The sequence below is a fragment of the Chelonia mydas genome, chromosome 15 (assembly GCF_015237465.2).
Source record: "Chelonia mydas isolate rCheMyd1 chromosome 15, rCheMyd1.pri.v2, whole genome shotgun sequence".
Taxonomy (NCBI): Eukaryota; Metazoa; Chordata; order Testudines; family Cheloniidae; genus Chelonia; species Chelonia mydas.
This window is the reverse complement of record NC_057856.1, coordinates 3901418-4040227: the sequence shown is the minus strand read 5'-3', so window position 1 is coordinate 4040227 and position 138810 is coordinate 3901418. Positions and strand designations below refer to the sequence as shown.

The 138810-nt window shown below is 54.4% G+C and overlaps 5 protein-coding genes across 8 annotated transcripts in view; 2 read left to right on the top strand and 3 right to left on the bottom strand.

Moving 5' to 3' along the window:
- The window catches only part of LOC102936323 (caspase recruitment domain-containing protein 8), a 23147-nt gene extending 9574 nt beyond the window's left edge, over positions 1-13573 (top strand). Inside the window, exons 5-11 of the mRNA XM_027833516.3 lie at positions 6081-6142; positions 6225-6445; positions 7747-8006; positions 9330-9455; positions 9749-9890; positions 11896-11937; positions 12847-13573. Of these exons, the coding sequence (XP_027689317.2) occupies positions 6081-6142; positions 6225-6445; positions 7747-8006; positions 9330-9455; positions 9749-9890; positions 11896-11937; positions 12847-13118 (1125 nt within the window). The 3' untranslated portion in view covers positions 13119-13573. The remainder of the gene's footprint in view (positions 1-6080; positions 6143-6224; positions 6446-7746; positions 8007-9329; positions 9456-9748; positions 9891-11895; positions 11938-12846) is intronic.
- A 26876-nt stretch (positions 13574-40449) lies between these two features.
- Positions 40450-56983, bottom strand: PXMP2 (peroxisomal membrane protein 2). 2 transcript variants are annotated; one of them, XM_043529619.1, is made up of 5 exons: positions 56777-56972; positions 45290-45406; positions 44637-44799; positions 43951-44070; positions 40450-40684 (listed from the first exon to the last, which is right to left on the bottom strand). In XM_043529619.1, exons 1-5 carry the CDS (start codon positions 56887-56889, stop codon positions 40616-40618), a joined length of 582 nt encoding a protein of 193 aa, XP_043385554.1. In that variant the 5' UTR covers positions 56890-56972; the 3' UTR covers positions 40450-40615. The 2 variants fall into 2 exon arrangements, with proteins under 2 accessions (XP_043385554.1, XP_037734904.1); XM_037878976.2 differs by lacking the exon at positions 40450-40684 and adding an exon at positions 43025-43486 and having other exon boundaries at positions 56777-56983.
- A 252-nt stretch (positions 56984-57235) lies between these two features.
- POLE (DNA polymerase epsilon, catalytic subunit) lies at positions 57236-93764 on the top strand. Of its 3 annotated transcripts, none has more exons than XM_037878848.2 (49): positions 57236-57400; positions 57498-57633; positions 57845-57925; positions 59214-59258; positions 60206-60298; positions 60676-60830; positions 61462-61603; positions 61988-62068; positions 62389-62496; positions 63029-63139; positions 63386-63471; positions 64262-64381; positions 65163-65295; positions 66001-66114; positions 66850-67062; positions 68177-68284; positions 68940-69068; positions 69365-69467; positions 69600-69746; positions 70610-70755; positions 72172-72320; positions 72786-72878; positions 73124-73268; positions 74298-74455; positions 79405-79600; positions 80804-81018; positions 81247-81349; positions 81580-81660; positions 81741-81863; positions 81993-82211; positions 82495-82704; positions 83618-83761; positions 84350-84490; positions 84957-85110; positions 85195-85301; positions 85505-85681; positions 86109-86332; positions 86486-86706; positions 87574-87778; positions 88180-88353; positions 89266-89391; positions 90232-90364; positions 90543-90726; positions 91151-91279; positions 91406-91599; positions 92019-92219; positions 92307-92432; positions 92798-92887; positions 93144-93764. In XM_037878848.2, exons 1-49 carry the CDS (start codon positions 57336-57338, stop codon positions 93252-93254), a joined length of 6849 nt encoding a protein of 2282 aa, XP_037734776.1. In that variant the 5' UTR covers positions 57236-57335; the 3' UTR covers positions 93255-93764. The 3 variants fall into 3 exon arrangements, with proteins under 3 accessions (XP_037734776.1, XP_043385547.1, XP_043385548.1); XM_043529612.1 differs by having other exon boundaries at positions 57302-57400; positions 73175-73268; XM_043529613.1 differs by lacking the exon at positions 66850-67062 and having other exon boundaries at positions 57302-57400.
- Positions 93765-103027: 9263 nt separating this feature from the next.
- On the bottom strand, positions 103028-121397 carry P2RX2 (purinergic receptor P2X 2). The gene is made up of 12 exons (XM_043529379.1): positions 121106-121397; positions 118328-118463; positions 115090-115161; positions 112058-112133; positions 111802-111898; positions 111278-111358; positions 110144-110282; positions 108977-109107; positions 108770-108860; positions 107635-107700; positions 107485-107562; positions 103028-107051 (listed from the first exon to the last, which is right to left on the bottom strand). The coding sequence occupies exons 1-12, from the start codon at positions 121264-121266 to the stop codon at positions 106734-106736; spliced, it is 1446 nt and encodes a 481-aa protein (XP_043385314.1). The 5' UTR covers positions 121267-121397; the 3' UTR covers positions 103028-106733.
- An 8565-nt stretch (positions 121398-129962) lies between these two features.
- ISG15 (ISG15 ubiquitin like modifier) lies at positions 129963-132457 on the bottom strand. Its single transcript, XM_027833513.3, has 2 exons — positions 132282-132457; positions 129963-131422 (listed from the first exon to the last, which is right to left on the bottom strand). Exons 1-2 carry the CDS (start codon positions 132282-132284, stop codon positions 130928-130930), a joined length of 498 nt encoding a protein of 165 aa, XP_027689314.1. The 5' UTR covers positions 132285-132457; the 3' UTR covers positions 129963-130927.
- Between the last annotated feature and the right edge of the window lie 6353 nt (positions 132458-138810).

Genomic DNA, 138810 nt, shown 5'->3' with positions numbered 1-138810 from the left:
CATCCCAGCCAGGGCTTTGTCAAGCCTGACCTTAAAAACTTCTAGGGAAGGAGATTCCACCACCTCCCTAGGTAACACATTCCAGTGTTTCACCACCCTCGTTGTGAAAAAGTTTTTCCTAATATCAAACCTAAACCTCCCCCACTGCAACTTGAGACCATTACTCCTTGTTCTGTCATCTGCTACCACTGAGAACAGTCTAGAGCCATCCTCTTTGGAACCCCCTTTCAGGTAGTTAAAAGCAGCTATCAAATCCCCCCTCATTCTTCTCTTCTGAAGACTAAACATCCCCAGTTCCCTCAGCCTCTCCTCATAAGTCATGTGTTCCAGTCCCCTAATCATTTTTGTTGCCCTCCGCTGGACTCTTTCCAATTTTTCCACATCCTTCTTGTCCTGTGGGGCCCAAAACTGGACACAGTACTCCAGATGAGGCCTCACCAATGTCGAATAGAGGGGAACGATCACGTCCCTCGATCTGCTGGCAATGCACCTACTTATACATCCCAAAATGCCATTGGCCTTCTTGGCAACAAGGGCACACTGTTGACTCATATCCAGCTTCTCGTCCACTGTCACCCCTAGGTCCTTTTCTGCCGAACTGCTGCCAAGCCATTCGGTCCCTAGTCTGTAGCGGTGCATTGGATTCTTCTGTCCTAAGTGCAGGACTCTGCACTTGTCCTTGTTGAACCTCATCAGATTTCTTTTGGCCCAGTCCTCCAATTTGTCTAGGTCCCTCTGTATGCTATCCCTACCCTCCAGCATATCTATCTCTCCTCCCAGTTTAGTGTCATCTGCAAACTTGCTGAGGGTGCAATCCACACCATCCTCCAGATCATTTATGAAGATATTGAACAAAACCGGCCCCAGGACCGACCCTTGGGGCACTCCACTTGATACCAGCTGCCAACTAGACATGGAGCCATTGATCACTATCCGTTGAGCCCGACAATCTAGCCAGCTTTCTATCCACCTTATACTCCATTCATCCAGCCCATACTTCTTTAACTTGCTGGCAAGAATACTGTGGGAGACCGTGTCAAAAGCTTTGCTAAAGTCAAGGAACAACACGTCCACTGCTTTCCCTTCATCCACAGAGCCAGTTATCTCGTCATAGAAGGCAATTAGATTAGTCAGGCATGACTTGCCCTTGGTGAATCCATGCTGACTGTTCCTGATCACTTTCCTCTCCTCTAAGTGCTTCAGAATTGATTCCTTGAGGACCTGCTCCATGATTTTTCCAGGGACTGAGGTGAGGCTGACTGGCCTGTAGTTCCCAGGATCCTCCTTCTTCCCTTTTTGAACGATGGAGACTACATTAGCCTTTTTCCAGTCATCTGGGACCTCCCCGATCGCCATGAGTTTTGAAAGATAATGGCCAATGGCTCTGCAATCAGATCCGCCAACTCCTTTAGCACTCTCGGATGCAGTGCATCCGGCCCCATGGACTTGTGCTCGTCCAGCTTTTCTAAATAGTCCCGAACCACTTCTTTATCCACAGAGGGCTGGTCACCTCCTCCCCATGCTGTGCTGCCCAGTGCAGTAGTCTGGGAGCTGACCTTGTTTGTGAAGACAGAAGCAAAAAAAGCATTGAGTACATTAGCTTTTTCCACATCCTCTGTCACGAGGTTGCCTCCCTCATTCAGTAAGGGGCCCACACTTTCCTTGACTTTCTTCTTGTTGTTAACATACCTGAAGAAACCCTTCTTGTTACTCTTAACATCTCTTGCTAGCTGCAACTCCAGGTGTGATTTGGCCTTCCTGATTTCACTCCTGCAAGCCCGAGCAATATTTTTATACTCATCCCTGGTCATTTGTCCAATCTTCCACTTCTTGTAAGCTTCTTTTTTGTATTTAAGAGCAGCAAGGATTTCACTGTTAAGCCAATCTGGTCGCCTGCCATATTTACTATTCTTTCTACACATCGGGATGGTTTGTCCCTGTAACCTCAATAAGGATTCTTTAAAATACAGCCAGCTCTCCTGGACTCCTTTCCCCATCATGTTATTCTCCCAGGGGATCTTGCCCACCAGTTCCCTGAGGGAGTCAAAGTCTGCTTTTCTGAAGTCCAGGGTCCGTATTCTGCTGCTCTCCTTTCTTCCCTGTGTCAGGATCCTGAACTCGACCATTTCATGGTCACTGCCTCCCAGGTTCCCATCCACTTTTGCTTCCCCTACTAATTCTTCCCGGTTTGTGAGCAGCAGGTCAAGAAGAGCTCTGCCCCTAGTTGGTTCCTCCAGCACTTTCACCAGGAAATTGTCCCCTACATTTTCCAAAAACTTCCTGGATTGCCTGTGCACCGCTGTATTGCTCTCCCAGCAGATATCAGGGTGATTGAAGTCTCCCATGAGAACCAGGGCCTGCGATATAGTAACTTCTGCGAGTTGCTGGAAGAAAGCCTCATCCACCTCATCCCCCTGGTCTGGTGGTCTATAGCAGACTCCCACCACTACATCACTCTTGTTGCTCACACTTCTAAACTTAATCCAGAGACTCTCAGGTTTTTCTGCAGTTTCATACTTGAGCTCTGAGCAGTCATACTGCTCTCTTACATACAGTGCAACTCCCCCACCTTTTCTACCCTGCCTGTCCTTCCTGAACAGCTTATATCCATCCATGACAGTACTCCAGTCATGTGAGTTATCCCACCAAGTCTCTGTTATTCCAATCACATCATAATTCCTTGACTGTGCCAGGACTTCCAGTTCTCCCTGCTTGTTTCCCAGGCTTCGTGCATTTGTATATAGGCACTTGAGGTAACCTGCTGATCGCCCCTCTTTCTCAGTATGAGGCAGGAGCCCTCCCCTGTCACGCGCTCCTGCTCGTGCCTCCTCCCGGTATCCCACTTCCCCACTTACCTCAGGGCTTTGGTCTCCTTCCCCCGGTGAACCTAGTTTAAAGCCCTCCTCACTAGGTTAGCCAGCCTGCTTGCGAAGATGCTCTTCCCTCTCTTTGTTAGGTGGAGCCCGTCTCTGCCTAGCACTCCTTCTTGGAACACCATCCCATGGTCAAAGAATCCAAAGCCTTCTCTCCGACACCACCTGAGTAGCCATTCGATGACTTCCACGATTCGATGGTCTCTACCCAGGCCTTTTCCTTCCACGGGGAGGATGGACGAGAACACCACTTGCACCTCAAACTCCTTTATCCTTCTTCCCAGAGCCACGTAGTCCGCAGTGATCCGCTCAAGGTCATTCTTGGCAGTATCATTGGTGCCCACGTGGAGAAGCAGGAAGGGGTAGCGATCCGAGGGCTTGATGAGTCTCAGCAGTCTCTCTGTCACATCGCGAATCTTAGCTCCTGGCAAGCAGTGGACTTCTCGGTTTTCCCGGTCGGGGTGGCAGATAGATGACGCAGTCCCCCTGAGGAGAGAGTCCCCGACCACCACCACCCGCCTCCTTCTCTTGGGAGCGGTGGTCGTGGAACCCCCAACCCTAGGACAGTGCATCTCATGCCTTCCAATCGGAGTCTTTTTCTGCTCCCTTCCCTCAGACGTATCATCTGGTCCACTCTCCGCATTAGTACCTGTGGAGAGAACATGAAAACGGTTACTTACCTGTATCTGCCCTGCTGGTACATGGACGTTCCCCTTTTTTCTTCTGGAGGTCACATGATGCCAAATTTCTTCACCATCCTTCTGTCCCCGCAGTGCAGCCTGCTCTGAATCTTCAGAACCTTGTGCCCGTAGAAGCCTATCCTGACATCCGTCCAGGAAATCTTCAGTTTCTCTTATGCAACGCAGGGTCGATACCTGTTGCTCCAGACCTTGAACCTTCTCTTCCAGTATGGAGACCAGCTTGCCCTTTGTACAGACAAAGTCGCTTCTGTCCTGTGGAAGAAAGACAAACATGGCACATCCAGTGCCGGTCACAACAGCTGAACACCCCCCATCCATATTACCTTCCTTCTACGAGCTTCCTCAGGAGTTGTAGTAATTACTCAGAGAATCCGGCAAGATGTAAGCCTCAGTGGGCCCTCCCCAGGCGAACTCCCAGGCAAACTCCTTTTGTTAGCTGCTCTGCTGTTCGCTGCTCAGCTGGTTCGCAACTGACTGGCTTTTTATGCAGTCAGGCCCATTTAAGGCTCACCTGGAACAAAGCACACCCAGTTCCCGCCCTTTTCAAACAACCAATCAAGCACACAGCACACAGTCACACTGTCCTCACAACAAACACTCAGATACTCACCAACACAGCCTCCTTAATGCAGCCCTTAACGTACCTCCTCTCAGGCAGATCCCAGGCAAACTCCTTTTGTTAGCTGCTCTGCTGTTTGCAATGTCCCTTCTTCTTGTGTTATGAGACAGAGAGAACAGAAGTTCCTGATCTAGCTTCTCAATAGCAATCAGTGCGATAGGCAGGGCTGATAACTCAATCCAGTATTAAGGTTGCCTAAAACTTCCCATTGTAACACCCCGTTACAGCTTAGAAATGTGCCAAACCTTAACCGTTTGGTCTGAAATTTTCCATCCCCTGTGTTTGCCTCAGGCTGAATTCTTTTTTTTAACGGTTCAACCATATCTGAGAACAAGGCTAGGGGAATATATGTTGTTTTGCCAATGTTAAAAAATTCTGGCGACCTTTTCTTTGAACAGCTCTAGCACCTCGGCCTTTGGAGCTACTTAGGAAATGCCAGAAGTAAGGTTGTCTGTGCAAACGTAATTCACCCCCCTTGTGCATGTCCATTATGATACAGTCTTCAATTCCATGATCACATACTATTCTTTCCACCAAACCTCTGCCTTATTCAGTGCACAGAACACATGGCGCCCACTTGAGGAGCAGCTATTCAGTATTCTCACCATCTTCAGCAGCAGCTCCTGAACTTCCGTGGCACAGCTCTGGCACCCATCTATGCATCCATCCATCCATTGGTTGAAACCGTCTCCAGAAGTCTCCCCCTTACCCCTGTTCAAATACTGCAACAACCTAGGAAATTAAATACATAAAAATCTTGATTGTGAAGCTTTGAAGTCTGCTACGCACATAACACACCTGACATAAACCCACAACAGCAAGGAAATGATACGCTCAGCCCCCTTTTTTCGAGATTGTGGAGCTGTTCCTTTGTTTCACAACCAAGTTTCCTGTGTATTAATAAATAAGAGATCCCATATTTTTGTTAGCAGCTTGGCCAATTTTTTCTTCTATTCCTTCAGAACTCTCAGACAAAACCTTCTGGAGAAGGGTGATGCAAGGAATTCATTCAATTTCTCCACGGTTTCTCTTACTGTTCCAACGTCCAGCATTGCTCCAACTTCCTGATACTTTGGTGACTCACTGGACTGTCACAGGCTTCCTGCTTTCGAGCATCTTCAAGGATTTCTTGTTGGTTGTTGTCTTCAGTAATTCTTCTCCAATTCCCCATCAGCCCTTCGAGTGTCCATCTAACATTTACCTGCCCTAGATTATGCTCAGGCCTCACTCAGGCTGGATTGTTGAACACCTCTTCTACCTTAAAGAAAAGGAGTACTTGTGGCACCTTAGAGACTAACCAATTTATTTGAGCATAAGCTTTCCGATGAAGTGAGCTGTAGCTCACAAAAGCTTATGCTCAAATAAATTGGTTAGTCTCTAAGGTGCCACAAGTACTCCTTTTCTTTTTGCGAATACAGACTAACATGGCTGCTACTCCGAAACAACTCTTTTACCTTGCAATTCTATTCCATTTTCAGTCTGACCTTTGTTCTGGCAGTATCATGAATTGTTACATCCTAAGGATACGTCTACACTGTGATCAAAAACCCACGGCACCGACTCTCAGAGCAAGGTCAGCTGACTCGGGCTCATGGGGCTCGGGCTTCGGGGCTAAAAATAGCAGTGCAGATGTTTGGGCTGGGACTTCAGCCTGGGCTGTGAGACCCTCCCCGCTTGTTGAGCCAGCCGCCAGCCTGGGAGCATCTAGCAGCAGAGAAATGTCACATGGGGCTTCTGGGACAAGCAGAATCCAGCTGGTTAACACATTGCCAGGCTCTGCAGCGATGGGACAGGGAACTCGGTGCGTTACCGTAACTGGCAGAGTCCTCTTGTCACAAGAAGTAACCGTTATAAAGCCCCTAGTTACGGGAACTTGCTGTCTTTCAGATCCTTCCAGAGGTAACGCCAGAGATTGTTCCAGGCACAGAGGAGAACAAGACTGTCTACAGGTAGGAGCTCCAGGGTGCTGCAGGATGTGGCCCTAGAAGCCCTGTCCAAGCCTGACCTCTGCGTTTTCATTGTACCCCGCAGAGCTCGCATCCCCAGCGCTGGCTCCTTCCACTGCTCCGAAACGGGGCTTGGCTTTGAGGTGAGCACAGCAGTGACCGTCGAGTATGAATACGGCTCCTGGGCGGAGAGTCTGAGCCCATCTGCCAGGCAGGAGTGGATGGTCGCCGGCCCCCTGTTCCACATCAGGGCCGAGCCCAACACGGTGCGAGCCGTGCACCTCCCCCACTTCCTGTGCCTTGCAGGTAGGGCAGAAACGGGGCGTCACTGGGCTAGATGCTGGAGTCAGGGGCTGATGGTGGCTTTGAACCACAGTCTGCAGCCAGTGGGGCTGGGGGGGTCTAGCTCCAGCAGCAGCTCCTGGAGCACTGGGGGAGTGCGGGGCCCAGGGGCCTCTGCACTGTGCCCTCCGCTCCCTTCCTGGCTCCTGCTCCAGCTCGGCTCCACTGGCGAGTGTGGGTTTTGAGGCACATCCTCCAGTGGTCCCCTAGGGTGGGGGGAGGTCCGTCTGCGCTGCCAGGGCTTGTCACTCTGGTCTGTGAGAAACAGAAGCACAAGCAGGGACTCTGCCTAGCCCTGCTCTGGGGAGCAGGCAGCCGAGAGGAAGGCTCCTGGCTGCCTCTCTCTCCTCCTCCTCGCTGTGCAGGGCCAAGCACAGTCCGGCCCAGTTCGGGTGTAGATCCCGCACCCTGACGAGAGTGTGGCTCCCCTGCAGGGGATGGTGGGTAGATCCTCCAACACCTGAGCGTCAGACAAGTGCCCGTCACACAGGAGTGCAAGGACCCCCTGGGGCAGCAGAGGAGGGGGATGGGGGGAGCCTGTGGCAGACCCCCGGGGTTCTGTGTGTCAGGGGGCTGGCGGAAGACAGCAGGAAGTGGTTCCATGTCCAGTGCACACCCAGCAGGCAGGCTGGGCTGGGGAGAAAGCCCACAGGAGATTCAGGCCATTGTGTCCCTGTCCCTGGTTCTCCCTTCCCTGGCCTTCCACCTCTCCATTTTCCTGTCTGGATCTCGCAAGCTTCATTTCCTGCCATCACTCCCTGGGCCGGTGGTTTCCTTCAGGGGAACTCTTCTGTGTGATATCCAGGAGCGCTCCCAGCTGTTTCTGTGCTTCCTTCCTCCAGCTCTCCTGATCTCCCCTCGCTGGCCATGCCCTGCCTCTGCCCCTGTGCCCAGACCCACAGCTTCCCCTTCTCTCTCCTATTCAGGTGGCAAATAGTTTGGTTTCCTTCTTGTTGTGCTTTTGTTATCTCTCCTGTCTCTTAAGCCTCCTGAGTGCCCCCTTCCCTGGGTACCCTTCTCCCAGCCCTCACCTGGCTTTCTCATAGTCTGTTCTTCCTCCCCCTCCCTCTTGTTGCTTCCCTTCCCCTTCTCCTCACTCCATCCGTCTCTCTGCACCCGATTCGATGGCAGGGCTGCACACGGCCTGCAGTTGTTTATACTTGTAAGGCGTCTGGGATGGCTGTTGTGTGTTGGTGTAAGTCATTGTACAGGTCCTGCCAGCTCAGGGTGTTTCCATCTCATTCTCCTCGCTATCCCATCTGCAGACAGAGGAGATTTAAGTTCATGCAAAATCGCCCATTTTGAAGCTGGCCACATGACCCTGGAAACTCCAGCGAGAATCCATGTCTTCCGTGTTGTCCTGGAGAATCCCAGCTTCTCCCAGCTCGGCGTGCTTTGGAGAAAGATACGTTCGACCATAACGTTTATTCCCATCCATTCCCTTGTGCTGATCTACCGGGCACTCAGGGCTGCAGACATAACTCTCCACCTCTACCTGATACCCAATGACCACTCACTCAGGAAGGTAAAACAACAATCCTATTTCTACAGTGTGCCCAACACCAAGATTGCTGGGACACTGCATGACCATAGAGTGAGAATGAACCACATCAATACACCCAAACAGCCAAGCACACAGTGAAACGCCAGGCAGCACGGCATCGTTCAGAGAGGAGAGGCCCGAGGCCTACACGCTGACTGTCACTGAAATAGAAGGCACCTCAGCAGCCAGGTTTTCCTGTGTTTTTAATAGTGGTGCGTGATGGGCTGGGGCACGTACCCAGGGAGAGAGAGTTGAGCTCCAGAAGGAGGCACAGCACTAGCTAACATGGGGCATGTGGGTGGGACCCCAATGGATAGGGGAGTCTCAGAGCACAGATACCTCATCTGTCGGGGGAGGCTTAAGCAGGAGGCAAAAATCAAGAGAACTATATTGTTGGTGTGACCAAGCTTCACGGGGCACCGTCTGCAGCAGCGGACAGGTAGGAATAGCTCAGGGCCGGGCTTGCCGTGGTGTGATATCCACACCACGCAGCAGCATAGTGATTCCTGAAGCTAAAGGCCAGGTCCTCCCAGCACCCACTAAGAGGTGCTGTTCTCTCCAGAGCCTCATTCCCCACCCTGGGATATTCCATGTATAACTGAGCTTCCGAACAGTGAAAAATCTTCTTTACAAAATGTCACCTTGGGGCACAGGAGAGTCCAGGTTAAAATGAAAACTCTGAGCGAGGGAAGGAGGGGATTAGGTTGGCAGCTAGAACTCAACATTAGCTACAGTGGCTGCGACCACATGATCACTGTAAGAACCCCAGGAGCTACCCCCACATTGTCTGTAGATCCTATAGCCTGTTATCACGATGGAAAATACACACACATTAAAAGAACAATGTTAAGGTTGCAAAGTCAATCATACACTAATTGGAGAATGTCAGAATTAAGATTGCGGTTTGCAACCTTCTCTCTGCTCCCTTGTCTGTATGTATTGTGAGAGTCTTTCCTTACTTGATCACATCGTATTTTTAAGCAGAAGCAGAGGCCTCCATATTTTCAGTGGTGATCAGGTTTGTCTGAGGAAACACATCCTGAGAGTGAGGTCTGGTAGGCTCTCAAAGAGGTTCCCAGCCGGGAAATGGTGACAGCCCCATAACCTGCGTTATTTTTGACTGGGCTGGACCAGATCCCAGCAGAACATAGTGTAGGGAAGGTGCCTGCTTTGGCTGGGGAATGGACAAGGTGACCCAACAGGCCTTTTCCCTCTTCAACTCGAGATGCTCTGAATGAAGGCAGAGCTGTTTGTCAGGGGTTCCTGTTTGTATCTCTCAGAAATGACAATGCTTGAAATTTACAGGCCATTGAAGAAGAAGAAACGAAGTGGGAGTCAAAGCACATTCCCAAACCTCCTCAGACCAATGCGCTGTACTTTGGATCTCAGTATGAGGTGTCTGGTACATCAGAGCTAAAGATAACACCTGACGTAAGTAGGATTGTCCTCTACTTCCACTGAGGCATCAAAACAAGCTGAACAATTAATTATTATTATGCATTAGTTGTATAGTGGTAGTGCCTCAGAGACCCAGTCGTCACCCAGGACATCCTTGTTCCTGGTGCTGTACAAACTCAGAACAAAAAGATGGACCTGCCCCAAAGAGCTTCCAATCTAAGTATAAGCCAAGAGACCACAATGGACACAGCAAACAATGAGCATTGTTCACTCCTACTCTTGGCGGAGGTGGGAGACTCTCATAAGTCATTTTATCTTTACTGCAGCAACTGGAGCTCTGCTATAGAAGTCCTGCAGACCAGCAGTCATATATTGAGCTCTACATGACGGATATGGAGAAGGAAATCAAGCTTCACATGAAAGACAGAAAAGATGGGAAATTGGTTTGGAAGACGTTTGTGAGGCCAGGTAGGATCACATGTAAGACATTGAAGCAGAACTTCTGGGCAGCTGGTCATGGTGACTGAAGCTCATAGAATCGCTGAAATGTCGGGTTGGAAGGGACCTTGAGAGGTCATCAAGTGCAGCTCCCTGTGCTGAGGCAGGCCCAAGTAAACCTAGACCATCCCTGACAGGTGTTTGTCCAACCTGTTCCTAACAGCCTCCAATGATGGGGATTCCACAACCTTCCTTGGAAGCCTGTTCCAGAGCTTAGCTACCCTTATAGTTAGAAAGTTTTTCCTAATGTCTAACCTAAATCTCCCTTGCTGCAGATTAAGCCAATTACTTCTTGTCCTACCTTCAGCGGACATGGAGAACAATTGATCCCTGTGCTCTTTGTAACAGCCCTTCACATATCTGAAGACTGTTATCAGGTTACCCCATCAGTCGTCTTTTCTCCAGACTAACCAGTCCCAGTTTTTAACCTTCCCTCACAGGTGAAGTTTTCTAAACCTTTATCATTTTTGTTGCTCTCCTCTGGACTCTCTCCAATTTGCCCACATCTTTCTTCAAGTGTGGTGCCCAGAACTGGACACAGTGCTCCGGCCGAGGCCTCATCAGTGCTACAACACTCATGTTAATACATCCCAGAATGCTATTAGCCTTTTTTGCAACTGGCACTGCATCCCATTGTTGCCTCATATTCAATTTGCAATCCACTATAACCCCAGATGCTTTTTGGCAGTGCTACCACCTAGCCAGTTATTCCCCGTTATATAGGTCTCATTTCATTTTTGCTTCCTACGTGGAGTACTTTGCACTTGTTTTTATTGAATTTCATTTTGTTGATTTCAGACCAATTCTCCAATTTGTCAAAGTGGTTCTGAATTCTAAATCTGTCCTCCAAAGTTCTTGCAACCCATCCCAGCTTGGTGTCATCTGCAAGTTGCAGTGGGGGAGGTTTAGGTTGGATATTAGGAAAAACTTTTTCACTAGGAGGGTGGTGAAACACTGGAATGCGTTACCTAGGGAGGTGGTGGAATCTCCTTCCTTAGAAGTTTTTAAGGTCAGGCTTGACAAAGCCCTGGCTGGGATGATTTGATTGGGGATTGGTCCTGCTTTGAGCAGGGGGTTGGACTAGATGACCTCCTGAGGTCCCTTCCAACCCTGATATTCTATGATTCTATGATTCTATGAAATGTTATAAGCATACTCTCCCATCCATTATACAAGTCATGAATGAAAATATTGACTAGTCCCAGGATTGACGCCTGTATAACCCCACTAGATACGCCCTCCCAGTTGGCAGCAAACCATTGATAACTACTCTTTGAGTATCATCTTTCAACCACTTGTGCACTCACTTTATAGTAATTTAATTTAGACCGCATTTCCCTGATTTGCTTATGAGAATGTCATGAGGTACTGTGTTAAAAGCCTTATTAAAATCAAGATATGGCATATCTGCTGCTTCCCCTCTATCCACTAAGTCAGTTACCCTGTCAAAGAAGGAAACTAGGTTGGTTTGGCATGCTTTGTTCTTGGCAAATCCATGCTGGCTGTCCCTTATAACCCTATTATCCTCTAGGTGCAAATTGGTTGTTCAATCAAGATAACTTCCCAGGTATCGAAGTTAGGTGTGTTGGGGGCAGACAGAGGCAGGAGATGTACATTAAATCAGGTGTCTCAGCTCTGCCATCTTCATTATCCATGGCAAAAATCTTAATCCACTGAAAAAAGTCCTGTGGTTTAAACGTACTTTTCGGATCTTTGATCATGGCTCCTCTGGAGATTTCAGAAATTATCTTCAGGAAATTAACCAAGTATTTCAAGATTCCTTGTGAGGTGGAGAAACTCCAGTATAACTGTAGAGAAGGCTGAGACACCTGCTAGCACAGGAGGAGAAGGTCTCTGGGAATGCAGAGCTTCTCTGATTGCCCTTAGCATCTGATGGTCTTTAATGTTGCTGGACCCTCCTGCTAATCAGAGAAGTGACAGGATGTTTGACTGATCCCTTCCCTTTCTCTTTTAGGGGACGTTAAAATTCCTGCAGCATCCTCCCAAACACTCACAGGTCAGTATTATTTTAACAGAGCTTTCAGTTTCCTCAGTCTCAAGCTGGTCAGAATACAGTTTGTTCAATGAAAAAACAATTAATTCTAGGGGTTTTCTTCAAACATTTACATGAAAATTTTCTGATTTTCTTCAACCTGGAAACCCCAAACTTTAAAGCTGTCCAGTATTACCCTTTCCTCTCCCTCCCCTCCCTCCACACGTTTTTCAGTGGCAAAATTAGAAATAGGTGCTGAGTGAAGGGAAGGCAGGGGGTGGGGAGGGGATGAGTAAAATACCAAAGAGGGAAAACCCTTTGGATTGTTAAAAAAGCAGACAATTTCAGAATAAAAACTGAATTTGTATTTAAAAAAAAAACCACTTGGAAAAAAGTTTGAAAAATGTTGACAAGCTTTAGTTGGATTCCATTTCTTCTCTAACACGCCCGGTCCTCCTGCTTGAAGCATAGACATTAGACATGGAGAAAGACCTTCAAGTTTGCCTTTGTCCAGTGCAGTGACGCACAGATTCCACCCCATCCTCACAAAAGGATCCCTCTGTACGTCACTGTTGAGAGTTGTTCTCCTGAGGTCCATCCCAAGCTTTCCTTTCCTCAGTGTCATCTCCTTATCCCTCGCTATACCCCCGGGACAGGCTGGTGGGATGGTCTGGAATGTGTAGCAGTGCGGGCTATTGCATCAGAGCCTCAGCCCCTGGCAGGTGTTAGCGTGGATGGGTCTTTACAAACCCCCCTATTCCAACATGAATGACTTCATGCAACTGACCACACACTTTGAGGTAGAACAGCCCTACAGTACAGGGCAAGCTGTTGCACCCCACAGTGACATGGGGTCATTTAGTGGGACTGTAATAACCCAGTGTTGTACCTCCCGTACCCAGAAGAGTAATGCAGGGCTGGTGTCTCCTTTAGCTCGAGGCGTGTCCTTTGTGAAGCAGCACCGGGAGGAGCTCCGTAATCGAATGGGAGCGATCTATCCCATCCTGGCGCGCTTACGGGACATAGAGGCAATGAACAGTGATGAAGAGGAGGAGGTGCTTAGTATGCGGAACAGACGAAAGGTGATGAACGATGCCTTACTGCAGCTGGTTGAAAGGAAAGGAGCTCAGGCCCAAGAAGAACTCTACCAGAGTCTCAAAGACACTGACCCTTACCTTGTACAGGACTTGGAGCAATCCAGCTAGGGCCTGGAGATCCCGCTAACAGCTACCTGTGCTCCTGCCACTGCCAGTCTGGGGTGTGAACATAGTCTTACCTTTGTTACTTACGCAGCAACATAAAGCTGGTTTGATACGAGGAGCTTTTCATCACTGTGTTCTTTAGGCCACCTCTACCTCACTCTTCCTTGGTCTCTCAGCATTTCTTCTTGGGATCTACCTGCTCTCATCTTGTCCTACTGACAGTCTGGGGGAGCAGATCCTTCTGTCCTCTACCCTCTAGACAAAATAGGGGTCTTAGGCTCCTGGCCATCAGTACCTTGTAGACCCCTTTGTGCAAGGTTTCTGCACGTTTTCTCCTCAGAGACAGAAGAACGGGTTGAATCTTTCCAAACATACAGCAGATCTCTCAGTTGAACAAGCTGTATTTGGAATGAAAGAGAGGAACATTTCTAAATAAACATAAATCATTTTTTCTCATATCCAAATGTTAGCTGAAATTTTAGAAGAGTGATTTTCCTGTTCCGTTGCAGAAAAGGAGGAAGACAAGGAAAGTTCTGACATGATCCAGCTGACAGATTAGCCTTCTGTCCATGTCCTGCCCCAAAGAACCTAGGCTAGAGCTGACCTCCTTGGTCTGGCCCAGCAGTCTTTCAGCACCCACCCTCCTGTGTGGGACCATCCCCATGCCTTTCAGAGTGTCACTCTTCAGGAGAGCAAATGGCCTTTTACCCAAGGAGAGACTCAGTTTCCTATTTCACAGTCCTCTGTCTCTGGAGAGATCCTGCTGGCTCCTCTCCAAACCCAGCCGATCCAGCTCGGAGCGGTACTGGGCTAGGCCACTAGTGATGGTTGGGGCTATTGTCTGAGTGTTTTACTGGCTGCTTTGCTGCACCTTGATGGGTTTGTCCTGTGGCCTTTAAGGCCTGGCTGTCTCCCCCGGAGAGCTTTCACAGAAAACATATCTACCCCTCTTCTGTTTGGGCTACAGTAAGAAAATCATTCCTAAAATTTATGTTAGCAGAGTCTGTCCCTCTTACATCTAAAGTGTAACCCCTGGATGCTCTGTGGGGGTACCCTCAGACCGAGAAGCCTCACCTTGTAGAGGGCAGGGCTTTGTCCTAGGGAATCCCAAGATAACCTGGTATCAATGCCACACGCCTGTGTTACCTTCTGTCACAGCTCTGATTGGGCTGCCGCTTCCAGTCACTCCCTGCTCTGCTGTGAGGGAATCCAAGCCTCTCTCCCTGAATCCCGGGGTGTTTTAAGCCTCCAGAGCCTGAACGGAGTCCAGCCACTGCCCCAGTCTTGGGGTCCGTAGGCATGCTGCTGCCATGCAGATCTGCCGTCTAACGCTCCCTTCTCAGAACTGGATCCTGCTCTCCAGCTGCCTCGCCCCTGGCCTCAGTGTTGACCCTTCGGACTCCCCTGTACTTAAACACACCCTCTTCCCAGAACTCCACCCCAAGGCGGCAAGCTTCTGGTTTACACTTTCTCTCTCTCAGCGGCACACAAGCAGTTATGAAGCAAATACACAGACACTTGGACAAGCACCTAACACAATTGCTGTTTTATACCCAACAGATAAAGCACAAAGAGTACAAATCACTTCGACACACCAACTATCCTACTCACAATGCCACTCCCTAGCTCACCCCTCTCTTAGAAGTCTTGGGGGCCACCTGGGCTCAGGAAGGAAGGCAGGTAGGGTTTCCCCTGCCTCATCAGAGTTCTCCATGTTGGGTGGCTGCTCCCTCTGCTCTTGAGCTAGTGAGGAACCAAAGACCCCAGGAAGATCAGCTCCTCCCTGTGTATAAATTTTAGTCACCTCTGTCAGGTGATATCCTGCCAGCCTCAACACATGACCAAAAGCCCCTAGTAGCTGGCCTCCTGGGAAGACAACTGCTCTGCTAAACCAGTTCTTCTGTCAGTACCAGATTTACCATGGCGCTGGGCCCACGCTGCAAAGGCACCCCAGCCTGGCCTGCTCTTCTCCGCCCCCCGCTCTCTCCTGCGGGGGCCGCGGGCAGGAGCTTGGTCCTGTCGGCTCCTGCTGCAGCAGGGCAGGCTCCGTCGGCAGCCAAGCACCTCCCCCACCTTTTCCCCCAGCATGCCGCGTTCCTGCCCCTTCCCCTCCCGGCGATTCCCCTGCTGCCGAACAGCTGTTTGCCGGTGCAAGAGAGTGGGAGGAGCAGAGCCGCAGCGCTCGCGGCTCGGGGGAGGAGGCGGAGAAGGGGCGGGGCCGGGGCCGGGGCCGGGGCCTTGGGGAAGGGGGTAGAATCAGGGCATACCCCTCCAGCCCCCTGCTGTGAGCTGCTCAGGGCAGGGAGCACCCCCACAACCCCAGCCCACACCCCCAGCCCTCTGTCCTGACTCCTGCACCCCCCTCATACACCCTCAGCCCCCTGGCCTGACTCCTGCACCCCCCACACATCCCCAGCCCCCCCACACCCCATGCCCTGACTCCTGCACCCCCCTCACACACACCCAGCCCCCAGTCCTGACTCCTGCACCCCCCCCCACATCCCCACCCCCAACCTAAGCACCAAATGGGAGCTGCCCCAGGTAAGCACTCCACACCCCAACCTCCTGCCCCAACCCTGAGCCCCCTCCCTCACCCTAGCTCCTGGCCAGACCCTGCACCCCAGCCTGCTCCTGCCCCCTAACTCCCTCCCAGACCCTGCACCCCCAGCCCTGTGCTCAGTGCACCCCAACCCTCATCTCAGTGCAGAGAGAGACTAAGAGAATGGGCTAGAACCAGGGAGAAGATAGGTACCCACTCTATGTAGGCAGGGGCAGGGGGGACCCTTGTTACCCCCTCCCCAGCCCTGCTGCGTTTGCAGTTTACCTCCGGCCCCTCCCGCGCTCCAGGGACCAACCCTAGCTCCCGCCCCGCTGTACTTGTGCCCCCGGCCCCTGTCTTGCTCCAGTCAGCAGGGACTAATCCTCCCCCCCATGTCCCACTGTGCTCTTGCCCCTGGCCCCTGCCTCACTCCAGCTGGAGCCCAATCCTTCCCCCGCACCGTGCCCCACTGTCAGGGTGGATAAAAATCAATGACTTTTAAAAGACAATCAAAAAATCGGATTTTTATTTAAATCGGATTTTTGAGGAAAAAACCTATCTTAATTAAAAGTATCTCATCATGGAATAGGGATTATAAATTCTAATTCTATACTGTGAGACAATATATTCATGTAATCTTTAAGAAAAGTTTTGTAAATGAGTTCTAATAGTTCATGGATTAGGGATCCAATCTTATGGGGTGCTAGGGGCTTCTGTGTAGATTATTTAGGTTAATCTTTCTATCTACTCAGTGGGACTCAGTGCTCAGTCTAGAAGATACCATCAGAAATGCTTAGTTTTGCAGTTCTCAAACTGTGGATTTGTGTCTCCAGGGGTAACATGCTTCTTAACAGCAAAAATGTTTTTAAATAAATAAATATAGAGAGGTGAGAAATAACAGACCTCAACTCTATTGTCCCTCTGCAAATTTATGTACACAGAGTCAATCCCTTACCTCTCTTTAAAAGTGAAAAGTTTCAAAAAGTTCAATGAATAGAAGATTGTTGGGGACGGAATAGATCTGGACAAGTAGAAGAAGTCTGGAGATAAATGTGAGAAGCGAGGGACATAAGCTTTTTTGTTAAAATATTATGTTTGCTGTTGAAGAAAAAAAAATCCAGAATACTTAACGTTGTTTTAGTTAAATAAAACAATTTAAATGTCCGTCTGGTGATGTTCTCCTAATACAGCCTGGCAAAAAAATCCTCCAAATATTATTGTTTAACCTGTTGAATTGGAGATAGTTCACTTCCCAATGACTTCCTAAATATCTGCTTCAATTATCTTTGGTAAATGAAATAATCAAACAATCATTTATTTTCTGATATAGCTGTAAAACTCATCTGAAAAGTTTTCAAAAGAAATCACTGTTTAAAAATGTATAAAAATGAAACCTACATCTATCTCTGAGTTGTGAAGAATATGTGTTAAGGTTATAACAACCAGCAAGAATACACTTTTATGTAGAAAACCATTGCTACAAAATATGAGCACCACCTGGAGACTGGTGGCGTACGCATCCAGCACTCTTACAAAAACAGAATGCCATTATGCCCAAATTGAAAAGGAAGCTTTAGCCCTGGTACATGGTTGTAAAACAAAGATCGTTCGTTCATTTATGGAAGACGAGTTGTTGCAGAAATAGACCATAAGCCTGTGATATCAATGGCAAAGAAGGGCTAGTGGACACTCTGCCCAGGTTACAATGACTGGTTTTCAGATCCAATTGTCTGATTTAGAAATAGTCTAAAAACAAGGAAAAGAGTAGGTGGTAGCACACTGTAAAGAATTGGGGCCTATCTTATAGGACACACCTCCTACCCGGCCAGGCGTTGCTCTTGCTGAGCCAGCTCACCCCCTGGGGTCATTGTATCGAAGCTCTCACAGACTCCAGGGAAGCAGTTTCCAGCAGAGTTAGGTATTATTTTAATTTATTTCACGGCTTCTTAACAAACAAATCAAACTTCACTGCCTCTTTCCTCAGAGCCCGCACATGCTGAACAGTCACTTCCCCAAGTCTGCCCGTCACACCACTAAGCTCAGCAACCCAAACGTTCCTGGCTCTTCCCTTAGAGCCTCGATAATACAGTTGCTCCAAACCAGTGACCCCTCAGCTTTCTAGGAAGTGTTGCTGACCCCCTCCCTCCAAATCCTGCTGCCCTCTTTTATGAAAATCAGCCAATTAAGTGCCAGCTCTTTTCCCCAGGTGCCGTGGACGGGGCTAATCAGCCAGCCAGGTGCTGGCCTCTGACCACAGAGGAATGGAATCTCTCAATACCTTCATACACACACATTGTCCAGACCACTTGATCAAACTGGAGTAGAAACAGAGGTGAAGTCAGACAGAGTGCATGTCCACTTGATAAAGAATTGTCCCGGCTCAGAAAGGATGTGGAATGAATTTGCTGGGACTATAGCTAATGACTAGACTTTACAGAGGGTGATCAAGGCTATTACCACAGGGTGGACAGGACATCACGTATCAAGTCCATATTTCCAGTTCAAAGCAGAACTGTCTCTCATTGATAGTGTATTGTTTAGAGAAAATAGAATAATAATAGTGCCTAAGATGTTACAGGCTGACATGCTCACAAGAATACACGAAGGCCACTTGGGCATGGAGAAATGTAACTGCAGAGCTGGAGAGATACTGTATTGGCCACAAATGAGCAATGTGATGGAGAAAACTGTTAAAATGTGTGAAACATGTCAACAGTACCAACCTAAACAGAAAAGAAGAGCCTGTGCTGGTATACAATGAACAGATAAGGGCATGGTCCAACGTTGGTGTGGATTTAGTTACATATGCAGTAAAGACTATGTTTTGATTTTGGATTATGATTCTCATTCTCCAAAGGTTGTTTCATTAGAAAATACCACATCAAAATGTTATAATGTGCATGAAACCCATATTTTCCAGCCATGGAATCCATGAAGTGATTATGTCTGATAATGGTCCACAGTTTGATAGACATGAATTTAAATAATTGGCTGCAGTGTATGGGCTTAAGCAGGTAACTTCCAGTCCCAAGTATTCTCAAGCCAACCGTTTTGTAGTGAATGACGTGAAAATTGTGAAAAGAATTTTGAAAAAGACTGCTGACTCAGGTACAGAGCAGCATCAATGAATCATGGGCTGTCACCTGCAGAGACATTGTTGGGCAGGAAGTTGAGAACAAGACTCCATAACTTAGTCGTGAACCCTAATGGCAATACTGACTTAGGTGTCCATAAGGAACATTGTAAGTGTAAGCAAAAGATATATCATGACAGCAGCTCTAGTGTGTTGGAGCTGTTGAAGCCCAGCGATGCAGTGTGTATTCATGATAGTTCTTGCCAGGCACAGAGGCCAGTAGTGATTCATGGTCACCCCACTATCAGATGAAGTACAAACTCCTGCAGGGCATACATTCTGGAGGAACAGGAGACATCTGCAACTCTTTCCTGAAGAAGAGGGAGGTAAGGAAGCAGATTCTTCACTGACAGCTACAGGCCAAAGCCCTGAGAAACCCACTGAGCATCCTTCAGCCCAGTTCTGCAGAAAGAACCTGGGGATTACAGTGGACAAGAAGCTGGATATGAGTCAGCCGTGTTGCCAAGAAAGCTAATGGCATATTAGGCTGTATTAGCAGGAACATTGCCAGCAGATCGAGGGAAGTGATTATTCCCCTCTATTTGGCACTGGTGAGGCCACATCTGGAGTACTGCGTCTAGTTTTCGTCCTCCCACTACAGAAAGGATGTGGACAAATTGGAGAGAGTCCAGCGGAGGGCAAAGAAAATCATTAGGGGGCTGGGGCACATGACTTACAAGGAAAGGCTGAGGGAACTGGGGTTATTTAGTCTGCAGAAGAGAAGAGTGAGGGGGGATTTGATAGAAGCCTTCCATTACCTGAAGGGGGGTTCTAAAGAGGATGGAGCTTGGCTGTTCTCAGTGGTGGCAGATGACAGAACAAGGAGCAATGGTCTCAAGTTGCATTGGGGAGGTCTAGGTTGGATATTAGGAAACACTATTTCACTAGGAGGGTGGTGAAGCACCGGAATGGGTTCCTTAGGGAGGTGGTGGAATCTCCATCCTTAGAGGTTTTTAAGGTCAAGCTTGACAAAGCCCTGACTGGGATGATTTAGTTGGTGTTGGTCCTGCTTTGAGCAGGGGGTTGGACTAGATGACCTCCTGAGGTCCCTTCCAACCCTAATCTTCTATGATTCTATGATTAAATCGAGTCTTCCTGACTAGTGATTTAAATCATGATTTAAATCAAATCCACCCTGCCTGCTGTGCTCTTGCCCCTGGCCCCTTCATTCCCCAGGGGGGCCCACAAATATGTTTGGTGCCGGGCCCACAAAAAGTTAATCCGGCCCTGCTTCTGATGGGGGTAGGTGGGGCACGCTATTGTTTAGAGCAATTACATTTCAATGGTCAAGCATTTTAAGCCAAGGACCCTCTTGTTATTCTTTCCCCACCAGCCTTTACAATTTCAGCCCAACATGGAGGCAAATGGACCACAGTGAATGCAAAGGGCTGCATATTCAAAATGCAGTTTGCAGCTTGGTAAAGATACAGAGTTCATAAACTCACACAGAATTCACAAACTGTACAGGCAGATACCCAAACAGTCACATTTTCCCCCTGGACTAGAGCAGTGCTGTCTACCTGCGCCTAAAAGCTACAACAGCTGGTACAGAATGCTTAGCAACATGGGATTTCAAAAGCACATCACCCCTGTGCTACACTCAATCCATTGTCTTCTGACACAATGCCCTGTCGAGTATAAGATCTCCTTATTTTAAAGGTGCTAAATGGCCATGGCTTCGGATAGGTGAAGGACATCAAGCACCATCGACCACTCTGCTCCTTTGGCACAACCAAATTGCACATTGCAAGGGTGAAGCTTGTTTGTGCAGAAGCCAGCGCACGCTTGGGAGCCAGGTCAGTTCAGTGGAACCAATTCCTGCAGTAGCCATGAACCACCACACCCCTCAACCTGTCTGACCCACGTGCTCAGCACACTGCACAGATAAGTGCACAGGCCCATCAGCTTTTCTCTCTTTTTGAAATTTTACTTTCTTCCTTCGGCGCAGAAGGAAGAAAGTTCCATTAGCCAGTTGCTTGTTTCTCTCTCACTGGAAGGTGCTCAGGTGGTGATGAGCACAGTATGAGCCCTGATTAGAATAGATGCACAGAGGATCCTCCACCTGGATTTCTGAATTACAGCAGTATGGTGGCCTTAAAGGGACATAGCATTATCAATGGAGATGCCCCAAAGGGCAGGGAAAACCACCCACATGTTGTCTCCTGTCTGTGTTTGGGTGAGGGGCTATTGGGAGCCAGACCTGCCAAACCTCAGGCCTTTAGGTCCACTCCAGATGCCCTGCAACTTTTCAGGACTTTCAGTCATGTAGCCCCAGGAGCTATGGCTGGTGTTGGAATCAAGGAAGGAATCAATTGAATAGAGCGGTAATAGAGATATGGATCCTCTCCGGAAGGCTGCTGAGACGATGGTCCTGGAGTTACGGGCCCCACAATTGTCTAGATTCATTTAAAGCAGGGGAGGTGTGTGACGTTACTGACAAACTGGGACCATATAGTTCATTGTCGCAACCAAGGTCCTGTCGTGGCACCAAATCTTCTATAAAGGGGGTCATATACGGTGTCTAAGACAAGGTTATGGTTTGCTGGTTATGATTATGCTATCTGGGTGCATGTATCATTTTTGTATTTAAAGTTATAAGTATTGACTCTATACTGTCTGTATTTCAAACTTGTGCCGTGCTTCTGGGTGACACCCCAGACAACTAGAATTAATAATTTCTTTGCTGTACTGGAGAATCCCAGCTTCTCCCAGCGTGCTTTGGAAAAAGATACGTTCGGCCATAAAATTTATTCCCATCCATTCCCTTGCGCTGATCTACTGGACGCTCAGTGCTGCAGATGTAACTCTCCACCTCTACCTGATACCCAACGACCACTCACTGAGGAAGGTAAAACACAATCCGATTTATATAGCACTCCCACTGCCAAGATGGCTGGGCTCTGCCCAGCTGTTAGAGTGAAAATGAGCCACATAAATACACTGAAACAGCTAAGCAAAGTACTGAAAAGCCAAGCACCATGCATTGCTCAGAGAGGGAAAGGGAGAGGCCTACCTGCCAGCCACTGCCACTAAGGAAACCAGAAAACATCTCTAACAGTGGTAGTGGTCTGTGCAGGGGATCTGAAATTTCTCTCACTGAGGGTTTAATACTGCCACCCATCGCTGTCATATTTGAGCAAAAGGTCTAGAGGGTCAAATCCTGCTGATGACCCAGTGGGGATCCTTATGGCTGCACGTGATGGACTCTTTTTCCCTTTTTTTTTAACTGGATTGTTTAATTCACAGAGTAAGAACATCCTTAAAAACCAGTTTCATAGTTTAAAAACGTATGGTCAATTATAACTTGACAGAACAAATCCCAGCTTTTCCACACTGCGGTCACATTTCACCCATTTTAATTGCTTGTGTCACACACTGGGAGGTGTGAGGGTTAATAGATATGGCTGTAGCCCACTGGTGTGTGTGTAATACCCCATGGTGGGGGACTTGTAACACAGACTCACCAGAGGGCTATGTGGACTGTAGTCTTTTCCCTTTCTGATGCTTTGTGTGAACGGAGAGCTGGCTGCAGTTCAATGATCCCTGTTCACACTTCTCAGAAATGACAATGCTTTAAATTGGCAGGCCATTGAAGAAGAAGAAATGAAGTGGAAGTCAAGGCATGTGCCCAAGCCTCCTCAGACTGACCCTCTGTACTTTGGGTCTTGGTACCAGGCGTCCAGGCCATCAGATCTTGAGATAACCCCGACAGAAAGTGGGACTGTCCCGGGCTAGCACTAAGGCAGGACACACTGGGATTCCCTGCCCCAGAGCTGCTGTCAGAATCCATCTTACTAGTATTCAGAGTAAACAGGGACAGTCATTTGTGTTGTGAGGTATTAATGGGATCAGATACTTAACTGGTGATTCTTGTCCCCACGAACAGGGTTGAACTGATGAGGTTTGGGATTGTAGTAGGGTCGTCAGTGGGCTGGGTGGCCTAGTGCTTAGTGTCCACTGAGCTGGGGGTGGGGTAGAGGTAGGGGAGCCCGGGCCCAGCCACTCCACTGGGCTCTGACCCAGGAGGCTCAGCAGCACGGAGGGTTGGGGACCCCCTGTGTTACCATCCCTGCGTCACTTCCTACCACTGCTCTCTCCACTTCTGGTCCCAGACAAGGAGAAAGAAAATATAAAAGGGAAACCAAACTGTCAGCCCCAACCAGGCTCAGCACACAGTCCTGGAGGCGTCAGGGAGGCGTCTCTGACATCTTTGCATGAGCCTCCAGCATGTCTGCATTCCTCCCTGTCCCAGCCTTCCTCTTCTGATCCGGGCTGCTCCCTTTTCAACCCTGTCTCCAGCTGGAGCATGCTCTGCAGGGCTGGAGGGGCGGGGTGGGGCGGGGCTAGCTGGGCCCAGTATTGTCCTTTAACCCCTTCCTTCCCAGTGTGGGGTTTGTATACCCCACACAGGGAGCAAGAAGGAATTTGTCCCAAAGCTATATTGGCAGGGACCTAGGAGGTGGGGTTCACTTTTATCTGGGGCATTGGACAGAGATCAGACCCTACAGTCAGCTGTGGGTGTCCCACTATCAGCTCTGGGAGATGTTCTGTGTTTCTCTGCTGGGTTTCATGTAGACTTTTACATTCGGTCCCAGACTAACTGCAGCAGCTGGCCTTTCAGAGGCTTTGGCACATGTCACATCTTGTGTCTAACCCTTTGATACTGAGATTTGTGATTTCCTGAAGGTACTCGGTCAGGGCCCACCTACTATACAAGTGCTACCATATCATGAACTGGTTACAAAAGTTTCTTCCTGACACAGTTAAAGCCTGGTTCTATTTTGCAGTGTAGACATGATCTTAACCATATCCCTGAACTGTACAGCAGCCCTAAATTGTCCAAGGTTTTGGCACAGCTCAGGGACACACATAGACTCATAGATAGATATTAAGGTCAGAAGGGACCATTATGATCATCTAGTCTGACCTCCTGCACAATGCAGGCCACAGAAACTCACCCACCCACTGCTGCAATAAACCTCTCACCTATGTCTGAGCTATTGAAGTCCTCAAATCATGGTTTAAAGACTTCAGCGTGCAGAGAATCCTCCAGCAAGTGACCCATGCCCCATGCTGCAGAGGAAAGTGAAAAACCCCCAGGGTCTCTTCCAATCTGCCCTGGAGGAAAATTCCTTCCCGACCCCAAATATGGCGATCAGCTGAACCCTGAGCATGTGGGCAAGATTCACCAGCCAGATACCCAGGAAAGAATTCTCTGTAGTAACTCAGATCCCACCCCATCTAACATCCCATCACAGGCCATTGGGCCTATTTACCATGAATAGTTAAAGATCAATTAATTGCCAGAATCATGTTATCCCATCATACCATCTCCTCCATAAACTTATCGAGTTTAATCTTGAAGCCAGATAGGTCTTTTGCCCCCACTGCTTCCCTTGGAAGGCTATTCCAGAACTTCACTCCTCTGATGGTTAGAAACCTTTGTCTAATTTCAAGTCTAAACTTCCCAACGGCCAGTTTATATCCATTTGTTCTTGTGTACACATTGGTACTGAGCTTAAATAATTCCTCTCCCTCCCTGGTATTTATCCCTCTGATATATTTATAGAGAGCAATCATATCTCCCCTCAGCCTTCTTTTGATTAGACTAAACAAGCCAAGCTCCTGGAGTCTTCTTTCATAAGACAGGTTTTCCATTCCTTGGATCATCCTAGTAGCCCTTCTCTGTACCTGTTCCAGTTTGAATTCATCCTTCTTAAACATGGGAGACCAGAACTGCACACAGTATTCCAGGTGAGGTCTCACCAGTGCCTTGTATAACGGTACTAACACCTCCTTATCTCTACTGGAAATACCTCGCCTGATGCATCCCAAGACCACATTAACTTTTTTTACGGCCATATCACATTGGCGGCTCATAGTCATCCTGTGGTCAACCAATACTCCAAGGTCCTTCTCCTCCTCCGTTACTTCTAATTGATGCATCCCCAGCTTACAACTAAAATTCTTGTTATTAATCCCTAAATGCATGACTTTACACTTCTCACTATTAAATTTCATCCTATTACTATTACTCCAGTTTACAAGGTCATCCAGATCCTCCTCTATGATATCCCGGTCCTTCTCTAAATTGGCAATACCTCCCAGCTTTGTATCATCCGCAAACTTTATTAGCACACTCCCACTTTTTGTGCTGAGGTCAGTAATAAAAAGATTGAATAAGATTGGTCCCAAAACTGATCCCTGAGGAACTCCACTGGTAACCTCCTTCCAGCCTGACAGTTCACCTTTCAGTATGACCCGCTGTAGTCTCCCTTTTAACCAATTCCTTATCCACTTTTCAATTTTCATATGGATCCCCATCTTTTCCAATTTAACTAATAATTTCCCATGTGGCACCGTATCAAACGCTGTACTGAAATCTAGGTAAATTAGATCCACTGCGTTTCCTTTCTCTAAAAAATCTGTTACTTTCTCAAAGAAGGAGATCAGGTTGGTTTGGCACCATCTACCTTTTGTAAAACCATGTTGTATTTTGTCCCATTTACAATTGACCTCAATGTCCTTAACTATTTTCTCCTTCAAAATTTTTTCCAAGACCTTGCATACTACAGATGTCAAACTAACAGGCCTGTAGTTACCTGAATCACTTTTTTTTCCTTTCTTAAAAATAGGAACTATGTTAGCAATTCTCCAGTCATACGGTACAACCCCTGAGTTTACAGATTCATTAAAAAGTCTTGCTAATGGGCTTGCAATTTCATGTGCCAATTCCTTTAATATTCTTGGATGAAGATTATCTGGGCCCCCCGATTTAGTCCCATTAAGCTGTTCAAGTTTCGCTTCTACCTCGGATGTGGTAATGTCTACCTCCATATCCTCATTCCCATTTGTCATGCTACCATTATCCCTGAGATTCTCATTAGCCTTATTAAAGACTGAGGCAAAGTATTTGTTTAGATATTGGGCCATGCCTAGATTATCCTTAACCTCCACTCCATGCTCAGTGTTTAGCGGTCCCACTTCTTTCTTTGTTTTCTTCTTATTTATATGGCTGTAGAATCTTTTACTATTTACTGTTGAATCCCATCTATTGTACAAATTGGAACCTGTCTTTAACAGTTTCTAGAACGACCACATTGTAACCAGGTGCCCTGCCATGGCTGTACTTCAGCTCGGACAGACCCTTACGAGTCCTGGCAGCTGTATGTTCCCCTGGCAATTCTCTCGCTGTTCTGGGGAGGAGATGTGGCCTGGTGCATGTGATTGTTCATTCCGGCTCTTGGCTGAGGAGGGAGATTCTCCCAACCCCTTCTCTCTTTGCTTCAGCAACTGCACTTCTGCTATTGGAGCCCAGTGGAGCAGCAGTCATATATTGAGATCTACACCAGGGTGATGGAGAAGGAAATCAGGCTCCATGTGAATGGTCAAGATGATGGCAGCTTGGTCTGGGAGGCCTTGGTGAGGCCAGGTAGGATCAGCAGATTGTAGTTCCATGTGGATGACATTTTGAGCAGAACTTCAGGGGAGATGGGGTGGTTATTGTGAATCATGCTGATGCCGGAAGCACAGTGATCTGGGAAAGGTACAGAGGCCCCGACCCAAAGCCCATTAACATCTGTGGGAGACTTTCTATTGACTTCATTGGATTTTGGCTGGGGCCCTAAATCAGCTGTCAGAGATTTGCAATCTCCATCGCTGAGGCAAATAATCTTATTCAATTGAACTGAATCCTGTGGATCAAACACCACTAAATCCCCTTCCCCTCTAACCCGGGCAGTTTATTCTCCAACACAGAGATCAGCACCCACTGAGGGGAGCCATGCTTGCTCTGTGGTGGGGATCAGCTGCGGTCCCTGCAGGGAGGGCAGATGTGGGCAGCAGTCTGTCACTAAGGAAAAGGAGCCCGAAAGGGAATCCTAATTTTGTCAGGTCCCATCCCTGAGTTTAATGTGAAGACCTCCCAAGGGAGAGAGGGAGGGAGGAACCAACTGTGGGGGGGGGGGGGGTTGCACGGCTGGTCTCCTAGGTTCCCAGTGCATACATAGCAATGCATCTGACCTTTTAAATTCAATTTCCAATTAAAATAAAATAACCAGGATACACATCACAGTGCAAGGGGGAAAGTGCAGTTCCACACTACAGGCAGAGATAAGAGAAATATCCAGCTTTTATGGTACATGGCCCATTTTAAAAAAATCCAAAATCATCCATTCTACTCTCCATCACTTTTTTAACTCGATGGAGAGAAAGCATCGACTAGCAAGTGATGCCAGGCAGGGAATTCAGAGACTTGTATCACACATTGAACAGGCACTCAAAGGACAGGATAGGATGAGAAAAGAGAGAAAGAAAACACACTGTTAGGGATGGAAAGTGTCACCGAAAATTGCAAAGAGAAGAGCACTGTGTTTGTGGCTGATGTGCGATGAGCGATGTTAAGAGGGGACGAATTCTCTGCTCAAACATCTGGAGAGACTGCACTCATTAAGGCTTCCAGTTAAATTCAGCTGAGAATGTAAGACAAGATTTTGTGTTCCTAACCTCTATGTATCTCTGCCAAGAGCTGCTGACCCTCTCAATATCGTACAGTTAGTGTGAAGAGACTCTCACACACTTTGCATCCTCCCTAAGGAAGTTAGTCCAGCGAGCTCTAAACAGCACCACCTTGCACCCCCAGAGAGAGGGTAACTTATTTCACAGGATGCCCTAGTATCCCCCAGAATAATGGTTAAGTCCTAAACCCCTGTGATGGGGCAAGTTCCCATGCAACCTAGGAGGGGATTAATGAGCTTCTCTGCGCACACTCAGCTCAAACCCGATACACCTGTGAGGCCTCTGCGGCCTGGAGAAGGCTGGCTCCTTGGGCAGTGGGAGGTGGCACTCGGAGCGAAGCAGAGCTCCATAGCAAAGCTCCCAAACCCCTGGCCCAAGCAGGGACTGCCCACTAGAGGAGCAGCTGGGGATCCTGGTGCCTGGACTCTCTAGATAAGTAGAGGGACCTTTTAACTTTGGGGTTTTTGTTTTTCTCTTTGAGCCTGGACCCCTCAGACTGACAAGGCGTTACCACCCAGCTCTTGCTCAGAGACTGTTACTCCATTCACCTTACAAGGACAGCGAGTGAATTTAGGCTGACTGAGAGACAATGGGATGGTTATATTGTTCTCTTTTCCATTTAGACTACTGATAAGCCCCAGAAACAGGGGAACTACCCCTGAGACTCGTAGCCAGAGGGACATTCCCCGACCACTGTCCTTTGGCAGACCAATATTATAGTAACACTTGCAGCCAGAGAAGGGTGTTGGGGACAGAGGAAGTGCATGTCCCCACCCCATGGGGTGATCTGGAACAGTGGCTCTCAATCCTTCCAGACTACTGTATTCCTTTGAGATTTGTCTAACATACCCCCAAGTTTCACCTCCCTTAAAAACTACTTGCTTACAAAATCAGACATACAAATACAAAAGTGTCCCAGCACACTATTACTGAAAAACTGCTGACTTCCTCATTTTACCATATAATTATAAAATAAATCAATTGGAATATAAATATTGTACTTACATTTCAGCGTAAGTATGTAGAGCAGTATAAACGAGTCATTGTCTGTATGAAATTTTAGGTTGTAGTGACTTCACTAGTGCTTTTCATGTAGCCTGTTGTAAATCTAGGCAAATATCTAGCTGAGTTGATGTGACCCTGGAAAACATCTGCGTACCCCCAGAAGTACATGTACCCCTGGTTGAGAACCACTACTCCAGAGGCATGGTCTGCAACACCCTCAGAATATTCTGATGCTGGTTCCTCCTGAGATTCCAGAAATTATCTTCAGGAAATTAACCAACACTTTGAAGATTCTGTGTGTGAAGGGAGCTATCCAATACAGCTTTAGTGACAGGTCAGACATCTGGCTAGCCAAGGGGCTCTTGGAATGCAGAGCCTCTCAGATTGCCCTTAGCCTCTGATAGTCTCCAGTGTTATCCAGGCCTCCCAAAAATGAGAGAATCAACTGGCTGCTTGACTGATTCCTTTCTTTTCTCTTCTAGGGGATGTTTGTCTTTCTGCTTTGTCCTCCCAAACGCTCACAGGTCAGTCTGATTTTTACAGAGCTTTGAGTTTCCATAGTCTGAATCCATTCTGTTGGCACATCCAGTCCTCCTGCTTGACACACAGACATTGGAGATGGAAAAAGACATACTAGGTCACCTTCTCCATCGCTGTGATCACTCTCTGACCAAAATCCCTGTAAGCTAGAGTTAAGGTTGCAAAGACATATCAATTCCCAATGCTCTGCTGAAATCTTATCAGAATGTCAAGAGTTATAAAAAAAACAAAAAACCTGAAAGCCAAAAAATTCTAAGTTAAAGTTTTAAGATTATTAAAAAAACAAAGTGTTCAAAGTTCTTGATTATTACCCAATCCTAACCTTAACTCTGCCATGTGTGCTACCATACCCTTTATTCTGACCTGTTGAATTGCTTTTGTTGTATCAGTCAGGACTGGGAGAGCTAGAAAATACATGACTTAGAAATTGGTTTCTGCAATTAAAACAACCTTTCCGCCCCTGCCCACCCAACCCCTAACAGGGCTGGCTGTGACAACCTTGCTTAGAGGCGGCAAGTTATATGGGCCTGTGGTCCCTATGCTCCAATATTCAGGAACATGGGCCTGGCTCCACCAATGTTTGGGCCTATATTTTCAAAGCCGTCCCATCCATAGGACAGACCGAGGCAACCACCCTGGGCCCCACGCTTTGGAGAGCCCTGTGCTTCAGGGGAACCCGGGGTCCAGGATGGCCTGGAGAGGTAGCGGGGGGTCTGGCGCCGGCAGGAGTGAGCGATGCAGCCCCAGCCCGCCCTGTTTCTTCCCGCTCCGGCCCTCACCCTGCTCCCGCTCCACCCCTTCCTCCAAACCCCCACCCCGTCTCTTCCCACCCATGCTCCACCCCCACCCCACTCTTCCCGCCCCTGCTCTGACCCCTCCCTGCCCCCATTCCACTGAATCCCCGCCCCGTCAAAGAGATTGCACTACACTACTTTGTGATGGGTTCGGTCACAGAGACCCCCCTTGGGACTGTCACCTGATGTGCTGAAATTACCTCTGAGCCCATTTTCCCTGCCAGCTTGGGATTCCTGAACCCTGCCTTATTGAGCCAGGTACACTAGTCTGCTGCAACACAGACCTAGGGTCTGGTCCACGTCCCCAAAGCTGGAGACTTAACTAAAAACCACTCAGCACCTGTCTCCAGCACCCAGACACCCAGCTCCCAATGGGATCCAAACCCCAAATAAATCCGTTTTACTCTGTATAAAGCTTATACAGGGTAAATTCATAAATTGTCCACCTTCTATAACACTGATCTCTCTACACAGCTGTTTGCTCCCCCAGGTATTGATCACTTACTCTGGGTTTATTAATAAACAAAAGTGATTTTATTAAGTATAAAAAGTAGGATTTAAGTGGTTTCAAGTAATAACAGACAGAACAAAAAGAAAAGTAGTACTTGTAGCACCTTAGAGACTAACAAATTTATTTGAGCAATAAATTTGTTAGTCTCTAAGGTGCCACAAGTACTCCTTTTCTTTTTACGAATATAGACTAACACTGCTGCTACTCTGAAACCAGACAGAACAAAGTAAGTCACTAAGCAAAATAAATCAAAAACATGTAAGTCTAAGCCTAATATATTAAGAAACTTATTACAGATAATATCTCACCCTCAGAGATGTTCCAATAAGCTTCTTTCACAGACTAGACTCCTTCCTAGTCTGGGCCCAATCCTTTCACCTGGTACAGTCTTTGTAAGATCCAGCAGACATCTCAGGTGGTAAGCAGGGGTTTTCTCATGACTGGCAGCCTTTGTCCTGCTCCACCCCTTTTTATATCTTTGGCATAAGGTGGGAATCTTTTGTCTCTCTGGGTCCCCACCCCTCCTTCTAAATGGAAAAGTACCAGATTTAAGATGGATTTCATTATCAGGTGACATGGTCACATGTCACTGTAAGACCCCCTTAGTCTCTATTCCCCATGGGCTGGTCCACACGTACACAGGAAGGCTTTCAAGTAACTAAGGCCATTTACAACTGATTGTTTCTGGAGCACCCTTAATGGCCTCCACTTAATATGTTTACATCATTGATACAAGTCTATATCATATTCTCCTAACTCCAGATATAGAAATAATACTTGCAAACAAGTAGGATGAACACACTTAGTAGATTACAAGCTTTCTAATGACACCATACAAGGGGTATTTAGCGTAAAACATATTCCAGTTATGTCATATTCATAAGCATATTTCCATAAAGCATATGGAGTGCAACATCACACAGGGCCCAGTCCAAATCCCATGAAAACCAATGGTAAGACTTACCCTGATTTCTGTCACATTAGGTTATCAGTCACGCTGGCATGAATCTGGAATAACTCAGTTCTCCTCAGTGGGGTGACCCTGGGCTTACAGTGGTGAATGGGAGAGCAGACATTGGCCAGTTAGCAAATGGGAACCGGATTTATAGACACTCTGGAACTCTCTGGCCTTGGGTTTATTTTCAAACCCTGACATTTATTGGTTTGCTTCTTGCATTTACCATTCTGCAGCGCTGTGTGCAGTGCGGTGACATGTCACCACTCCCCTAGCTAGCTAGCTTCATTACTCATATGACCCTAGAACCGGAGCCCCTCACAATCTTTACTGTATTTATCCTCCAACACTCCTGTGCAGCAGGGCAGAGCTAGGATCGCCGTTGTACAGATGGGCACAGAGGTGTAGAGAGGCTGAGTGACTTGCCCAAAGCAATGCCAGGAATCTCTGGCAGAGCAAGGACTTGAACCCAGGTCTCAGGCTAGTGCCTGAACCAATGTACAATCTTTCCTCCGCTAGGGAGACTAGTCTGCAGTCTAACGATGCCCCTGCTAAGAACTGGTTTCATGGTTTGGGGGGAGGAATAGCTCAGTGGTTTGAGCATTGGCCTGCTAAACCCAGAGTTGTGAGCTCAATCCTTGAAGGGACCATTTAGGGATCTGGGGAGAAAATTGGGGATTGGCCCTGCTTTGAGCAGGGGGTTGGACTAGGTGACCTCCTGAGGTCCCTTCGAACCCTGATATTCTATGATTCATGGTGTACATCCTAAACCTTCCCCGGCTCATTAATGATCACATCGCTAGCTGTACCCCCCATGGGAGAGGCTGCTGGGAGGGCCTGGAATGTGTAGCAGTGTTGGCTGTTGCACCAGAACCTCAGGGTTGTTCAGCAACCCTTTGTCGGTGTCTGAAGTCAAAATGGAGGAGTCCTTACCTACCATATGCAACTGTAAGTGACTTTATAACCTTTCTGCAAAGGCTGTGTGCTTTGGGCTAGAAGAGTCTCATGTGCAGGGGTGGGAGCAAGTCCCTGCAACCCAGAATGGCACGGGGGAGGAAGACTAACGCAGGGTTTTATCTCCCATGTACAGCAGAGTAATGCAGGGCTGGTGTCTCCATTAGGTGCAGCCTTCGTGGGGAAGCACCAGAGGCAGCTTCGTGATCAAATGGGACAGATCCAGGCTGTGCTGGTGCGCTTACGGGTGGCCCAGCTACTTAGCAGTGAAGAAGAGGAAGAGGTGAGACGTGAACAGACAAGTCGAATGATGAACGATGCCTTACTGCAGCTGGTTGAGAGGAAAGGAGCTCAGGCCCAAGAAGAACTCTACCAGACTCTCAGAGAGACGGACCCTTACCTTGTACAGGACTTGGAGCAATCCAGCTAGGGCCTGGAGATTCTGCTAACTGCCACTGTGCTCCTGGCCGTGCCATTGTCAGGCACCATGGAGCAATATGATTTACATCACGTGAGCTTTTCAAGCCTTCTGACACAGCCGCTGGGCCTACGTCTCACTACTCTGTGCCACACTAGCAGTGCAAAGGAGCTGGAAAGCTGGCTGACCATTCAAGCTGGGGATTCCCCATAATAGCTGACTCTCTGACCCCACTCACAAAGGCCCCGGGGTCCCGCCGCAACCAGGCCCAACTGAGAGCAGCCCTGACTCCTAGTCCAGAGCCTTCACCGATAAACCATCTGTGATAAATTAAGGGGGGATAGCTCCCTTTTATGGACATCCATCCAGCCAGTTAGCTACTTGCTTTACCTGTAAAGAGTTAAAAAGTCTCCCTGCATAGGTAAAAGGAAGGGAGTGGACACCTGACCAAAAGAGTCAATGGGAAGGCTAGAACTTTTTAAAACTGGGAAAAAAACTTCCCCTTTGTCTGTCTGTTGTTGTTCTCAGGGAGAAGCAGAGACAGGGCTGGAACTATGCTGTAAGAAGCTTGGGCCAGGTATGAAAATCATCTGAATCATACCTAGAAACTACTAATTTGAAACCCCAGATATGTAAGTAGATCAGGAATGTCTAGAAAGACGTGATTAGGTTTATCTCTGTTTATTTCTTTATGCCTTGTGGACTCCTCTGTGCTAACCCCAAATGCTTTTGTTTTGCTTGTAACCTTTAAGCTGGACCTCAAGAAGGTTATTCTTGATGCTTAATTCTTGTAAGTGGGTTTTTAAAAACTAGCAATAGCCTGAGTTTTCAAATGTATTTTCTTTCTTTTCGTTTGTAAGAAAATTGAGCTTTTTTAAGAACAGGATTGGATTTTGTGTCCTAAGAGGTTTGTGCACATGTTGTTTAATTAGCTGGTGGCAACAGCTGATTTCCTTTGTTTTCTTTCTCAGCTCTTCCCCGGAGGGGGAGTGAAAGGGCTTGAGGGTGCCGCACAGGAAGGAATCCCCAGGTGCACCTTCCTGTGTTCTCAAAGGGGTTTTTGCACTTGGGTGGTGGCAGCATCTACCCATCCAAGGTCAGAGAGAAGCTGTAACCTTCGGAGTTTAATACCAGCCTGGAGTGGCCAGTATTAATTTTTAGAATCCTTGCAGGCCCCCATCTTCGACACTCGAAGTGCCAGAGAGGGGAATCAGCCCTGACACCATCCTTGCTCCCTAACAAAGGCACTGACACCTATAAGAACTCTTCAGCTGGCTCCCAGCAGCTCAAAGCCTCAACACAGGAAGTGCCTCCTTTGCTGATCTCCCACCCCAGACTGGTCCTTAGGGGCCAGGCTGAACTCGAACCCTTGCAACTAAGGAAGTGTGGCCTCCAGCACAGGGGAACTCTATATTAGACCTCATCTTGACAGATAAAGAGGGACTGATCACAGAACTAAAAATTAATGGTAACTTACATACAAGTGATCATGACTTGATCACACTTACAATGTGCAAACAGAATAAAGTCCAGACCAATGATGGTGCTTCAAAAGGGCCAGTTTCACAAAGCTGAAAACAATTATGAGCCAAATCAGCTGGGAGTAAAAAAGTCAATCAGAAAAATGTGAATGACAATTGGGAATTGTTTAAGGGCACTGTAGTAGAAAGAAAGAGCCTGAAGCATGGGCCTGGTGCAAGGCCTGAGGCCTGAACCAAAGTCAGCAGAAGTTACGCTCTGAGCAAGTCAGGCCCTGTCAAAAGCAGATGCTCCCCTGCAAGCCAGTGTCCGGTACACGAACTCGGCACCAGTATTGCTGGCATTGCTAAAACACACAGAATACGTAAACACATTCCAGCAGGCCAGCACAAGAACACCCCAACCTAGCACACGATAAAATGGTGTGACAAAAGTGATGAATGGTGATATTTTGTCTGAAACATCAGGAGTGAAAGTACAAAGCCAGGTGGCGAATAGGATTGTGTTGTCTGAAACATCAGGAGGAAAATACAAGGGGAGGTAACAAACATGTCGTGAAACACATACGGTGATACCTAAGTTGTTTATCCCAGTCTATAAATATTGGGATACCTCACCTTAACCCTTCATCCAGCCTAGGGGGCAGTGGAAAGTCTGACTGAGCTGCATCCATTGTCATGGGCATACATGTCTTAGGGCATGTCTACACTAATGACCGGATTGACGGGCAGCAATCGATCCAGCGGGGGTCGATTTATCATGTCTAGTATAAACGCGATAAATCGACCACTGATTGCTCTAGCGTCAACTCCAGTACTCCACCTCAACGAGAAGCGTAAGGGGAATCAACGGAAGAGCATCTCCCGTTGACACACCACAGTGAAGACACCATGGTAAGTAGATCTCAGTACGTTGACTTCAGCTACGTTATTCACGTAGCTGAAGTTGCGTAACTTAGATCGATCTCCCCCCATAGTGTAGATCAGCCTTTAGTATCCTTGTAGAGTCTGCCAGGTGCTATTGCTTTGTCGACAATAAACCTGGCCGGGTGCCTTCGCTACTAAACCAAGTCTTGTGGTCATTGGGTAGTTTGATTGAGGTCTACTGTGCCAGCTATCTGCGCAGAGCTGGGACAGCACACAAAGAACACACACACACAGCCAAACATCTGATGACAGACACTTTATTAGATGCCCAAAAAGCCACAATCGAGGAAGAAGGGTGTACTGGTTAAAAATCCCTGTCTGAGTGGGGAAGTGAAGGCAGCTGTAATATAATACAAAATATAACAAATGAAAGAAAGGGGAAGTTGATAGAAATGAATATAAATCAGAAGCTAAAACTGATATGGGAAGCAAAGCGACACAAGGGGAAATGTATGGCCAGCAGAGACAAGGACAATAAGGAGATTTTTAAGTATATCAGATACAAAAAGAATCCTTACATTCTTTTCTGGTCTGTTACTAAAAGGAAATAGTAGAATTAATTATCAATAATAATGCAGAAAAGGCAGAAGTGTTCAATAAATATTCCTGTTCTGTATTTGGGGAAAAAAACAGAGGATGCAGTCATATCATATGATAACATTTTCTATTCCACTAGTATGTCAGGAGGATATTAGACAGCAGCTACTAAAGTTAGACATTTTTAAATCAGCAGGTCTAGATAACTTGCATCCAACAGTGTTTTAAAAGGGCTGGCTGAGGAGCTCACCGGACTGTTAATGTTGATTTTTCAATAAGTGTTGGCGCATTGGGAAAATTCCAGAAGACTGGAGGAAAGCTCATGTTGTGCCAATAGTTTAAAAGGGTAAACGGGGCGCCCCGAGTAATTATAGGCCTGTCAGTCTGACATTGATCCCAGGCAAGAAAATGGAGCAGCTGATACAGAATTTGATAAAGAAAGAATTAAAGGAGGGTGTCCTTAACATGGGTTTATGGAAAATAGATCCTGTCAAACTATCTTGATAACTTTTATTGATGAGATTATAAATTTATCTTTTATTGATGAGATTATAAGATAAAAAAGGTCATAGTGTTTGATGCAATATACTTCGACTTCTGTCAGACATTTGAATTGGTACCACTTGACATTTTGATTTAAAAATTAGAAAGCTATTTAATGAACCTGGCACATGTTAGATGGATTAAAAACTGGCGAACTGATAGGTCTCAAAATACAGTTGTAAAGGGGGAATCATCATCATCAAATGGCTGTGTTTCTAGTAAAAAAGAAAAGGAGTACTTGTGGCACCTTAATGAAGTGAGCTGTAGCTCATGAAAGCTTATGCTCTAATAAATTTGTTAGTCTCTAAGGTGCCACAAGTCCTCCTTTTCTCTTTGCGAATACAGACTAACACGGCTGCTACTCTGAAACCTGTGTTTCTAGTGTGGGCCTGCAGGAACTGGATCTTGGCCTTGTGCTATTTAACATTTTTATTAATGACTTGGGAAAAAAAACCATAAAATCATCACTGATGAAGTTTACAGATCACACACAAATTGTGGGAGTGGTAAATAATGAAGAGGACAGGTCACTGATTCAGAGCGATCTGGATCGCTTGGTAAGTTGGGTGCAAGCAGACAATACACATTTTAATATGGCTAAATATAAATGTATACATCTGGGAACAAAGAATGACATTGCTTATCCTGTTTCCAAAAATAAATTAACGCTTTACAGCCGGTGTGTCACAATACAAGGGAGAGGCGAAACTGAGTGACAGATGTTATCCATACAAATAAATTGGAAGAGTGCCAGTTCTCCACACCATCCGTATGCCAAATGGAGGACTAGTCTGTGGGATGGTGCAATGGGGTGTACTCCACACACTGGCTCTAAGGGCTGAGGTAGGCCAGGTGGGCCCAATCAGCCAATTAAGTAGCAAAGGGTAATACAGGCTGAGTGGGGAGCTTTGACTAGAGGGAAGCTCACCTGGGTAGAGGTGGGCTGGGCTAGTATAAATCCTGGAAGTTGGCAGTAAAGGAGGCTGGGAGGAAGTTTGTGGTCATGTTCTGTGTATTAGAGAGGAAAGGAGGGAACCCAGGGAAAGAGTAGGACCCTGAGGGCCTGGCAGGAAGGGTGGACCTTGAAGAGAGCAGGGTGGAAAACAGAGCCCATGGGACATGAGGTAGGAAGCAGCCTAGAAAGTGAGCAGCAAGGACTGAACAGACCTTGGCTGCGTGTTGTAGGGTCTCTGGGCTAGAACCCAGAGTAGAGGGTGGGCCCAGGTTCCCCTACCCACCACTAGGGAAGTGGCACTGGTGGGCAGTGACCTGGAAGATTGCCCGGGTCACTGCAGGAGTGGCTGAGTCTGGACAATGGGTGTGAGGCCTGCCTGGCGCCATGGGTGGAAAGTGACTTTGAAAGACACCCTGGAAGGGGAAAACGTTACTAGTGACCTGGCTGGACGGCTGAGTCACCAAGAGGAGGCTGCAGCTCCTGGAACAAGAGGGAGCTACAGAGAAAGACACCAAGTGACAGCCTGCCGCAGGAAGGGCCATTGGCCTGGCAGAGCTAATTCCCAGAGCGGCCAGGAGGAGGTGCCATCCTGAGGTCAGTAGAGCACCCCTGTCCCAGATGGTAAAATGCTTTGAAGACAAGCTGCTTTTAGGACCTTATTTAGATGTTTCAGAGGGAGCCCTGCTGTGTGTGTTCCCAGGTCTGAGGCTAAATGTAAGATGGGGAGTGGGTTGTATCGTTCTGATCTGAAGTGGAGGACAGGTGACTTCATTCATGTCCCGTCTTTTCCATGCATTGCTAAAACTCCATCTGTGAGAAAGCTGTTCCCATGATTTGTGCACAGCTCTGTAGAGTGCCCCTCTGGACAATGGCTGGTGACCTCATTTGGATTACGGCTATGGTAGCCATTTGCTCCTGGCCTAGCACCAACTGGTTGGAAGTCCTGAAGATAGCACTGAGACGACAGAGGGCAGCCCCTGACCTGGCCTCAGCACCCTGTACTTGGTCCAGCAACCGCTTGTGGAGTGGTGTACTCTCCTCTCATACTACATGGCTTGCTTCAGCTGGCCACGTGACCTGTATTCCTTTCTATAGCGTCTCGCAGGAACCAGGAGTGTACGTTGCCTTTCCCAATGACTCTGGATAGCCTCAGCTTTCCAGAAAGTCTCCTGCAATATTGTTAAGAGTGCTGGGAACTGATCTGCCCGAGTGTCTGATCTCGAGGAGCAAAGTCCCATGGACCTGTGTGAAATAGCTTTGTATCCCACTGGGTTTTTCAGAGAGAAGCCCTGAGGCTGAAACTGGCCAGGTGAAGGGACCACACCCACAGTACTGGCCTACTTGTTGGAAGCTAACCCCGCCCGGAGTTTTCTCACCCAAAGAAGGGAGCTGAGGCATTTGTCTAGACTCAGCTGCCTGTGAAGGGCCTGCTGAACTGGGAAGAGTGCACACTGGGAACCTTCTGGCCTAATAAAACGGAGGCCAGAGGGCTAGGAGGGAAGAACTAGGCCACTTCCTGCCGGCTTGTTCTTCCACAACTGGGCTGCTCTCCCTTGTCGCTACACAGCCCTCTGCTGGGGCAAGTGGTGAGAGCCATAGCAACCCGCAGGAGAAGCTGGGAACAATACCTGGACTTCAGGGCAGGGTGACCCGCAGCAGGAGCTGGGGACAACAGCTGGCTACTTTCCAGCCTTTACATGTGGCAGGAAAACCCTGTCTCTCTGTTACATCTGCGGTGGGTGCACGAGGAGGAATACACCACTATCCTTGCCTAGAGCAGCAGCAGAGCTCCTAACAGCACTTCACAGCGCTCAGTTCTCTGCCTCTGGGTGGTTTTAACCTACAGATTTTCCTATTGGTCCTCCAACTCTGCTCTGGACTGCTGGCTTCCCCGCCCTAAGGAGCAGGCTGCACATCTACACGGGCGTCCCAACATGGCTCCGGCCTGGCCTCTTCTGCTTTGAGCTGGGGAGCAACGCTGAACTCAGCTTGCTCTGAAAACAGTTCCAGGGGCTAGCAACCTCCCTGCCCTCAAAGAGCCTGGCCTGGTCTCCCTTCCTGCACAGACCCTTCAGGGAGTCTTCAGGAAGGTACTGGCCAGAGGCTCCCCAGAAGCTGTAGGCCCCTCTAGGCAATATGTGGGGTTGTATTTCCCAGCAGATCTTGGTCTGGGATATCAGCAGGGGTTCCCTGGGAGGAAGGGGGGGAACCTGTTACACAGGACGGAGCTGGGCCCAAAGCCCCCGTACGTTACTGCACTCTGCAGCACTGCCTGCCTCTGTGCTGTGTCCGGTGCCCTCCAGCCACAATCTGTAGGGAAGCAGAGGAGAGGAGCTGGCTGAATGCCACAGATGGCAGTGTGGGCTATGGAGCACAATCACCCAGGTGAGTTTCCCTGGCCGAGCTCGCTCCCTGACGCCAGCTGCTGCTAACACATCAGCAGGGGCAGCAGAGCTGGGGGACGATCTCTGCAAAGAGCAAACCGCCCTGGGAATTCAACACTAGGCTGGACTGTTTGTCAGGAAAGCAGACAATAGGCTGGCGTTTCCCTCAGCAACGCTGAGGAGGAGGGAGGGCTGGGGAGCCGCCGTCCGCTGGGGAGGAACTTCAGGGGGCAGCAGAATCCCCTGCTGCCAGTGCCTACCAGGGCTGGGTCTCGCCCCAGGCTGCTGTGCCCAGTGTGATGGAGCTGTGGTCCTAGCCCACTGAAGAGCTGTAGCATTTGACACCTTCTTTGCACACTACACAAAGCACAGGGCAATGGTGAATCAGACCTCTGGATGCCAATGACTGCCTTGTCCTCGCGCCTCACTGGAGATCTGAAAGCAGGATCTTCTCCTAAACTGGACAATTCATCCGCAGGAGTATTTATCCTCCTCCCTCCTAACATTGTTTCAGAGCCATAATCAAGAGACTTATGGGAAGTTCAGTTGTACAGAAAAACAATCAACAGTTCCTTACAGTGTCCGAGCAGACATCCACAGCCACCCATAGTAACTCTGTGGTGATGCAGAGTTAGCAACAGCATGTGCACTGGGCTGGTGAAGTCTGTCTCTGCCGCTGAGTCAGCCTGAGAGGTCACGCTAACTAACTTCTAGCAACGAGGCGAAGGCAGAAGTCCTACCAAGAGCTCAGCAGGCAGCCTCAGCCAACCATGACACAGTCCCTGTTGTGGAGACTGCTGGACGTGAATTCAGTGGAAGAAAATTAATGCACTTGTTTTTAAGCCTCGCACAACAGCATCAGTTGTTCTTTGTGGCTTTTGTCCTTCCATCCTCTCAGCAGGCAAGGAAAATTTTAAACAATTATGTAAGGTAGGCAACACCCACACTGACAGCCATTCTTTGAGGATCTCCAGGGTCAGGCACACTTGGATGGAGCAGAACAAATGCTTTCAGGACTCTGGCACCTTTCCAAGTACTGGCCCCACCCCAGCATGGATGACAAGATTACCTGTCCTAGCCACGTTATCTAAGTCAAGACTGCTATTCAGCACAACACACACAGGAACACTCAGATGCGGTACACAGTGTGAATTTACTGTATTGGCACGTGGCTGGGTTAGCCAATCTGCTTCAAGAGTGCTCAGTGTGATAGAATATGAGCTGCACAAAAATACAGGTAGGCTTGATTCTTCCTTTTCTTCCCAGCCCAAGGGATGTTAGGCTCTGCTTCATCCTCCTAAGGTCATAGGTCAGTGAGATTCGGCAGGGGTTGGAATTTGAGTATCTGAACACAACTGTGCAGGGGGCCGTATGGAGTCCTGGATGAAGCACAGCAATGAGAAATGGAAAAGGTAGAATCATAGAAATGTAGGGATGAAAAGGACTTCAAGAATCAGAAAGTCCAGTCCCCTGCGCTGCGGCAGGACCAAGTCAACCCAGACCATCCCTGGCAGGTGTTTGTCCAACCTGTTCTTAAAACCTCTAAGGACAGGAATCCCACACCTTCCCTCTGAAGCCTATTCCAGTACTTAACTACCCATAGAGATAGCAAGTTTTTCCTACTCGTGCCTTCAGTGGACATGGAGAACAATCGATCCATTGTACATCCACACCTTGAATACTGCACACAATTATGATTGTCCCATCTCAAAAAAAGACATTAGACTTGGAAAACATACCAAGAAAGGCAACAAAAATGATTGGGGATATGAAACAGCTTCCATATGAGGAGAGATTAAGAAGGCTGGGACTGTTCCGCTTGGAAAAGAGATGACTGAGGGGAGGTATAATAATCTATAAAATCATGACTGGTGTGGAGAAAGTGAAAGTGTTATTTACCTCTTCACATAACACAAGAACAAGGAGTCACCTAATGAAATTAATAAGCAGCAGGTTTAAAACAAACAAGAATGTAGTTAATACAACACACAGTCAACCTCTGGTACTTGTCAGGGGATGTTGTCAAGGCCAAAAACATAACTGGGTTCAAAAAAGAACTAGATAAGCTCATGGAGGATAGGTCCATCAATGACTATTAGCCAAGATATTCAGGGATGCAACGCCATGCTCTGGGTGTCCCTAAACCTCCAAATGCCAGCAGCTGGCCCTGGCTGACTGGGTGGATCACTTGATAAATTCCCCTGTTCTGTTCACTCCCTCAGAAGCATCTGGCACTGCCATGGTCAGAAGACCGAATACTGGGCTAGACGAACCATTAGTCTGACCATGTATGGCCATTCTTATGACCACAGTCGTCTTTATAACAGCCTTTAACATCTTTGAGGACTGGTATCAGGTCCCTCCTCAGTCTTCTTTTCTCAAGACTAAACATGCCCAGTCTTAACCTTTCCTCATAGGGAAGGTTTTCTAAACTTTTGATCATTTTTTGTTGCTCTCCTCTGGACTCTATCCAATTTGTTCACATCTTTCCTAAAGTGTGGTGCCAAGAACTGGACACAGTACTTCCGCGGAGGCCTCACCAGTGCTGAGTAGAACGGGACAATTACCTCCCATGTCTTTCATATGACTCATGTTAATACACTAGAGACTATTAGCCTTTTTCACAACTGCATCACATTGACGACTCATTCAATCTGTGATCCCCTCTAACTCCCAGACCCTTTTCAGCAGTGCTACCACCTTGCCATTTATTCCCCATTCGGTAGTTGTGTATTTGATTTTTTTTTTTTTTTTTTTTTCCTTCCCAAGTGTTATACTTTGCACTTATCTTTACTGAATTGCATCTTGCTGATTGAAAATCAATTCCCTAATTTTTCAAGGTCACTAAATCCTGTCCTGGAAGCGCTGTCAACCCCTCCCTGCTTGGTGTCATCCCCAAATTTTGCAAACATTCTTCACTCTATTATCAAAAATATTGACTAGTAGCAGACCCAGGATTGACTCCTCTGGGATCCCACTAGATACACCCTCCCAGTTTGACAGCAAGCCGTTGATAACTACTCAGAGTATGGTCTTTCAACCAGTTGTGCATCCACCTTTACTAATTTCATCTAGACCACGTTTCCCTAGTTTGCTTATGAGAATGTCATGTGGGACCACTTGCAAATTGACAGTTAAATAATTTGTCCCCGTATCTTTGCAGCTATTGAAGTTAGGCTGACAGATCTATAACTCCCCAGGTCCTCTGTTCCCTTTTAAAGATAGGTACTGCGTTGGCCCTTCTCCAGTCCTCTGGCATCCTACCCATCCTCCAGGAGTTCTTGAAGATAATTGCTAATAGTTCTGAGATTTCTGCAGTTAGTTCCTTAAATACCCTAGGATGAATTTCATCAGGCTCTGCCAACTTGAACACATCCAACTTACTTAAATATGCTTTAACCTGGTCTTTCCCTATTTTGGCTTGCATTCCTTCCTCGTTGCTAATATTAATGTATTGAGTAGCTGGTCACCATTAACCTTTTCAGTCAAGACTGAAGCAAAATAAGCATTAAGCACATCAGCCTTTTTGATGTCGTCAGTTATTAGCTCTCCTTCCCGCTGCGTAGGGGACCTGTATTTTCCTTTGTCTCTCTATTGCATATGAGATTTATCTTATTCCTTCCTGCAACTAAGACGACTGTCCACTTCTGCATGGATCTGTCACAGATCTCCAACATAACCAGTAAATCACCAGAGTAAAGATAAAACTTCACAAGAAAGGAGTTAAACAGCAATTTTATTATACTCAAAAATGAAGAGTAAAAGACCCAGAACACTTTGTGCTGGTTTCTTACCCTACCAGTTGATTTTGTGGTTATTGTTAAGCACCATTAGAAAGCAGTTAATTCAAGGTCTTAGTCAGAAAAGAATCAAAGTATTATTTGTATTAGAGTGCCCAGGGCTCCTGGTCAGGGATAGGCGCCTTACTCATTGTAGCAGGCACTGTCGGCAGTAGGGCAGCATGCACAGTGTTGAATCCCAGAGGATTTGCAGTGGTGTCAGTTCTTGCAGATGCTCCCAGATCGAAGCGGGGGCTGCGGACTTTCAGAGCACCAATGGCAATCGCCTCAACAGGCGATGCAGGCCAGCCCAAAATTACAGCTGTGATGCTATCGCTTCTTGATGGAGGCCAGGTAGGCAAACCAGAAGAGAGAAACGAGGTTTCCAAACAACACCCGAAACTGTGGAGAGAAGTGTCAAGATACAGACCGGCCTGGGGCTGACAGTTCCCTAACTGCAGTTCCTGGGTCAGAACTGGGTCACTTACTGCACTGGGACGCGACACCCCCTTTGGATACAGATGTGAGTGCCCATGTCTTACTGACAAAAGTGTCCGCGTCTGTCTGGATTTGTGCAGTCCTTCACACCTGAACAACTGATTGTGGGCAATGGGGCCCTCAGCTGTGCAACTAGCTGAGGAGCAGTGACACATTCAGGCCAAAATCTTAAGCACAAGAGCAATTGAGGGGGTTGCTAGCGTGGAGGACAGAAATATTAAAGGAAGGGGAACTTAGGGTGATTGATAAGGGGACCCTGGACATTATACTAGTGGGGAAAAAAGCCCACGCTATAAACCTGGATGTAGGGCTGCAAAAGTGGTCAGAATTCCCAGGCAAGGACATCATGTGAGCAGGCAGAGACTTACCTGCATAGGGACGTAATTGACATTAATGAACTGGACTGGGGTCCACACTTTCCAGTTCATTTTGAGTGCTACCCAGTAACCACTCTTTATCTTCTCAGCAAACGCAGACAGATCCTTCCCCTGGAACACAAGGAACACCGGTGATGGCCAGGGAGGCCAGGCCTAAACTCCAGAGGAAGAGGCCCCGACTCTCACCCTTACAGAGCCCTAAGCCATGCGAGCAAAGGGGTTACAAAGACACAGATCCTAACAGAGCGCAGCCAGAGAGAAGTACTCACCACCTGTGAGACCCAGGTGCACACGATGTGCCAGAGGTGCATCACACTAGCCAAAGCTGGCCATTCCAGCAGAGGGGAACAGAGCAACTGGCCATGCAGCACGCTCAGGAGATCACAAATCCCAGGCTGATATTAAACACGAGCATCACCGCTGTATAGCAGGGCAAGCCAAGGCTCAAAGCAGCTGAGTGAGCTACTTCGGAGCTCACAGGAAGACAGCAGCAAAGTAAGAAGGTCCCCTGCTCTGACCAACAGGGCCTGTCCTAGATCATCGGTGACCAGGAGTTAGATTCCGTCCAGGCACATAAACACACAACTACGTCTATCTTAGCTATCTGTAGCAGTATCCAGAACCACACACCAAACCCTACAGCCTGACTTCAGCACACACTGGAGATAGGCACCTACCTCCAGCAGGTTCATGACGAAGAAGAAGAGCAACAGGAAGGGTGGAGCAACAACCAGACGGTCCAGCAGAAGCCTCTTGACCATGGCAAAAGGGACATTCGATGGGATCAGCTGCTCCAGGTACAGGTAGAAATAGTGACTGAGTGGCCCTGTGAACAGGAACCTGACAAACCAGAGGGCATGACTGTGCTTCATCACTGTCCTCCAGCCTTCCCCAGGCTTCCATCCAGCCCCAGCTTAGGTTCTTAGCTGGCCCCATTACCACAGTATCTGAGCACCTCACGATCTTCAATGTGTTTATCCTCACAACACCCCTGTGTGCAGGGCTCTTATCCCCATTGTACAGATGGGAACTGAGGTCCCGAGAGACAAGTGACTTGCCCAAGGTCACAAAGGAAGTCTGTGGTGGGAAATACAGTGCTACTGCTCTAACCAGACCATCCTTTCTCTTGCTCCAGAGAGAGATGCTAATGGTGCCATAACAGTGAGGGGGGAAGCACTTTGCAAAGCAGCGTATCCTGCTTCTCACACCCCTCCAGGAGGAGGGCCCCACCAACTCAACATCCTCTCTGGTCAAGTTCACGCCCATCACCATGGTACTGGAGCACGTTCCAGAGGTGCACTAAGCGATGTAACTAGCACCTGTGACTTACCCATAGATGGCGAATCTCAAGGGCCCGCTCAGATCCAGGCTTTTGGATGACCCTGGCTTTTTTCGGCTCCTCTCAATGAACTGGGACAGGAGGCTCCCAAGCGCTGACAAAACAGCACTGCAGGCAGAGGGAAGGGGATGAGATCAGAAGCCAGCCAAATAACCCAGAGTCCAAGAGGGAACCTGAGCTCTGAGCATAGCCACTGGAGAAGAGTGCAGTAGCTCCAGGACCAGTCAGATCAGGGTGGGAGCGCTCACTAATAGGCACAGCAAGCTCTGAGGCTTCACACTTCCTGCATGCTCGCAATGAAACCCAGCCAACATGCGGGGCGGCACGGATTCTACATCTTTCATCTAGATTTAGTAGCACTGGCTCGCAGCCCGTGACCAGGGAAATGCTCCCAGCAGCCCACTATGGGGCCCACCACTTTCAACAGAAGAGAATGGTTTTTGTTGTTTTTTAAATTAAAGCTTCTGACCCTTACGGCTGTGTGGCAAACATGCCCAAACGTGACCCCTCCCCTCTTCCCCCCCACATGGTGCAGCCTTCCAGACTCAGCAAGGTGCCTGTGCGACCTGCTCCTATTTATCTCAGTGATGTGTTGACTCTGAAGACTAATGATAAAAACAAATGGCAGTGTTGGTAACTATTTTACTACAGACCAATAGCAACAGTATCTGGCTAGTTCACATATGCAGTGCAATGGAAATCAGAGATTTGGTCAGGTTCCCCATTTCCTACAGCTCTCCTCTGCTTCAGCCAGCCTCATTTAAAATATCCCCAGTGATGGGGCCTTCACCCTCTACCTTGGTGAGAAAATTCCAGAGCCAGATACAGCTCACCATCAGGCAGCTCTTCTCTTCCTGATCTTTAAGCCATGTTTTCCTTCTCAGTTTTATCCTTTCACTCCTAGATGTGCCTTGGCGCTCGATGTGAGCTACCAGGGAAAGAGAAGAGTAGGGCAGCAACCACTCCGCAAAGGAGAAGAATTATAGGAGGAAGGAGGTGGCAAATGAGGTACCAGCAGAGTTCCACCACCTCGCCCAAGCCCTCCCTCTTTTGAGTCCTGCTTCTGTGGCAGACCAAATCTGTGGACTGCAACCCCATCCATTCAGCAGGGTCTTAAACACCCTGTCAAGGTTCCTCCCCCACTTTGAACTCTAGGGTACAGATGTGGGGACCTGCATGAAAAAAAACCTCCTAAGCTTATCTTTACCAGCTTAGGTCAAAACTTCCCCAAGGTACAAAATATTCCACCCTTTGTCCTTGGATTGGCCGCTACCACCACCAAACAAATACTGGTTACTGGGGAAGAGCTGTTTGGACACGTCTTTCCCCCCAAAATACTTCCCAAAACCTTGCACCCCACTTCCTGGACAAGGTTTGGTAAAAAGCCTCACCAATTTGCCTAGGTGACTACAGACCCAGACCCTTGGATCTTAAGAACAATGAACAATCCTCCCAACACTTGCACCCCCCCCCCTTTCCAGGGAAATGTTGGATAAAAAGCCTCACCAATTTGCATAGGTGACCACAGACCCAAACCCTTGGATCTGAGAACAATGAAAAAGCATTCAGTTTCTTACAAAAAGACTTTTAATAGAAATAGAAGTAAACAGAGATAAAGAAATCCCCCCTGTAAAATCAGGATGGTAGATACCTTACAGGGTGATTAGATTCAAAACATAGAGAACCCCTCTAGGCAAAACCTTAAGTTACAAAAAGAATACACAGACAGAAATAGTTATTCTATTCAGCACAATTCTTTTCTCAGCCATTTAAAGAAATCATGATCTAACACGTACCTAGCTAGATTACTTACTAAAAGTTCTAAGGCTTCATTCCTGGTCTATCCCCGGCAAAGACAAAATATAGACAGACAGACATACCCTTTGTTTCTCTCCCTCCTCCCAGCTTTTGAAAGTATCTTGTCTCCTCATTGGTCATTTTGGTCAGGTGCCAGCGAGGTTACCTTTAGCTTCTTAACCCTTTACAGGTGAGAGAAGATTTCCTCTGGCCAGGAGGGATTTTAAAGGGGTTTACCCTTCCCTTTATATTTATGACACACCCCTGTAAACTGGCCGCTTTTCTGCCAGCTGCCAAGCTGACAGCCATGCTGTCTGCAGGGTCCATTCACTTGAAAGTGTCCTTTAAATTGCAGCTCTGCTTTGAAAATAGCCCCATGAGATCTGCTCCCGGTGTGTGCCAGTCAGAGCTGCAGGCTTGGGGGGACAGGAAATTTGCGCTGCCCTGAAAAGCCAACACAGCTAAGGGTATGTCTACACTACGGAATAAGGTCGAATTTATAGAAGTCGGTTTTTTAGAAATCGGTTTTATATATTTGAGTGTGTGTGTCCCCACAGAAGTGCATTAAGTGCATTAACTCAGCGGAGTGCTTCCACAGTACCGAGGCTAGAGTCGACTTCCGGAGCGTTGCACTGTGGGTAGCTATCCCACAGTTCCCGCAGTCTCCGCTGCCCATTGGAATTCTGGGTTGAGATCCCAATGCCTGATGGGGCTGAAACATTGTCGCGGGTGGTTCTGGGTACATATCGTCAGTTCCCCCTTCCCTCCCTCCCTCCGTGAAAGCAAGGGCAGACAATCGTTTCGCGCCTTTTTTCCTGAGTTACCTGTGCGGACGCCATACCACCGCAAGCATGGAGCCCGCTCAGGTAACCGTCACCGTATGTCTCCTGGGTGCTGGCAGACGTGGTTCTGCATTGCTACACAGTAGCAGCAACCCCTTGCCTTCTGGCAGCAGACAGTACAATACGACTGGTAGCCGTCCTCGTCATGTCCGAGGTGCTCCTGGCCATGTCGGCTGGGAGCGCCTGGGCAGACATGGGCTCAGGGACTAAATTTTTGGTGACTTGACCAGGTCATTCTCTTAAGTCCGGCAGTCAGTCCTATTGAACCATCTTATGGTGAGCAGGTAGGCAATATGTCCTTCTGCACCGTCTGCTGCCAGCCAAAGATGTAAAAGATAGATGGAGTGGATCAAAACAAGAAATAGACCAGATTTGTTTTGTACTCATTTGCCTCCTCTCCTGTCTAGGGGACTCATTCCTCTAGGTCACACTGCAGTCACTCACAGAGAAGGTGCAGCGAGGTAAATCTAGCCATGTATCAATCAGAGGCCAGGCTAACCTCCTTGTTCCAATAAGAACAATAACTTAGGTGCACCATTTCTTATTGGAACCCTCCGTGAAGTCAACCCTGTAAGCCGTGTCCTCAGTCGCCCCTCCCTGCGTCAGAGCAACGGCAAATAATCGTGCATTTGAGTTGAGAGTGCTGTCCAGAGCAGTCACAATGGAGCACTCTGATTGGGCTAAAACATTGTCGCGGGTGGTTCTGGGTACATATTGTCCGGCCCCCGTTCCCTCCCTCCCTCCGTGAAGGCAAGGGCAGACAATCGATTCGCGCCTTTTTTCCTGAGTTACCTGTGCGGACGCCATACCACCGCAAGCATGGAGCCCGCTCAGGTAACCGTCACCGTATGTCTCCTGGGTGCTGGAAGACGCAGTACGGCATTGCTACACAGTAGCAGCAACCCATTGCCTTCTGGCAGCAGACGGTGCAGTATGACTGTTACCCGTCCTCGTCGTGTCCGAGGTGCTCCTGGCCACGTCGGCTGGGAGCGCCTGGGCAGACATGGGCGCAGGGACTACATTTTTGGTGACTTGCCCAGGTCATTCTCTTTAGTCCTGCAGTCAGTCCTATTGAACCGTCTTATGGTGATCAGGCAGGCAATACGGATTGCTAGCAGTCGTATTGTACCGTCTTCTGCCGGGCAGGCAAGAGATGACGATGGCTAGCAATCGTATTGTACCATCTTCTGCCAGGCAGGCAAGAGATGAGGATGGCTAGCAGTCCTTCTGCACCGTCTGCTGCCAGCCAAAGATGTAAAAGATAGATGGAGTGGATCGAAACAAGAAATAGACCAGATTTGTTTTGTACTCATTTGCCTCTTGCCCTGTCTAGGGGACTCATTCCTCTAGGTCACACTGCAGTCACTCACAGAGAAGGTGCAGCGAGCTAAATCTAGCCATGTATCAATCAGAGGCCACGCTAACCTCCTTGTTCCAATAAGAACAGTAACTTAGGTGCACCACTTCTTATTGGAACCCTCCATGAACTCCTGCCTGAACTACTCAGCCACCCCCTTTGTGGATTTTAGCTCCCTGAAGCCAACCCTGTAAGCCGTGTTGTCAGTCGCCCCTCCCTCCGTCAGAGCAATGGCAGACAATCATTCCGCACCTTTTTTCTGTGCGGACGCCATACCAAGGCAAGCATGGAGTCCGCTCAGCTCACTTTGGCAATTAGGAGCACATTAAACACCACACGCATTATCCAGCAGTATATGCAGCACCAGAACCTGGCAAAGCGCTACCGGGCGAGGAGGCAACGTCAGCGTGGTCACGTGAGTGATCAGGACATGGACACAGATTTCTCTGAAAGCATGGGCCCTGCCAATGCATGCATCATGGTGCTAATGGGGCAGGTTCATGCTGTGGAACGCCGATTCTGGGCTCGGGAAACAAGCACAGACTGGTGGGACCGCATAGTGTTGCAGGTCTGGGACGATTCCCAGTGGCTGCGAAACTTTCGCATGCGTAAGGGCACTTTCATGGAACTTTGTGACTTGCTTTCCCCTGCCCTGAAGCGCATGAATACCAAGATGAGAGCAGCCCTCACAGTTGAGAAGCGAGTGGCGATAGCCCTGTGGAAGCTTGCAACGCCAGACAGCTACCGGTCAGTTGGGAATCAATTTGGAGTGGGCAAATCTACTGTGGGGGCTGCTGTGATGCAAGTAGCCCACGCAATCAAAGATCTGCTGATTTCCCAGGGTCACTACCCTTGATATGTGCAGGTCATAGTGGATGGCAATGGGATTCCCTAACTGTGGTGGGGCCATAGACGGAACCCATATCCCTATCTTGGCACCGGAGCACCAAGCCGGCGAGTACATAAACCGCAAGGGGTACTTTTCAATAGTGCTGCAAGCTCTGGTGGATCACAAGGGACGTTTCACCAACATCAACGTGGGATGGCCGGGAAAGGTACATGACGCTCGCATCTTCAGGAACTCTGGTCTGTTTCAAAAGCTGCAAGAAGGGACTTTATTCCCAGACCAGAAAATAACGTTGGGGACGTTGAAATGCCTATATGTATCCTTGGGGACCCAGCCTACCCCTTAATGCCATGGCTCATGAAGCCATACACAGGCAGCCTGGACAGTAGTCAGGAGCTGTTCAACTACAGGCTGAGCAAGTGCAGAATGGTGGTAGAATGTGCATTTGGACGTTTAAAGGCGCGCTGGCGCAGTTTACTGACTCGCTTAGACCTCAGCGAAACCAATATTCCCACTGTTATTACTGCTTGCTGTGTGCTCCACAATATCTGTGAGAGTAAGGGGGAGACGTTTATGGCGGGGTGGGAGGTTGAGGCAAATCGCCTGGCTGCTGGTTACGCGCAGCCAGACACCAGGGCGGTTAGAAGAGCACAGAAGGGCGCGGTACGCATCGGAGAGGCTTTGAAAACCAGTTTCGTGACTGGCCAGGCTACGGTGTGAAAGTTCTGTTTGTTTCTCCTTGATGAAACCCCCCGCCCCTTGGTTCACTCTACTTCCCTGTAAGCTAACCACCCTCCCCTCCTCCCTTCGATCACCGCTTGCAGAGGCAATAAAGTCATTGTTGCTTCACATTCATGCATTCTTCATTCATTCATCACACAAACAGGGGGATGACTACCAAGGTAGCCCAGGAGGGGTGGTGGAGGAGGGAAGGAAAATGCCACAGCACTTTAAAAGTTTACAACTTTAAAATTTATTGAATGACAGCCTTCTTTTTTTTGGGCAATCCTCTGTGGCGGAGTGGCTGGTTGGCCGGAGGCCCCCCCACCGCGTTCTTGGGCGTCTGGGTGAGGAGGCTATGGAACTTGGGGAGGAGGGCGGTTGGTTACACAGGGGCTGTAGTGGCAGTCTGCTCTCCAGCTGCCTTTGCTGCAGCTCAACCATACACTGGAGCATACTGGTTTGGTCCTCCAGCAGCCTCAGCATTGAATCCTGCCTCCTCTCATCACGCTGCCGCCACATTCGAGCTTCAGCCCTCTCTTCAGCCCGCCACTTACTCTCTTCAGCCCGCCACCTCTCCTCCCGGTCATTTTGTGCTTTCCTGCAGTCTGACATTATTTGCCTCCACGCATTCGTCTGTGCTCTGTCAGTGTGGGAGGACAGCATCAGCTCGGAGAACATTTCATCTCGAGTGCGTTTTTTTTTCTTTCTAATCTTCACTAGCCTCTGGGAAGGAGAAGATCCTGTGATCATTGAAACACATGCAGCTGGTGGAGAAAAAAAAAGGGACAGCGGTATTTAAAAAGACACATTTTATAAAACACTGGCTACACTCTTTCAGGGTAAACCTTGCTGTTAACATTACATACATAGCACATGTGCTTTCGTTACAAGGTCGCATTTTGACTCCCCCCACCGCGTGGCTACCCCCTCAACCCTCCCCCCTCCCTGTGGCTAACAGCGGGGAACATTTCTGTTCAGCCGCAGGCAAACAGCCCAGCAGGAATGGGCTCCTCTGAGTGTCCCCTGAAGAAAAGCACCCTATTTCAACCAGGTGACCATGGATTATATCTCACTCTCCTGAGGATAACACAGAGAGATAAAGAACGGATGTTGCTTGAACGCCAGCAAACATACACTGCAATGCTTTGTTGTACAATGATTCCCAAGTACGTGTTACTGGCCTGGATTGGTAAAGTGTCCTACCATGAAGGACGCAATAAGTCTGCCCTCCCCAGAAACCTTTTGCAAAGGCTTTGGGAGTATATCCAGGAGAACCGCGAATGCCAGGGCAAAGTAATCCTTTCACATGCTTGCTTTTACACCATGTATAGTATTTTAAAAGGTACACTCACCAGAGGTCCCTTCTCCGCCTGCTGGGTCCAGGAGGCAGCCTTGGGTGGGTTCGGGGGGTACCGGCTCCAGGTCCAGGGTGAGAAACAGTTCCTGGCTGTCGGGAAAACCGGTTTCTCCGCTTGCTTGCTGTGAGCTATCTACAACCTCCTCCTCATCATCATCATCTTCTTCGTCCCCAAAACCTGCTTCCGTATTGCCTCCATCTCCATTGAAGGAGTCAAACAACACGGCTGGGGTAGTGGTGGCTGAACCCCCTAAAATGGCATGCAGCTCATCATAGAAGCGGCATGTTTGGGGCTCTGACCCGGAGCGGCCGTTCGCCTCTCTGGTTTTCTGGTAGGCTTGCCTCAGCTCCTTCAGTTTCACGCGGCACTGCTTCGGGTCCCTGTTATGGCCTCTGTCCTTCATGCCCTGGGAGATTTTGACAAAGGTTTTGGCATTTCGAAAACTGGAACAGAGTTCTGATAGCACGGATTCCTCTCCCCATACAGCGATCAGATCCCGTACCTCCCGTTCGGTCCATGCTGGAGCTCTTTTGCGATTCTGAGACTCCATCATGGTCACCTCTGCTGATGAGCTCTGCATGGTCACCTGCAGCTTGCCACGCTGGCCAAACAGGAAATGAGATTCAAAAGTTCGCGGTTCTTTTCCTGTCTACCTGGCCAGTGCATCTGAGTTGAGAGTGCTGTCCAGAGCGGTCAAAATGGAGCACTCTGGGATAGCTCCCGGAGGCCAATACCGTCAAATTGTGTCCACAGTACCCCAAATTCGACCCGGCAAGGGCGATTTAAGCGCTAATCCACTTATCAGGGGTGGAGTAAGGAAATCGATTTTAAGAGCCCTTTAAGTCGAAATAAATGGCTTCATCGTGTGGACAGGTACGGGTTTACATCGATTTAACGCTGCTAAATTCGACCTAAAGTCCTAGTGTAGACCAGGGCTAAGAGGGTGGTGAAACACTGGAATACGTTACCTAGGGAGGTGGTGGAATCTCCTTCCTTAGAAGTTTTTAAGGTCAGACTTGCCAAAGCCCTGGCTGGGATGATTTAGTTGGGGATTGGTCCTGCTTTGAGCAGGGGGTTGGACTAGATGACCTCCTGAGGTCCCTTCCAACCCTGAGATTCTATGATTCTATGAAGCTGAAGGGTTAAGTTGGTGCATGGAGTGCTGGCAAGAGCTGCCAACCTGACTGCTCTGGACACTGGTGTTATTCTCTAGACCAGGGGTCGGTAACCTATGGCACGCGTGCCAAAGACAGCACGCAAGCCGATTTTTAATGGCATGCTGCTGCCTGCCGGGTCCCAGCCGCCGGCCCCACTCAGCCCACTGCCGAACCCAGGCCAGCAGCGAGCTGAGTGGGGCTGTCGGCCGGGACCCAGGCAGGCAGCAGCTTGCCATTAAAATTCCTGCCCACCCCCCCCAGTGGGGGCAGGATGAAGAAGCTTGGTCCTGCCGGCTGTTGCTGCAGGGCAGACAAGCTCCCCCCTCCCCCGCCTCTTCCCCCAGCTTGCTGGGTTCCTGCCCCTCCTCCTCTCCCTCCCTGTCACCGATCAGCTGATGGCCCTTGCGAGGGAGCAGGAGAAGCAGAGCCGCAGCGCGCTCGCGGCTCGGGGAGAAGAGGAGGGGACAGGGGGGTGGAATCAGGGCATATCCCCTCCAGCCCCCTGCCGTGAGCCACTCTGGACAAGGGGCTGGGAGCAGCCCCACGACCCTAGCCCACACCCCCAGCCCTCTGCCCTGACCCATACACACCCCAGCCCTGATCCCTGCACCCCCCCACACACACTCCCAGCCCTCTGCCCTGACCCCTGTACCCCCCACGACCCCAGCCCTGATTCCAACACCCCCCATGCACCCCATGCCCTGACTTTCACCCCCCCACATTCCTACCCCCACCCTGAGCACCAAACGGGAGCTCCTGCCCCCCCACATTCCCACCTGCACCCCTCGCACCAAATGGGAGCTACCCAGGTAAGCATGCCACACCCCAATCCTGAGCTCCCCCTCATTCTAGCTCCTAGCCAGACCCTACACCCCAACCCCCAACCTGCTCCTTCACCCCCAGCCCTGTGCACTCCCACCCTCAGCTCAAAGCAGAGAAAGGAAGAGAATGGGCTAGAACCAGGGAGAAGGTAGGTGCCCACTCTACGTGGGCAGGGCCGGGATCCCGGGCCAGCAGCCGGGACCCTGTCTGGCAGGAGCCAGAGGATGGAACCCCAGACCAGCAGCGGGCTGAGTGGAAGCGGGCTGAGCCACTCATCCCACTGCTGGTCTGGGGGCCTGGCCACCGGCCCCGCTTAGCCCGCTGCCGGTCTGGGGTTCTCACTGCCGGCCCCTTGCCAGCCGGGGTCCCAGCCGCAGGCCCCGCTCAGCCTGCTGCCGGCCTAGGTGAACCGAACCTCAGGCTGGCAGCAGGCTAAGCGGGCCGGCAGCGTAAGATCAGCTTTTTAATTTAATTTTAAATGAAGCTTCTTAAACATTTTGAAAACCTTGTTTACTTTACATACAACAATAGTTTAGTTATATAATATATAGACTTATAGAGAGAGACCTTCTAAAAAAAGTCAAAATGTATTAGTGGCACGCGAAACCTTAAATTAGAGTGAATAAATGAAGACTCGGCTCGGCACACCACTTCTGAAAGGCTGCCGACCCCTGATCTAGACTGTGGTCGCACCTAAGGACCCCAATCATAGGAGCAGGGCCCCACTGCGCTAGGTGCTGTACAAACAGTCCTCTGCCCTCCATTATTGACAGAGCAGGTACAGCCCGGGCAGGGTAAGTTTCTCCCATTCCAGCAACACATCTCGTCCCTGCCCTGCAGGGACCTGTCTGGTTTAGAGGGGAGCTCAGTGTCTGTGACCCAGTGAGTCCGTGGTGCCTCTGCTGAGAAGAGCAACCACTGCAGGCTGTGCCGATGTCTTCAGTGAGTGAGCAGGAGAGACCCCCCCAAAATCACTGCTCACAGGCCGCTGAACTCAGCCCACTGTGACATCTTGTAGGTCTGCTGAATGCAGCTGGCTCAGAAAGCGGCCCAGAGGTAACATCCCCCGCAGCCCATACACACATACAGCCCCGCTTTCCCCTCGCTGCCTGTTATAGCCGCATGGGTGAGAGGACTGCTGCTGCACCTCGCTAGCAGGCACAAGAACAGGCTGACAAGTGGTGTGCCAGCCCCATGGAGTGCACTCAGACCGGAGAGCAAGGGGGCGAGGGCCAAGCATCCTGCAATCCCACAGCAGCTGGGCCTCTGCCAGACACCTGGCGCTCTGTCTACATGGGGCAGGCGAGGAGCACAGCGTTAGCTGGCACCATGTTAACCAGGACTCTGCCCTTGGGTACGCCAGGCCAGCCACGTCCAGGGAGATGGAAGCTGGGCCCAGCTAAGGGCAACTGCGCAAATCCCAGCAAAGCAGGGGGGGTTGGTCCCAGTCTCTCCCAGTGGCGGTGGGGGGGGTTGGCTCCCCGGCTGCAGGGAAGGAGGTCGGTCCCGGTATCCTGCAGGGGAGGGGCTGGTTCCCTGGCTGCGGGGGGGGGGGGGGGGTCGGTCCTGGTCACTCCCGGGGGTGGGAGGGGTGGAGTAGTTCTCTGGTTTGGGTGAGGGGTCTGTCCCAGTTTCTCCTGGGGGAGGGTCAGTCCTGGTCACTCCCAGGGGGTGGTGGAGTAGTTCCCTGGTTTTTTGGGGGGGGCTCGGTCCCGATTCCCCAGCTGTGTGTGGGGGGGGGCTGGTTCCCTGACTGGGGGGGAGGGGGTCAGTCCCAGTCTCTCCCAGGGGGTGGTGTAGTAGTTCCCTGGGTTTTTTTTGGTGGGGGTGGGGTCAGTCCCGGTTCCCCGGCTGTTGGGGGGGGGGGGGGGTGTCGGTCCTGGTCACTCCCGCCGGGTGGTGGAGTAGTTCTTTGGTTTGCGGGAGGGGTCTGTCCCAGTCTCTCCCGGGGGGGGGGCTGGTTCCCCGACTGGGGGGGAGGGGGTTGGTCCCAGTCTCTCCCAGGGGGTGGTGTAGTAGTTCCCTGGTTTTTTGGGGGGAGGCGGGGTCGGTCCCAGTTCCCCGGCTGTGGGGGTGGGGGGTCGGTCCTGGTCACTCCTAGGGAGTGGTGGAGTAGTTCCCTGTTTTTTGGGGGGGGGTCGGTCCCGGTTCCCCGGCTGTGGGTGGGGGGGTCGGTCCCAGTCACTCCCGGGGGGGGGCTGGTTCCCCGACTAGGGGAGAGGGGGGTCGGTCCCAGTCTCTCCCGGGGGTGGTGTAGTAGTTCCCTGGTTTTTTGGGGGGAGGCGGGGTCGGTCCCAGTTCCCCGGGTGTGGGGGTGGGGGGTCGGTCCTGGTCACTCCTAGGGAGTGGTGGAGTAGTTCCCTGTTTTTGGGGGGGGGTCGGTCCCGGTTCCCCGGCTGTGGGTGGGGGGGTCGGTCCCAGTCACTCCCGGGGGGGGGTGGAGTAGTTCCCTGGTTTGGGGCGGGGGGGGTCTGTCCTGGGGGGGGGCTGGTTTCCCGGAAGGGGGCCGTCTCTCCCGGGGGGAGGGCGGTTCTCCGAGTGGGGGGCGGTCCCGGTCTCTCTGCCCCGTGCTCACCTGGACGCCGCCTTGGTGAGCAGCGGGTGGAGCCGCAGCAGCAGCAGGTACCGGGCGAGCACCCTGCGGGGCAGCGGCCCCGGCGGCAGCGCCTTGGAGAGCGCCGGGCACATCGCGCGGCCGAACGACCCTGGGCTGGCTGCTGCGCGTGCGCTCTTCGCCTCCGGGCCGGCGGGAGGGGCCAGCTGGGCGGGTCCAACGAGCCAAGGGGCGCGGCTCCGAGTGCTCGAGTCTGGGCAGGTAGCTCGGGGGCGGGACCAGACCCGCGCGGGGCGGGGTTATCCGTGTTGGCCCAGAGTCAGCATCGCTTGGAGGTGGGGTTGTGGCTAAAGGGCGGGGCCTGCCTGGGGCGGGGCGGGCCGATGGAGAGGATGGCCTCCCTTCCATTGGCTCTCGGAGGGGCGAGCGCCAGGAGCGCCCTGTGATTGGCCTAGCGTCCGGAGGCGGAGACTCGGCCCGGCGCCCGCGCAGGGGGCGGAGTCAGGCACATCTCGCGGGAGCTGGGTGCAGCGCGGGAAATTCCACTGCCGGCCGGGGACGGGGAGCTGCCGGCGCCGGGATGGTGCTGAGGAACAGCGGGCGGCGCCGCGCCGAGCCCGCGGGCGGGGACCCCGACACCCCGCGGTGAGGGGCGCGCGGGGCCGGGGCCGGGGCGGCCGCGCGATGGGCGGGGTGGGGGGCTCCCCCGGGCAGCCCCGGCCTGACGCGCTGCTCTCCGCAGGGACGATGGCTCCGGGCTCTCCGCCCTCAAGCGCCTGGAGCGCAGCCAGCGGACCGACCGGATGGACGCGCAGTTCGGGTTCGAGCGGGCCAAGGAGCCGGGGGAGAAGACGGGCTGGCTGATCAACATGCACCCGGTAGGCGGGGCCGGGCCCGGCGAGCGAGGGGGACGGGGTGTGGGGCTGCGCGTGGCGATGCCGTTGGCGGGGGGCTGAGCGGGGGCCGCCTGTGGTGGCGGCGCACAGCGGGACAGGCTGGGCGTGGGGGGGTGCGGGGCGGGGGCTGCGGGGTTCTCGGGCTCTGTGCCCTAGGGCGGGGGCTGTGATGTGCTGTCTGCCCCTCTCCCAGGCAGAGATCTTGGACGATGATAAACGCTTGGTGAGCTGTGTGGATTATTACTTCATCCAGGAGGATGGGAGCAGGTTTAAGGTGAGTCCCTTTGACCTTGGGTGCAGAGGACGGAGGAGCGGGAGCAGCTGCCGTTGGAGGGCACAGAGGAGTCCGGCTGCATGGTTTGGGGGAAGACTTTGCAGAGCTGTACACTGGAAACCACTTCCTGACTGATATGGGAGGATTAACACCAAAGGGCTGCTCCTCCTTTGGACACAAGTCACATTGACAAAGAGGGTGCAGAAGGGAGTTGGGTGGCTGCATTAAGGGGTACAGATCCCGCAGGTTGCCTTGCAGTTCAGTTGACTCTTTCCTGGTTCTCCTTTAATCCCTAAAAGGACATTGTGAGTAACACTAAGGAAACAAAAAGAAAGGGAGTACTTGTGGCACCTTAGAGACTAACCAATTTATTTGAGCATAAGCTTTCGTGAAGTGAGCTGTAGCTCAAGAAAGCTTATGCTCAAATAAATTGGTTAGTCTCTATGGTGCCACAAGTACTCCTTTTCTTTTTGCGAATACAGACTAACACGGCTGTTACTCTGAAACCTAAGGAAACAGAAAGACAAGCTGGGCAAGGTAATATCTCTTATTGGACCAACTGTCCAAAAGATTACCTCACCCATCTTGTCTTTCTAACCTCCTGGGGCCAACATGGCTACAACAACACCACATACAGCTAAGGAAACAGTCTGATCACCATTCCAGCCTCACGTCTGTGCTGCCAGGTGTAAATAGGGGTGGTTGGCTGGAGGTGGGATTGGGCCCCATGCATAACATATGCCTGCATTGCTATGTATCCGATGCCTCAGTCAGAGGCAGGTGAGGATATATGCACAAGGTTTGCTCATAATGGCCAGTGATCGCTGTGGTAGCAGGAGGTCAGTGCTGGTCTCATTGTGTGGTGCCTCGCTGCTGCGTGGGTGGGTGTTACTATAGTCTCTTCTATGTTCTTGCTCAGGAGTTCTGCTTTTCCTAGGCGTCCAGATGCTTTAATTCCTTCTTGATTAGATTTTAAGGTGGGCAATTTACTCAGCCATGGAAATCTGTCTGCACGGGCTGGAGTGGGAAGGGCCCCTGTTGGACTCTGCTTCAGAGCCAGAGGTGGGTGGGGAGGGTGTGTGGGTGTGTGTGTGTTCCTGGACCAAGCTGAACGGTACATGGGAAGGTGTGTGTTAGACTATTGTCTGTGCAAGAGAAAGAGAGACCAGAGTGGGGATATACAGGTCTGTTTGTGTCTCTCACACTAACACATAGCAGGTAATGTGCTGAACTACATGCCTCTCCCCACCTACCCAGTGCCATGCTGACTGTGTCTGCTCTTTTCCAGGTGGCCCTGCCCTATAAACCATACTTCTATATTGCAACCCGGAAGGTGGGTATGGACTCCATAGCTGTGGGGCTGGCAAACAGGGCTTCGGGTAGAGTGTGGAGGCAGACGTGGTTATGAATCAGGGATGTGAGTTAGGCAAGTGTGGGGCTGGGACAGCAGCACGTTAACAGCCTGAGAGAGATTTACAGATAGGCCAAATTTACAGATAGGCCAAATAAGAAAACTGCTGCTTGAAAAATCATTAGAGTTTGATTTAAGGATGTTTACTTTGTATATTTTGACATGGGATGCTGACAATTTCTGTTTTAACTGTTATGAAGCTTAAACTTCTTGAATTTCAACATCCCCTGTCATGAAATAATTGGCTGGTCACCTTTGCCTACTTTCCTGCAACTGTGAAAATATAAATTGAAAAAAAAAGTTTTAAAATGAATATTAATATTCATTAAAATGACAAAATATTGAATTCAGCGCTTGTTGCTGTGCTAGTTGAGCTGTCGAGCTGAAAGGAGATGGGAAGCAGCTATACCAAATGTACATGATCTTTCTGATGTGTTTCGGGGGAGAGTTGCTTGTGTTTCTGAATGAGCTGCCCCCCAAAGTATCAGCCACCTGGTACTCTTGCTCAGCGAGCCCTTCAGCACCTAATCAGCAGCCCTCTTTGGCTTCTGCACCAATCCTGTTCCTGTTCAAGGCCCAGTAAGTCGCTGAGGGTTCACAGTCCTGTCACTCTGCCCCTGTGGAGAACTCACCTGGTTAGCTGCAAAATTGTGGGCTTGGCTGACAGTTCTGGGGTTTTACATTTTAAAAAACAAAACCAAACTCTTCTGCCAGGGTGGAAGAGATTGGTTTCCAGTCAGGCCACTATTAAAGCCCCTGAACATCTAGAGGTCCAGGACACAGCCCCAGGTAAGACAGTATCTGCAAATCTGTTCTGCTTTGATGGGCAGGGCTTTGGCTGCCCTCTTGAAGCTCTAGTCTCTGTGCAGGGCTGCGAGCGGGAAGTGTCCTCCTTCCTCTCCAAGAAGTACCAGGGGAAAATCGCAAAGCTGGAAACGGTTCCCAAAGAGGATCTGGACTTGGTGAGTAACTACTCTGCCCCCTGCCCTGTTGCTGGTAGGTTGCACAGCTCTAATGGGGGAGCGGTGTACAAGTCTGGGGAGAGTGGGATGCGGGCAGGTCTGTATGCTCTATTCCAGTCCTGTATTCTGCACATACCAGGCATAGGGCCTGGACATTGATCATGGGAAATAATGTTGACTCTTGACAGGCAGTTTATCTGTCCCCTACTTTTCTCCCCATCCACACACACCTCAGCCCCTTGTTCTGTGGTTTCTTCTCACCTCATCTCCCCAACTCCTGCTGTCTGTCTTGGTCCATCTCCTTTCTTCTCACTTGTACAGTCTCTCCCCACTATTCTCACTATCTTTTCCTCATTGGCTGGTCTGCCCCTTTGTAGCCAAATCACCTGGTGGGCCTGAAGCGGAACTACATCAAGCTATCTTTCAACACTGTGGATGACCTGGTGAAGGTGCGGCGGGAAATCTCTCCTGCTGTGAAGAAGAACAGGGAGCGGGACCAGGCGAGCGACACCTACACGTCCATGTTGTCCAGGTAGATGTTCTCCTCTTTGGCAATACATCTTGAGGGGTTGGTCCCAGGGCCCAGCAGGATTCCCTTATGTTCTTGTACTGTGCTTAGCAAGGTGTTCCCCATGTGACCCAGACCTACCTCTTCTCTAATCAGGACTGAAAGGGTTTAACTCTAGCTCTGTTTCCTTTGCTCAGTGTTAAGTTTACAGGTCCTTATGTCAGTTGCTCTGGATGGGGAGGGAACTCCCTAAGCTGATGCTTGCCCTGGTGACCACAGCAAATGTCCCAGTTCTCCTTTGTCCATGCAGATCCCACTCAAGGTGAGCGTGAGCCTCCTACATGCAAATTTCTTGCACATGAGGCGCATGTGCACCTTGAGTGGGATCCGCACAGACAGAATACCACAAAGAACCACCGTAACCCTAAGGGAAGTAACTGTTCTTTTCCTTTTCTGAAGCTGGCTGCTGGATTAATAGGGAAGAGTTCCTTCTGGTGACTGCCCTAACATCTGCTGGTGCTGCACCTCCTAGTGTCCTGTTCAGGTCACACTGACTAGAGCTGCTGCAGTGTGTTTCTTATCTTCATTCCCCCTGAATCTGAGACCTGTACATAGACTGATTATTTAAACCATCCCTCTCCCCTGCACCTTGCAGTGCTCTAATTGGTGGCAGCCTGACCATGGATGATGAGGGGCCCTCGAAGAGGTCTGTCAACCAGATGGACAACATAGTGGACATGCGGGAGTACGACGTGCCCTACCACATTCGTCTGTCCATCGACCTGAAGATTCATGTGGTGAGTGAAGAAGCCGGTGTGCCAGGAAGGGCTTGTAACTGGGTAGAACATTTGTTCTAGTGCTGTGCCCTTGAGGGGCAGAGGTGATGGAAATTCAAGGGTCTCCATGGCAATGAGTCAGTCTCTGTGATGTCAGCAATTACTGTTAGCCCTGTTTTTCAGCTGTGGAAACCGAGGCACAGCAGCTAAATGGCTTGCCCAAGGCCACATCTCGATCCAGTGACAGAATTGGGATCCTTAACGCCCAGCCCCCTGCTCTAGCCGCTTAGCCTGTGCTGCCCTTCTTTCATATGGCATGTATTAGGTGTCAGTTCAACACCCAGCACGTGGTACTGGGAGACGCCATGTTAACGCAGCTCCTCTGATTCTCTCCTGCTGCGACAGGCTCATTGGTACAATGTCCGCTATCGGGGCAGCATGTACCCTCCGGAAATCACCCGCCGAGATGACCTGGTGGAGCGTCCGGTGAGTGCTCCGATTAGGGTGGGGCAGTCTGTGCCTCTCCTGCGCAGCTGGTTATTCTCTGCTTGAAGTTGGCTTCCATCAGTGAAATGGTGAGGTTTTCCCAAACGTGCCTGGTCTTGTACCACAGCCTTCAAAGGGATCATAGTGCAAGCTTAGAGGATGGGCTCAAGGTAGCTGCTGGGGTTGATTAGGAGGTGATGTGATCAAGCAATGTTTCTGCCTCACTTCACTCGAACATTATCTCTGCTTGCGCTAGCCTGGAATCACATTGTCCGGATCCAGGCTCCCATGCTGACCTTGATGTGTTGGGTCTTTTTCAGGATCCTGTTGTGCTAGCCTTTGACATTGAAACCACCAAGCTCCCCCTGAAGTTCCCTGATGCAGAGACAGACCAGATCATGATGATCTCCTACATGATTGATGGCCAGGTAACAGTCCAGCCAGGGCTGCTGCTTCCACACACTCCAGCAGCAGTCAGGCTGTGATCCCACCCGTGACTTCAGCCAACTTATCTCCTTTTTGTCTTATTGCATATTGCTTAGTGTCTATGGAATGGCTCAGGGAGTGAAACTAATATCTACACCAGAGACTGCAGGGCTCCCAAGGGCTTTCCTTTCAGTCTTCTCTTACAAAACCTTGCACTCCTCCCCTCTGGGGCTGGGGGCCCCCTCTTTGGATGAGCAGCAATACCTGGGAGGGTGTGGGGAAAAATCCAGGACTCTACAGCATTGTCTCTTCCCAGTCCCCAGCACTGAGCCAGAGTTGAGGCCTCCCAACCTGTCAAGCCTGGTGACAGACACAGGTCCTTGTCTGGCCAAAACAATCTGATTGCACTGGCTAATGTACCACCAGCATCTTCAGCCCCAAGGACTGGCCAAGCTGGCTCTGTGGAGCTCTCCCCAAGTACACTGCACCTGCGGTGCAGGCGTTCACTAGCCCTTCTCCTTTGCTGCCTCCTAGGGCTACCTGATCACAAACAGGGAGATCGTCTCTGAGGATATTGAAGATTTTGAATTTACTCCCAAGCCGGAGTATGAGGGTCCCTTTTGTGTCTTTAATGAGCTGGATGAGGTGAGTAGGTTCGGTTTGGAAGACAAGAGATTCAAATTGCTACCTGTCATCCACTGAGGTCTAGGCAGGCCAGAGAGAGCTGGCTGCTTCATTTGGGGATTACAATGTGATCATAGTGCCAGTCACAACACATGAACAGCTTTTGTTTCCTGTGTTTAGTCACGCTAGAACAGATCAGGTCCTGCGAGAAGGAGAGCAGAGGGTAGGTTACGTTATATCTACGTCTCACCTTTCTCTTAAATCCAGGCACATTTAATCCAGAGGTGGTTTGAGCATGTCCAGGAGACCAAACCCACCATCATGGTCACTTACAATGGGGACTTCTTTGACTGGTAAGGTTGGAAGTGGAAACCATAGGGCAGTCCCTATGCCGGGGGCAGGGAGTTCCAGGAGCAGGCACTAGACCATGTGTCCCTCCTTCATTTCCAGGGAGTCACAAGGTGACTGTGCAAGGCTGTTCCGATCCATGATGAGTATTCAGCCACCCTCTGTCTTGGAACACCCTCTCTTAAGAGCTCTTTCTCCATGCTGTGAGACTGATCAAAGCCCGTGGGTCTCAGACCCCAGACTATAGAGTCGTGCAATGTGGGGGAGGTGGGGTGCAGAGCTGCATCTCTCACAGTGGGGAAGCAGCTCCTAGCTTTGAAGCAGTGACCCTGGATGTTCCAATCTAGTCACTTCTGGCTTTCCAAGCCCTGCTCTGCCACCTGCACAGCCACGTCTTGTCTCTGGGGTAAATACCACCATGTTTACATGCTGCTGATCCCAAAACTGGTGGGCAGTGAACAGAGAGGAGACAAAGAAAACTGCAGAGTGAGCTGGGGAGAGGAGAGGAGAGCAGCTGGGGGGCTCTAGCCAGCCTGGGTTGACTGATCATTGAGTCCTGCATCCAGATATAGAATGTCACTGAATAGCCGTGCCCATCCTCTGTGTAACTCTGTGCCAAGGGGACTCTTAGGATCCAAACTCTGTACTGCAGCCACAAAGGGAAGGGGGCAGGGAGGAGCTCTGGTTTACATGATCTACAAAAGAAGCCAGGTTTGAAAGCACTTCTCCAGGGGAAGAGGGGTGAAGGTGCCTGTGTTTGTGAACCCTCTGTACTATCTCAGCCTTCCTCCCCAGGCCCTTTGTGGAAGCCAGAGCAGCAGTGCATGGAATGAATATGTACCAAGAGATTGGATTCCAAAAGGACAGCCAAGGGGAGTACAAAGCCTCCCAGTGCATCCACATGGACTGTCTAAGGTACCAGACGCTGCCTCCATTCTGTGCACCTATGGCTCTGGGTAGCGGAGCACTTTTGTAAAGTGCCTGTTCCCAGAGAAGCGTGGACGCTGGCTGGCACGCTGCCCCTCAGGAGACGTTGCTCGCTGGCTTCATGCATAGTGCCTCATTGTATTGGTGGGTCAGTCCGTTATTTGGCTGTTCCGTGTCCATTGCTGGGTATGCTAGGGTCTGGGTGGTGCAGCAAGCTAAGGCCTGGACCTGGCAGCCTCCTTTTCAGGAGATGTCAGCCAAGCCAGAGCACTAGCAGACAAGTCCCAGAGGGGTTGGTCTCATTGCCTAGCCGGCGGGTGATGACATTTCAGCCTGCAGTCTGACCTCGGGGACCCAGGAGAGGTAGAGGAGGGACATTTGTGCAGCGAGGCAAATCCTCCACAGGGAACTGTGACAGGAACGAGTGTTTTAGTCAGTCCTGTTCCTATGGGATCTGCAGTCCGGATAGCCACCTTCCTCCTGCTGGCAGTCCCAGGATCACGTCCCCTGCACTCAGTGATTTAATGTAGGTGGGCTGGGGCTGGGTGGTGGTTTGAGGTAGCAGAGAATGCAGATGAGCAGAACTGAGGGCACTGGCAGAGATGCCCAGCCCCTCCCTACACTAGGCCTGGCTCCTGGTACCTTGGATGAAGGCCCTCCCCCCACTTGTCTGAGTTATAAAGGTGCTGCCCATGTGGTTCAGGGTTTTCTGGGGCAGGGTGGCTCATGGCTTCCATTCACAGGCCGGCGCTCTGGTTCCTCTCCTCAGGTGGGTGAAGAGAGACAGTTACCTCCCCGTGGGAAGCCACAACCTGAAAGCAGCAGCCAAAGCGAAGCTGGGCTATGACCCGGTGGAGCTGGACCCCGAAGAGATGTGCCGGATGGCTACAGAAGAGCCTCAGGTACTTTCCGCTCTGCAGCCTCTGGACCTAGTGGTCAGGAGACAGGCCCCGAGAAGCCTGGGGCACTGGTCCGCATCACTGATCATTTGGGCTAGTTCTGGGTGGGGATAAATGCCTTCGGCTAATGCAGTGGGCATGGAAGGAAGCTGGAGGGTCATTTTGGCCTCCTGTATTTCTGGCAGCCTTGGATGGGGTTCCCGTGTAATCAGCTGAGCCCGCCCGGGGCAGGGGTGAGGGGATCCCTCCTGGTGCTGTCATGTTGATTTCACTAACGGGGGACCTGTCACTCATCTACCGCAGGTGAAGCACTTGGGCCGTAGAAGTACTGTGACGGTGCAAAAGTTCACTTCCACTAAAGCAGGGGGAAGGCTCTGTGTACACATGGACAGGGCGGGGCATCAGCTATGGAGCATTTGTGTGGACAGGAAGCAGTCTCCCCACTCCCAGCACTATGGGGCATATGGGCAGTTACATGGCAAGTGGCCCTTTCCCTCGTCCCCTCAGAGCTGAGGGGCCTCTGAGCATACAGCTCGCAGACAGCCTTTACTGTCTGTGACTGCCCGCGGCCCACATCCCCCCCCCCCCCCCCCCGCACCAGGCTGTAGCATGTGCAGCGGGGAACAGGCACGGGGCAGGCGTCGCTCTGCTAGTCTCCTGTGCTGAGCTCCACTTGAATTGATCCAGCTTTTTGCTGTTTCCCATCAGACACTGGCCACTTACTCGGTGTCCGACGCTGTTGCTACCTACTACATGTACATGAAGTACGTGCACCCGTTCATCTTCGCCCTGTGCACCATCATCCCCATGGAGCCCGACGAGGTGAGAGCTCAGGAGCCAGAGCCCGTGCTGGGCCGGGCAAAGGAGCTGAGTGCTCTGTGCCAGTGGAACGCGGCCATGCTGGCAGAGGGTCCCTGTTGCCAAGGGGCTGAGACATGAGAGTGGACTTGGTGGGCGCCCATGTCTGTCAATAGTGGCTGTGGCTCTTGCAGTGCTCGGAGGTGCTGAGCACTGGCAGCTCCCAGTAACTTCAGCTGGAGTTCTGAGTGTTCAGGACGTCTGCTGATCGGGCTCCCACCAGTGTTACACGGGGCTCTGGGCGTTTACCCAGTAGAGGGCACTCTCCTGGGCCACATTAACTCAGGGATCCATGCAGGAGCTGTGCCTGTGTCTGTGTCCGTGCTAGCAATTTTGAGGAAGTCTCCCCCTGTTGCACTAATACTGGTGGCGATGGGAGGGCTGGGAGACGTGGCACGGGCAAGTTCAGGCACCTACCAAAGGGCAGCAGTGTCAGTGTTAATGCAACAGCCACAGCTTTCTCCCAGTCACTAGTATAGGTGCAGTCTGCAAGACTCCATGTGTTGTTCACAGTCCCCTAAGGGATCCCCTTCCAGGGCAGGGTGTTCTCTGCTCCCCACTGTTACCACAAGCTGGGAGTTGCCAAGCCAAGCACCTTGTCCCACTGACACGTGGTGCTGTGACAGGGCTGGCTCCCCTGGGTGGCTTGGTCTTGGCTGTGTGTCCTGACGCTGGGTGCCCCCATGTCTCTCCCTGCAGGTGCTACGGAAAGGCTCAGGGACGCTGTGCGAGGCGCTGCTCATGGTCCAGGCCTATCACGCCAACATCATCTTCCCCAACAAGCAGGAGCAGGAGTTCAACAAGCTCACAGAGGATGGGCATGTGCTAGACTCGGAGACCTACGTCGGGGGCCATGTGGAGGCGCTAGAGTCAGGAGTCTTCCGCAGCGACATCCCCTGCCGCTTTAAAATGGTGTGAGCCTAGGTGTGATCGCCCCTCCCCCAATCTCTGGGGTGGGGAGGGGTGTAGAGAGCACACCTGGAGACTCCTCCTCCCGGCCATTAGTAGTTACTTTCCTTGGTGTTGTGCTGGGATCTTCTGGCTCTGGGCCCCTGAATCCAGACATGGCTCAGACGGGCTTTCCGGAGCTGGAACTAACCAACCGAGCCAAAGGGAACGTCAGGATCCTCCTGCTCTCCCTCCTGCTTCAGCCATGCCTCTCCTTGCTTTGTCTCTCACCCACTCTCAACTGGGTGCTGCTTTCCACAGCACTCCCTGTACCCACCCTCCCTTTCCACCTGCAGTCCTGGGTGCATGCCACTCGCTGTGTGTTTGTTGGGCTTTTAGACTTTACGATCCTTGGGGACGGGGGTCTGTATAATGTGCTGTGTATGGATCCAGTGCTATGGAATAGGTCAGCCCAACAATGATCGTTCCTGCTGCAGAAGATAGGGCGGCACGTAGGTTGAATACAAGAGGACCTCCTTGTTAGAGCTGACCCTTGGGTTCTAGGGACAGCAAGGGTGTACTAGGAGCTGACGACTAGGTCAGCTTTGTCCCAGGTGAAACTCTGGGGTGTGTGGGTGTGCTCATAATCCTGGAAACATGGCTTTTCGGCTGTGAGAAGCCTCCTGTTTCATGCCAGCTTTGTGGCAGACCGTATGGCAGTTGTAGAGCCTTGTAGGGAAATGCTGCATCTGCCTGGAGGGCTCTGGCTGGATCTGGGTCTAGGATGCACAGTGCCTGCCAAGGGTCTGCTGGTGACCTACACTGTTCACAATCTGCTTGTGCCCCCATCTCCTTCAGTGCAGTTGGACCCTGGGTTGGATTGTCTCTCCTCATCACAGGCAAATGTATGGCCCTTACCATGGGGAGGGAAACACATCCTCGAGTAAGCTGTAGGTCACTGTGGAGAGTGGCTTGTTGCATGGATGCCTTCCGTTGTCCTAGGCCCATCTAAAGCAGACAGAAGAATGGGCAGCTCAGTAGGAGTTTGTAGTTGCTTTCCTCCCCCAGGCCAGCGAGGGAGGTTGGGTGAGAGGAGCTGGAGACAGCCTCATAATTACTCATTCTAATGTCCCCCCAGAACCCTGTTGCCTTCGACTTCCTGCTGCAGCGTGTAGAGAAAACCCTCCGGCATGCCATTGAGGAGGAGGAAGGTTTGCCACTGGATCAAGTCACCAACTTCCAGGAGGTAGCTTGGACCTAGTCCTGATTCCTGCCTGTGTGGGGGTGTGACACGGCTTGGGGCCTGTAGGAGGTAGTACATGGCGTTTCTCTAGACACACACAAACAGGAAACGGGCTTATCATATAACCGCTTTAGCTATTGTTCTTTTCAGCCCTGAGTTCACCTCTTCCCTGCCTGGCCCCCCTCCCCCGCATACCTCTGCCTGGCCCCATTTCCATTGTATTAAATAGTTGACGTCAGAAACTGTCTCCTGTGACTGAGGCTAAGGGGAATCAGTGCTGCTGAAGATCAGAATGTAGCCCATTCTAAGCTTCGTGTGCCGTTAGCTCTTTCTCCGGGTCCTCGTGCACTCTGTGGTCACAGGAAGGTGGGGGGAGGGCTAGCTCAGTGGTTTGAGCATTTGCCTGCTAAACCCAGGGTTGTGAGTTCAATCCTTGAGGGGGCCATTTAAGGATCGGGGGCAAAAATTGTGGATTGGTCCTGCTTTGAGCAGGGGGTTGGACTAGATGACTTCCTGAGGTCCCTTCCAACCCTGATATTCTATGATTCTATGAAAGTTGAGTGACATACTTGTCCCTGTGGAGGGGGGCCCGTGCTGCATGCTCTGCTCAGTTGCTGATTCACTCCTGTCTGGTTTCTGCCTCTTCCCCTCACCGCAGGTGTGTGATGAAATCAAAGTCAAGCTGAACTCCCTGAAGGACATTCCTAACCGGATCGAGTGTCCCCTCATTTACCATCTGGACGTGGGGGCCATGTACCCCAACATCATCCTTACGAACAGGCTGCAGGTAGGTAGCAGGCAGCCTCCTCCTGGGTTTGCATCCCAGTGGGACACCGCTCAAAGACAGGGCAGCTAACTCCCTGCTCAGGAGGAAGTGCGGAAGTAGGGCTGGGTACTGTCAGTTGGGCATTTGGCAGGGCCTGCTATAAATATGGCTGCCAGCGGGTCAGAGGAGAGCAGCCTCTGAGGAGGCAGAGCTCTGAACCCAGTTGCTAGAGGCCTGGGGTTAGAGCCAGGTTCTCTGATCTTCTCTCTCTCTCTCTCTCTCTCTCTCTCTCTCTCTCTCTCTCTCTCTCTCTCCAGCCCTCGGCGATGGTGGACGAGGCCACGTGCGCTGCCTGTGACTTTAACAAGCCAGGTGCCAATTGCCAGCGCCGGATGACCTGGCAGTGGAGAGGGGAATTTAGTGAGTGTTGCTCTGCTGCTTGCAGAGGTTCCTTTGTTGTGCTACCCTGCGGGGAGACCCTGGAGCCTGGCCTAGGGACAGTCCTGCCCTGACTCCTGCTCAGACATGCTCATGGCTGTCCTTCCCTTGCAGTGCCCGCGAGCCGCAGCGAGTACCACCGCATCCAGCAGCAGCTGGAGTCAGAGAAGCTGCCCCCGCTCTACCCGGACGGCCCGCCTCGTGCTTTTCATGAGCTGTCCCGTGAGGAACAGGCCAAGTTTGAGAAGAAGCGACTGGCGGGTGAGAACTAGCTTAAAATGACACTTACGAATTCTGAGCACGTGGCACCTTGTGGTTCAGTTTGCTCCATCGGGATGCTGAAGGGTCGCTTCTCCTAAAGATATTTCTCCAGATTAGCTTCCCCTCTTTGCCTAGTCCATGCTGGTACAATCTGCGGGCTCTAAGGGATAACCCACTGCCAGCTTGTAATGGCACTATAATTTAGAAACTGGCTACTCAGGCACAACTGGCTTTCTCCCTTCCATCTGTCATCCTACACCCTTCTCTGTCCATGTGCTGAGTGCTCTTGTAACCAGCTGCTTCTTCCTAGCTGCTGAAGTTGGAGGTACTTTGCGTGCCAAGACAGATCATGTCTGCTCTCAGCAGGCTGTTACGCCAGCTCTCTTCTGAGGGTCCCCATTGGGGCTGGGCAGTGAGTTTCTAGCCCTTTGGGTTGTGAAGAAAACCCTCCATGGCTCCCTGCTGTAGTCTGTGGACAGTGCTCTGGATTCTGTATGAGACATGATCAGCTGCATTCATCTCTGATGAGTTTTAACTCTGAAACCTAATGATGAATAGCAATGTCAACACCGTGAGCGTTTTTACTGCTCGTGAGCCACTGTTTAGCAGACCCATCCCCCTATTCCAGGGCTGTAGGCCGAGCCTGGGTTTGAGAGGAGCATGAGGTGAGCACCATCCCTCTTTTTGTATGCCCCCCTCATGACCCCTGTGTTGGCAGGTGCTGTTTCTCTCTGCTGTTATGGCCTGCCCCGTGCAAACCTTAGTTGCTGCCGCCATCCTCCTGTGCCCACCTGTCGGGGTGAGCCGCCCCTGTGGGCGTGCTGGTCTCTGGATAAGCTGCCTCTGCTGTCTCTCTGGCACAGATTACTGCCGCAAGGCCTATAAGAAGCTACACGTCACCAAGGTGGAGGAGCGCGTCACCACCATCTGCCAGCGGGAGAACTCGTTCTACGTGGACACCGTGCGAGCCTTCAGAGACCGTCGCTACGAGTTCAAGGGGCTGCACAAGGTGTGGCGGTCGGATCCCTCTGTCCTGGGTGTCACTGGGGTAGCCACGAGTTCCCTTTTCCTGGAAGAGCTGATCTCTGCTTCCAGAAGCAGCTAGGCTGTTCGTTCGTCCAGGGTTGGCTGTTCACCTCGCTGTGCTCAGGAGGTCTGAGGCCAGCTTGCTGAATCGGACCCAAGCTTAGAACAGAGACGGGTCCCTCCATGTGGCAGTTCCGGGAGGGCTGAGGGGACACGCCTGGGTCTCACCACTGATCCATCTTACTCAGTAAGCAGCAGCTGTGAGGCATGAACAGCTCCAAGACCCAATCACTTGCTACACCAGTGAGCTGAGTGGCTGCATATTTAGTTCATCCGGGATTCAGCCAGCCCTGCATTCAGGCACCCTGCTTCCTTGCCCTGGGTTCAGTTTGGGGCAGCACATTTAAACTGAGACAGCCATGAGGTGAGAGGACTGCAGACTAGAGACAGGCTGGGAGGGGAAGGCTGAGAGCTGGGTGAGGGAGAGATGGGAGAGGGGGACCCTAAGCATACAAATTGCTCTAAAGGGGACAGGGATCGGCTCCCCTCCTCCCTGGAGGCAGGGAAATGCTGCAGCAGAGCAAAGCAGCAAGAGGGATTTTACTGTAGGCACTGGGGTGAGCTGACTGTGGAGTCCCAGCGACTGGAGATGGGGGCTGGGCTGTGGGTGCTCATCGAAGGGAATGGCACAGAGCTGGGAATCAAAGCCCATCGATTGGTTTTATTCCCTTTGCTGAGCTGTACGATGCCTGAGACCCTGCAGCCCCTCGCTTCCGGGCCCAGAGAGCTGCAGATCAGCTGTCCGCCTCTTGTGATGTCACGCTCCTGTCCCAACACCAGTCGGGCCCTCCAGCAGAGGGCGGTTGGGACCGGATGTTCCTAATGCATGTAGGAAAAAACAAAAGATCCTTGAGTCTGTCTCCAAAAGGGCTCAGCAAAGGCCCAAACCATCTTTTGCTTTGCAGCTTATCTTTAGTAATTGCCTCAGTCCTGCCCCCAGGCACAGGGGTGGGCTAGAAGGCCCTACCAACCCATATGGCTCTGCTGTTGGATTTTATCCCATCTCCTCCCACCTTTGCAGTTTGCTGGCATCTGTGCAATGAGATGGGGGAAGAGCTGATCGAAGGCAGCTCGGCTGCTGTTGTGTGACATCTGCGAGGAGCGTGTCCTTCAGAGCTGAGGGTGAAGCAGGAAAGCTCCTCTCCATCTAGCATGAGATCTTGTTCCCTAGGTCCCGGTGAAAGGAATGTAGAGTCTAGGCAATTGATCCCGGAGCACCCATGCCTTACTGCGGGCTGTTATCTTGGGGAATAACTGGATGCTGCTAATGTCTGTAGCGGCTGGGCAGGAGCATTCTGACCCGTGCGTGGCGCGTGCGTGCGCGCTCTCTCTCTCTCAGGTGTGGAAGAAGAAGCTGTCTGCGGCCACAGAGATGGGAGACGCCACCGAAGTGAAGCGCTGCAAGAACATGGAGATCCTGTATGACTCCCTACAGCTGGCGCATAAGTGTATCCTCAACTCCTTCTATGGCTACGTAATGCGCAAAGGGTGGGTGCTGCCTGCCGCCCTCTCTGAGGGGAGCTAGACACACGCTCCTCCTTGCCGCACCCCTGCTGGGAGATGCTTCAGGAGGGAGGGGTCGCTTCAGGAGGGAGGGGTCACTCCAGTGATTCTGCCCACTCCTTCCCCAGCTTCTCATTGGTTTTCAAGCCTGTGAGTGCTCCCTGTACCACGCCCCTTGCTGCTGTTGTTATGGCAGCACCTAGAAGTCAATCCAGAGCAAGACCCCTTGTTCTGGACTCTGAACAACCAGAAATAGACAGTCCCTGCCTCAGAGAACTTACAGCCTAACCAGACAAGTCATGGGAGGGGAAGGGGATACAACCTATCACTGGGTGTCACTCTCTTGCTCTTCGACCTTCCCTTCTGGGGCTCCTTGCCATGCCCTTTCCCCAAAGGTTGGCATGAGCTCACTGCCAGCTCCTGTTCATATCTGTCCCCTCTCTCCACTAGGGCCCGCTGGTACTCCATGGAGATGGCTGGGATTGTCTGCTTCACTGGAGCAAACATCATCACCCAGGCCAGAGAGCTGATCGAGCAGATTGGGTAAGTGCCGGAGGGGGTTAATGACCATGGGGCAGGGGCCTGTGGGAGGATTGGGGGAGAGGCCTTGGCTGCAGGACCATCCCGGTGGGACACATGGCATGAGGGCTTGTGAATCACAGCAGAGATGTGGGTTACAAAGGCTCTGCCACCTGCAGGTTCTTCCATCCAGCTGCCCGTGTTAACTGGGTGTGCTCTGCAGAAAGGGCCTGCCCTTCTCTCTGCCAAGCTGTGCTCTCTCTTCCTAGGAGGCCGCTGGAGCTGGACACAGACGGAATCTGGTGTGTCCTTCCCAACAGCTTCCCAGAAAATTTTGTCATCAAATCGACCAGTGCGAAGAAGCCCAAGGTGACAATCTCCTATCCTGGTGCCATGCTGAACATCCTGGTGAAGGTAAATCCAGCCCCACCGTAGACCAGCTGGGAGGGGGTGGAGAGGGAAGGACAGGAGAGGAGGACTCCAGCGGACCTGCTCTCCCAAAGGGGAGAGTGATCTTGGCCTTCACCCACGCGTGGAGCCAGTGAAGGCTGCTCTGCCTTTGTTGAGAATTACAGGTGTCGGGGGCCACCCTATAGGGCAGCTTCTGTTCCAGTACTGTCTCACCATGAATGAACAGGCCCTTGGAGCTTCACTTGCTGCTTGCCCAGTGCCAACCTGTGGAATCACTAGCACAAGCCTGGCACCTTGAGGGTGGGGCAGAGAGTCCCAGAAACCTGCAGCACAGTGCAGATGCCAGCTCATAGAGAGCAAGAGCCCAGGATTTGTGTGTGCACACGCTCTCTTCAGTCTGTGCACGCTGGCTAAATGGTACCATGACCCCAGGGACCCATGCAATGCCCCTTCGCCTGTCTGCCGGTTCCCAGCATAGAGCCTGGCTTTGGACCTTCAGAGACTGGAGTGCAGCATGCTGACCTCTGCTCCTCACTCTAACACAGCACGGGGCTGAAGGCTGCCTATACCCCATTACTGCCTCACTAAAGCCTCTGTCAGGATAGTTTTCTGCCACCCTCTCCTCCTCTGGTCCAAACCCAGCGCACCCTGCTCCTCTCTGTCCAGCCCACCCTATACCAGTCCCCCACTGGCTGGAATCAGAGTGAGGTGCTCTGTAAAGCTTTTATTTTGTGTCCTGCTGAAGTGCAGACCAGGAGGCAAGACTCAGTCAGGCATCTCAGCTAGCTGGCAGATAGGTGCTCCACCCTAGGGTCGTGGGAGTGTGGCTTGTCCTGTGGGGTGCCAGGCTGGTGCCCATTGCCCTGGTGAGGGAGCAGGGAGTGTTTGCTGTCCTTCCCTGCTCGTTTGTGGGAGCAGCGGGTCCTTGGGGGGTCACTCCAGGTGGGTGTGTTGGGGGAATGTCCCCCTTTTGCCCCGCGGATTGCCAGGCCAGCAGTGCAGTGAAGTGATCCCATGACGCTGTGTTTATAGGAAGGCTTCACAAATGATCAGTACCAGGAGCTCGTGGACCCAGCTTCGCTCACCTACGTTACCCGCTCAGAGAACAGCATCTTCTTTGAAGTGGACGGGCCATACCTCGCCATGATCCTCCCAGCCTCCAAGGAGGAGGGCAAGAAACTGAAGAAACGGTGAGTGTCACTTTGCTCAGAGGGAAGAAGGGAGGTGGGCAGGTTGGCTGTTCGTGCTCTCCTTCAGTCTGTTAGGGGCGTGAGGCAAGCCAGACCCTGTTTCCTTACCTGCTCAGCACTGCACAGAACTCATGAAGTGCAACAGTCCAGATTCCAGCTGCAATGTGAACGAGGCTCTACTGCACCCCAGGGCTGAACTGACTTCACCCGCAGTAAAGTGGGGTGAGCCTGGCCTAGGGAGCACCTTCTATTGTTAACTCTGGTTCACCCCCAGGAAGGTGTGAAACGTGCCAGTAGGCCAGAAGAGTGCCTAGCATTGCTGGGGTAGCCTTAGCTCTTACGTTTGCTGGCAGAGATTTTAACTGGGCAGCCTCCATGTTACATCAACAGAATCTTTTGAGTTATGTTGGACCTGATTCTCCCTTGACTTGCAGCCCAAGCAACCCCATTGAAAACCTGGGAGTGTAGGAATGGCCAGATGGGCTTAGACTAGTGACCCATCTAGTCCAATGTCCTTTAGAGGACAAAGCAAGGAAACTCACGCTGGGCAGCTATGAAATATTATTAAGTGAGAGCTTGACATGAGGGCTTAGATCCCTTCCAATTCCCTGTAACTGCCGTTCTCCTGAGCCACACAAATATCTGATCGTTGTTTGAATCCCACTAGCCTTCTGGCCCCAGGAATGTGCTGTGGCAGTTCTTCTCCTGGATTTCCTGTCTGTCAGCTCAGCAGCAACGACAGGGTCCAAATGAGGTCTTGCCACCACTTTGTCTTGTACCGGCTTCATGGCTTTGGTGATCTTTAATCGTCTCTGTTCTGTGTCATTCTTCACCGTGTCTATCCAATGTATCCTTGGTCTTTCTCTGTTTCTGGTTCCTTGCACTCCTGGTACATATCCCCATGTGTGGTATCCTTCTTGAAGTGTCCAAACCATCATCCTCCTCTTTCTTGAATCTTCTGTAACAGCGTTATTTCTTGCCCTAACCATTTTCTTCTCTTCGTTTGTTTATTTTCTGCAGTCTTCTGTTTTCCCCTCAGCCGGTTCATTTCCGCAGTCAAAATCTTGTGTTCATCGGCTTTTCTTATACTCCAGCAGTATTGGCATGAGGGTGCCTCAGATACTCTGGCTTCTGCTTTTATCAAAATGTCTTTACCCTTCTGCAAGATCTAGAGTTTTCCCAAAGTGGTAACAGCTAGACAGAGTCTTTTTTTGTTATCTTCTCAAATCCCATTCTTCAATACTAGTCCTTTAAGGTACACAGTTTGTTCTAGTTCTCTCTCCGAGTTTGATTTTTACCTCTTTCTCTTGTCTTCCAGTTGCCGTAGTATTTGTCTTCTCCATGCTGCTCTTCAGTCCAAATGTTCTGCTGTCCCAGTTAACCTCATCACTTATTCTCTATAAATCATCCTAGGTCAATGCTGTGAGTCAGAATCATCGCTAATTGAAGGCTATGCACTGTCCTACCACATAACATGACTCCTCCCATTTCATCTGTCAGTGCTACAGCCATGACTCCTTCCAGGACCAAGATCTGATGAGAGCGTCCATCCTTGTCTCACGTCTACAGTTGCTCTGCACCATTCCATTTGCTTCTTTTCTGCTCTCACCACACTCAGAAACTTGCTGTGGATGTTTGCTCCATTCTTCATGGATGCCATATGTTCTCATAGCTTGCCATAACCCTCTCTGCCAAATGCAATCAAAAGACACTGAAGTCTGTTGTAACAGATTTCGTTGTGTTCTATGTACTTCTCTGATATCTGGCTCATCACAAATAACTGATCTATTGTGCTTCATCCTTCTTGAAATCCCACCCATTTCTCTGCAAGCACTGCTTCGTTCTCATCTGCAGTGCGTTGGGGAATGCTTTCCTGGCGCACTCAATGAGCTGATTCTTCTGTCATTGCTGCACTGACTCTTCTCCTTTTTTATATATCAGTCCTATTATCGCTTCTCCCCGTTCACTTGGCACTTGCTATGTGTAGATCTCTGCCTGGCTTGTGTCTCGCCTTCACCATGTGTTCCTTGCCTGCTTGCAGCGATGTGACGAAGTGGGACTGTTCTTAATATTTCCTCTGAATACTGTAGGGGTGCCTCAATTTCCCCTATGCATTTCTTAAGTTTCTAGATGGTGGGATAAAAGGGTGTAATTGTTGCAGAGCAAAGGGCCAGTGTACATAAATGGCCAACACTCTGGCAACTGATGGCCTGGGCCCTTCCCCCCCTGCAAGGTGATAGCTAAAGGGTTGGAGAACAAAGGAATCAGGTGACCTCCTGACCTGGGAAAGGAACAAAGCCCAGAGGATGGGGGGCTGGAGCGGGAGTCTGTTTGGGGCTGGCTGGGGATGTGGAGTGAAGTGCAGATGTGGTTCTCTGGCTCACTGCCCCCCAAAATGGACCTGGCTGAGGGGTCCTGTTCTCTGTACCTATAAGCTCTGTTTTAGACTCTGTTCCTATCATCTAATAAACCTTCTGTTTTACTGGCTGGCTGAGAGTCACGTCTGACTGTGAAGTTGGGGTGCAGGACTCTCTGGCTTCCCCAGGACCCCGCCTGAGCAGACTCGCTGTGGGAAGCGCACGGAGGGGCAGAGGAGCCTGAATGCTCCGAGGTCAGACCCAGGAAGGTGGAAGCTGTGTGAGCTGTGTGTCCTGCAGACAGGCTGCTCCCAGAGAGGAGATTTCCCCAGAGTCCTGACTGGCTTCGTAGGGAGCAGTTCCAAAGCATCGCCCGGGGACTCCGTGACAAGCAACTCTGAGCTTACGTCGGCACCTTTTTGCTACTTCTAAGAATTCCAGCATCTGTTCTCCCTGGTTTGTGCTGAGCAGCTTCTCCAGGATGGTTTTCCCCATGTGTTCTGCACTTGTTACAGCTCTTCAAAGTATTCTTTCCATCACTTACTCTTTGCTTATTCACCCCCCGTTATTATTCCACACTTGTTTTTCACTGCCGACATCTTCATCTCATCTGTCCCCCTATATTGCTAATTTCTCTTATATTGAAATATAACACCTGTCACATTTCTCTTTGTGGATTCTTCTGCTTTCTTACATTGTTCTCTTATGCAGTTGCTTCTGTCTCTTTGCTTCCTGTTTTGTGTCTCTGGTCAGCCGACTGTACTCAGCTCTTAAACGTACATCATCCTTTTTATTCTCCTTTAGCTTCCTATGCTTGTCACTGTATTGCAGCACTTCATCTGCTATCCGCCTTATTTCCTCTCTTTGGCCTTGCAGCCCAACACTTATTCACCCACTCTCATAATCCCTTTTTGTACACGGTTCCCACGTCTCTACAACATTCATTTCTTCTTTTAGCAGAGACGTGATGTTTTTCCACATGGCGTATTTTTAGTCTCTCCTGTTACCCAGCTCTTTCAATTTGTCTGCATCATGGATCTTGGTTTTTGGCACTTTTTAGATTTCTCTCAACCTCATTGATGCCAGGACTAATTTATGATTTGATCTGATAACAGCCTCAGATGATCTCCACACTTGATTTATATCTGCAATTCACAAGTACAAAGTCGTTCATGTTCTTCGTTTGCCCCTCGGGTGATATCCATGTCCACTTCCTCTGCCACTTTCTTTGTTGAAATAGTGTGTTCGCTGTCACCAGGCTGTTACTTAGGCTACTAAATTTCTGCCTTTCTCCTCTTCTGTTTTCTTCATCTACATCTGCCTATTGCTCCAGCCCTGGAATTCCAGTCCGATCCTACTTTTGCTTTAAAATCTCTTGAAACTCCTTGTAATGTTTTCTGTAGATCTTTATAAAATTTGTCAATTTCTTCCTTGGGCACTGCTGAGGTTGGTGCATATTTGTATTGTTGTAACTGCTCAGATATGATTCTGAATCTCATCTTCGATGTACAAGGAGATAGCAAGCTAAATGCTGTAAGAACCTGTCTTGCCTTCAGCTTTAGCAGCAATGCAACTCCATCCTGATGCCCGCCATCTTCTCTTCCCACTGTAGATGTCCCATTTGCATCACAGTACAATTCTCCTTTTGCCTTCTCATCTCATTTCATAGTAAGGGAATCCAGGCAGGGGCCTGCCAACGCCTGTTAAACTGAGGGGCCATCTTCTTGCTCAACTCTGCTCAGTTCCTGTTTGCAGGTAACTTGCTGAAGGATGGGGGCAGGTGCAGTTGCTGATCTGGGTGGACACCTTGGCCTCTCACACACTGAACCAATTGCTGCCCAGAGGTCCTGCCAACATGTCCCATAGTCACATGGATGGTGGATGGCCTTCCATAATTCTCTGCATTCACGCTCCCCTGGAGGCCCCGGTGTGGGACTGACCCTCCTTTGGCATCTTCAGAGTGATGTGGATACTCTTGACCTCTTCTCCACGTACCCAGCTTGTTTGGAGAGCATGGCCCTGGGAGGCTCGAGCTGGTTTGTGTGCACCCATGTGCACTGGTGATTACTAGGGCAGGGGATGCGAACTGCAGAGAGAGCCACGGCTTGCAGTTGGAGGGATGTGTCCTTGTAACAAGTGATGCTACAGCATCTCTCCTCTCTGATTACACTATCAGCTTCCTCTGCCCCTTTACAAGCAAGCAGCTTCCTCATCCTCCCTTGGGAAGCTCTCCAGAGCTCTGCCCTGCTTTTCTCACCCCCGTCCTGCGCCATCTGCTTCTCCCCGCTTCCTAGGCGTGGAGCAGTGCCCCGTTCAGTATCCACCCCCTGCCTATTCTGTCCCACACACAACTCCTGGAGGCCCTCCCTTGCCTGGAGCGTTCTGGGAGCTCCGTGGAGCAGGGCTCTGTTATCACTCAGCCCCTTGACTTTTAGCTGTGTGAATTTGGGTTTGATTTCTAGCACCACAGTCCTTGGCCAGCCTGACAATGCGGCTGGGGGTGTCCAGGAGCACAGCAAGGCCCATCTTTACTGGCAGGGAAAGGACATCCCCTGGAGTGCTGGGCAGTCTCTCACAAGCTCTGTCTCCCAGGTACGCAGTGTTCAACGAGGACGGGTCCCTGGCTGAGCTGAAGGGGTTTGAAGTGAAGCGGCGTGGGGAGCTGCAGCTGGTTAAGATCTTCCAGTCGTCCGTGTTCGAGGCCTTCCTGAAGGGCACCACACTGGAGGAGGTCTACGCCTCCGTGGCCAAGGTGGCTGACTATTGGCTCGATGTGCTTTACAGCAAGGTGAGCGCCCAGCCTCTTGCTTCTCTGTGCTGTAACGTGGGCCCTGGAGGGGAGATGGGCGCAACCCCCTGGATGGGAGGACAAGGGGTGCACTGGTGCCTTGCCGCCAGGAGCTAAGGAAGAGCAGCAAGGGGAGGACAGACGTTCTCTCCAGCGACCTGCTTGTCCCCTTGTTTCCCCAAGGGCCATCCCGGCTCTATGGCTTTGGTTCTGTCTGCTGCTCCTGACGTCAGAGGAGAACAGGACCCGTCGTTGGGCTGTGTTTGCAGCACTCCCTTGGCTGCTGTTGTCCGTGTTGGGCTAATATTTGCCCTTCTTCTTCAGCAGCTCCCGTCCCGGGATGAGTCTAGCCCCCTGCCCAGAGGTGGGTCACGAAGTCATTCCCATCCACCGCTCTTAGTCACTCCCCAGCTATCAATCTCAAAGACATGTAGCAAGGCAGAGCCAGGAGACTGGGTTCCCCTCCCCGCATCCTGCAGGGAGGTCAGAACCCGGTGTTTGACATCAGGCTGTTGTGAGGGAAGTGGTGGTGTCAGACTGGGCGTCCTGAGCTCCGCCCATGGAGGAGGAGGAAGGCCTGATCGAACACGCCCAGCCTTGGCCAGCCCCGTAAGAGACATTACTGAAGGATGGAATCAGGTGGTTAAGTAGACATCTCTTTGTAGCAGCTCTGATTCTTCTGCGCGTTCCCCCAGCAGGGCAGTGCTGCTCAGCTCTCACTGGGTTCATTTCACGGTGACCCTCGCAGGGTAGGACGTGGCCATGAGGGCTCTGTGGAGTCTGGCCACCGTCCCTGGGTCAGAATCGGAGAGCTCTGACATAGACAAAGCCAAGAAATTGGGGAGAGTGGGTAACTCTAGGAAACAAATGGGGACGCAGGGTCCCCAAGGGACACTTGGGAGCTTCCAGTGGCCGCTCTCATGCCTGATCAAGATGATAAAATGCCCCTAAATTGCCATAACATGACAATGTAAAACAGGGTTGTCCCCAGACACACACACACCTGCCCCCTCCAGCGAGGCAAGCAGTAGTCAGTGTTCTCAGTATACCTTAGATTGTAAGATCCGTGGCAGAGAGCAGGTGGCAGAGAGCATCTCGTATAGTCCCTCCTTCTCCTCCCCCACGCCCCCCCATAGAGGACCGTATGCTCCTGCAGCACTAGTTAATAGCAACAGGGTTCCCACAGACGCACTCTCTCCCCAGGCTGCCAACATGCCGGACTCCGAGTTATTTGAGCTGATTTCCGAGAATCGCTCCATGTCCCGCAAGCTGGAGGATTACGGGGAGCAGAAATCCACCTCCATCAGCACGGCCAAGCGCCTGGCCGAGTTCCTGGGGGATCAGATGGTGAAGGATGCTGGGCTGAGCTGTCGATTCATCATTTCCAAGAAACCGGAAGGGTCACCAGTCACCGAGAGGTAAGTCTGCTTTGAGAGGCACTGGGGCCCACCACAGGGCGCAGGGGCAGACCATAATGAAGGCAAGGGGGTAAGATGGACCCTGCACCTGCTAGCTGCAAAGAGCCCTAATGGGACACTCTGGGGAGGGGGACAAGCCATGACGGCGCTTGGCCTCCCTGCGGGCTTGGGAAGGGGGTTCTGTGCTGCCAGCACCCAGTGGATGATGAGTGTTCCTGTGTTCCCCAGGGCCATCCCGCTGGCCATCTTTCAAGCCGAGCTCACTGTGCGGAAGCACTACCTCCGGAAATGGCTGAAGAGCCCCTCCCTGCAGGACTTCAACATCCGAACGGTAAGTGATCCGGAGACACCGGTACCAGCTAGGAGCAGCTCCCTCCTGGGTGTTACCGTGGGGGTGACTGCCCGTCACTGGCACCTGACCAGGGGTGTGGCTAGTACATGGGCACAAAGGGGCTGTGCAGACCCAAACTCCCTGCGGCTGTGTCTCTCAGCAAGGTGTAGCTAGTGAGCCCGCTGCTCTGCCTTCCCTAGTGCTAACTGTCACCCTGTCCCTGCACCCAGATCCTGGACTGGGACTACTACATCGAGAGACTGGGCAGCACCATCCAGAAGATCATCACCATCCCTGCAGCACTGCAGCAGGTGAGGGGGCGGCTGGGCCTGGAGGGGCTGGGTCCCTGGCCTCCCCTCTGCAGCTGGCGTGACAGGCCATGTCCCTGCAGGTGAAGAACCCCGTGCCCCGGGTCCGACACCCCGACTGGCTGCACAAGAAGCTCCTGGAGAAGAACGACGTGTACAAGCAGAAGAAAATCAACGAACTGTTCACTAGTGAAGGCAAGAGACAGGTAATGCGGGTGGGGCTGAGACACAGCAGGGGACTGGCCGATGTTGTTTGCCTAGGCCATGTGGGGCCCTGTCTGTTCCTGCACCCTGGCCACTACGGCTGAGCCCCCCTGCCCTTGTTCCCACCCCAGGTCACTGCCAACCAGCCCCAGGAGGGCACCCCGTGCACACAGGTTGCCGACATGGAGGATTTGGGGGCTGCCAAGCCCCTGCAGCTGTCGGTTCCCGTCGCCAGTAAGCGCAAGCGGGTCCCAGTGGCAGGGGAGAGCCAGGAGATGTCTCAGAACCTGGAGCTGACCCAGTCCTGGCGGGAGATCCTGGGCCCGCCCCCGCCCACTGGCACCACAAAGGTAAAGCAAGCTCCAGTGGGAGGCAGGGCAATACTATGAGATGCTCACGGGGAGCACGCTGGTCTGGGGAGCGGTAGGGGGGAATGGCAGGCCTTAGCCCAGCTCCCTGGCCATGCCCAGAGCCTGTCCTGGCTGGGGAGTAGGAGGGGCTGGGTTGTAGCAGATATCCATGTCTCAGGGGATTGCCCTGACCGTGCTGGGCATGTTTGCAGCTCCTGGTCACAGTAGCTAATACTATCTCCATGATCCTCGCCCCAGTCACCCCCCTTTGCTCTCCGCCCAGGAGGAGCGCCTGGCCTGGCTCCGGTACCACAAGAAGAAGTGGGAGCTGCAGGCGCGGCAGCGCCAGGTGCGCCGGAAGAAGCGGCGGCTGGAGGATGGCGAAGTGGTGCTGGGCGGGGGCGTGATCCGGGATGGGCCCTCCAAGGGGCTCAGCAGCTACCTGCGCAGGACAGCACGCAGTATCCTGGACCTGCCCTGGCAGATCGTGCAGGTAGCAGGCAGCAGGAGGTGGGGTGTCTCTGCTGAGTGTGTCACGGGTGCTCAGCCCCCTGTTGGAAATCCCTCCTGCAGACTCCCTGAGCCGCAGCTGGGTGAATCCCAGGGAGACCAGACGGGACCTCCCAGCCCAAGGGCCAGGTGGCTCTGTATGGACACTAGCTCCCATGACAGAGAGAGGGCTCGACCCATTGTCCTTGGCCAGGATTGCTGGGTGGGAGAACCCTGCTCATCCACTGTGGCTCTGCCATTGAGCCCAGCGACCTGGGGCGGGGAGAAAAATGGCGTCTGGACCTTGGCCTGGAGCCTCTCGGGGCTGTGGGCTCCTCCTTCCGTTTGGGCGCTGCCTCTCGCTGCTGTAGTGCCCGTCGTGGCCTTTGAAATCTCCTGCCTGGCCTGGAACTGCAGCCTGAGCATGTGACAGTGATCGGCACCTTGCCCAAGCACAGAATGCCTGGCCAGGGGCCGGTGCTGGCCAGGATCTGCTGGCCCTTGTCACACACTCAGAGCAGAGGGCCCTGGTGGCATGTGCGCAGCTCCTTTCAGAAGTGGTGTCACTGACTGTAGGCTCCCTGAGCCGCGCCTGTGGAGCAGACTTCAGTGGGGATCTCCCCTGGCTCAGGGCCTGGATTTGAGCTAGGAGGGGTTGGTCTCCAGCCCCAAGAAGAGAGCACCCCGGGGAGCAGTAACTGAGCGTGTGCAGGGGATCAGGGGGGCGAAGGCACGGCATGGCCAGGCCGCCCCTCCCTCTCAAGTCCGAAGGTTGAGAAAACATCCAGTGTGGCTAGCGGCCCCAGAGGGAGGGGCAGTATCCTGAGTAGGGGGCCCGACAAGCCCATGGGGGAAGAGTGAGTAACTCTCTGCGCGCTGCCTCCCACTGAGCGTCTGAGCCGCCTTCCTGCCTGCAGGTTGCGGAGACCAGCCAGCCGGGCCTGTTCAGGCTGTGGGCCGTCATCGGGAGTGACCTGCACTGCATCAAGCTGAGCATCCCGCGGGTCTTCTACGTCAACCAGCGGGTGGCCAAGCCAGAGGAGGGAGCCGCCTACCGGAAGGTGAGGGGAGTGCCCTCGGCTCCGCCGGCTGCACGGCAATGAGTCAGCTGCCTGGGGAGTGAAATCCTGTCGGCCACAGGCGAAGTGCAGACAGTTTGCTGTGCAGACCCCTCTACCCAGCTCTGCCAGCGCCCCTCAGTCCCAACCTGCAGCCCCTGCTCCCCCAGCCCTGCCCCCCCACTGCGCTGCCAGCACCCCTCAGTCCTGACCCACTGCCCCCTGCTCCCCCACTGCGCTGCCAGTGCCCCTCAGTCCCGACCCCCTGCTATCCCAGCCCTGCCCCCCACACTGCTCTGCCAGCGCCCCATAGTCCCGACCCGGCCCGCAACCCCCTGCTATCCCAGCACTGGCCTACTGAGCAGAGGCAGGCAGTTATGGTGATTTTGAGATGTGCACAGTGGATGAATCCACCGGACTCCTTTACACGTGGGAATGGGCTAGCGCTGGGAGGTGGGTGGCCCATTCAGCCAGGGCCTGAGCCAGCTCTGGTAGCAGCTGTAGTTCTGTAGCTCTCCTGGGGACGTTTGGGGCTCCCCCCACCCATGGGAGGGGTGCAGACTGGTGTATGCTTGTGTGTCTTCCTGGCAGGTGAACAGGGTCCTGCCCCGCTCAAATCTCCTCTACAACCTGTACGAGTACTCCGTCCCCGAGGACATGTATCAAGAGCACATCAACGAGATCAATGCCGACCTGTCTGCCCCAGACATCGAGGGAGTGTACGAGACTCAGGTGATTGCGCCTGGTACTCAGTGGGGCTCTTCCCGCAGAGACAGACCTGGCCTCAGATGGGGGATGGGAACACAGGTTCCCGTGGCCCACTTGGATGTTACCCCAGCCCGCCTCAGGCCTGGGAGCCTCCTGCCTGCAGCATCAGGTGCCCTGTCGCCAGAGGCGTCTAAAACACAGCCTTTCCCCCCAGTGCCCAGGCTCGACAGGGCTCTCCTTCACAGACATGCAGCAGCATGTGCCATCCTTCTGCCCGGGAGCTGTGGGGTGAGGGGAGGGGAAGCAGGTCGCCAAGTGAGATCACACAGGGAAATGGGGCAGTGCAACAGAACTGTCCGAGCAAGCCACAGTCCCTCCCCCGGTGACTGCCCCTCTGGACCGCCCCCACCCACAGGAAGAGCTGCTGGCCCAGCAGCTCTTCCTGTGACCAGGGCTTCCTAAGGAGGCTGATCAGCTCTACCCTCCCTAGGTGCCGTTACTGCTGCGCGCCTTGATCCACCTAGGCTGCGTGTGCATGGTCAGCAGGCAGCTGGTCAGGCATCTCACCGGCCGCGAGGCTGAAACCTTTGCCCTGGAGCACCTGGAGATGCGCTCGCTGGCCCAGTTCAGCTACCTAGAGCCAGGTAAGGCCCTGAGGCTGGGTGTGTTGGCAGGAGGGCTGCAGGGCCCAGCCCCAGGGCCCTGACCTGTCTGCTCTGCGTTCCTAGGGAGCATCCGGCACATCTATCTCTATCACAACTCCCAGGGCAGCAAGGCGCTCTTTGGCCTCTTCGTCCCATCGCAGCGCAAGGCCTCTGTCTTCGTGCTGGACACGGTAAGGCTGCGGGCAGGCGGGGTGTCTTTAGAGGGGCTGGGGCGCTCTGTGCTGCTTTGGATCGTAGCTTCCCAGTGGACTCCAGCAGGAGTGAGGCAGCGCTGTTCTTCAAACCCCTTTCAGCGTGGAGAAATGCAGCCTCCCTGGCCGTGAGGACTGGGGGCCCTGCTCCTCCCCCCTGACCTGCTCTGCCTTTGGCACAGGTGCGCAGTAACCAGATGCCGAACCTCGCCAACCTGTACTCGTCGGAGCGCAGCACGATGCTGGAGAAGCTGGGCGAGGAGCTGCTCCCGCCGGACAAGCACACCTTCGAGGTGCGAGCCGAGACCGACCTCAAGACGGTCTCCAGGGCCATCCAGCGCGTGCTGCTGGGCTACAAGGTAGGAGCCTGGCGAGTGAGCCGCAAGGCTGCCCCCAGCCACTGGGCTAGGCTAGACACACAGGCGCGGCAGTAGACCATTGGCGGGTGGCACAGCACTTCACACCCGCCCCCAGGCCCTGGCTGGCCAGCTGTTGCCCTACCTGGTGCAGTCTCTCCCCAGTGCAGGACAAGCCTTGCAGCTAGGCCTCCTGACTTGTTCCTTGGGGCCATGTCCCCACAGCCTCTGCTCCCAGGGGTCCCAGAATGCACTGGGACCCGCCAGCTCTGCAGGGTGCTCTGACCCGCTGCAGGGGCAGGTGTGATCAGCCATGGGCACTCGCTGGCCAGGCTGCAGTTTCCCCACCTAGACAGAGGCCTCCGCACCCCCCAGAGGGGTTGTCCTGTGTGCCCCAGCCAGCCCCAACTCCCTTCCCCCCGCGATGCAGGACGAGCGCAGGGGCCCCACGCTGATTGCTGTGCAGTCCAACTGGGACGTGAAGCAGCTGGCGAGTGGGATTCCCGTCTTCGAAGAGTTCCCCTTGGTTCCCGTGCGGGTGACGGATGACATCAGCTATGCTGTCCTGGACTGGCAGCGCCATGCTGCCCGCCGCATGATCCGCCACTACCTCAACCTGGACACCTGCCTGTCCCAGGCCTTCGAGATGAGCAGGTGAGCCGCTGTCTGGGGACAGTGTGGGTGGGGGAGGGTGCCTGGCACAGTGGGAGGGCCAGGAGCCGTGGCTGGCTTGTCCTGTGTCCCCGAGATGGGGCAGGCCAGTGTCAGAGCCCTGCCTAGCCGCACCCCTCGCCTTCCCCATCCCAGGTACTATCACATCCCCATCGGGAACCTCCCCGACGACATCTCCACCTTCGGCTCTGACCTCTTCTTCTCCCGCCACCTGCGACGCCACAACCACCTGCTGTGGCTCTCACCCATGGCTCGCCCAGACCTCGGGGGCAAGGAGGCGGACGACAATCGGCTGGTCATGGAGTTCGACGACAGAGCCTCGGTGGAGATCAACAACCCGGGCTGCTATTCCACTGGTGAGGAGGGGGCTGCGGAGGCTGGGCTGCTGCTCAGGGATTGAGAGGCAGGGGGTGGGGTAGGGTGTTTGGGGGACTGCTCAGCACCCTGCCACCGGCCCACCTTGGGCTGCCATCCTCTTGGCTAAGCCAGGGTCAAGGCAGTTGATACTGTGGCTGGTTTATGGTGAAAAGTGACATGGGCAGAGCTACGTTGTGAACGCACCCCCTCTGCCTCATGCAGCCATGCCGACATAGCCCCAGTGTAGACACAGCTGTGCCGTCCAGGGAGGGTAACCGAGAAACCCCGTCTAGCGGCGTAGGCTGCGTCTGCACTCTGGGCTGGTCTCTGGAGATGGGAAACCCCCAGGGAAAGCCGGGTGCTGCTGGCACCAGTGGATAGAGGCTCCAGAACCCCCATGGTCACCCTGGCTGTCCTCGGAAAGTCAGCCCATTACTGTGAAACATTCAGAACAAGGCTGAATAACGCTGAACAGCCTGCCGGGGGGCCAGGGTCCCTGCGGCTGGAGACACCGAGCATCTTTAAATGCCAGCAAATAGCGAAATCCTGGCTGCGGCTAGTGACTGATCAACCAGCTAGTGGTTGTGCGGACCCAGGCGGCTGTCCTGCCTCATTAGAGGGTCTGAAACGGTTCAGGGCCCTCCATTTCCACAGCAGCTGCTGCTCCAGATAACCGGCCCCTGCCGCCCACTCCACAAGCATCGTGCTGTACAAAGCCACAGGGTAGCTGTACACTGCAACAGTTGCATTGTAAATAGCTCCATGCGGGGTTCGATTGTGTGGAACCATTGACTTCAGTGGGGCCAGGAGTTCGCTGTGCTGGGGCCAGGGGGCTTCCCTCCAGCTGACAGGCTGCTTGTATTCAGTGTGCCTGGAGCTGGACATCCAGAGCCTGGCTGTGAACACCATCCTGCAGTCCCACCACATCAACGACATGGAGGGAGCCTCCAGCATGAGCATCAGCTTCGACGTGATCCAGCAGGCGTCTCTGGAGGACATGGTGACGGGGAACCAGGCCGCCAGCATCCCGGCCAGCTACGACGAGACCGCCCTCTGCTCCAACACCTTCAGGTGTGGCCACGCAGCTGGAGTACAGGCCAGGCTCTGCCAGGCGCTCTGCAAGGAGATGCCTGGCGGGGGCTGGGGGGCGTTTGCCTGCCCAGCAGGTGTCTTGCAGCAGCTGTTTGAAGGGCATGGCTGTGGGTAGCCAGGAGCATGACTTCAGGCTCCAGGGAAGCGGGGACCGCCCCCCCCCCCCCCAACCCCACCCCATTCCCCAGGCCTGTAGGTGGCGGCGGGAGGGGACCTGGAGGTTTGGCCTCTGGCTGTGGTGGGGAGGCAGGAACACCAGAGTGGGTCGGGGGTGGGCACTGCTGGGTTCCTCCAGCAGCATTTGGAGGGGTCAGTCTCTGGCTGAGGCCTGTGGTCTTGGCCGGGAGCTGAGCGGGGGCTGATCTCTGCTCTCCTGGCAGGATCCTGAAGAGCATGGTGGTGGGCTGGGTGAAGGAGATCACGCAGTACCACAACGTCTATGCCGACAACCAGGTGATCCACTTCTACCGCTGGCTCCGCTCGCCCTCCTCGCTGCTGCACGATCCGGCGCTGCACCGCACCCTGCACAACATGATGAAGAAGCTCTTCCTGCAGTGAGTGAGGGCAGAAGGGCTGGCGGGGGGTGCGGTGTGTCACCCTGTCATGGTGCCAGCTGCAGCCGGGTCCCCTGAGCTCCACGGCAGGTGGGTAGGGCAGGCCCCAAAATGGACCTGGTCACCCCACTCGCTGCTGTTCTCCTTTGGGTCTGGGGAGAGGGCCTGGCCCACCAGTCGGAAGCGCTGCCAGCCTCTGCGGTGCTGTGGGACTGCACCTCAGGTTGAGCACCACTAGGTGGCATCATTTAATGTGCTCAACAAGTGGGGCCTTCTGGGGGAGCCGCGCTGGAGCCGGGGGGTGGAGGGAGAACTCGTGCTGGAGCCCGGCGGCTCCCAAACGTCACTGGTTCATGTAGCACCTTGAACAATGGCTGTGAGGTGACAGGCTGGAAGATCAAGCTCACATGTGGCAGTCTGGGAACCTTGCACTAGATCCCCTGTTCTGCAGCGCACTGTCCCCCCTCTCCCGCCCAGAGCAGGTGATCAGTGCTGAGAGGTTCAGGGTACTGGGTGCTGGGGTGACAGAGTGCCCCCAGCGGGCCTGGAGGGCATGGCCTGTGCTGGGGAAGGGGCCTTCTCCCATTAAACACAGGAGAGGAAGAGCCGCGGGTGATGGCAGCGTCTTTGCGTGGCTGTTGAGGCGCTGACGTGCTCTCCAAAGCGTAGTGCATGCACCCCAGCCAGCTGCACTGGCCACACCCATGGCCAGGCCTCCTTTCCCAGCACCCTGCCGAGGGGAGCTCCCTTCAGAGACGGGGACTGAGCACGCGATGCCCGATGGGCTCCGCTCCTGAGGCTGCTCAGCCAGCGCGTGCCCGTGGAGGGGGCTGGAGCCGTACGGGCCAGAGCTCTCTGCGGGGGCAGCGCCTGCCTCACTTGCTCCTCTCCCCTGTGCGCCCTTCCCCCCAGGCTGGTGGCTGAGTTCAAGCGTCTCGGCTCTTCTGTGGTTTATGCCAACTTCAACCGCATCATCCTGTGCACCAAGAAACGGCGCATCGAGGACGCCATTGCCTACGTGGAGTACATCACCAACAGGTGCGACGGGGCCCCGGGCAGCTGGCCAAGTTCCCCTGGCCCAACAGCGCAGGGCTAAGCCCCACAGCCGGGGCATGCGGAGAGGCTGCTGCCAATGGCTCTAGCCAGGACGTGGGTGGGGGCTGTGACTCTGTGGCTCAGAGCAGGAGTCAGTGGTTCATGGAGTTTAAAACCAGGCATGCCCACTAGATCATCTGTACAGTGGTGGTGTAGCCGTGTTGGGCCCCGGACACTGAGCAGACCAGCTGCAGGAGGTAACAGTGTGTCTGCCCAGCAGAGGTTGGGCCAATCAAAGATATTCGCTCGCCCACTGCATCAGCCAGTCTGACTCCTGCATAACCCAGGCTAGTGAATATCCCCCATGCCAGCTACACACCCCGGCCTGGCTGCCTCTCAGCATGCTGGAGCTGGCTACCTCCAAGCCATTAGAATGCAGGGGCTCCCCACTGGCCTCTGGGTCTGGGGGTGCTCAGGGTAGGGGGCAGCCTGATGAGCACAGCATGTTGTCGTCCTGGAGCCCCTGGATCAAACATGCCCCTTCGTCCCCAGACCTGGAGCCTCTGTGGGGCAGACCTGGCACCCATGGTGCCCCTGGTCAGAGCAGAGCCACACTCCAATCGTCTTATGCCAGGCCCACTCCCTGAAGAGGGTCTGATGTGAGGGGGCTTGGCTGGCTGGCTGGCTGAGGGAGTGGCACCCCCACGTGGGGCACACATCCACACTTCCCTCCTCTCTTGGGCCCCAAGGGGACTTCCCTCTGAGGTGGGGGGTAGAAGGCAGAGCCTGGGCAGGCTGCAGTCTCTGTGTGTCCCTGGGTGACCGCCATCTCTTCCCCTCCAGCATCCACTCGAAGGAGATCTTCCACTCCCTGACCATCTCCTTCTCCCGCTGCTGGGAGTTCCTTCTCTGGATGGACCCGGCTAACTACGGGGGCATCAAAGGGAGAGTGCCCTCCAGCGTCCCCTCTGGGGAGGTAAGAGCTCAGGGTAGGCTGGGGCACACTGTGGAGAGCGGAGCAGGGGCTGTGCCAGGTGTGGGGGCAGGGGGATGGGTTCTCACTTCTGGGCATGGGGACTGTTAGCCCCCGAGGGAGGTGAAATGGGGCCAGGAATCAGGCATGTAACTGTCCAGCACTTGGCTCTTTGGTCTAGACAGACACCAGCAAACGGCAAGCGGGTGCTGAGGAGGGCAGTGAGGAGGAGGAGGAGGATGCTGAGGAGGAGGAAGAGCCAGGGGAGGCCAATATGGAGGATTTGCTGGAGAACAACTGGAACATTGTGCAGTACCTGCCCCAGGCAGCCTCCTGCCAGAACTACTTCCTCATGATTGTGTCGGGTAAGTGCGCCCCCTGCAGGGCTCATGGGGGGCTGCCTTCCCCAAGCACTCACTGCTGCCCCCAACAGGAGCCAGAGCCAGGCTCTTCCCTGCTGCCCCGTGAGACGCTCAGTGCTGCCCCCTGGTGCTCAGTGGAGGCTCCCCATCTCTGTCCCTTAGATTGACTGTGTTGTGATAGCAGCTGGGAGCCCCAGACCCGACGCCATTGTGCTGTGCGCTGCACAGACACGGCCCCTAGAAGGGGCCCGCAGGTGGGCAGCCCAGCTGAGGGGGCTTCCCGAGAATGGGGGTGGTGCACGCCTGCCAGAGCATTCTCTCCTGTCCGCCCATCAGGCGGTGCTGTGCCCGGGGGCCACTCCCAAGCACCCCAGGGTGCCGCGCTGGGATTGTGATTGGAGCCTTGCCTCTGCCCCCCTCTTCCCAGCCTACATCGTCGCCGTGTACCACAGCATGAAGGCGGAGGTGCGGCGCAGCGCCCCGGGGAGCACGCCCATCAGGAGAGCCAGCAGCCAGGCCTCCCAGGAGGCTGCGGGTGAGGCGGGCGCCATGCCTGGTGAGTTCAACTCTTCCCTTTGCCCTGGGGGCTGCGGCCTGCCGGACGCTCGTGTCTGGGGTGAGGCGAGCTGGCCCCGTCATGCCGCAGTCTGGCTCAGGGCGCCCTTTCCCCTTGCCCTCCCAGGCGTGATCACCTTCTCGCAGGACTACGTCTCCAACGAGCTTACCCAGAGCTTCTTCACCATCACCCAGAAGATCCAGAAGAAGGTGACGGGCTCCCGCCACGCCACGCTGCCCTCAGACATGTTCCCAGCGCTGCCCGGCTCCCACCTGCCGCTCAACAACCCGGCGCTGGAGTTCATCAAATATGTCTGTAAGGTGAGCTGTGTGCCCGCTGCACGGCAGAGCCCTGGGCCTGCTGGGTCAGTAGGGCTCTCTCCTTCCCCCTGCGCCCAGGACTCTGCCCCAGCCGGAAGAGGCACAGCTGCCCTCCTGGGATCCAGTCAGGCTGGGGGAATCCTCGGTCTCTCTTGCTCTAATCTGCAGCTTGTCCATGCCACTCCCCTTCTGCAGAGAGCAGGAGGGCCTGAGGCAGGGTTCCAGCCCACGAGCTCCCCCAGGAAGGATTTACCCCTCCTCTGCTGCCCCAGTCGGCTGCCATCGCTGCCCCAGGGACTCCCCAGCCCATGCAGGGCAGTGTCTGCAGGCCGTGTGGGGGGCTACAGCCCCGTGAGAGGAGCACAGACCCCCCCATCCCCTTTGCAGCCGGTGGCCCATGCGGCTCTCCCCTCTGGCAGGTGCTGTCCCTGGATGCCAACATAACCAATCAGGTGAATAAACTGAAGCGGGACCTGCTGCGCCTGGTGGATGTGGGTGAGTTCTCGGAGGAGGCCCAGTTCCGGGACCCCTGCCGCTCCTACGTGCTCTCCGAGATGATCTGTCGCAACTGCAACATCTGCAGGGACCTGGACCTCTGCAAAGACCCCAGCCCCTGCCAGGTAACAGACTGCCACGGAGGCTTGCTGGGCTCCCACGCTGCACTCTGGCTAATGCCCAGCTCCTGCTCACCCTATCTCTGCCCTTAGGATGGTGCTGTGCCCCCCAGCTGGGTGTGCTCCAACTGCCAGGCGGAGTATGACCACAGCTCCATCGAAGTGGCCCTGGTGGAAGCCCTGCAGAAGAAGCTGATGGCCTTCGTGCTGCAGGACCTGGTGAGAAGCGGGGGGAGGGGCTGTCTCAGCAGGGCCCTCACTGCTGCTAATGTCCAGCTGCTGCCCGCTTCAAATGGGGCAGGGCTGCCCAAAAGCCTGGGCACGGGGCTGCTCGCCGCACAGTGGCGGGGGAATGGGGCGGCCCAGCACCCTCTGGCCGGCACAATTGCAGTGTGCTTAGCAGCCACAGTTGGGGGTACCGGGGGAAGCTGGCTTCAGCCTCAGGGACACACAGCACCCCTCTGCAGGGCCCTGCAGGCCACTGGGGTCAGACAGAGCGAGCCTGTCCCCTCGGCCTGGCGCTGGGGGGTGGGGCCCAATCACAGGGCTATCCCCTGGCCTCAGCAAAGCTCCTCTGCTCCCAGGCCTGTGTGAAGTGCAAAGGTGTGAAGGAGACACACATGCCCATCTACTGCAGCTGTGCGGGAGACTTCACCCTGATGATCCAGACCAAGGTACGCACTGCCCCCGTTGGAGCCCTAGCCCCACCGTGCTCCCTGGGAAATGATGGCCAGGAGTCCAGCAAACCCCGCCCCCTCCTGGCCCAACCTCTCCTCCCCTGTGCCCGCTGGCTCCTCATGTCCTGCCCTCTGCCTGGCTGCCCCGCCCAGGTGCTGGCACATGTGCTCCCCACCCATGCTGCAGTGCTGTGCCTCCTGCTGTGGGCTGCAGCCCGGCCACCTCTCCTGACTGCTCCCTCTGCGCCCGCAGGCCTTCGTGGAGCAGATCAACGTCTTCCACAGCATTGCCCGGCACTACGGCATGGCCCACCTGCTAGAGACCATTGAGTGGCTGCTGCAGCTCAACCCGCAGCTCCGGTGATGACAGAACAGCCCCCTTCCCCACTGCTCTGTGCTCCGCTGCCATGGGCCCCAGGAGCAGGGGGGTCTCTGAGCCCTACGCCACAGCAGCTCCTACCACTGGCTGTTGGCACCCATCAGCCATGCCCCTTGGCTTTCCTGCTGCCAGCTCAGAGGCCCTGGAGTGTTACTGAAGCCAAGGTACCAGCTTGGCCATGCTGGAGGCTGTAGAGGAACTGAAGCTCTCCATGCTGCAGGGCAGCCCGAGGCCTGGGCAGCGCCCTCCCCTACAGGGCAGCGCCATGCTGCCCTGGCACTGACTGACTGTAGGCTCTCGCTGGCTGCTGTTGTAGAGGAGCAGCAGGAGTGAAGCCAGGGGCAGCCCCTCCTCTCAGCGGGGCTCCTTTCTGCACCCCTGTCCCTGCATGCAGGTGGGTGGTCCTGGGCTCCTGGGACTCCCCTCTTGGGGGGATGGGGGTTGATGGTTTTTATTAGGGTTTTTGATAAGTCTGTGAATAAAGCGTTGCTATGACGAGTGCCGGGCTGTTGGGGGCAGGCGGGGGGCAGCGTGTGCATGTGTCACACTCCACCCAGGCAGAGTGCCTTCCCCTCCCCCAGCTCAGGGGCATGGCCAGCCTTAACTCCTACCTGCTCGGCCCGGTAGTGCAGTGTGGAAAGTGGCTGTGCAATGGTATGGACCCAGAATGGGGGCCGGCAGTGGGGGGAGAGGGCCAGCTCCCTGTGGGGTAAATTGGGCTGCAGCCCTGGTACGGAAGGGAGGAGAGGCAGCTGCCCCACAGAGGATCGGGGCCATTGGCCATATGTTAACACTGGTGGTGTGGCACTGGAGAGCCTGGCCCTGCTGCACACGGCAGTTGTTACTGGGCCTTCGGTCCAACTGCAGCAGCACTGTCCTCCTGGGGGCCAGGCCCTCAACCAGCACGTGGGTGAGGGGCTGAGTGATTAATCTGCCCCACCCCCACAGAAGGGGCAGGACAGAAGGGAACAAGTCTCTGTGCTCTGATTGGCCGAGGGGGTTGGGGGCAGGGCCTAGTTCACACTTGCAGGCTGATCCCCTGGTCCCATCTCCTGTACCAAGGTGTACAGGGGTGGTAACTGATTCATGTCACCCTACCAGCTGTCATGGCACCTGCTATCCCAGCTACCTGGCCGTGGCCATCCCCACGCCAGCAGGCCACCCTCCCCAGGATGCTAGCTGCTTCCGCAGCCTAGCCTGACCTACTGCTCCGTTGCTTTCCCTGGGCAGGGCAGGACTGCGGTGCTCTTCTGAGGGGCTGGGCCCCAGCTCCGGGCTCTGCACGCCTGGGTGCTTGAGCGGGGCCATAAAATCCCCTGCTCCCAGGAGAGTCCCTGGGCCAAGGAGCCATGGGCTAAGTTCCCTGTAAACTGTGCAGCAGCCTATTAAGCGCTGCGCAGGAGCTCAGGGAACCCGCCCTGCCAGGACCTGCCGTAGTTAGGGCACCCCTCCCCTGGCCCCTACCTGGGCCTGTCTTGAACCTGCCGCAACCACCGCACCCCTCCCCCAGCCCCAACTCAGCCTGGGAGTGGCCATGGCTTGGGGGAGGGGCACCTATCCCACAGCCCCAGCCCAGATGCTGCTGCAGGGAGAGAGAGCTGGGGGGAGTCCTCTCCCTGCTGTAGCCCTGGGGCAGCCTGTACCCCAAACCCCTCATCCCTGGCCCCACCCCAGAGCCCACATACCCCCAGCCGGAGCCCTCACTCCTGCACCCATCCCTCTGCGCCAGCCCTGAGCTCCCTCCCACACACTGAACCCCCTCAGCCCTATCCCTACCACATGAATTTTGTTGTGTGACACGTGACCTTCATATTGGTGCACATATCACCTCCATATTGGTGCACAAAATAAAATTCATTCCACACGTGGGTGGGAAAAATTAGGGGGACACTGGCCATGGGAGGTCGGCTCCTGACTCCTGGACCCTGTCCCCAGTGGCCGGGTGCACGGGCACGTGGCTTCCTCCAGCCTGGGCTGCAGGAGGATTCGCTCTGTTCGCTCCAGCCTGAGCTACCCCCGACAGAGCTCTTCTAGTGGAAGCTGCAGGTCTGGGTGTTTCCATTTTTCGCCCAGGCTGCCCCCTGCCCGGGCCCTAGGCTTGTCCTCATGCAGCAGCCTCTGCCCATCTTCATGGGCACCCCAGCCCGTGCCCAAGGTACAGGGCCTTGCCTTGTTTCCTCAGTTTCCCCATCTATAAAGTGAGGCTAATGCTGCTGACCTTGGTGAAGTGCTCTGAGCTCTGCTGCTGAAGAGCCCTGGGGCCGAGCTAGGGCTTGTGATGGGGAGGCTATTGCAGCTGTAGTCAGGACAGTGATGGTGCTGGGCTCACAGTGTAAGCATCAGCCATTAACCCCCAGGGCAGGTGCACCGGGAGTGGGGGCTTTGTAAGCTTCCTCCCTGTGTGCCCCTCCCCCCCGGGTGGCTCTGCCTAGTCAGGAAGGGTGCTTCGCTCTAGCCTGGTCCATCCTGAGCCTTTGCTGAGACTGGCACTGCCAGGGCTGATTAATGCCCAGAATTAGCAAGTGGGGTGGCCTGTCCCACTGGAACCTGGTCTGAGAAACCACTTGACTCATGCCAGGCATGGTGCCATCCAGCCCAACTGGCTGGAGTGGGGCTGTTGACTCAGGATGGAGGGGTAGGGGAGGTTAGATGTTAAAAACACTCCTGGAAGTGGAGACTGGCTTCCCCAACTCGTGCCCTGCTCCCCCTCTGCAGCTGCATGCAGAATCCTTTGCAAAGGCCGTGGGGCAGAGCCAGCCAGGGGTGCGGGGCACTGGGCTGGCGAGCTGGGACAGCTAACGGGCAGCTGGTGGGACTGCCCTGCATTTCCAGATGGCAGCCAGCAGGAGGAGCTGCTGATCTGTTTTTGCAGCCTTTAGAGTAGCAGCCGTGTTAGTCTGTATTCGCAAAAAGAAAAGGAGTACTTGTGGCACCTTAGAGACTAACCAATTTATTTGAGCATGAGCTTTTGTGAGCTACAGCATCCGATGAAGTGAGCTGTAGCTCACGAAAGCTCATGCTCAAATAAATTGGTTAGTCTCTAAGGTGCCACAAGTACTCCTTTTCTTTTTGCAGCCTTGTTTGTCTGGTGCCGGAGCCTGGCCTGGGAATGGTCTGGTCTGTAGGTTCCCATCACCGGGGTCTCTGAGCGCCTCCCATCCGTGCATGTGACTAACATCTTGTGTGTCCCACTCCCTTTCAGCCACCAGACTCTGTGCCACCCCCACCCCCTTTGCGACCCACTTTATCTCTCTTTGGCCAGCCACGTGCCCAGGCATTTGTGGCCAGTTTCACCCCACCCAGCCCCACCTTGTATTATGAAAACAGTCTGCAGGGACCCTCCCGTTCCTGCTCCCTAATTCCTTACCCCGCTCACTTCCGCTGGGCTGCCCCAGCTTGGTCGTGGAAAGCCAAGCCCCTGTCCTAAAGCAAACCCCTATGGCAAACCCGCTCCCTGGGGATGGGATGAGGGCAGGAAGGAGCTGCCATTTCTAGAGCTGCTCAGAAATCACCTGTTGTTTGTGGGAAATTTGGAAACAATTCTGAAGTCTCAGAAAATGTCCCCCAGCTTCTCTGATATTTTACTGGCGGGCGTTCAAAGGGGCTTTTTTTCAGGAGCCAACACTGTCCCCTGGAAAATGGGCCTTCCTGGTTTTTTCATTAAAGAAAATAAACACTCAGAGCTGCTGCCCTGCGGCCACTGCTCCTTTGGGGTGAGAAGCCGCTTTGAGTGAAACCTTTGGCGTGTCAGTTTCATCCCAGCTGGCACTGCCCCCTCCTGTACCCAGGCTCTGTACCTCGTCCCCCAGATCTGTACTGAGGCAGAGCCCAGCCATGCAGGAGCAGAGGGCAGCCAGGGGGCTTCGAGCAGATCCCAGGCCATCCTAATGATGGGCCTGTTGCTGCAAACCCACATGTGTGATCCCACCATGACGAGCATCTGCGGGATGGGGCTGTGAGCCGAAGGAAGGGGCAGGGAGCACCTCTTGCAAGGGCCAGATGCCCATTAATCAGTGTAGTTGCAGCTCCTTACCTCCCCTGGCAGGAATCAGGAAACTGGAGCTGGCTGGACAGTGCAGGGAAACCCGACCCTAATGGGCCTGCTGCACCATGGAATCGAGTTAGCGGAAGGCGCTGACCTCCCTTTCTGGGAAACAGAGATTCTGGCAGGTGGGCACCCGCTGGGGCTGTGGTTAGCGAGGTTGGTGAGTTACACACACGCTCCTAGCTCCTCTTCTAGGGCACAACCCACCCTGCCAGCTGGGCTCGGCTCTGCGCTGCCCCCCTGAGGGCTGAGATACGGGGGGGGGTGGCTCTGGGCAGCTCCTATATGCTGCCGAAGGAGACCAATGCAATCAGGGATGGGACTGGACACTTGCTGGGCAGCCTGGGGCGGGGATGGAGAGAGCCTGGTTGCTGTTGCCATGTTACTGGGCCACAGCTGGGAGCTTGGTCACTTCCCTCTGGCCAGCGCTGAAGGGTCTCAGGGATCCCCTGCCGCGTTGGGGGAGGTTCCATGCCTGTGGCCACCTGGTGCAGCAAGATTGCCCCTCACTCTGGGGTGAGCCAGAAATCAGTGTGGGGCTGCTTGCTCACCGGCCCCAGCCCGGTCTGGGGCATGTGGGGCAACAGGGGAGCTAGGGAGACAGTGTGGGCGATGCTGTCTCCAGCTACTGTTCTGAGTGGTATCAGGGCCTTGGAGAGACACCCTAGCGTAGTGTCTAGTGCAGCCTGAGGCCTGGCTGGGAGCTGCTGGGCCCAGCTGACAAGGCAGGCGCAGGCAACCGGCCATGTGTTACTGCAGCACGAGTCTCCTGCTCCCAGGGGTGGCCAGACAGCAGCTTCAGGGAGGAGGCTAGAGGGCCCCATGCTGCCGGCAGCCAGGCCTGTGGGAGCTCTAGAGATTCCTGCAGGGCAGCAGCCAGGGTGCCAGTTCCATGTTGGGATCCTAACCAGGTTTCCAATCTCCCAGGACTGCCCTTGAGTCTCCAGGAATTAAATACAAATCTCCAGGAGGCTGCTGAGAGCACTCCGGGAGACAAATCCTAGGGCAGTCTGAGAATGGTGAATCCCATTTACACATGGCCCCACAGGATACCAACATTTTTATGGCTGACTTAAAACAACGCTTCCTCAGCTCTCATCCCCTAGTACCCCTACTCTATTTGTGCTACACTGATGACATCTTCATCATCTGGACCCACGGGAAGGAGGCCCTTGAGGAATTCCACCTGGATTTCCATAATTTCCACCCTGCCATCAACCTCCGCCTGGACCAGTCCACGCAAGAGATCCACTTCCTGGACACTACATTGCAAATACGTGATGGTCACATAAACACCACCCTATACCGGAAACCTACTGACCGCTATGCCTACCTACATGCCTCCAGCTTTCATCCAGGACACATCACACGATCCATTGTCTATAGCCAAGCCCTAAGATACAACCAAAATTGCTCCAGTCCCTCAGACAGAGACAAACATCTACAAGATCTTTATCAAGCCTTCTTAAAATTATAATACCACTTGGGAAAATGAGGAAACAGATTGACCGAGTGAGACGGGTACCCAGAAGTCACCTACTACAGGACAGGCCCAACGAGGAAAATAACAGAACACCACTGGCCATCACATACAACCCCCAGCTAAAACCTCTCCAGCACATCATCAACAATCTACAACCTATCCTGGAAAACGATCCCCCATTCTCATAGATCTTGGGAGACAGGCCAGTCCTCGCTTACAGACAGCCCCCCAACCTGAAGCAAATACTCACAAGCAACTGCACACCACCCCACCCCACAGAACCACTAACTCGGGAACCTATCCCTGTAAAAAACCCTGTTGGCAACTCTGTCTCCACATCTACTCTAGCGACACCGTCAGAGGACCCAACCACATGAGCCATACCATCAGGGACTCGTTCACCTGCACATCTACCAATGTGATCTACGCCATCATGTGCCAGCAATGCCCCTCTGCCATGTACATTGGCCAAACTGGACAGTCTCTACGTAAAAGGATAAATGGACACAAATTGGACGTCAAAAATGGTAACATACAAAAGCCAGTAGGAAAACACTTCCATCTTCCTGGACATTCAATTATAGATTTAAAAGTAGCCATCCTTCAACAAAAAAACTTCAAAAACAGACTTCAAAGAGAAACTGCAGAGCTACAATTCATTTGGGCTTGAATCGGGACTGGGAGTGGCTGGCTCACTACAAAAGCAACTTTCCCTCTCTTGGTATTGACACCTCCTCATCAGTTATTGGGAGTGGACCACATCCACCCTGACTGAATTGGCCCCGTCAGCCCTGGTTCTCCACTAGTGAGGTAATTCCCTTCTCTTCAGGTGTCAGTTTAATAATGCCTGCAGCTGTAATTTTCACTCCATGCATCTGAAGAAGTGAGTTTTTTACCCACAAAAGCTTATGCCCAAATAAATCTGTTAGTCTTTAAGGTGCCACCGGACTCCTCCCATTTATACAGTAGGCCAGCCGGTGTGTAAAATGCCAGTGTGAGGTGCATTTGCCTGCCCAACAGTTGCACCGTGCGTGCATTTCTTTACCTTGTGTGGCTGCGGCTTTGTCATGCCGTAAAGCCTGTGCACATAACTGAGCCACACAGGCACGTTCACGGTGCTTAGGTCTACACTACGCTACAACGGCCTCGCACGTTCAAAAAACGAGACCAGCCATGGATGATGGTGAGGGCTCATCAGAACAGAGCAGTTCTGAAAGGCCCATCAAAAAGACAAAGTCCTGGTGGTGTTACAATGAAAACCCTGACTATAAAACCTGGCTTTACAAAGTCGATGAATTTACAACCAAATGCATTGTGTGTCTGTGATGAAGCGGGACTGTTCTTAATGTTTCCTCTGAATAGTGTGGGGGTGCCTCAGTTTCCCCTATGGAGTTCTTAAGTATCTAGGTGTTGGGATAAGGGTGTATGATCATTGCAGAGCCCTAGAGGGCAGGTATGTGCAGGGATCTGGACACAGAGAATGGCCGACACCCTGTTTCCTGGCAACTGATGGCCTGGGCCCTTCCCCCCCCCCCCCCCCCCAGCAATGTGAGAGCTAAGGGGTTGAAGAACAAAGGAATCCGGTGACCACCTGGCCTGGGAAAGGGACAAAGCCCAGAGGAGGAGGGGCTGGAGAGAGTTTCAGTTTGGGGCTGGCTGGGGACATGGAGTGAAGTGCAGATGGGTTGTCTGGCTCACTGCCCCCCAAAATGGACCCGGCTGAGGGGTCCTATTCTCTGCACCTACAAGCTCTGTCTTAGACCATGTCCCTGTCATCTAATAAACCCTCTGTTTTACTGGCTGGCTGAGAGTCCTGTCTGACTGCGGAGTTGGGGGGCAGGACCCTCTGGCTTCCCAGGACCCCGCCTGGGCGGACTCGCTGTGGGAAGCGCACGGAGGAGCAGAGGATGCTGAATGCTCCGAGGACAGACCCAGGAAGGTGGAAGTTGTGTGAGCTTTTTTGCCCTGCAGACAGGCTGCTCACAGAGAGGAGATTTCCCCAGAGTCCTGACTGGCTTCGTAGGGAGCAGTGCCAGAGCATCGCCCAGGGACTCCATGACAGTGTCGTCAAGCGTTTTCCATTCGTAAGGCTAATCAATGAGTTTTTGTTGTATCTCATTTTCTGAGGTTATGCTATTGTATTCTCTGTATTTTAAAATAATGGCATTAACTAATGCTCAGGCCCGTATGCACGCACACATTTTAAACAATTTATTTGAGCATAAGCTTTCGTGAGCTACAGCTCACTTCATCGGATGCATTCAGTGGAAAATACAGTGGGGAGATTTATATACACAGAACATGAAACAATGGGTGTTACCTGATCACTCTCATTACAGTGTGTATGGTAAGGTGAGCTATTACCAGCAGGAGAGAAAAAAAAACCTTTTGTAGTGATAATCAAGGTGGGCCATTTCCAGTACTCCTTTTCTTTTTGCGGATACAGACAAACACGGCTGCTACTCTGAAACCCGACCCATTTAAACATGCATTAACAAGCAAAGGCACCTAAACCTCATCTCGCTATTTATAAATAAGGTTCACATTACAACTGGAGATTTTGCATTCTTGTTTATTTGTGCAATATGCTTAAAATGTGAAATTATGACTCATCCGATGCTCCTTGTTTCCACCAAAGGCAGAATGATGGCTCTGGAGTGAGGTTCAGAGCACAGTAGGTCAGACATTAATGCCATTACATTATGAAATGAAACCTCCCGGAATAGATCCCCCAGCTTCTGCTCCTGGCCCCCTTCCCGAGCCCCGGCCTGGTGCATCATCTCTGACCTGACCCTGGGCACTCTTTGGAACAAAGCCCTGGTCTCCTCACTCTCTTCTTCCCAGGGCAGCTGAGCTGACCCTGGATGCCTTTAACAGCAAAAAGACCTCTCTCTCCCCTCCCTGTCCAGTCCATTTTCCGTCCCCATCTCCAGCTGGCTCCGGGAATCTCCTCGAATGGGCCCATGGGGCTTGGCAGCCCTGAGTGTGCCCCCCCACCTCCGGGAATGTTCCCACCCCTAACCCTTGCCCGATCCTGCAGGGGACTGGGGGGCCCAGCCCTGCTAGTGAAGCCAAGCTGCCAGCAGCCAGCCCTGGGTTCTGGCTGCCCCGGCCCATGCCTTCGCCTCCCGGGTTGGAGCCAGAGGTCACAGCGGGAAGCTGCTAATGCACTGGGATTTGCCACAAAAACAGAAGAAACAGAAGAGCCAGAAAATGTGATTATGCTCAGAACCTCTCCCCGCCCCCACCCCGCTTGCTCTGATTCAATTACCTCCAAGTCTCTTTCTAATTGACTTAGCATGCTGGCCGGGCACTTAGCGGCACCAGCAGCCCACGCTGAGTGGAAGCCGGGGGAGATGCAAGTCAAAAGGAGGCACAGGGGTGTATCAGGCATGTGATGCCATCACAAGGGCAGACGTGACGGCAGCCCTGGCTCGGGGCTGTCTGGTGAGTCGGGCATCAGCTGGGGCAGCTGCAGTCGCTCTGATGGCTTTCCCTGCACTGTCCAGCGGGGGGCAGCGTCTTTCTGCACTTCCTGTCCCAGGCTGGCAGGCAGGGTGCTACATGCTGCTGGGCCCCGTGCAGCAGGGTGAGGAACCTGAGAGCCGCCCACTGCATCACAACATGGGCTCGGGCTGCAGGTGGCTACCGTCACCTTCACCTTGGCCAGCCCTGCTCAGAGCAAGAGCCGTGCACCAGGCTGGTCGTGCCCCTGTGGCCTCCTGCACCATGCGCCTGCAGCCCCTCCACAGCTCCCAGCGGCTGAGCTGAGCTAGGGGTAGCAATGGGGGCAAGGCCAAGCAAACCGGCTCAGTGCTTGGCTGGGCCACAGCACAGCCACACTTCACAGCTCGGTAGTGTAGATGGGCCCATAAACACCTGCCTTGTTGCAGCCACACTGAGCAGAGAGTTCCCAGCACCCAGCTCACCTGCCCCATGGATGCTTTGAGAGCTCCATGAAGATGCAGTAGAAGCGAGCCGGGGAGGTTGCAGCACCTAGCCCAGTGGGGCCCTGATCTCTCTGGGGATCGGGACACTCCGGTAAAGGAAAGTACTCCTGTATGGCCCCGCTGGTGTAGGGTATGGGGCTGGGCACCAGCCCCTGGAAAGGACCTGGGAGATGATGCAATGATCCAGAATCTGCCCCGCTCTCCCCCCCAGCCCACTCCCATGCCCCAGCATCACCATGCTCCCAACCCAACCCAACCCAACCCACTCAGCTGCCTGGCATCTGGTCATGTGGCCTATGTCCTCCCCCCTCTCTCCGGGTACGGGCCACGTGGGGCCTGCGCCGTCCTGCCTGGCACCTCTCTCTGGAGGACCTCAGGGTTCTGGCAGCTACGTGCTCGCCCGTGAGCCTGTCATGGCACGGGGCAGCGTTCTGTCATTGCTGCTAATAGATGCGGCTATCGCAGCCTTCCCCACAGCGCCCCCTGCTGGGAGAGGCTGGAGAATCGGGACTGCCCCCCCTCTGTCAGCACTCCAACCCTGCTCCTTACAGCGCCCCCTGCTGGGAGAGGTTGGAGAACTGGGACTGCCCCCCCTCTGTCAGCACTCCAACCCTGCTCCTTACAGCGCCCCCTGCTGGGAGAGGCTGGAGAACCGGGACTGCCCCCCTCTGTCAGCACTCTTACCCTGCTCCTTACAGCGCCCCCTGCTGGGAGAGGCTGGAGAACTGGGGCTGCCCCCCCTCTGTCAGCACTCCTACCCTGCTCCTTACAGCGCCCCCTGCTGGGAGAGGCTGGAGAACCGGGACTGCCCCCCCTCTGTCAGCACTCCAACCCTGCTCCTTATAGCGCCCCCTGCTGGGAGAGGCTGGAGAACCGGGACTGCCCCCCCTCTGTCAGCACTCGAACCCTGCTCCTTACAGCGCCCCCTGCTGGGAGAGGTTGGAGAACCGGGACTGCCCCCCCTCTGTCAGCACTCCTACCCTGCTCCTTACAGCGCCCCCTGCTGGGAGAAGCTGGAGAACCGGGACTGCCCCCCTTTGTCAGCACTCCTACCCTGCTCCTTACAGCGCCCCCTGCTGGGAGAGGCTGGAGAACCGGGACTGCCCCCCCTCTGTCAGCACTCGAACCCTGCTCCTTATAGCGCCCCCTGCTGGGAGAGGTTGGAGAACCGGGACTGCCCCCCCTCTGTCAGCACTCCTACCCTGCTCCTTACAGCGCCCCCTGCTGGGAGAGGTTGGAGAACCGGGACTGCCCCCCCTCTGTCAGCACTCCTACCCTGCTCCTTACAGCGCCCCCTGCTGGGAGAGGCTGGAGAACCGGGACTGCCCCCCTCTGTCAGCACTCCTACCCTGCTCCTTACAGCGCCCCCTGCTGGGAGAAGCTGGAGAACCGGGACTGCCCCCCTTTGTCAGCACTCCTACCCTGCTCCTTACAGCGCCCCCTGCTGGGAGAGGCTGGAGAACCGGGACTGCCCCCCCTCTGTCAGCACTCCTACCCCGCTCCTTACAGCGCCCCCTGCTGGGAGAGGTTGGAGAACAGGGACTGCCCCCCCTCTGTCAGCACTCCAACCCTGCTCCTTACAGCGCCCCCTGCTGGGAGAGGTTGGAGAACCGGGACTGCCCCCCCTCTGTCAGCACTCCAACCCTGCTCCTTACAGTGCCCCCTGCTGGGAGAGGTTGGAGAACCGGGACTGCCCCCCCTCTGTCAGCACTCCTACCCTGCTCTTTACAGTGCCCCCTGCTGGGAGAGGGGTGGCCAGGCAAGGGAGCTGTGAACACTCCCCAGCCCCTACTCCTGCCCCAGCCATCCAGCCCCTGGGCTGAGACTGGCAGGGCCTGGAGTAGGAGACACTAGCTGCGCCCCACAGCCAGTGTTACCACCCCACTCCAGCCTAGTGCCGTTTCCCGAGCCACGCGGCTGGACCCTTCTCGCAGCAGCTCGGCACCATTCCAGCCAGTGCAAACGCCAGCAGATGCCAGGCTCATGGCTCCGAGTCACTCCCACTGCATTGGGCATTGGGCACTTCCTCGGCACATGGTTCAGAGGGTTTCCCCTACAAGGACGGCCAGGAGGTGAACAGCCAGCAAGGGCTGCTTGAGTCGACAGTAGGCACCTGAGTGCAGGGCCATGGGGGGCCGGAGGTAGGTCTGGAACGGGGAGAGGGCAGTCCTTTTCCCCGGTTACAATGACATGAGAGGGCCAGTGGCAGGGTAACGTGACAACACAACTGTCCCCAGGAAAACAGCCGGCCAGAGGCCCGCAGCGCCGGGAACCCAGCGAGCCATGCGGGCTGCCTCGCATGGGCAGCTCGTCACCCGGCTCACGGCGCGCCAAGCAGCTTCGGAGTTAGCCCATCTGTACCACAAGGCATTGCGCCCATCAGCCTCCTGGGAGCCTCTGCGCCTGCAGGGCCCGCTGGCGATGACCCCAGCTCGCCTGGCTGGGCCAGTAACACCGTGTACCCGAGCTCATTTCCTAGCTGTTTGGTAAAGTGACGGGGCGGTGGGGGAGAGGGCAGGCAGGCATGGTGGGACAGCCCCTTGTGCCAGCGCTACCAGATACCGCCGGCTTGGCCAGCACGGCCTTGGTGCCACCAGCCCTTGCCTGGCTGTGAACTCAACCAGCAGCACCCACCGGTGCAGTGCTTCCCTGGGGGCCGAGCCAGCCATTCTGCCCTGCCTGGGCAGGTCTCACTTCTCCAGCCATGCCAAGGCGCCAGCCCACCCTATGGCCTAGCCGTGCTGCACAGTCAGGGCGCACAAAGGGCACGGGCTCTCACCTCACAGCCCTCTTGATTACTACATGGGCCCCTGCCCCCCAGCCACGCAGAGCCCATGGGCCAGCTCAGGGCCTAAGGTGAGCTCTGAGAGTGTCTGGGGGGGGCTGGTCTGGTTCCTGTGTTTGTGTGCCCCAGGCTACGCTCTCAAGCCCGCTCTTCAGCAGTGACTAGTGATTTGGGGGCATCTCCGTTTTCAGGGGCTCAGCCTGAGCCGTTTTTCACAGGATGGGGGCTCAGCACTTCCTGGAAAATGAGGTGTCTCAAGCTGGGGTCCCCAAAACCTGAGGCCCCCCCCAAAATTAAATCTCTAGCCCTTATGATTGTGACAAAACCCTTCAAAATATGACCCAAGTGTCACTGATGCTGTGAGCTCTGCCGGAGTCTGCAGAGAGACTGAAACAGCAGCTCTGAGAGGGGTGAAGTGCTCTGGTCATCTCAATGTCGTGTTACCTCTGAAACCTAATGAAGACTAGTCAAATGTCAGTACCGTTCACTAAGTTGCTGCTGCTCAAAGCCAGCCAGAAGGATGAATGGTGATCACGCGATGAGGAACTGCCCTGTGAGTGGTGGCTTGTCTGACATCATGAGTGGGCATGGCTGGGTTTGGGGGTGGCCCATGGGAGAGTGCTACCAGGTTTTACAGCCTCAATTCCATGGGGTGAGCAGACTCCAGCAACTGTGGAGGAAGGGGAGCGCGGGGCGGGGCAGGGGGCTCCCTTAGGGGGAGAGTAGCAGGGAAGAGGTGATGCCCCAGGAAAGGACAGTGCCCATGTGCTTCCTGCTGGTTCTGCTCCCCCTCAGCACGTGGCACCCAGCGACCCCAGCGACTCCCAGGGCAGTGCCAGTTAAAGAGCCAGCTGGGCCGGGGGAGGCGGCTGCAGCCTGCAGACCAGCCTCTCTGCGGCTGGGCTCCTGGGGCCGACCTGTCGCCCCATCACAGCCCCCTGGGCACCTTCACTGCGGGAGGGGCTGGTGCTGGCAGAGCAGGGGGTGTAGAGTGGGGCTGGTACCTGTCCCATGCTGCCCCCGTGGCAGGTCACCTGGCACTCCAGCCTCCAGGGGATTTCAGCCTAGCGCTGGGTTCTCACCCCTCCAGTCAGTACTTGGGGGCAGCCCCACTCAGCCTGCCCATTGGCCCTGCGTGTCCCCGCCAGGGGCTCCCCGCTCTCCAGTCCAGCCGCAGCAGCAGGTGGGGGGCAGCAGCAGCTCAGAGCTGGCCGGGGCCCATGGGGTTGGCTGGCGAGGAGGTCTGGGTGGTGCAGGCGTTACCACTGCAGCCTGGCGCCGGGGTCCTGTCCTGGCCAAACAGAGGAGAGATGGGGCAGTTAGTGCCCAAGCCTCGCTGCACGGCCCCACCCCAGGGCACAGGGCATGGAGAACAGCCAGGAGAAGGCCCGTGGGGTGGCTCATCAGGCAGGCTGCTGTGCCCGGCTCCCTCAAGGAACGCCCAGAGCCAGCAAGGGCAGGGAGAGCCCATCCGGCCTGGTCTCTGGGCACTGGCTTGCGAGGTGCCACGCGGCTCCATCTGTGATGGGCAGAAACACAATGTGTGACAGCAGCTGCAGCGCAAGGGGGCTGGGGCGGGCAGGGCACCAGCCATCCCTGCCCAGCAGGGCTCATGGCCCCCTTCTCCGGGGTCTCCCCTTGAGGCCTGTGCTAATTTCACACTCACTCCAGCCTCCCCTGGTAGCAAGGGTCCTGTGGGGGTCTCTCGCGCTGCACGCACAGGATCTCTGCTGAGCTTTAATTCAGCGTAGGGGGAGGTGCCCCTGGGTGGAGTCTAGTGGTGAGAGCAGGGTGCTGGGACTCCTGGGTCCTATGCCCTGCTTTGCCCTGCCTTGCTGTTTGATATGGTGAGTCGCTTCCCCGTGCCCATGGATGAGGGCACCTCCTGGCCTGGGGGAGGGAGAGCCCTGGCAGGAGCAGGGCAGGGTCATAGCGAGGGGCCGGGATGGTACCTGATCGAATTTCCGGGCGCTGTACATCTCATTCTTGTTCAGGAAGGTCAGTAAGATCCAGTCGCAGAGGAATGAGCCCTGGGGAGCAGGAGAGCTGGGTTAGTGCCCGAGGGAGGCCCATGCCAAGCACCCTGGGCACGACATACTCACCGCTCCCACTGAGGTCAGCGCCGTGGCCAGGTTAATGATGGTGGGGATCAGGCTGAACTTCCCTGCCTAGGCAGAAAAACAGAGCTGTCAGCACCACGTTCCTCAGCCCCTGACACCCGTTCCCCGCGGCTTAGGGTTGCCAACTTTGTAATACAGTATCTAAAAACCTGGCACTCCTCACCGCCTCTACCCCATCCCTTCCCCCTGGGCCTTGCCCCGCCTTGTCCCCCCCATGCCCCTTCCCTACCCCTTCCTCCTGAGGCCCCACCCCTGTTTGCTTCTCTTTCCCCCTCCCACTGTCACTCGCTGCTCTTCTCCTCTCCCCCATCCCTGCATGGCTGGGGAGGGACCTGTCTGCAGAGCCGGGGCTGGGAGCTGCAGCTGCCCAATGCAGGTAGGAGGCAGCCCCAGCGATGACCCGGCTCCTCTCCACCTCCCTCACCTGCAGTAACCGGACTTTGGGTGTCCAGTCAGTAGATCTGACTGGACACCAACAGGTCCCCTACCAGACATCTGGCCACCCTACTTGTGAATGTCAGCAACTCGGCCCAGCCTGGCATCACAGGGTCCCTGCAGTGCCAGGCCCAGTGCGAGGGAGGGGGCACTGGGCAGGGTCCCGCAGTGCCAGTGCAGGGGAGGGGGCGCTGGGCAGGGTCCCTGCAGAGCCAGACCCAGTGTGGGGGAAGGGGCGCTGGGCAGGGTCCCACAGTGCCAGGCCCAGCGTGGGGGAGGGGGTGCTGGGGAGGGTCCCTGCAGAGCCAGACCCAGTGTGGGGGAAGGGGCGCTGGGCAGGGTCCCACAGTGCCAGGCCCAGTGTGGGGGAGGGGGTGCTGGGGAGGGTCCCTGCAGAGCCAGGCCCAGTGCAGGGGAGGGGGCGCTGGGCAGGGTCCCTGCAGAGCCAGACCCAGTGTGGGGGAAGGGGCGCTGGGCAGGGTCCCTGCAGAGCCAGACCCAGTGTGGGGGAAGGGGCGCTGGGCAGGGTCCCACAGTGCCAGGCCCAGTGTGGGGGAGGGGGTGCTGGGCAGGGTCCCTGCAGAGCCAGGCCCAGTGCAGGGGAAGGGGGCGCTGGGCAGGGTCCCTGCAGAGCCAGGCCCAGTGCAGGGGAAAGGGGTGCTGGGCAGGGTTCTCTTCCCACCTGGCCATGCACAATAACGTCGATGCGGATCCCGTAGGCCTTGATCAGGCTCCGCGTGTTCATCCCGTTGCAGTTGTAATATTTGGCAAACCTGTGCAGGAGAGAGCAGGGATGAGGGGCAGTCAGAGCGGAGCAGCCAGGCCCGAGAGCAGGGGTGTTGCAGGGCCCTGGGGGTCACCACCCCAGAGGAGCAGGGGGACAGGTCACCTGTAGTTGTAGCCAGAAGACACCTGAATCCTCTTGGGATCCAGCCTGTGGAAGGAATAGCTGGGGTTGCACGCAGAGTCGGGCAGGTCCAGGTTACAGTTCCAGTTTATGATCACTCCAATAACGCCGCCCTGCAGGAGACAGAGAGCAGGGCAGGACCAACACACCTCTAGCAGGACCTCAAGCCGCCCTGGGCAGCACCCGGGGTCCTGACTTCCAGCCTATTGCCCCTCCCCTCCCCCCCAGACCTCCTTGCATCTTAGAGCTTCCCTCTCTGCTCCCTGTATCTCCCTGCTGCCCGTCCGGCCAGACGCTTTCCCTCCTGCTCGCCCGGCAGGGCCCACCCAGCACCGGAGGGCAGCCGCCGGGCTCCGGGAGCTGCCTGCCAGCCTAGCTCAGCCCAGCGCCCGGCAGGCTCGTGCTGAGGCGAGGGAAGCACGAAGGAGCTGGCTATCCAGGCCCAGTGGGCGTGTGTGGAGAGGACTCAGAAAGCGAGCGTGTGGCTCTGGGGTCAGAGGGGACCCAGCGGCTGACCACTGCCCAGTAGGGGGCATCCCGAGAAGAGAGGCCAGGATGGCACAAGGCTCTGGGGAGTGGCAGAGAATGGCCAGTGGGCCAAAGGGCATTCACCTGCCAGGCCCTCCTGCAGCAGCTGGTGCCCCCGCAGGCACCCGGGCAGTGCTGGGCGCAGGGCAGTCAGCCAGATTGAGCGACATGCTGGGCTCCGCACAGAGCTGCCTGCAGGCCTGCGCTGTCTGTCTGACAGCTTCCCAGCAGCCCGCCACAAGTCTCTGCTGACCAGGAACTTCCTGCCATGGCACCTGCTCGAGTCCCCCAGACCCTGAACACTCCTGTGCAGGAGGCAAGAGCAGCAGCAGGACGGAGGGGAGGGATAGCTCAGTGGTTTGAGCATTGGCCTGCTAATCCCAGGGTTGTGAGTTCAATCCCTGAGGGGGCCATTTAGGGGATCGGGGCAAAAATTGGGGATTGGTCCTGCTTTGAGCAGGGGGTGAGACTAGATGACCTCCTGAGGTCCCTTCCAACCCTGATATTCTCTGGGCCTGAGCTGGAGCCCCCCTTTGGGGGAGACCTGAGAGAACCAAGCAGTGGCCACACCTGGCCAGAGACTGTCACCAGGTGAGGGTCCCCCCTCCCCTCACAGTGTACCTGTTCGGCCAGCACGGTGAAGTTCTCTCCTGCCTGCTCCACAATGGAGCCCAGCCGGAAGATGGGGCAGTACAGGTCGGTGGTCTCGTTGAAGGTGCAGTCTTTGAGGTAGCCGTTCTTATCGTCCTTCACGTTCCCTCTGAGGAGACATGCCGAGAGCTGCTGAGTATCTCACCCGCCATATGCATGAACAAACCCAGACCCCCATGGGACCCACAGCTGCTAATACCTGTGCACACTCACAAACACAGGGTTGCCAACTTTCTAATTGATGAAAACTGAACACCCTTGCCCCACCCCATGTCCCACCTCTTCCCCTGAGGCCCCTCCCTCACTTACTGCTCTCCCCCCTTCCTCCTTCGCTTGCTCTCCACCTCCCCTTCCTTGCTCACTCCCCCCTCTCCCGGGACTCACCTGCTGCCTGCAGAGCCAGGCTGGGAGGAGTTGATGTGGAGCCTGCCCAATCGGGGCACAGCGAGGCAGGGGGTGGACAGGATTCCCCACACCCCTGCGGCCCAGCGCCAGCACCTACAACTCTGCCGGAGCGGCTGGAGCCGGGTTCTCTCACTCAGCAGTTGAGAAGAGAGCAGCTCCTCCAGCCTCCAACCGCAGCTGCTGCTCTAACTGCAGGTAACCGCACTTTTAGCATCCAATCAGCTGTGCTGACTGGACACCGCCAGGTTCCCTTTTCGACCGGTCGAAAACTGGCCACCTGGCAACCCTAAATTACACCCCCTGCAGGTGCACAAACAGAGAGCTACAGAGCCATTTGCACACACACACGCAGCCCCCATGCACACACCCCCCCACAGCCGTGCTCTACAGACTCATCTCTAGCATGTGCTGGTCTGCGGTGCCCTGGCCCAACCACAATGGCAGCAATGGTCAACCTGGCATCATTCAGCCAGCTGACCAGGCCCTGCAGACACAAACCACACACCTCCTCACACACCCCCAGAGCAGCCCCCAGGCAATGTCTCCCCCCCCCGGTGCCCATGCGCCGTGTTCTCGTTCCCTCCTCCCCGTCCCGGCTCTGTTCCTGACCGGCACAGCCTGTTAACCCTCCCCCGAGGGGGGCGGTTGGTGTGAGACCATGGGGGGCACAGCCACTCGCTGGTCACTGCTGAGCCATACTTGGAGAATCCGAAGCGGGGGAAGTGGATGTTGTTCTTGATCAGGACGGTGAACTGCGCGGCCATCTTCCCCAGGGACTCACTGGCGAGGCCAGAAACAAGTGTCAGCTCTTCACTGGGTAGGGAGTTCCTCCTCCCCCAAGCCCCAGGCATCATCCTCCCCACCCCCACAAGTGACGGCCCCCACCCACAGCCAAAGCCCCATCGCCCCAAAGCATATGGGGGTCCCTTCTTCACCATGAGGGTGCTGTGTCTCCCCCACTGTTGACACCCCTCTTTCCTGGTGCTAACTCACCCCTGATGAGAAGGGGGGGGTCCTGCCTCTCCCCAGGCTAGCACCCCCTCCCTGCCCAGCGCTGTCCCCCTCTGGGGTGTCCCACTGGAGCTGGGTGCTGGGGTGAGGGTTAGGTGGCATCCCAGGGCAGGAGAAGGGCTGAGGGGCTCCCAGCTGTGCCTCCTTCCCAGGGGCCATGAACATCCCCCTGTCTGTAGGTCCCCCTGCACTCCCAGCAGCCCCTTCTCTACCTGACCGTGTGTCCGTCTTCCACTGGACACCAGGCGGAGACCTCGCAGGTCTTCCCCGACCCGCTGTAATAGGGGACGCAGCGCCCCGTCCTCTCTCCTACGGGGACAGACAGACAGATGGACTGAGAGCGTGTCTCCTGGGGGTGGCAGGCCCTGCCCTCCCTCTGGCTCTGTGGCAGCTGAATGCCAGTGTCCAGCTGGCCCTGACCCGTGCCCACGCCGACATCCCAGCTGCCAGCCAGCACTGTTCACTCACCGTTCCCCAGCATGTCCATCTCCCCAGCCACACAGTCGCTGTCAGAGCTGCAGGCGGCGTCAGGGACCTCCAGGCTCTGCAGGGGCAGGAACCAAGGTGTCACCGGGAGAGGGGAGTGTGACGCTCTGTACCTCAGGGGAACACCCAGCACCTCCATGTTCATCCTTGTAAAATGATTGTGTGGTATCCAATGCAAAGTTTGTCATGTCGGGTGTCTTCGGAAGGCTCATGATGCACTGAGCATGGTTGTTCAAGTGATGTTATAGTAATTGTTACAGTAAAGTTATAGGTTATAATTTCATGTATATAGTTATGAGGCTAAAAATGTGTCCCCATGGCATAAAGCAAGCCCAGGCAAAAACTCTCCAAGAGCAGAGGGGCAGTTCACACCCCATCAGGGCATGGATGGGACAAACCCAGCCCAGCCTCACAGGAACAATGGACACCGGCTTAGGACGCAACAAAAGAATCTGTTAGACTCTCGAGGGAGTCACCCTCTTCCTTTGGGCAGTTTGGGACTGCGATGAGGTAATAATGCTCACCTGACTCTGAAGGAGGTAGGCGGGGGGCAAAACCATGAGGGAAGAAAGGACATGATAAAAGGGAGAGATGTTTGCCATGCTCTCTCTCTTCCATCTACATCTACAGACACCACCACCACCAGGTGACTGAAGCGCTGATCAAAGGAGAGAGCCTGGCTGAAAAGCAACCAGCCAGCCTGTGGTGAGAAGAATCTAAGTTTTGAAGGACATTGAAAGTGTTAAGATCAGCTTAGAATGCGTTTTGCTTTTATTTCATTTGACCAAATCTGACTTGTTATGTTTTGTCTTATAATCACTTAAATCTACCTTTATAGTTAATAAATCTGTTTGTTTATTCTACCTGAAACAGCACATTTGGTTTGCAGTGTGTCAGAGACTCCCCTTGGGAGAACAAGCCTGGTACGTATCAATTTCTTCGTTAAATTGACGAACTTATATAAGCTTGCTGCGTCCAGCGGGCATAACTGGACACTGCAAGACGGAGGTTCCCAGGGTTGTGTCTGGGACTGGAGATATTGGCTAGTGTCATTCGCTTGCAAGCAGCTGGGAGCAACTGACATGCCAGAGGCTGTGCGTGAACAGCCCAGGAGTGGGGTTCTCACAGCAGAGCAGGGTAAGCCTGGCTCCCAGAGTCAAGGATTGGGGTGGCCTAGGAGATCACTGGTCCAGACAACACCAGTGGGGAACGTCACAGGAAGGGACCTCTGGGGCCCTGCAAAGAGGGCAGAGCTGCGGGAGGGGAGCGATGGGACTGAGCCAGTCCCCCTACCCAGCACCCTCCCTCTCACCTCCACCTCAGCCACCCCCTGCAGCCTGGGATGCCCCTCGCATTGGGTGACCTCTGCCCCCCGCACTCTCTGTTATGCCAGCAACAGGGAGCTGAGCAAGATCAGCCCAGACCCAGGTGTGGAAATGGGGCAAAGCTGAGCAGGACGCCTGGGTGAAGGGACCCAAAGAGGCCAAGTTCTGGCTGAAAGCCACACCACAGCTCCCATCCCCTGCAACTGGCATTGCTCCCTCTCCCGGCCTGGGGGCTGGTCTAGGTACCATACCAGCCACTGTGCTCCTGCTTGTCAATCACCCCTGGCCCAGAGGCTGTGGGCGTTTTGCAGCCAGCTGCCTGGGCAGGGCCGGGCAGGCAGCAATCCCTGGTGCAGCTCTGCGGGCAGGGACCAAGGGCTCCAGAGCCTTTGTCTGCACTAGGTGCCCTAAAGCAAGTTAAAAAAGTCTGGATTGGATGAATGGACTAGAAGGTTGATAGAAAGCTGGCTAGATTGTCGGGCTCAACGGGTAGTGATCAATGGCTCCATGTCTAGTTGGCAGCCGGTATCAAGTGGAGTGCCCCAAGGGTCGGTCCTGGGGTCGGTTTTGTTCAACATCTTTATTAATGATCTGGATGATGGGATTAATTGCACCCTCAGCAAGTTCGCAGATGACACTAAAATGCGGGGAGAGGTATATATGCTGGAGGGTAGGGATAGGGTCCAGAGTGACCTAGACAAATTGGAGGATTGGGCCAAAAGAAATCTGATGAGGTTCAACAAGGACAAGTGCAGAGTCCTGCACTTAGGTCGGAAGAATCCCATGCACTGCTACAGGCTGGGGACCGACTGGCAAAGCAGCAGTTCTGCAGAAAAGGACCTGGGGATTACAGTGGACGAGAAGCTGGATATGAGTCAGCAGTGTGCCCTTGTTGCCAAGAAGGCCAACGGCATATTGGGCTGTATTAGTAGGAGCATTGCCAGCAGATCGAGGGAAGTGATTATTCCCCTCTATTCGGCACTGGTGAGGCCACATCTGGAGTACTGTGTCCAGTTTTGGTCGCCCCACTATAGAAGGGATATGGACAAATTGAAGAGAGTCCAGCGGAGGGCAACGAAAATGATTAGGGGGCTGGGGCTCATGACTTACGAGGAGAGGCTGAGGGAACTGGGGTTATTTAGTCTGCAGAAGAGCAGAGTGAGGGGGGATTTGATAGCAGCCTTCAACTACCTGAAAGGGGATTCCAAAGAGGATGGAACTCGACTGTTCTCAGTGGTAGCAGATGACAGGACAAGGAGTAATGGTCTCAAGTTGCAGTGGGGGAGGTCTAGGTTGGATATTAGGAAACACTATTTCACTAGGAGGGTGGTGAAACACTGGAATGTGTTACCTAGGGAGGTGGTAGAATCTCCTTCCTTAGAGGTTTTTAAGGTCAGGCTTGACAAAGCCCTGCCTGGGATGATTTAGCTGGGGATGGTCCTGCTTTGAGCAGGGGGTGGGACTAGATGACCTCCTGACGTCCCTTCCAACCCTGAGATTCTATGATTCTATGAAAGTGCTGCTCATGGGAATGTGGGTCTGGGGCTGTCATGGGCCAACTGAAAACATGCCCAAGTCTCCCATACCCAGCCTCCTTCCTCTGCATCATTTTGCTGCTCCCAGCCAGCCAGGCCCCCTGCCTCCATCCTCCACCCGTGCCCTCCACACAGCCCCGTCTGTCTCTCTCACCTCGGGGCAGGTCTCCAGAGTCTGGGAGTGGGTGACTTCCACCCGGGTGAGGATGCTGAACACGCTGCCGCCCTGCAGAGCCGACAGGGAGAGAGAGACGTTTTCCATGGAGCCCCCACCCCTGTTTCCCCACCAGCTCTCACTGGGGTGCCCTGCTGGATCTGGAATGAGTGAGATCGCTGGAGAGAGCCCTGCGGCGCTGGAGGGCATCTACCCGGCCAGCCTCAGCCAGCAAGAGAGCAACCAGCTGCCTCTCCTTACTCCAAAGCAGGGGAGGGCTCGTAAATCCTGCCCCCTGCCCGGGCCAGTCCCTTCACCACTTCCCATCCAGGAGCCACGCTGGGCTGGCCCCATGGCACATGGTTCTAGGGGCTCGCGGGGGCTCGCTGGGAGCAGGAAGGGCTCCCTATGGCAACCAGGCAAGTCAGCGCACACACGGGGATTGGCACAGCGCAGGGAGCCCTGGGGGCGCAATGGTGGGGGGGTTGCAGGGACGGGCGCTCCGTGCAGGGCTCAGCGGGGGCCCTGGGGACGCAATGGTGGGGGGGTTGCAGGGACGGGCGCTCTGTGCAGGCTCCAGCTCTGTGCAGGGCTCAGCGGGGGCCCTGGGGGTGCAATGGTTGGGGGGTTGCAGGGACGGGCTCTGTGCAGGCTCCAGCTCCGTGCAGGGCTCAGCGGGGGCCCTGGGGGCGCAATGGTGGGGGGGTTGCAGGGACGGGCGCTCTGTGCAGGCTCCAGCTCCGTGCAGGGCTCAGCGGGGGCTCTGGGGGCGCAATGGTGGGGGGGTTGCAGGGATGGGCGCTCTGTGCAGGCTCCAGCTCCGTGCAGGGCTCAGTGGGGGCCCTGGGGGTGCAATGGTGGGGGGGTTGCAGGGATGGGCGCTCTGTGCAGGCTCCAGCTCCGTGCAGGGCTCAGCGGGGGCCCTGGGGGCACAATGGTGGGGGGGTTGCAGGGACGGGCGCTCTGTGCAGGCTCCAGCTCCGTGCAGGGCTCAGCGGGGGCCCTGGGGGCGCAATGGTTGGGGGGTTGCAGGGACGGGCTCTGTGCAGGCTCCAGCTCCGTGCAGGGCTCAGCGGGGGCCCTGGGGGCGCAATGGTTGGGGGGTTGCAGGGACGGGCTCTGTGCAGGTTCCAGCTCCGTGCAGGGCTCAGCGGGGGCCCTGGGGGTGCAATGGTGGGGGGGTTGCAGGGACGGGCACTCTGTGCAGGCTCCAGCTCCGTGCAGGGCTCAGCGGGGGCTCTGGGGGCGCAATGGTGGGGGGGTTGCAGGGACGGGCTCTGTGCAGGCTCCAGCTCCGTGCAGGGCTCAGCGGGGGCCCTGGGGGCGCAATGGTGGGGGGGTTGCAGGGACGGGCACTCTGTGCAGGCTCCAGCTCCGTGCAGGGCTCAGCGGGGGCTCTGGGGGCGCAATGGTGGGGGGGTTGCAGGGACGGGCGCTCCGTGCAGGGCTCAGCGGGGGCCCTGGGGGTGCAATGGTGGGGGGGGTTGCAGGGATGGGCTCTGTGCAGGCTCCAGCTCCGTGCAGGGCTCAGCGGGGGCCCTGGGGGCACAATGGTGGGGGGGTTGCAGGGACGGGCGCTCTGTGCAGGCTCCAGCTCCGTGCAGGGCTCAGCGGGGGCCCTGGGGGTGCAATGGTGGGGGGGTTGCAGGGACGGGTGCAGGGCTCAGCGGGGGCTCTGGGGGCGCAATGGTGGGGGGGTTGCAGGGATGGGCTCTGTGCAGGCTCCAGCTCCGTGCAGGGCTCAGCGGCGGCTCTGGGGGCGCAATGGTGGGGGGGTTGCAGGGACGGGCTCTGTGCAGGCTCCAGCTCCGTGCAGGGCTCAGCGGGGGCCCTGGGGGCGCAATGGTGGGGGGGTTGCAGGGACGGGCTCTGTGCAGGCTCCAGCTCCGTGCAGGGCTCAGCGGGGGCCCTGGGGGTGCAATGGTGGGGGGGTTGCAGGGATGGGCTCTGTGCAGGCTCCAGCTCCGTGCAGGGCTCAGCGGGGGCCCTGGGGGTGCAATGGTGGGGGGGTTGCAGGGACGGGTGCAGGGCTCAGCGGGGGCCCTGGGGGCGCAATGGTGGGGGGGTTGCAGGGACGGGCGCTCTGTGCAGGCTCCAGCTCCGTGCAGGGCTCAGCGGGGGCCCTGGGGGCGCAATGGTGGGGGAGTTGCAGGGACGGGCGCTCTGTGCAGGCTCCAGCTCCGTGCAGGGCTCAGCGGGGGCCCTGGGGGTGCAATGGTGGGGGGGTTGCAGGGATGGGCTCTGTGCAGGCTCCAGCTCCGTGCAGGGCTCAGCGGGGGCCCTGGGGGTTCAATGTTGGGGGGGTTGCAGGGACGGGCGCTCTGTGCAGGCTCCAGCTCCGTGCAGGGCTCAGCGGGGGCCCTGGGGGTGCAATGGTGGGGGGGTTGCAGGGACGGGTGCAGGGCTCAGCGGGGGCCCTGGGGGTGCAATGGTGGGGGGGTTGCAGGGACGGGCGCTCTGTGCAGGCTCCAGCTCCGTGCAGGGCTCAGCGGGGGCCCTGGGGGCGCTGGTCATATGTCGGCAACGCGCTGTTATTATCACTGGCACACAGCATTGGCACAGCCAGCGTTAGCGAGGTGCCCAGAGCAGCCCCCCCCCCCCCCCCGCCTGTCTGGGGGCTGTCACAGTCTGGTTGCTTCCAGGGGGACCTGGCACCAGGCAGGAGCTATTACAGCCTGTGTGGGAGTGGGCGAGTCTGTGGGGGAGGGGCAGTGCTTTGGCTTCCCAGACGGGAGTGGGGGGGGCTGCATCAAAGCCTTGTGGGGTGCATGGGGGAGGGGCAGCGTCACGGCCTTGCCTGGCAGGGGGAGGGGGGTCGTGTCAGGGCCTCCCAGAAAGGGGGGCAGATCACAGCCTTGCCGGGGGGGGGGGGGGGGGGGCGGGTGGTAGTGTCAGGGCCTCGCAGAAGGGGGGGGCAGATCACAGCCTTGCGGGGGGGGGGGGGGGGGGGGGGGGGCGGGTGGTAGTGTCAGGGCCTCGCAGAAGGGGGGGCAGATCACAGCCTTGCCGGGGGGGGGGGGGCGGCGGCTGGTAGTGTCAGGGCCTCGCAGAAGGGGGGGGCAGATCACAGCCTTGCGGGGGGGGGGGGGGGGGCGGGTGGTAGTGTCAGGGCCTCGCAGAAGGGGGGGCAGATCACAGCCTTGCCGGGGGGGGGGCGGGTGGTAGTGTCAGGGCCTCGCAGAAGCGGGGGCAGATCACAGCCTTCCAGGGCATGGCGGGGGCAGCGTCACAGCCTCACCTCGGCAGGTTTGACGTACTCCTCCACGTCCCAGACCCTGTTGTGCGAGCGGGCGACGCCCTTGACCTTGGTGACCACAGAGCTCTCGGGGCCCGTCTCGCTCTCCTGGTAGCCCTTCTGGATGATGAACACGTACCTGGGGGGCAGGGGAGCCGTCAGGGACATACATCCCCAGCAGCCGGGGGGGGCGGCGGGTGGGGGGAGGGACGTATCCCCCCACCTCTGCCTGCCCTATGGCTGGGGAATCCAAAACGCAAGGGCTTCTCCCCCTCCCCGGCAACGTGCCACCCCCATGCTCCCTGCACCGCTGCATTATCCACTCCCCCACCCTCAGCCTTGTTGGTGCCGGGCAGCTCCTGGGAGCCAGCCCCTGGGAGCCAGCCCCTTCCCATCCCCGGTCCCGGCCCACACCAAGGGCGTCGGGGGCCTGGGAGCACCAGGAAGTAGCAGACAGAGACAGGAGGCCAGCGGAAGCCAGGGAGGGGGCCGAGAGAACCTGGGGAGAAGGGGAGCATGGGCGGCTGTGTGGGGAGCGGTGATGGGCTTAGGGAGAGTGGGGCAGAGAGAAGCCAGGAGAGGGGGTGGCTGGGGACTCCGGGGAGCTGGTCTGTCGGTGTTGGGGGATCCTGCACACACCCACCAGGGCTCATCCGTCTGGGTGAGGTTCATGCATGTGGCAGGTCTGTCTCCACGGCCTGCAGGGCCGGTGAAATCCCTGGTCTTTGCAGATAGACCCTCTAGCCGAGGGCGAGGAGCCGGCCTGCAAGCCAGGGGACCACGGCTCTAGCCTTGGCTATTTACTAACTGCTGTTAGTGCTTCTGTGACCTTCATAACCCTCATTATTAACCGAGCCCTCAGGCCCCGACCTGGCCACTCGCCCACGTCACAGCTCCAGGGAGTGAAAGGAGCAACGTCCCATCAGGTCGGGACAAAACCCAGGTCTCGCTAGGACGGGGGAAAGTCTCACCCCTTTGCCACAGTGCCTTACAGAGGGAATGTGTCAATTTATGTGCTTGATTGGGCTGTGTGTAACCGTTGGCCCTGGGATTCTTACTCTGGGTCCTACAAACCAGTATGTAACTACCCTGCCCATCCCATATTGCTAAATGGGTGGAGGGGCCTGGCTGGATCCCACCTAGCTGGGAGGGGGTCCTGGCATAGAAGAGGGAGTCCCAGTGCAGGATCTTTGGGGCCAGAGACAGCTCCAGGAACTAGGCCAGGGCAGGGATTCACACTGTAAACACCTCCAGACCAGTGCGGCCTGCGTTTGACTAACCCAGGGCCTAGAACTTTTCATAGATTCCCAGGCCAGATGGGACCATATGGCACCGACTGAGAGACGCTGCATGAATCTGCTCCTACAGCCAGGAACAGGATCCTGGAATCCCGCTACCGGCCACCTCTCAAATAGCAGGTGTGTTGGGTCCCCCTCAGGCCCTGGCCTACTGGTTGCATTCAATAGCTGGCTAGACAGCAAGCATCGTTCTGGGCAGTGTAATAGTTAGTGCTTCTTCAGGCCGGGATGTCTCAAGGCCCTGCTAGCGAAGCCTTTCGCCTGCAGGTCACCAGAAATCCTGGCTCGCTCAGCCGGGGTTCAGGCTTATTTCCAGCTAACAGATGCTGGGTGGTGCCTCTTGGAGCGGAGGTGGGTGGGTCTCTGTTCCAGATCCCCTGTCACACACTCCCAGCCCTGCTTTGCGCTGGTGAGCAGACTCGGCAGGGAGGCTGAGAAGTGCACTGGCCATGGGCTGAACTATGCCACGAAGCAATCGTTTCCAGATCAGCTGGGCGGTGTATGCGACTGTCCTCCTGGGAGATCTCATTCACCAGCATGTGCGCGCGTGACATGGGGGGTGGGAAAGAGGAGAGCGACTGGGTGTGGGGAAGGAGAGTGCATGGGATGGGAGAGCTTTTAGTGGAAAGGCAAGTGAGGATGGGCAGAGTTCAGAGAGAGTGGAACTGGGGGATGTGAGAGAGGGGAAGGGTCCGGGATGAAAAGAGGGAGAAGAAAAGAGACTGGAAAGTTAAAGGAGGGAGGAAGAGACCACAACATAGACAGGACAGTAGGAGAAAATGACTATTAAACAATCTAGAAAAAGGAGATTGAGGGGGCACTGGAGTGTGAGAGACAGAGCAGAGCAAAGGAAAGAGGGGAAAAGGAAAAAGAACAAATCCTTTTACTACATTTGTACTAGAGTCAGACAATATTTTTTGGCAAAAAACCCCAAACCCACGCACGTTTTTATTTGAGTCAAAATTCCCCCTCGGAGGGTGGGGGCGGCAGGGGTATGAAAACCAAAAAATGTTTGGTGAAAAGCTTTGCTTTTTGGAAAAGATGCTCAGTTTTTGATTTTCCAAAGGCAAAAAAAAGTTTTTGATTTTCCCAAAACTGATTTGTTTTTTATGAGAAATGATTTTTTAAACCTGTACATTTTTATCAAAAATGTTTTGATCAAATGGAAAATGTTTCCGGTTTGGATTGTCATTGAGAGGAAGAAAACAAAGCATGCTAATGGGAAACTAAAACCCCCAAAGTCTCCTGCAAACCATAATTGCCTTTTATTCACCAGCTCTCGTATTTCCGGAGTCAGAAAGGGTAGGTGCAAAGTGATGCAAGATTTAACCACATTGAAAAGGACTGGTGCCAGCAATGTGCCCAGGGCGGACTGGCTACGCTGCCCCTTCTGCCTTGTCTCTTCTGGCGTTCCTCTGCCTGCCCCTCAGCTCTCCCCACCCCATCTCTCCCAGACCCACACGCTGGCTCAGCCAGGACCTACCAGATGAAGTAGAGCAGGATCAGCAGCTGCACCCCTCTGTACATGATGCCGAGGTTGCGGTTCTTCACCACGATCACTTTGGGGGTCTCGTAGTTCCAGAACTCCCAGAAGCAACGCCGGCAGCCCACGGCCCCGGGCCGCCTCGCCGGGGGCTCCTCCATCCGCAGGGGGAGGATCTAGGGAAGCCTCTGGGCTGAGATGGGATCTCCACTCCCTTGCCTTATACTGGGAGAACTGGGAGGGTCCCAGTCCTACAGCAGCAACAGCCTCTCTGTATTGGTTTATTCTGGGATCTCCACGGCTCCTGCCCGCTCTGAAGCTGCCGTTATACTGGTTTATACTGGGATCTCCTTTCTCTCCGTCTGCAGGTTCATGCTCTGAGCCTCACTGATGGTAGCAGCACCTCCCATCCGCTGCCTCTCTCTGACGAGGGCACGGTATGGACTGGTCATCCTCAGCTCCAGACCAGGCAGCTGGACTAAAGGAATCAATCCCCTGGGGTGCCCGCAGCTGCCCATCTCTGCAGCATTGATGCCCCCTTGTGGCCAGAGTAGATATTCCTGCTCCACACCAGCCGCAAGTTTCAGAGTATCAGCCGTGGTAGTCTGTATTCGCAAGAAGAAAAGGAGTACTTGTGGCACCTTAGAGACTAACCAATTTATTAGAGCATAAGCTTTTGTGAGCTACAGCTCACTTCATCGGATGCACAGAATGGAACATAGAGTAAGAAGATATAGATATACATACAGAGAACATGAAAAGGTGGAGTAAGAGGCTAATTAATTAAGATGAGCTATTATCAGCAGGAGAAAAAAACTTTTGTCGGGATAATCAAGATGGCCCATTTCAGACAGTTGACAAGAAGGTGTGAGGATACTTAACGTGGGGAAATAGAGTCAATATGTGTAATGACCCAGCCACTCCCAGTCTCTATTCAAACCCAAGTTAATGGTATCTAGTTTGCATATTAATTCAAGCACAGCAGTTTCTTGTTGGAGTCTGTTATTGAAGCTTTTCCGTTGCAAAATTGCCACCTTTAAATCTGTTACTGAGTGGCCAGAGACGTTGAAGTATTCTCCTACTGGTTTTTGAATGTTATGATTCCTGATGTCAGATTTGTGTCCATTAATTCTTTTGCATAGAGACTGCTCCATCATCCCCAGTCCTGGAAGAGGAGTGGAAGAAAGCTCGGCTTGTGGCCGACCCAGGTAAGCTTGACATTGATCCCAGTAAGGTTAATGGAGCAGCATGATGGGACTCAATTAATAAAGAATTAAAGGAGGGGAATGTAATTAATGGCACTCAACATGGGCAAATGGAAAATAGAGCCTGTCAGACTAACTTGATGGCATTTTTGGACGATATGATGCGTTTGGTTGGTAAAGGTGATAGGGTTGATGTAAAACACTCAGACTTCGGTCAGGCATTTGATTCAGTACCACAAGATATTTTGAGTCTAAAACTAGAACAAGCGAAAATCAGCATGCCATACGTTAAATGGATTAATCACTGCCGGAATGAGAGGTTTCAAAATGTAATTTGAACCGGGGAATCATCACTGAGGGGAAGTGTTTCTAGTGGGGTCCCACAGGGATTGATTCTTGGCCCTATGCTATTCCACATCAGTGACCTGGAAGAAAGCATAAAGTCATCACTGAGAGCGTTTGCAAATGACACAAAGGCTAACAGAGTGGTAAATAACAAAGAGGACAAGTCACCGATACAGAGCAATCTGGATTGCTTGGTATGTTGGGTGGAAACAAACAATATCTGTTTTAATACTTCTAAGAACTAGGAATGCAGAGCATGCTTACAGATGGGGGACTTTAACTTGGGGGATAATCAGCTGAACAGTGCTCCCCTGTGGGCAAAAGGGCCAGTGTGATCCTGAGATGTATAAACGGGGGAATCTTGAGTAGGAGCAGAAAGGTTATGTTATCTCTGTATTTAACACTGGTGCAACCACTACTGGAATCCTGTGTCCAGTCCTGGAGTCCACAGTTCATGAAGAGAGTTGATAAAGTGGAGAAGGTTCAGAGGAGAGCCAGAAGAATGATCAAGGGCTTGGAAAACCTGCCTTATAGTGATAGACTCAAAGAGCTCAATCTATTTGGCTTATCAAAGAGAAGTTTAAGGGGTGATTTGATCACAGTCTAGCAGTACCTACATGGGAAGCAGAAATTCGACACCAGAGGGCCCTTCACTCTTGCAGGCAAAGGTAGAACAAGATCCGATGGCTGGAAGTTGCAGTTAGAAAAATACAGGCTAGAAATAAGGCATCGTTGGTAACGTCGAGGAGGGTAATTAACCATTGGAACAATTTACCCAAATCAGGGTGGAGTCTCCATCACTGGCCATTTTTAAATGAAGACGGGATTTCTTTTTAAACATCTGCTCTAGCTCAAGCACAGCTATTGGACTTGACGCAGGAATTTATTTTAGGGCAGGGCTCTGGCCTGTGCGATACAGCAGGTCAGACCAGATGGTCACAATAGTCCCTGCTGCCTTGGAATCTAGGACTCCCCAACAGGATCTGGCCCTTGGGGTCAGGAATTTTTCCCCTTCAGAGTTTGCTCTGTAGGGGGATTACAGGGGGCACTTGGCAGCACTCCAGGGGCTCCGCAAGTGGCATTTGCCCTTGGAGTTTTTAGGGCTCCAGGACTTAACAGGCCCGTCACGAGGGTTACGCATTTCTACAAAGCTTTAGTTTGTGTTGGGTCTTTCATACAAACTGCCCCACAAAACCTTCCCTGAGTGGGATACTAAATGGAATGCTAGTGTGATGCCATGTAAAGGGTTAACGTCCCAGCGTCAGGTCCCAGGGGTAACATTCATGGCCCAGAGCAGTGGTCCCCAAACTTTTTACTTTGTTCCCTCCATTACCCCTGTCCACGCCCCAAGCCCCCCCAGAGCAAGGAGCAGGGCTGCGGCTCTGGGAAGGGGGGACACAGACAGAGGTAAGGGGGCTGAGGCTGGGGCCACAGCTGGGACCAGGGGCGGGGGCCAGGCCAGGAGCACAGCCGAAGCCAGGGGCCAAGGCCGGCAGCTGGGGTTCTGAGCGTGGGGCCAGCAGCTGGGACCCCGGGTTCGGGGCCGGCAACAGAGCCCCGGGCTCGGGCCTGGCAGCCATGGCCAGCAGCCGGGCCCAGGGCCATGAGCAGAGCTCGGTGGTGCTCCCTCTCTGCCCACCCCCAGGGGTGCACCCCACAGTTTGGGGACCTCTGGCCCAGAGGATTATAGGGAATGAAAAGACCCCCCCCAACTTTTGACTCTCCCCTTGGCCTGGCTCTCGGTCTCATGCTGACACCTGCTCCTCCCTCACCTTATTTATAGTTGCACGTATGTCTGGGGTGCTGTGGAGGTACCGAGCACAGCACATCTCAGCAACTTCTGTGGCCCCAGTACCTAGGGGCTCCAACCCTCCCGATTTCACCGGGCGCCTCCCGGAATCGGGCTCTATCTCCCACAGGCTACTGAAGCCAAACCAGGAGATTTTAGGTCGCTAAAAGTCGGGCAACACAGCAGGGCCAAGGCAGGCTCCCTGCCTGCTCTGGCCCTGCACCACTCCCAGAAGCGGCCGGCATATCCCTGTGGCCCCTGTGGGGTGACAGGGGGTCTCCGCATGCTGCCCCCGTCCCGAGCGCCAACTCTGCAGCTCCCATTGGCTACAGTTCCCAGCCAATGGGAGCTGCGGGGGCGGTGCCTGCAGACAGGGGCAGCACGTGGACCCCCTATCCCCCGCAGGGGCCACGGGGACGTGCCGGCTGCTTCTGGGAGTGGTGCGGGGCCAGGGCAGGCAGGGAGCCTGCCTTAGCCCCACCGTGCGGCTGACCAGGAGCCGCCCGATGTAAGCGCCACCCAGCTGGAGCCCGCACCCCTCACCCCCTGATGCACCCCAATCCCCTGCCCCAGCCCGGAGCCCCCTCCTGCACCCAAACTCCCTCGCAGAGCTCACCGCCCTCACCCCCTCCCTCACCCCAATTCCCTGCCCCAGCCCAGAGCCCCCTCCTGCACCAAAACTCCCTCCCAGAGCTTGAACCCCACACCCCCTCCTGCACCCCAAACCCCTGCTCCAGGCTAAGCCCAGAGCCGCTTCCCACACACTAAACCCCTCGGCCCCAGCCCAGAGCCCGCATGCCTTCCCGTACCCCACCCCCGTGCCCCAGCCCAGTGAAAGTGAGTGAGGGTGGGGGAGAGCAAGCGACGCAGGGAGGGGGGATGGAGTGAGTGGGGGGAGGGCTCAGAGAAGGGGTGGGGCAGGAGTGGGGCTTCAGGGAAGGAGTGAGGCAGGGGCTGGGCAGGATTTGTGTGATTAGACAGTTGGCAACCCTACCAGCACCACAGTATTTACTGTATTTATCTTCACCTGCCCCCTGTGCGGCAGGGCAGGGCTGTTAGCCCCCTGGTACAGATGGGAGCTGAGGCACAAATGTCCCAAATCCACAAAAGTATTTAGGCACCAACATCCTTTGATTTCACTGGAAGTTTGGAGCCTAAATCCCCTGAGGGTCTGGGACAGGGAGACACACCCAAGGTCACAGAGTGAGTCTGTAGCAGAGCTGGGAATGGAAACCAGGTCTTTGGAGTCCCATGCTGGCACCCTGACCCCTGGATTTAGGGTTTAGTTCCGTTTTCACTTAAAGGAGGGCTTCAGTGGCCAAAGAATACCTGGCAGCCTCCCCAGAATCACTGCACTGACACTCGGGAACTGAAGGAACCTTCCGAGCACGGACAAGTAAATCCTCACCAGTTGCGTTACAATTCATGTGTCAAAGGGTCTGCTAAAAATGTGAGCGTCCTGCCTCAGAACTGCCTGGTCCCCAGAGATCTCAGCTCAGCACTGACTGTCAACACCCGCCTTCGCGGAGCTGAAGCTTGACTAGATCTGTTGCAGCAGGGAGTTTTTGACAAGACGATATTAGGCATTAACGGGCATTTCCTCCATGTTGATGCCTATGTGGAAGCCACCAAGGGAGAAACCGGAAGCTTTAATCTGGGCATGGAGGCAGGGAAAGAATTCTGCCTTCTCAGTGGGGGCTGGGGCATGCTGGACAGGAGTAACTGGCCTCCTGCCCTCTCTCTTTGAGCACCTGCTTAGGAACAAGCGGGGGAAAGGAGATCTCAGGTCTGGTTGGGCGAGGGTTAGGGAGAGGTGCTGAGGGACAGCTAGGGTGGCCGGGTGTGATGTGGCTGTGTGTGGACAATGGATGGGGTCTGGCTAAGTGTGTCTGCCTGGTCTAGACATGGAGCCCCAGGACTTTTCTGTCGTCGGCCCCATATCCCTGAAAGCGCCATTGGCAGATCTGATTAGCAACCCCAGCGGTTTTGTTTGTTTCTCTCTTTTCTGACCATGTGACTAGCTGGGAACATGTCATCAGGCTGTGACCTCACACACACTCCTGCCAGTCACAGCAATGTGGGACTGGAAGGGACGTCAAGAGGTCGTCTAGCCCAGTCCCCTGCACTGCTGGCAGGACTAAGTATTACCTAGACCATCCCTGACAGGTGTGTGTCTAACCTGCTCTTCAAAACCACCAATGACAGAGATTCCACAACCTCCCTAGGCAATTTATTCCAGTGCTTAACCACCCTGACAGCTAGGAAGATTTTCCTAAGGTCCAACTCAGCTGTCCTTGCTGCAATTTAAGCCCATTGCTTCTTGTCCTACCCTCAGTGGATGAGAACAGTTGATCACCCTCCTCTTGATAACCTTTTATGTATTTGAAGACTGTTCTCATGTCCCCCCTCAGTCTTCTCTTCTCCAGACTAAACAATTACAGTTTTTTCAATCTGTTGGTGTAGGTCATGTTTCCTAGACCTTTAATCATTTTTGTTGCTCTCCTTTGGATTTTCTCCACATCTTTCCCGAAGTGCGGTGCCCAGAACTTGACACAATACTCCAGTTGAGGCCTTATCTGTGCTGAGTAGAATAGTAGAATTACTTCTTGTGTCTTGCTTACAACACTCACGCTAATATATTCCAGAATGATGTTCACTTGTTTTGCAACAACATTACATTGTTGATGCATATTTAGCTTGTGATCCACTATAACCCCCAGATCCTTTTCTGCAGGACTCCTTCCTAGGCAGTCGTTTCCCATTTTGTATTTGTACACTTGATTATGCCTTCCTAAGTGGAGTACTTTGCATTTGTCCTTATTGATTTTCATCTATTTATTTCAGACCATTTCTCCAGTTTGTCCACATCATTTTGGATTCTAATCCTGTCCTCCAAAGTGCTTGCAGCCCCTCCCAGCTTGGCAGCGCCCTCAGACTTTATCTGTGTACTTCTCTGTGCCCTTGGCCAAATCACTGATGAAGGTATTGAATAGAGCCAGGCTCAGGACAGCTCCCTGTAGGACCCCACTCAATAGGCCCTTCCAGCTGAACATAAGAACATAGGAATGGCCAGACTGGGTCAGACCAAAGGTCCATCCAGCCCAGTATCCTGTCTTCCAACAGTGGCCAATGCCAGGTGCTCCAGAGGGAGTGAACCTAACAGGTAATGATCTAGTGATCTCTCTCCTGCCATCCATCTCCACCCTCTGACAAACAGAGGCCAGGGACACCATTCCTTACCCATCCTGGCTAATAGACATTAATGGACTTAATCTCCATGAATTTATCCAGTTCTCTTTTAAACCGTGTTATAATGCTAGCCTTCACAACCTCCTCAGGCAAGCTTAACTATTCTCCGAGTATGGTTTTCCAACCAGTTGTGCACCAACCTTGTAGTTGGTTCATCTAGGCTCTAGTTCCCCAGTTTGCTTATGAGAAGGTCATGGGAGACAGTATCACAAGTCATACTTGTCTACCAATGGGGGCATCACCACCATGGTAGCTGAGCCTCTTATCTTCACCACCCTGCTGGGAGGCAGGGCAGTGTAAAGGCTGCTATCTTGGCCAACAGCCACAGTTGAACCAGGGACCTTGTGAGCTGAAAGTCTCAGAGCCAGGCTCTGGCATCAGACTCCCATCCCCTGTGGTCTGGGCACAGAGGGGAACACGCAACACACATGCGTCCCTGGGGAAAGCAGCAGTATCCCCATCTGATAGCTACACCCACGGGGAGTTTAAGTGCCTTTCAGGGAGACAGTGCTGTCCAGTGAGTGCGGTACTGGGCTGAGACAGAGGAGATGTGGGTTCTATTGACCAGGTCTGCCACTGATTTGCTGGTGAACTTGGACAAGTCACTGCCCCACACTTTGCCTCAGTTTCCCCATCTGTGAAGTGGAGGTAATGCTATTGACTGCCCTTTGTAGAATGTTTTGAGCTCCAGGGTTGAAAGGGGCTATAGAAGAGCATGGCGGTGGCATTATTCCAAAGGGGATACGTTGAAAGTTTTGGACAAAAACAAGAATTGAGCCCAGATCCCCTGACTTCCAGGGTTTGGGACACAGGTCTCTGCATCCAAGCGGTGAGCTCTGAGGGTGCATTACAGGATGAGCAGGGAGGGGGTGCACTTTGGTAAAGCCAGGCGGCATGGGGATCAATGGGGCTGTGGGTGTGTACTGGTAGTGACAGCAGGGGTGCTCTGACTGGGACACCTCATTCACGATTGACAATATCCTTTAAAAGGGGAACATAAGCTGCCCCCCTGTTGGCCATAGGGTGGGAAGGGAGCCCCAGCAGGGCTCATAGTGGGTTTCACACTCCCACTTCTCAGGGTATTGCTCACGCCTGCGTGCACCTGCCTGCCCAGGGGAAAGACAGCGCCGAACACTGAGCAGCCAGTCCAGTTGTTCTCTGGCAGGGGCAAAATCCCGCTTTGCGCCACTCTGGCTCCTGTGGAGATGGGCCACTCTTCGCTACCACCTGGGATTCTTCCTCCTGCATCTCTGACCCACAGGGATTCCCTCAGTCTCTCCCCCTGTGGGAAGTTCCACCCCTCTATCCTCTCCCATGGGAACCCCCCCTTCAGTTTCTCCCCTGGGGATTTCCCACTCCCTTTGCTAACTCTCCCCACCTCGGGATTTCCCACCTGTGACGTTGCACTCCATGTGTTTTATGAAAATATGTTTATAAGTGTGAATTATATTCACACTTATAAACATTTTCATAAAACATATGGAGTGCAACATCACACCACCCCAGGGGGATTCTGGCTCCTGAGCAGGGGGTTGGACTAGATGACCTCCTGAGGTCCCTTCCAACCCTGATATTCTATGATTCTTGGTGTGGGGTAGGAGCCACGTCCTTGAGTAGTGGGCTCGGTGGCAGTGTCAGGGGAAAGCAGCCACACTCCTAAACCCAGGCTGGCATGTGGTGACAGCCACAGCTTGGAAGCATAGGGGCAAGGAGGAGGATTGTGGCTTGTGCCCCACCTGGATGGGTCATCTCCTCCATGGCTCCTGCCGGCTCCCTTGAACTAGCTGCAGGCCAGGCAGCTTTGAGGGTGGCAGAGGGAGCTGTGAGCCAGAGGGAAGGCCTGGGGGTGGAGCCGGGCCGCAAGCTATATGCTTGATGCCAATGGCCTAGAGCGCTAGCTCTTGCTTTAGGAGCGTGGGGCTGGGGTTCAAACTCTGAGCCAGCTCCCGTGAGAGCTACTTCAGTAGTGTTGCCAGCCCTCCAGGATTGTCTTGGAGTCTCCAGGAATTAAAGATTCTGTCACGTGATGAAACCTCCAGGAATATGTCCCACCCAAGCTGGAAACCTCAGCTGTAATTCCTTTCTCCCTCATCCAAAGGGCAGCACAGCTGGCTGGTCTGGGGGTGTCCTCCTCTCTTCTCAGGATGAGGCCAGTGTTTGGGGGAATGGGGGTAAGAGCTTGGCTCAGTGCACAGGGGTGGATCACCTGGAAGGGTTTACCAGCATGGATCAGAGTCAGCAGAGAAAAGAAAGGACTCAGGAACAGGGCAGGATTTGAGGAAACCTGTTTATTGATCCTATTAGATCATCATTATCATGCATTTACATAGCAAAGTGCCTAGTGTGCAATACAATCACAGACTGAGTCCTCCAGTCACAGTTCAGAACACACAAATACTATCTCGTCACAAAAAAGACCGAAATCCTGACTGCCAATTGCAGAGTCTAATCAGGCCGGTTCCTTTGTTTCTTCACAGGCCACTACCCCCAGTGGTCATTACAGCCTTAGCCCCGCCCCACAGCAAAATTATTCACTCAAGCCACATCCCCAGTGCAACATCCCAGGAAGCAGCTGCACAGCCCCTGAAGAGGCAGGGCAGGTGGTTGTGCTGGATCTTCTTGTGATGTTGGCATCTAAGCTTCACACCTGAATTCAACTGGTGACAAAGGGAGTGGCCAGCGCGCTCTTCTGCTAGGGTTAGCGCCTGCTGAATCCACACCCTCACCCACAGCACTGCCAGGGAACCAGAGCAAACACCTGTCGCAAGGAAACAACTCGCTAGACACATGGCACCACGGACCTGGGGGAGGGGTGGTGTCATTCACATGTAGGAGCTCACTGAGCAAACCTCCTGCAGGAGAGATTTCCACCACGTTGTAAGGCGCCCCACTGTACCCCCTGGAAGGAACGGAGTGACTCTGCACGGCCCAGGTCAGTCACGTAGCCTGGCACAGCGGGACCATGCTGCACTGGAACAGGATTCATGGAGGGATGAGGAGCTGGAGTGAGCAGCACCAGGGTGAGCGCATGCACAATGGGGTGCGAGTGCTCTGGGCCACCCAGCGTCAACGTGATGCTCACTCTCCCTGGGACCCTCTCCCAGTCTTCTGCATCACCCCCCACCCCAGCCAGTGCTGGAACCAGTCACAGCTTCACATCCGAGAGTCCAAAGCTAGCATACGATGTTTGGGACACTAAGGTCTATCTAGGAAAAGAGGACGGGAGCAGGAAAGTCAGGAAGGCTGGACCCTGGGGCTCAGCCCCCCCCGCAGACGCAGGTGCAGGAAGATGGTGCAGTGGGGGGCGATGTTGTAATCTCCCAGCTTGTGCCCGTCCTCGAGCGGTTTCCCCTCAAAGCTGAGCCAGAACTGCTCCTGCTGGATGTTCTCCTGCTGCTGGACCCGCCCCTTGAACTGGGTGACCCCGTCGGAGGGGAGGACAGTGTAGGTGCTGGTCCTGCCCTTGTCATTCTTCATGAAGAGGGTGATGGGCTCCTCATTCTTTACCATCAACAGGACGATGTCTCCGGGCTTGAGCTGGTAGTCGGAGAGCCGGGAGCCATCACGCAGCTCCACATAGGCCCCGTTCTGGCAGGCCAACTTCTGCTGGTACGGGGACACCCCCGTCTTCTTGGCAATCTGGGCCTTGAAAGCCGAGACGGTCATAGTGCTGGTGACCTCCAAGCTGTGCATCTCGCCGGTCAGCAGCTTCACGCTGAGCCACAGGGCCTGGGGAGGAGAGGGCCCAGAGCGGTCAGAACCGAGGGGGAGCCCAGATGTCCATCCCACAGGGACTCAGACCCCCCGGGGAGGGAAGCAGGCTAGGGCTTGTTACCTTCTCCATATCTTGTCACACCCCTATACACCCTTCCAGTGCCTGGCACCTGGTGCAGTCATTACCCCAGTACAACATGCAGGGAAATGCGTCCCAGTCAGCACGGTGATGATCACACCAGCATCCGTGCCAGTGCACGAGGGCTCAGGCCTGCTGGGCTCACTGAACACTCACCAGATCCCTTTTCATGGGATTAACAGGGGCTCAAACCCAGCACCCCCAAAAGGGCAGTGGAGGGATGAGGCTGCTCACTGGGCTGGCTGGTCTGCCCCCCTCGGAGCCAGGTCCTGGCTAGGGTGCACTAGCCAGCGCTCAGAGGCTGTCCCAGGGGCACGGGGTGCTCAGGGCAGATGGGCTCAGGCTGCTACGCTCCTGCCCCGGTCAGGGGGCTCCCCAAGGGCTGTCAGGTCACTAACAAAGGGGCAGCTTAGCGGAGACCAGGGGCTGGGAGGGGGCGGTAAATACAGGCGGCAGCTGCCTTTCCTGTGGCAAGGGACCCCGGGAAGTGCCGATCGGTCCCTGCCCTGCTACCGGCTCGGCGCGGGGCATGCAGCCGGCAGCAGGGGGCATGCTACCGGGCTCGGGGTCCCCCCAAAACACGCACCCGGGCCGGAGGGGGTGGGGCTCCAGCGGACAGGAGACCCCGGGGGGCTCCGGTCCCGAGCTGCCGCGCTGCCCTCCCCCAGAGCCAGGAACGTGCAGAGCGACCCCCGAGCTCCTCCCTGCGGACCCCGGCCCCGGCCCGAGCCTCACCATGTCCGCAGCCTGCCGGGGTCTCCCTGGTTCCGCAGCGTCCCGAGTTCCAGCCCGATCAGCTCTGCCCGGCTCCGCCGCCGGCTCCTCCTTTATAGCCCGGCCGCCGCCCGCGCGTCACCCGGGGCCGCACGGAGAATCAAAACCAGCCTCGGCCGCTGGGTTTCGGTTTCCTTCCCTCGCCCCCCCGCTCCTGCGCCGCGGGGAAACGAAACTGGGAAGCGATGGGGGAAGGGACCCGGACCCATGGGGATTCCGCTGGGGAAGCGAACCCAGCCCCTGGCGGTCACAGGGGGGCCAGGGACCCGGACCCGGCATTGGGCCAGGGCCATACACTGAGCCCTTTGGGGTGTGATCCGGGTCTGGATCCAGATGTAGGGGCTGGATGCATCTCGACTTCAGAAAATAAAATAACTCGGGGACTCAAATTGTGCTCCCCTTGGCCCCCATGCACCCCCAGCTCGCAGCCACTGGGGCTCTCCGGGTGTCAGCAGGAGGAGTTGGCTCAATGTTTAATCAACCATAACGATGTTATAAATACTAACAGGGGAAAAGACCTGGGGGTGTTTTGTTTTAACGCCGTGGCGCATTAACCTGTGGAATTCCCTGCCACAAGACAGCAGTGAGCTGGCAGCACAGCCAGGGTCAGGAGGGGCTCAGACAGTTCCAGGGATGATGTGGGGAGCCGTGTGGGTCAGGAAGCAGAGCAGGTTAGGAGGCAGTGTAGGGAGCAGTGAGCCAGGGAGCAGTGCGTGAGCCATGGGGTGGTGTGGGTCAGGGAGGGCGTGTGCCGGGGGCCGTGTGGGGAGCAGTGTGGGTCAGGGAGCAGTGTGAGGAGTAGCGTGGGTCAGGGAGTGGTGCTGCAGCACTGGCCTGGATGGGGCAGCGGTGGGGGGTCTGGGGCTGAGGGGGGGATGGGCTGAACTGATGGGGCTACTGGGGACAGGATGAGTTGCTGGGCAGGGGGCAGGCAATGTGGGGTGAGAGCTCCTGCAGCAGGGCCAGACTCACCTGCCCCGATAAACACTAGCTGTCACCCACACACTGGGACTGTGAGTGCTACACCCCAAAGACAGACTGACAAACACAACATCCTGGGGGTGTAATCTCCTGAGGTTTTGGGGTGGCTCAGGCTGGCTGTGCTGGGAGCAACAGGGAGAATTGCTTAAAGCAGGGTTTGAAAAGGTCTCCCGGGAGGACGCTCCTGGAGAGCCCCAAGATGCTTTGGGCAGGGGAGCGGGGAAGGGACAGGAGGTGTTTGTAGCCGGGAGGGTCTGTTTAGCTGCAGAACCGAGCCTGGTCAAGCAAGGTGGCCTGGAGGGAGAGAGACAGGCTGCAAGGCTCAGAACCAGAGCCATGTGGTGCGCTAGAAAGACCCCGGGCAGTCCTGAAGGACTCTGACCCCAGCCCAGACAACGCTCCGGAGTGGTGAGGAAAGTGGGGCAGGAAACTGTGCAGAGGGTTCATTATTTGCTGTTTTTTATTAGCTGTCCGCCTTTCTCAGGAGCTCAGCGGTGGTTCCCAATCCTGTGCAAAATAGCATGTGCTCTGAAGAGCTCACCAGAGCACCCACACCGCTGGAGTTCTGGGAGGGGGGGGGTGTTAGCTACCAAGGAGTCTGGGGGGGGGGGGGTCAGCACTGGTCCCAGAGGATGGGAAGTTGGAGCAGAGGGGCACAGCTGTCAGGAAGGGGTGCTGGACAGAAGATCTGCGCCCCGAGAGTGTGCCTGCAGAGGCCAAGCAGGGGCAGCGCCCGGTCCCTGGTGGCGTAAAGCACATGGACCCAGGGGTTGGATCAGCTGCGAGCAGTGTGGTGAGCGGCCCAGAGGAAGTGATCCTTCCACTGGATCTGTGACAGCAGGGGAAGTCCCCGGCTGGAAGTTCCCTGTCTCAGTACTGATTGGGGGTCTGCCCATCTCTCACTCAGGGGTGTGCAGGGTGCTGATGGGTGGGCACCCCAATGGCTGCTGCACTCGGACCCTGTTCTAACTCTTCACAGATGCAAATCTCACCCCTGCCATGAGGGGGCTGATGCGGGGCAGGGTGGTTCTGCTGCCGCCTTTAATCTCAATCTAACGGATTCAGCACCAGATTCTCCAGCTAATCCCTCATTTTGCCTTGAACTGGTTGTCACTGTACCCTGTTTTCCCAGATGGCAGCGTACGAATAAGCTGCTTTCTAGCAAATACTATATTTCTCCCAGGAACTGTAGCACCCCCAGCCACCATCTTCATGCTCAATGCACTGCACCATAGCTCGCTTTCACCCAAACCAAGGTAAGGTGTGTCCAGCAGAGACAGAGAAGTCTTAATGTCCCTGCACAAGGCACTGGTAACACCTCACTGGGAATACCATGAGCAGGTCTGGTCACCCATGGTCAAGGAAGATGAATTCCAACTGGACCAGGTGCTGAAGGGTTACTAGGATAGGCAGGGAACACAGGGCCTAGCTTCCAAGAGAAGACTGGAGTGCTTGGCTTGTTTAGTCACATAAGAAAGCGGAGCAGGGCTCTGACTGCTCTGTGTAGATACACTGGGGGGTGCACCCCAGGGAGGGAGAGGAGCTAGAGAAGCTGCAGGACAAAGCTGGCACAGGAACAAATGGGGATTAACAGGCCATGGGTAAACGGAGACTGGAAATTCCAAGTAGGTTTCTAACCATCAGAGGAGTGTGGTTCTGGAACAGCCTCCCATCAGGAACACTGCTGGGTGGGGATGCAAAGAGAGAGCTGAGGTGGTGGAAGTGATGAGCCAGGAGGAGGGGCTTGGGATTGGGAAGGATCTAAGCAGGGCAAACTGGTGTTTGGAGGCCAGGGAGGCTGCAGTCATCGAGCTGCGAGAAGACGAGAGCCTGGATGAGTTAGCGATGGATAGACCGGAAAGGTGGCTCTTAGAGATTAATGCCACCCTGTTTACGTGACACTGAAAGCACACAGGTGCAATACTGTCACACGAGACAGTGAGGTCCTCTATGGCATTGCCTGGGCATGACACCACTTGGGGCATGGAGGCGCCACACCAGGGCAAGGACACCAAGGGCTCTGGGGCCCAAATTCATCTCTGCTTCACACTGGTTTCTGCGGGCTGGGTGCAGGGCACAGGGCTCCCCCTGGCTGCACAGAGCCTGCTGGAGGGGCTTGGCAAGCACGAGGTGGCTCCATCCTGCCCTCCACAGGGGGTAGTGCTGCCCAAAGGCAGGGCACTGCTGGCAGTGAAGGATTGTGGCAGGGCTGCCCACCCCCAGGGGAATTTAAAGCAGCTCCCAAAGACAGACAGAGATGGAAATGTGACCTGCCCTCCCTAGGGTGAATGCCGCTGCCAAAGCAGAGGGACCAGGCTGGCACAGGGAGGTACAGTTGGTAGTTCCCTGTGCCAGGATTGTGCCGGACTTTCCTCCTCCCATCCTCACTGTTTCTTCTGGTCCAGAGGGCGGCGTCCAGCCACCCCAGTGGGCATCTCTGCAAGCTGGACCTAAGGACAATTGCAGTATCATTTCCCTCCCTTAGTCAGTAACTAGGAGCAAGGGCACTGGCCTCTTCAGCTGACTGGCACCCTGCCACTCTGTTGGTTACTACCAGTCAGTAAGGGGCAGGAGTAGAGAGCAGCTGGCTGGTTGTTAAAGAGATGGCGGGGTCCTCATTACAGCTGGGCCGGTTCCCCAGCAGAGAAGACCTGGGCACCACAGGGCCATGGCACTCGCTGCCACAATCCAAAGCCCTCAGTCACCATGGAGAGAGAAGGGCTCAGGGAGGCGTCCCAGAGGAGCACCCATTTGGCTGGCTGTCTCCTTGCCACCCCCACAGCCCACTTTTCAGAGAGAACGGCTCTGCCCCCCATTACCCTGCTTTGACGGCAGGAGGAACAGGGGCTCCTCTGGCCCTTGAAGCATGGCTGTCTCCTCCCAGGTGTTGGAGAACTTGTGTCATTTGCAATGAACGGGCCTTAAAATCAACCAAAACGGGAGCCAAAGCAGGGTCTGGCAGGCAGAGCGAGACCTGCGCGCCCCTCTGAGCCAGGCGGTGGCTCTGCACACAGTCACACACGGCAGCCAGCAGCCTCTTGGGAGGGAGGTCTCTATTGAAAAGTACCGGTGCAGCAAGCAAAGACTCACCGGTGCAGCACCTCCTGCTGGTTATCCTGAGAATTAGCTCAATTCCATCCTCCCGAGTGCCCTCTGCCGGCCGATGTCTCGCTTGCCTCAGTGCCCCGTGTCCCTCCTGGACCCCAGTGCCCCTTACCCTGGGGTTCTGCCCTCTACAGTACCCCTGCTCTAGGTCTCCCCTCCCAGGGGAACCCCCAACCCTCTCACCCATCTTGTCTAAGTGACTACTGCCAGTTGTCATCTGGCCCCCACTCACTGGGGCAGACTGCAGTGTAATGGCCACTCATCATTGGCAATGGGGTGGGACCTGCTGCCTTTGCCTATCCCGGGGCTGCACCTCTGCAACCCCAGTACCTTTTGTAGGCCTTTAACAAGGCCTACAGCCTGGGGGTTTACCAGGCTGGAGCTCCTCAGCTCCCTTTGCCCTTCCTCAGCACTGCTCAACCTCAGGTACCCTTCTCTCTCCAGAGCTAGAGAGAGACTGACCCAACTCCTCCCTGAGCCCTTATAACAGGGCCAGGTGTGGCCTGACTGGGGCATGGCCCCCACTGTGGCTGCTTCCCCAGCCAGCCTAGCCCTTTCTCTAGGAGCGGGGTAGCTGCCTCACTACAACCGGACATGGAAATCATGTCATAGCCTGGACAAGCTCAGTGCCACGCAGACTAGTGTCAAAGGGGTTAGACGTGGTTTGCCAAAGGGCTCATAGCAGGTTATGCATAAAGCTGCCTTTTGGAGAGAAGCTAAATGAGACGTGCTAAAGGGAATTGGGTATGGTTTACAAGGCTGTGCCCTCGCGCCTGTCACCCGCACAGCACCGCCCTGGGGTCTGGATGTGGTGTTACAGGGCTTTTTTTCAGTCTAGCGCTCCCTGGGGTCATTCTGGTGCCACAGCACTCTGTCGTGTCTGGCCTAGCCCTCCAGCCAGGTCACTGCTCAGCCCAGTTCCCTTCCAGGTTGGCAGGAAAGTCCCAATAGGAAACCCTAAAGTCCAGTGGCTTTTGATTCCAGTCCTCAATCTCCATCTGGGGCCTGCCCTACTTGGCCTCTTCTCCTTCTGATGCCCATACCTTCCCACTGCCCTGGGGAGTGATGGAGCACCTGGGCCCACCCTCTCCTCTGGCTTCCAGCCCAGGGCCCCATTTAGGCGCCAAGGACTGTTCCTTCCATCCTGCCACCATTTTCCCTGGGCCGCTCCCACCTTCTGCCCAGCTTGTTGACATCTGGCCCCAGGCCTCTGGATGCTGCTCTCCCCACCTGGGATCTGTGGTTCCTCACCACTTCTCTGGCAGCGACAGCCATCCCTATCCGCGGCTCCCAGCCTAGCTTGCAGCACCTGGGCTGCGATGAATAACTCCCTTAGCTCCTGCCTGCGACTAGTCAGTCCTTCCCTTCTCCGAGCAGGAGCTTCCCCTCAGCCCTGCCGCGGAGCCGGCCTCTTTGGCTTTGGACAGCCAGACCAACTCGCCTTAAAGCAGCGGGTCCCTCCCTGGCCTTTTCCCTGGTGGTTCCCATTATGACTTAGGTTGGCTGCAAGGCTTTTGCCAGCTCCCTCCAGCTGAACGCCCTTGCCAAGTAGCCTTCCCCTCTGTAGGGCTCCGCAGAGCAGCCTTCTCCTGCCAGCGCCTGCTTGCCGTGAGGGTGGGACGAGGCAGCCTTCATGCTGCTCCCCGGCTCCCAACGCCTTCCCGCTTGGCTGGGTGAGAGGGGAGCCTTGCCCTAGCTTCTCTGCCAGGTTCCTTCCCCAAGCATCATTCATTCCCAGGACCCTTACGGCTCGATATGTATCTCTACTGGACCCTTCCGAACCCTTAAAGAGCCATGCCAGGTGGTGGACAGCCCCATCACAGCCTAGGTGGCCCATAGACAGGTTAACTGGACACACAGTTAAAGTATGTTTGATTGTCACAGAGGAATTAATCACATCAACGGAAAGGACAGTATCACGTGGGATTATGCAGTCATAAAATTGCAGGGACAAGAAATGTTCACTGCACCCTTAGACAGACAGCTAGGAAATCCCAGACCTTGAGGGGCAGGTCTGCTCTGGCCAGTGCAGGGCTTCATTTGTAAGGAAAGAGGTGTTGGGGATCAAGCAATTATTTTACTTCCATAACTGATGCGGCAAGTCCAGAGGGGCCGGGGCTCTGCACTGCCAAGCCAGAGGGGCCGGGGCTCTGAACTGCCAGGCCCAGCGGTGCTGGGACCCTGAACTGCCAGGCCCAGAGGGGCCAGGGCTCTGCACTGCCAAGCCCAGAGGTGCCAGTGCTCTGAATGTCCAGGCCCAGCGGTGCCGGGCTCTGAACGGCCAGGCCCAGCGGTGCCGGGCTCTGAACGGCCAGGCCCAGAGGTGCCGGGCTCTGAACGGCCAGGCCCAGAGGTGCCCAAGGCTCTGAACTGCCAGGCCCAGAGCTGCCAGGGCTACGAACTG

What these genes read in the sequence shown, in the direction of transcription:
- PXMP2 (XM_037878976.2), bottom strand. Translation starts at nt 56,889, where the DNA reads ATGTGCCCGGCGCTCTCCAAGGCGCTGCCGCCGGGGCCGCTGCCCCGC. An exon ending in CTCACCAAGGCGGCGTCCAG is followed by an intron (nt 45,407 to 56,776) that starts GTGAGCACGGGG and finishes CTCTGCCTGCAG; the next exon opens with TGCTGTTTTGTCAGCGCTTG. An exon ending in TCGTCATGAACCTGCTGGAG is followed by an intron (nt 44,071 to 44,636) that starts GTAGGTGCCTAT and finishes CTTGTGTTCCAG; the next exon opens with GGGAAGGATCTGTCTGCGTT.
- POLE (XM_037878848.2), top strand. Translation starts at nt 57,336, where the DNA reads ATGGTGCTGAGGAACAGCGGGCGGCGCCGCGCCGAGCCCGCGGGCGGG. An exon ending in TCTTTAATGAGCTGGATGAG is followed by an intron (nt 63,140 to 63,385) that starts GTGAGTAGGTTC and finishes TCTTAAATCCAG; the next exon opens with GCACATTTAATCCAGAGGTG. An exon ending in GAGCTGATCGAGCAGATTGG is followed by an intron (nt 72,879 to 73,123) that starts GTAAGTGCCGGA and finishes CTCTCTTCCTAG; the next exon opens with GAGGCCGCTGGAGCTGGACA.
- P2RX2 (XM_043529379.1), bottom strand. Translation starts at nt 121,266, where the DNA reads ATGGAGGAGCCCCCGGCGAGGCGGCCCGGGGCCGTGGGCTGCCGGCGT. An exon ending in ATCCTGCTCTACTTCATCTG is followed by an intron (nt 118,464 to 121,105) that starts GTAGGTCCTGGC and finishes CCTGCCCCCCAG; the next exon opens with GTACGTGTTCATCATCCAGA. An exon ending in CCCCGCTTCGGATTCTCCAA is followed by an intron (nt 110,283 to 111,277) that starts GTATGGCTCAGC and finishes ATGTCTCCTCAG; the next exon opens with AGGGAACGTGAAGGACGATA.